This window comes from Acomys minous, assembly GCF_964271855.1.
Source record: "Acomys minous genome assembly, chromosome: 12".
Taxonomy (NCBI): domain Eukaryota; kingdom Metazoa; phylum Chordata; class Mammalia; order Rodentia; family Muridae; genus Acomys; species Acomys minous.
Window position 1 is genome coordinate 16,854,069 of NC_140493.1, and position 140,021 is coordinate 16,994,089.

The 140,021-nt window shown below is 49.4% G+C and overlaps 4 protein-coding genes across 18 annotated transcripts; 2 read left to right on the forward strand and 2 right to left on the reverse strand.

Annotated features, from left to right (window-relative positions):
* Positions 1–1,288: 1,288 nt before the first annotated feature.
* On the reverse strand, positions 1,289–36,681 carry LOC311579613 (tetratricopeptide repeat protein 38-like). Of its 2 annotated transcripts, none has more exons than XM_084750334.1 (14): positions 36,663–36,681; positions 24,039–24,116; positions 22,829–22,910; positions 21,222–21,393; positions 18,740–18,913; positions 16,590–16,665; positions 13,600–13,719; positions 11,987–12,046; positions 10,449–10,487; positions 7,577–7,658; positions 6,424–6,589; positions 5,526–5,685; positions 5,235–5,308; positions 1,289–2,355 (listed from the first exon to the last, which is right to left on the reverse strand). In XM_084750334.1, exons 4-14 carry the CDS (start codon positions 21,389–21,391, stop codon positions 2,265–2,267), a joined length of 1,212 nt encoding a protein of 403 aa, XP_084606460.1. In that variant the 5' UTR covers positions 21,392–21,393; positions 22,829–22,910; positions 24,039–24,116; positions 36,663–36,681; the 3' UTR covers positions 1,289–2,264. The 2 variants fall into 2 exon arrangements, with proteins under 2 accessions (XP_084606460.1, XP_084606459.1); XM_084750333.1 differs by lacking the exon at positions 36,663–36,681 and adding an exon at positions 24,871–24,906.
* PKDREJ (polycystin family receptor for egg jelly) lies at positions 33,810–41,508 on the forward strand. Its single transcript, XM_084750311.1, has one exon. It carries the CDS (start codon positions 34,230–34,232, stop codon positions 40,644–40,646), a length of 6,417 nt encoding a protein of 2,138 aa, XP_084606437.1. The 5' UTR covers positions 33,810–34,229; the 3' UTR covers positions 40,647–41,508.
* Positions 41,509–44,110: 2,602 nt separating this feature from the next.
* On the forward strand, positions 44,111–48,684 carry CDPF1 (cysteine rich DPF motif domain containing 1). 3 transcript variants are annotated; one of them, XM_084750340.1, is made up of 4 exons: positions 44,111–44,215; positions 46,660–46,772; positions 47,553–47,664; positions 48,413–48,684. In XM_084750340.1, exons 2-4 carry the CDS (start codon positions 46,660–46,662, stop codon positions 48,545–48,547), a joined length of 360 nt encoding a protein of 119 aa, XP_084606466.1. In that variant the 5' UTR covers positions 44,111–44,215; the 3' UTR covers positions 48,548–48,684. The 3 variants fall into 3 exon arrangements, with proteins under 3 accessions (XP_084606466.1, XP_084606465.1, XP_084606467.1); XM_084750339.1 differs by having other exon boundaries at positions 44,214–44,347; XM_084750341.1 differs by lacking the exon at positions 44,111–44,215 and adding an exon at positions 45,415–45,522 and having other exon boundaries at positions 46,672–46,772.
* Positions 48,685–54,390: 5,706 nt separating this feature from the next.
* On the reverse strand, positions 54,391–117,462 carry PPARA (peroxisome proliferator activated receptor alpha). 12 transcript variants are annotated; one of them, XM_084750320.1, is made up of 10 exons: positions 117,189–117,462; positions 116,171–116,325; positions 113,143–113,228; positions 78,770–79,007; positions 71,728–71,974; positions 64,855–65,015; positions 62,854–62,992; positions 61,470–61,672; positions 57,364–57,811; positions 54,391–54,783 (listed from the first exon to the last, which is right to left on the reverse strand). In XM_084750320.1, exons 4-10 carry the CDS (start codon positions 78,791–78,793, stop codon positions 54,536–54,538), a joined length of 1,470 nt encoding a protein of 489 aa, XP_084606446.1. In that variant the 5' UTR covers positions 78,794–79,007; positions 113,143–113,228; positions 116,171–116,325; positions 117,189–117,462; the 3' UTR covers positions 54,391–54,535. The 12 variants fall into 12 exon arrangements, with proteins under 12 accessions (XP_084606446.1, XP_084606447.1, XP_084606443.1 ...); XM_084750321.1 differs by lacking the exon at positions 117,189–117,462 and adding an exon at positions 117,022–117,138; XM_084750317.1 differs by lacking the exon at positions 78,770–79,007 and having other exon boundaries at positions 117,189–117,461.
* Between the last annotated feature and the right edge of the window lie 22,559 nt (positions 117,463–140,021).

The following is a 140,021-nucleotide window of genomic DNA, read 5'->3' on the forward strand; positions in this document are numbered from 1 at the left end:
TCATGTGTATGCATGTTTATGTGCACGCATGTGAATGTGAGGGCAACCTAGAATGCCGTGTTCAGGAACACCATCTCCCTCCTCTGAGGAAGGGGAGGCCTGGAGCTCACAATTAGGCTGGGCAGCTTGATAAGAAAGCCCCATTGTCCTCGTGACTCCATTTCCCTAGTTCCAGGATTACAAGCAGGTACCACTGCACCTTGACAATGTGTTAGAGATTCTTAATAGTTAAGCAATGGCCCAGTGAAAAGTGTGGCAACAGCCCTCAATTCCTTAGGACAATTAAAAAAAAAAATCAGATAATTGCTTAAGACTAGTTTCAATACCAAAATTCCTTCCGTAAACCAAGTGACTTGCCAAGTGCTTTCCAGAAACAATACAATGCCCTGATGGGCAAAAAGCACTCACAAATTTCACTTTTTGTTTATCCCTTAGGTACTTAGGCCCTGTGTCTTCTAAAGAGTTAAATTCCTGTATACCTGGGAATGACCTGCTGGGACAGAAAAGCTCACCAACACTTCTCTTTCTATCATATGAATTCACAGTAGATGTTCAGTAAAGACTACCCATAAATTAATAAGTCACTGCAATTTACATTTTCATCACCTCTTAAAATATATTTTATTCTTTTTTTGTCGATCTGTGCATATGTTCACACATGCAAGCGCCTACAGGACTAAACAAGGGTGTCAGATTCCCCTGAGGCTGGAGTTACAGGCAGTTGTGAGCTGCTCCATGGGTGCTAGGAACTGAACCTGGTCCTCTAGAAGAGCAGCAAGTGCTCTTAGCCGGGGAGCCGTCTCTTCAGACACACACACACCAATCTCTTCAATCAGTGGCCTACCCAGGTAGGTGCATCACTCCATCACAGCCTGCACGCACCAGCTTCTACAGACAGGTACTCAGTGGAAGGCACTTCCTGGCCAGAGATCACAGGTGCATTAGCCAGGGCAGGTGCCATAGGCTCTAAGGCAAAGAGAAGGCACTGTCATCAGCCCGCAGGCATGGCGGAAGGCTTCCCAAAAGAGAGAGAAGATGACACTTCCTGGTACATCATGTATTATGTGGAATCAGGTAAAAAAATATATACCATGAGGAGGCTCCTCCTTGGCACCTGTCCGGGCCTCCCGGATATGGAGACAGTACTTCTTAAAATCTTATGGGAATTACACAACTTCTTGACTTGCTGCCCCATCCAGCAGAAATTAAAGGAGAAGCCCATCTCCCCAGGGAGATGGCTCTTCAGAGCTTCCTCTGGGGTGCCCATAGAAGAGAGGAGTCAAAGGAATGTATTTAATAGTTTTAATGCCCAGAATCTGTGCAGGTCTGAGCAGACTGCAGGGACTCTGAGAAGACTGAGGAAAAGACCATGGGTTTGTAGAGCTCCATGTTCCCTCTGGGAGACCTGCCCCTCAGTCCCTACATAAGCAGGAACTGAAGGGACCTGAGGACCATCTCTGCACTTGCACCTCCCCTTCCGGAGGACAGCAACAAGACTGTACTAGCACTTCGAGGAGGGACGCCGCTGTCACAGAAGCAGGAGATGGGCTGAAGTCAATGGCAGCTCTGTCAGTCATCTGAATATTTGTCACAAGAGCATCCCCAAGCCGGGGTCTCAGACCCACACATAGAGCAGAATCAGAGTTGGACAAGGAAGCCACACCCCTCAAGCTTCCCTCCCAGGAGCAGACTAAAGAGAAGCTCCAGCTGGCTCCAGAAAGCAGAAGCCATCCTGTCCTCATCTTTGGGGATAGTGGCAGGTTCAGCAGTTTGGGGCTGATAACCAAAGCCAGTAAGGCAGAGACTTCTTCCATAATAAAAAGGAAAAGCCTCTGCTTGATGAGACCCAAGGAAGCTCATTGGAATCCTCCCCAGGGAAATGGGATAGAAGGACCCGTGTAGAATATAGGGAAAACTAAATGAAAAGGTTTCGCTAGTGCAGGCCACTAGCTGGCCACACCTCTGCCCTGCTTGCCAGCTTCGAAACAAACAATTACAGTCTTCAAGGCATCTGCAAGTAATAGCACCCCTTTGCTTCTAGAAGGCCAAGAAAATGCCTGTGGGCTCTGAAAGAAATCCCCAATATCACTCAAAATCAACATGTGTTCCCTATTCTATCAAACTACTGATTTGAAGAATTCTGCTCAGGACTTAACCTTATCCTCTGACAAGGACGCCCAGCTGTTTCCTAACCATAACCCAACCAGACAACAAGCTAAAGGCAGGCTGGGCTGGGTTGTAGGCCAAGGACCCGGCCTTGGTCACTACATAAGATGGACAGCGGTTGCCTTGCGGATGAGCCTCTCAGTCAGGGGTGAGTTGGGTCTCAGAGCATCACGCTCCATCAGAAGGTTCCTGTGGAAACACACAGAAGGTTTGTTATAGAACCCTCTAGAAGGATGTGGGAATATGACTGGCAGGAGCAGAATGGGCACAGCCAGTGTGCTGGATTTTGAGTCTACATTAGAGTTAAGCAGCAGAGATGAGGACTCCAGTGTAGGCTCTCACTGTGGCTTCCTCTGTCTTAGGGGAAGCCATGGCTCAAGACCTCACAGCCCATGCTCCTCTCACAGTCTATGCTGAGGATGAGAGGGACAAGAGACACAGGAAGCCACATGTCAGACTCCCCCAGAAGAAGCAAGGCAAAGAGTAAAAATTAAAAAAAATAATGGGTACAGGAAAGCCTTAGTTTAAAGGAAGCAAGAACAGGCTCCCTCTGAGCAGAGCCCTGCTGTGGTTGAATGCTGCTGCTGCTGCTGCTGCTGCTGCCTTGGTCCTCAGCATGACTTAGGGAGAAGACCCTTACAGTGGCATTAGTGTCCCTGTGAGAAACAGAGGAGAATCTGCTTTGTGAGTCTCAGGGGAAGCAACATGCAGCAATAGCTCTGAGCCAGGGACAGGAGTACACCAGAAACATCCCTGCTGGACCCTGATCCGGGACAGTTCAGCTTCTAGAACGACAAGACCAGGGTGTGTGGTGTCTGAACCACCATGTCTGTGTTGCTTTGGTTACAGCTCTAGGAGCTTAGGATAGACACAGATTAACAATGGTGGGTCTTGGGGGGTGGGTGATGTTAAAGGGTTGAGGCTTCGCACAGTGGGAGGGGACAACTCCACAGCCAAGGTAGAAGTGTATCAGCCTCCTCTTGCTGCTAAAACAATTGTTGTGAGGCTGGGTACTTTGTCAAATTAAATGTTTTATAGGAGGATGGAGAGGTGGCTCAGTGGTTAAGAGCACTGCCTGCTCTTCCAAAGGACCCAGGTTCAATTCCCAGCAACCACATAGCAGCTCACAACTGTCTGTAACTCCAGTTCCAATGACTCTGACGTTCTTACGCCAATGTACATAAAGTAAAATTAAATAATTTATTTAAGAAAAATTTTATATAGCTAGGTTTCCTAGACTGAATGTCCAAGTCTAGGCCCTATGTGGCTTCAAAGCAGGCTGCTTGGGTAGGTGAACAAGGAAGAGAAGCAGAAAGGCAAACGACTGCATGCAGAAGACCCCAAGCAGGGTGGCTTCTCTTTAAAAGATTGTTCAGGGCTGGAGAGATGGCTAATCATTTCAGAGCACTGCCTGCTCTTCCAAAGGTCCTGAGTTCAATTCCCAGCCACCACATGGAGGCTCACCACCAGCTAAATGTGATCCAATGCCTTCTTCTGGCCTGCAGGCATAGAAGGAAGCCAGAGTACTGTCACTATACATAATAAATTAAATAAATAAATCAAGAAAAATATTCTTCAGTGGACAGCACTCACTAGGGTCCCTGGAGAACTCCTTTAACATCTTCTGAGGATGGGGCCCCCATGACACCCTGGGAGGAGTTCTCTCTTCTCTAATCTCTTCCCCTCTCAACATTTTCAAACTTGGGGACACAGGGTCAGCCATGGAACCAAGGCCACACTCAAACCATCCCAAACCACAGCAGAGGGATTTTGCCTGTGAAATGGGTGGGCTGCACAGGGAGGGAAGCACTTGGAAAGAGTGCTCCCTGGCACCTGTGCCCCCTCTCTTCCCTGTACTACAGCCCCCCCCCCCCCCCGGGTAGGACTTGAGCTGTGTAGCCTCAGCTCCAGCGTGGGCCACACTGAATCCCTGCCAGTTTCTCTGTCCACAGAGCTGTCAACTCCTAGCTTTGACCACCTTTTACCCACAGCGGGTCCCCGAGGGGCTCAGCCAATGTATCAAGCACCTGTGGCTTTTTACATATGGACATGGGGTGACAAAATCATGGACATGTGTCCATGGCATTTCTGAGTTCAAAGGACCCCAAGCATTCCCAGCCATCACCTGAACTGTGGGGATCTGGCCCACACTGGCCAGGGCACCTGCCTTGACCTCTTCTCACCAGGCAAGGACCCAGGAGCCCTCTCCTTGGCAGGGTGTGTGTCCAGCCAGGGAGAAGGAATATAATGGGTGTGGCCGCAGGAATTCCTTTCCCGTCTCTCCCAGACACCCCCCAGCTTCTAGGTTCCAGCTTTCTCTCCTAACCAGGCCCACTGGCTAAGCACATTTGACATTTAGTTTCCTCTCCACACCTCTTTGGGATACTCCCATGATCCTCCACTCCCTCACCAGCTCCACCATCATCCTTTCCTCCTGGCCACAACCATGTGACTGTTCAGATGTCCATGTGATGAACTGGTTTTTTCAGAGGTTCCACAAGGACAAGGCCCATACCTACCCACTGTGCACTGTGTCCTCAGTTAGCACAGGTCAGTAAGAGCCTGTAAGCTGAGGCCTAATGAGCAGACGGAAAAAAGGAGACGGGATAGCAGGAAGAGGGCACAGCCATGCAAGGACCTGAGAGCAGGTGTACTGGCCATCTGTGTAGTTCAGTGTGGCTACAACGTAGACAGGGCTGGGAAGGCAGGAGGCTGGGTAAAAGGGTGGCGCTGGCTGGGTGGTGGTGTCTTACACCTTTAGTCCCAGCACTCAGCAGGAAGAGATAAGCAGATCTCTGAGTTTGAGGCCAGGTCTATAGAGCAAGTTCCAGGACACCCAGGGCTGCATAGCCAAACCCTGTCTCCAACAGAAAGTGGGTGTTGGTGGTACCATCTATCCACCTTTGTCAAGTGGAGCCTGCTAATGACAGAGAACCAAATCCCCAGTTTGCTTCCTGCTTTCCTAACCCCAAAAGCAGAAGCACACATGTCAAGGCAGGTACATGCACAGGGAGACCATGTGCAGGGGACCCTGCCATGCTCGGCTGTAGGAAGGGCAAAGTACTTACCGGGCCACATTCTTATGGCTGCTGGAGGTACAGTTGATGGCCGCATGAAGCAACAGATGGTTGAAGACGTCTCTCTATGATGTCAATTAGGCAAGTTAGGCTCCTGCAGCGTGGACTAGGGATGGGCTCCCAGCCTACAGGGAACACTGAGACAAATTCCACCCTCCACAGCACACCTTGGTAGCAGCTTCAACAAGAGTGTTCCTACCCCATGAGTAAGGACCACACAGGAGACACCTGGCTGTTAGCCTGGCATTTCAGCCTCTGGGTCCCTTCACTCAGCTGGCTCACCTGGGCGTTGCTGCCCCCAATCTCCACAATTCGGTAGCGGATTGGCAAGAGAAGTTCCAAGACTCGGTCAGGGTTCCCGTTCTCAGCCTCCACAAGGGCCTGGCACAGGGGCAGCCCCACATCTTGTGCCAACTTGTGCTGGCAGTTCTCCCCAGGGGACCTGTCACCAAGACCAAAGCTCAGTATCCACCTCCACACAGTCTTCCTGGGCGGAGAGACCCAAAGTTAGGGCCTCTCACAGCTGCCTGATGCCACTCTGCGAGAAAGAGGGGACACTAGTCTCTGCCCAATGTAGGGAGACGCACAGGCTCCTGTCTCCAGCCTCAGTTTGTTCATGTGGAAAGTGGTGTAACAGCACAGAGGTCAGGACTGCAGACAATGCTGGTAGAGACTGGGCACCCACAGCCATGGCCACCAGAGAATGTGTCTGTAAAACTGCTATCCCAAGACTGCCCTTGTCAACCCAGAAGGCATCATTTCCAGCAGATGAAGAATCTGAGGCTACGCTGGGCATGGGGGTGCAAGCCTTTAATCCCAGCACTCTGGAGGCAGAGGCAGAGGCAGGCATCTCTGTGAGTTCGAGGTCAGCCTGGTCTACAAAGTGAGTCCAGGACAGCCAAGGCTACACAGAGAAACCTTGTCTCGAAAAACTAGGAAAAAAAAAATCTGAGGCTCTGAGCAAAGAGGTAGCTGAGTGTCCTGAGGACACCCACAGGGCGCTGGGGGTCAGACAGCTATGGCGAAGCATGCCCACCTGGGAATACCCACCTAGAAGCAAGGATCTCCTCAAAACTATGCTCACCAGCAGGGCCTCACCCTACCAGGCCTTGGCGCAGGCCTTGCAGGCATTCACCCTGTCAGCTGGGCCCAAACCTCATGGTCTCAGGGCCTCACATACTTGCTGGCCTCCTGCAGAGTGGTCATCAGCTCCTGTGTGGTCTGGAGGTCCCGTGCACCCAGGGAGGCCATCAGCAAGTGAGCGTCATTAAACAGAAGGACGTGGTCTCGGGTATGCTTCTTGGTCACAGGTAGAACAGCCTGCCACCGCTGGCCAAGGGACACCCCTGGGGGCAAAGAAATGCCAAGGGTGTGAGGCAGCAGTGTGTCTTACACTTGTTTCTTCTGAACCCTCATCGCTGAGAAGCCTGTCCAATCTTGTCCCGGTGAGGGGCCAGGAAGTGAGTAGAGCCACTAAGGCCTATGCTCTCCTTGTTTACCTGGAAACGCAACAAACCAATGAGGTAAAAGCAGATTTGAAAAACTGTCACAGATCTTCAAGTTACTCCTACACCTCGATAGACCACCCCCAACCCCAGAACATGTTTTGAATGGTCCTTATGGTAATCGCAAGCCTAGTACCTGTGGAGAGGTAGCTGGGTGGTTAAGAGCATTGGTTGCTCTTCTAGAGGTGCTGAGTTCAATTCCCATCAACCACATGGCTGCTCACAACCATATAAAGGGATCCTGTGCCCTCTTCTGGCATGCAGGTGTATATGCAGACAGAGCACTCATACATTAAGAAAATAATACAAAAGTAAATAAAACTAAAATATTAACAGTGATTCGTGCCTCACAACAGTGAGGAAACGAGAAGCTTTTCATAGCCAGCCAGACACTGGGCGTCCCTCACACTGGGAGTCTGAGCCTTCCTCAGCATCCTTCTGTGGAGCATCGTCTGGACCTCCAGCCTGGGCAGGAAGCCAGCCCCATCAGGGTAAGTTTGAAGCCTAGGGTGACAGGCAGAGAAGCCTCTGCAATGTCGGAGTTGGGAAATTCTCACCAAGATGTACCAGGCAGTAGCCAGGCACTGCCTGTGCACTCAAAGTTCTGCCAGTCAGCACACGGGAATGGCAAGGTTCAGTGCCCACGGCCACCACACCAAGGAGGCGTGGAGAACAGGTCAGTGGCCTGGGACTGGCAAGGAGACAGCTGCATCAGCTGCCATGCAAAGCTGCAGCCAGCCTCATTCATCCCAAGGCCTCACCCTCAGGGCTGGCATCCATACTTTCTCTCCTTGCGAAGGGAGAAGGAAGAGATGCAGATGGATGTACCTTCCATCTGAAGACGGTAGAGCATGGAGCAGCTGTTCACTACATCCAGCATGGTACCACTGGTCTTCAGTCTGGGAAGGATCTGGAAGACAAGGGCCATGGGAGGCCAGGCTCAGGGGCCCAAATAATAACAGGGCATGGGAACAGCCAGAGTTGCGATATGAGCCATGAGTGTGGCCTGCATAGAGAAAGCCCTCAGCAAACAAAAGATATGAGCGTCATCCCCAGCACCTGAGACATCAGGACCATCTCTCTCATCACTTCTCAGCCTTCAGGCTAAGATAAAGTGCAGTACCACAACACTCAGTAAGGGATCATGCAGCTGTGAATGTCAGAATGCGCACGCGCGCGCACACACACACACACACACACACACACACACACACACGCCCACTCCACTGTGTGCCCAGGGCTATTACTGGTCCTGTCAACTGCCACTGCCACTCTCTCACCCTGTGCCTAACGTTGCTCTCTCTGGCATGAGACTCAGATCTTGCCTGCTCTCATTTCAACTTTGCTCACTAGGAGATCTCGTACACCTCAGAGCACACAGTTCATGTCACCCCATCTTCTTTCTAAGAAGGTGATCATGACAGAAGGACTCCTCCAAGGGACCCTTGGCTGGCAGGTGTTTCTCTGGTGTTCTGACAGCTACATAGTGAGCACCCTGTGCCAAGATTTCATTACTAAGACCTCAGTGTGGAGCTAGGTTCTGGAGTTGGCCAGTGAGATGGGGCCTAGTAAACTCTACATGCTAAGGCTGCAATGCCACACAATTTAGCCTCATCATTATTTTGTCTGTATGAGTGCTTTGCCTGCATGTATGTCTATGCACCATATGTGTTCCCTGTGCCCACAGAGGACAGAAGTGGGCATCTGGTCTCCTGGAACCGGAGTTACAGAGAGTTTTAAGCTGGGGGGGGGATGCTGGAGATTGAACCTAGGTCCTCTGGTCCATCTCTCTAGCCCACAACTTTTCTTTTTTCCCCCCTTTACTCATGACTGTAGGGGAGAAACTTAGGACCAGCAAGTGCTCTAACACTGATGCTCCTAGGCATATTTTGAAAACTTTTGATTCTCAGACAGGGTCTTACCATGTTCTCCAAGCTAGCCTTCAACTTACATCATAGCCCCGACAGACTGTGAACGTTAATGCTCCTGTCCAGCCTCCTAAGCAGCTAGGGTTTCAGGTCTGCACCATCACACGTAGATTAATTTTTTAAATGTATATGAGTGCTCTATCTGCATGTCTACCTGCACTCCGGAAGAGGGTTTTAGAAGGTATAGATAGTTGTGAGCACCATGTGGTTGCTGGGAATTGAACTCAGGACCTCTGGAAGAACAGTCAGTGCTCTTAACCACTGAGCCATCTCTCCAGCCCCCCCCCAGTAGATTAATTTTTATAGCATAGATTTTATAACATTAAAAACAAACAGGGCTCCATCAAGAAGGCTCAATGGTAAGAGCACTGGCTGTTCTTCCAGAGGAAGGTTCAATTCCCAGCACTCACATGGTAGCTCACAACCATCTAAAGGCTCCCTCTTCTGACCTCTGCAGGTACCAGGCATGTACATAGTGCACATATATACATGCAGGCAAAACACTCATATGCATAAAATACATACATCTTTAAACAATTTAAACAAACAAACATAAGCACACACAACTGGCCATATGGCTCAGTAAAGGCACTTGTGAGGCCAAGCCTGTTGGATCCCTGAACTCATATTGTGGAATGAGAGCCAACTTCTGCAAGTTGTTCTCTGACTTTCACATACATGTCATGTCATGAATACGTATATACAATAAATAAATGTGAATTTTTTTGAGGCAAGGTCTCCCTATGTAGCTCTGGATGTCCTAGAACTCACAATGTAGTTCAGACTGGCAGTGAACTCACAGAGATCCATCTGCTTCAGCCTCCTGAGTGCTGGGATGAAAGGTGTGCACCACCACACCCGCCTCTGACTTTTAAAGAATCATTTATTTTAAAAAACAAAAGAAAAAAAGAATCATTTATTTTTATGTGCATTGGTGTTCTGCCTGCATGTCTGTGTGAGGGTGCCAGATCCTCTGGAACTGGAGTTACAGGCAGTCGTGAGCTGCAATGTGGGTGTTGAGAATTGAACCTGGGTCGTCTGGAAGAGCAACCAGTGCTTTTAACCATTGAGTCACTTCTCCAATCCCCTGCCTCTGACTTAAAGTTAAAAATTAGTGAACAAAAATTCAAAAGGATACCAACCCTCCTATGGACAGATGAACTGCCTCATTACGAATACCCACCTATTCATACTGCATATGGTGACACACACCTTTAATACCAGCACTTGGGAGGCAGAGGCAGGCAGATTGCTGTGACTTCAAGGCCAACATAATTTACAAAGCTAGTCCAGGACAGCCAAGATGACACAGAGAAACCCTGTCTCAAAAAACCTTAAAAAAAAAAAAAGACCATCCACGCCAGGAACTGGTGGCACATACCCTTAAATCCAGAACCAAGGTTGCAGAGACAGGTGGATCTCTGTGAGTTTGAGGCCAGTGTGGTCTACAGAACAAATCCCAGGATTGCTACACAGAAAAACACTCTCTCAAAGAAAAGAAGAAGAATACACATCTGATCAGACACAGACTGCCTTAGACAAGTCAGTCTCTGAACACTATGGGTGAACAGTCAGCAGAGGCCCCATGATACATGGAGTCAGGACACAGCTCCTGACAACAGCCAATCCTACAAAGTCTTTTCTGAGAACTTGGGGGCATTCTCCCAGTGGTTCGCTCTGTGTAGGACAATGCCAATAGGCTAGGACAAGGCCCAGAGGCTATGAGAGTCACAGGCAGACTGGAGCAACAAGCCACAAACAGATGTACTTACCTGGTTGTCATAGATGGTTAGCGCGGCCTCGTATTCTCCCTGCAAAGGTGACATTGCTGTGAGTAACATCTGGAGAAGTCAAAAATGGATGCTTGGGAATACACTAGGAAGAGCTGAGCAAGGCCTCCACTAAGGGGGATGGGCAGGGCTCAGTGGTAGCCCAGTGTGGAGGGAGGAGAAGGTGAGCTAGGAGCCTCCATATCTCTCTCTATGGTAACAGCTGGGAGAAGAACTCTGAGGAGAGGGATGCTGCCAGTCCCCATCATCTCTCCTCATGCCTTCCTGGTCGGTCCGAGAAGAATTTCTGGTGCTGTAGTTCCAATCTAAGACACTTCCCCCCCTTCCCCTCCCCCCCGCCGTGCTCCCACCCTCCCGCCTGCATGGTGGTATAAATGAGAGTGTCCCTCATGGGCTCAGATGTGTTAGTACTTGTTCCCCAATTGGTGGCACTATTTGTGCAGGCTTAGGAGGTGCGGCCTTGCTGGAGGAAATGGGCTTTGAGAGCTTAAGGTTTCACCCTGGACTCAGTCCATACTGCTTTGTGCTTGCATGAGGTGAGCTCTCAGCACCCAGTTCCTGCAGCCATGTGTGCTGCTTGCTCCACGCCTCCCTACCGAGATGGAGGCTCTTATGATTCTAGAACCTTATGCTGAATGAGCCCTTCCCTCTACAAGTTGCCTTGGTCCCAGGGTTTTATCACAGCAATAGAAAAGTAACTAAGCCACTTGAGCCCTGCTTCCCAAGAGTGAAAAATGTGTTTGAGGAGTGCAGCCTGCCAAGCTCTGGCAGTATGAATGCTGTATTGCTTCAGATACCAACTGTGCTGGAGAAGTTGATGTCAACTTGACACAAGTGAAAGTCATCCGAAAGGGGGACGGAACCTCTATTAAGAAACTCTAGGGCTGGAGAGATGGCTCAGAGGTTAAGAGCACTGACTGCTCTTCCAGAGGTCCTGAGTTCAATTCCCAGAAACCACATGATGGCTCACAAGCATCTATAATGTAACCTGATGCCATCTTCTGGTCTGCAGGTGTACATGTAGACCACTGTATAAATAATAAATAAATAAATCTTAAAAAGAAAAGAAACTCCATAAGACCAGGCAGTAGGAAAGTCTCTAGGGCATTTTCTTAATTAGTGATTGATGGGGAGGGCCCAGCCCATTGTGGGTGGAGCCATTCCTGGGCTGGTGGTCTTGGGTCTATAAGAAAGCAGGCTGAGTAAGCCATGGGGAGGAACTGGGAAGCAGCACTCCTCCATGGCCTCTGCATCAGTTCCTGCTTTCAGGTTCCTTCCTGCCCTGTTTGAGTTCCTGTCCTGCCTTCCTTCAGTGATGACTACAGTGTGTAAACTCTTTCCTCCCCAGCTTGCTTTTGGCCATGGAGATACATCACAGCAATAGAAGCCCTAACTAAGATTCCATTTGTACCAATACACAAAGGTGCTATAAGGAAGTCAGACAGAGCTGGGGACTGGGAACCACCTCTTCACTGGACATCTGCAGTGGGTGAGACAACCCATGGAAACAAGCAACCTACCTTTTCAATCAAGTACAGGGCCCAGTGCCAATAGTTATGGCTAGCGAGCATATCAGAGTCCTGCAGAAAGAGTGAAAGAATGAGCACCTGTGGTCTTTGTCTACAGTGTGGTTGGTATATCACACAAACCCCTGGGTTCAATCTCCAATGTAGAATAAACTGGGTATGGAGGACCACACCTGTGATCCAGGCACCAGGGAGGTGGACACAGAGGTTCAGAAGTTCAAAGTTGGGCTGGGCAGATGCTCACTTGGTACAATGCCTGTTGTGTAAGCGCAAAGACCTGCGTGTACCTCCCCACACCCAGCTCAGACCTGGACATGATGGTGTAGGGCTGTTATCACAGGAGGGTCCTTGAGGTTTTCTGGCCAGCCAGTCTTGCCTAATCAGTAAGCTGCAGGTGCTAGGGAAAGGCCCTGCTCACAAACACAGGTGGATGGCACCTGAGAAATAACAGTGTGGCTTCCACGTGCACACATATACATGTGCACTTGCACCAACCTACAGGTGCACTTGTACATGGACAAACACATAGATACACACACAAATGGAGGTGGGGGTGTGTGTTCTGGGGGAACAATGTAAAGGAGGGAAGCCAGGCCAGCTAAATGCCAACTAGTGCTCCCCATGCAGGTGCTTTTCCCTACCCATAAGACCTTCCAGCATCTGCCTGGGGAGCCCCAGAAAAAGTAGCTTCTCTTCTTTAGGTTCTTTGTACCTGGAGTCTGGGCATCTCTAGAATGAGCTGCATATTCAGACACATCCCTTTAGCCAGCTGCACCTACAACTATGCCTAGAGATGCTGAGAATTAGCCTGCCTGTCAATCACAGTCCTTGCCCAGGGCCCTGCTCAGGGGGATGCTGGTGGACACTGCATCCTGCTTTGTCTCTGAAACACTGAGCGTCTCTTCTCAGTGTCAGGCTCAGGAAAGGACTTACTGCCCTAGCTGTGGTGCCCTTGCAGCCTGCTGTGGTACAGAAAGAAGGGCAGCCAGGACACGTGGACAAGGAGCCAGGTCCTGTGCCAGAGAAAACAGGCCCACACAGACAAAGAGGAGTCACCATTGCTAGTGGGCAAGGAAGGCATGACAACAGCCAGTCAGGAGCAGGGGTGAGTAGAGATGGGAATAAGGAATAGGGACAGTGAGGCCACAGAGTGCTCAGGCCACGGAAAGGGTCAGGGTCAGCACTAGAGGTATGAACAGCCATAACTCCCATATGCCAGCCCTACATCAATGGGCCATCACCCAATCGGCCTGCCTCTTTCCCACCCTCTGCACCATGTGCTCCCTGCTGGCAGCAGCAGAAGTCCATGCAACTCAGGGTCCTGAGTATGTGCAAGCTAACTAGGGTCTTATTTACCCAGCACCCTTTGGACACATTCTTCTCACAGCAAAATACCTCAGGCAGACCTCAATTGTAGTCACTTCTAAAACCCTGGTAGGTTTTGGGGTGCTGTGGGGCTCCCTGGGGATGTATGGCTGTCACCAAGCTGAACCTAAGCTCCCAGGGAGCTAAGCCTCACCTGTAGGTGCCACCCAGCAAGCCTTGGGGGAATTCCTGGTGTCAGACTGGGTTGCCCAGCAGAGGACAAGCAACAACTCAGTTCATACCTTCCAGTGGCCTTCTGTGCGCTGCATGAACTCCATCCCGTCTTTGACCTCTGCTCTCATCTCATGTATATGGGCCATAGTGTGCACTGACCAGGCATCTGTGGGCTCAATAGATAAAGCCTACAGGAGGTAAGAGATGGGAGGACAAGGAAAACAGGGATTAGTCTGGTGGCCTGGGCCCAGCAACAGCAAGGGTGGGAACTGGGTTCTAACTCAGGATAACTGCAATCCCAACACTAGCTTCGTTTCCTTGTTGCCTAGGGGGTATCAATGTGTGCCTTACCCACCACAGCAGGCTGCTGAGGAGGGCATGTCTACCAGCCTCACAGATGAGGAAACTGAGGTTCAGTGAGGCCAGGATTTGCTTCCTGAGCACATCTGAGTCATCTGCAATATACTACCCAGGAGCTCTGTGCTTCAGTTTCCCATGATGACCTTTGCGGCTGCCTTCCTTTCAGGGCTATGGGAACAGTGTAGACTGTCACAATCTCTGGTGGTGAATGACAGGAGGCTGCCCCTCCCACTTAAACTCAGGAGATGGTTACACAGGTGGCTTCCTGAGGGAGAAGCAACCGGTTCTAGCAACACCTCTTCTTCTTCTTCTTCTTCTTCTTCTTCTTCTTCTTCTTCTTCTTCTTCTTCTTCTTCTTCTTCGTCTTCTTCTTTTTGAGACAGGATTTCTCTGCGTAGCCTTGGCTGTTCTGGACTCCCTTTGTAGACCAGGCTGGCCTTGAACTCACAGAGATCCACCTGCCTCTGCCTCCCGAGTGCTGGGATTAAAGGCATGTGCCACCACGCCCGGCTCTAGTTACATTTGTTAATGAGTTAATCTACATGAACCCTGAGCTCTGCAGTGAGGCAGAGGAACACATGAGCAGCTCTCACCTCCTTGTCCATCTGTTCACCAGGTCACTTCATGTTTACTGACACCTACTGGGTGCTGGGCATGAAGCAGTAAACTGGGGCTCATTGCAACCCCATCACTGGCTTGTATTCATTGCCCCACACCAAATCATGGGTCCCTACACCTGCTTTCTAATTGTGAATGCATCTGCACTAGCCTGGCACCTGCTGTAAGGGTTTGGCAACATGTCCCAGCAGTCTCTGCCTTCCTGCTCCTGTCCCTCAGCTTTCACACTCTTGTCCACTCTGTGAGGGAAGACAGGGGTCACACATCATGTCTGCATGGCCTGAGTGCCAGGAGAGCGTGGTATGTCACAGAATGTATCCTGAACATGCTGGTTACCTGCACTCCTTTTAGGAACACTTTTAAACATGCTGCCTTCACCCAGGGGGTTGGAAAATATGACTCGTCCCTGGTCTCTCTCTCTATAGGGCTGACCAGCATCCTCACTCAACTGGAGTCTTGCATGGTTTCCTGGAAACCTGCCTGCCCCTCACACCTCTCCTGGCCCCGAGGTTGACCTGCTGTGATTGCTGTCACCTCAGGAAGTCATTGTAGTCCAATGGAACCTGGTGCTACACCCCCTCATATCGTGGAAACTTGGGGGACACTGTTTTAGCCTTGTCTCCATATCTAGCACTATCTATGGAGTCTGAGGCTAAGGTCAGCGAGTTGTATCGCACCAGGAGAGCTGGAGCGAGGGGTAGGAGAGAGCAGCTGAGAAGGGGGGGTGAGTGAACTATTGTGATTTACCGTGTTCCTTGTAAGACTTGAGACTACATCCTTGGCCACTTTTCTTTGGAGTCAGTTTGCCACTGTGCCACCCAGAGCTCCTTCAATTGCCCTGAGCCCTCCACATGCCCAGGTATCTCCCTCAACCGGAGCAGCCTTCCTGTGGCTTAGCCATGAATGGGGTATCTGGCTACCTTGATCATACAGCTTAGATAGCCAGGGAGCTTCCTGTAACGCTCAAGTCTGACTCACAGCTAAAGAAACAACAGCTACAATAAAAGCCCTTCCCTTGATCCCTGACTCTGGACTGAGTCTGATTCAGGCCACCCTCAGAGACCCTGAGGAAGCTGCCATGAGGAGGGGCACTTTAGGCCCACTGGGACAATGCCTAGGTGGGGAGCCACAACAGGGATGCAGGGAAGCTAGGATCTAGTCCAGCTTCTTGCCAGGTGAAAACTTGGTTCCTTAGCTTTATTACCATGGGAGGACTCTGCCTAGCTTGCCTCTGAGCTGCAGACCTCATACCTGGCCACTAAAGTGTTTAACAGGGTGGGCAGAGACCATCGGCAGGAGCAGGCATGGGCAAAGTGCCAGCTGTGAACCAGGATCAAAAGAGAAGGTCTCTCTCTGTGTGGCAACGCCTCCTTGCGCCACCTTAGTTTCTACTCTTACAAGGACAAGAGTGCCAGAGATGGACTTCTAGACCTTGCACCCAAGCCTGTCACTTGACCATGGCTCCATGCCTACGGGAGTGTCCTCAGGTCAGCCAGCACATCCCAGCGGAAAACAGAACACAGGACCCTGGGCTGAAGGCCCAAACATGTTCCACACTGGCTCCACTTCTCCCACTGAGGGCACCCCAGTAATGAGTGAGGGCTAAGACACAAGCTTGAGGACAGGGTACACCACTCCACTCATGGAGGAAGAGCATCACATGATCAGATCCAGGAAACCTTTGTTCGAAGTCTCCACCCACCTCAAGCCTCAGGCAAGGCCAGACCTGGTGGAATGGTGAGAGATTCAAGGAGGAAGAAGCAAGGTTTGCATGGCTCTCCTTAGTGAGCCAGTCCTACCTAGCCCTGTGGCTCTGGAGCCAACCTGAGCTCAGAGAAGCACTGAGCCATCACTCTGGTGATGCCTGAGAGCAGGAGCTACCACCTCGCTGAGCTTCTCTGCCTTCCCTGCTCCAGGGACCTTGGGAAGATGAAAGGAGTGACAGACAGGCAGATCCTTCCCTTAATACCAGCCCCTCCTGATCCATGAAATACCCTGAATAGGGAAGGCAGGGTGGCTTGGTCAGCACATGAGGAGCCACACCCTGAAGGGCCTCACACCTTGATAAGGGACAACTCACCTCTTTGGCAAGCTTTTCTGCTCTGTCATAGAAGTTGGTTTCCATCAGTCCAAAAGCATAGATGCCTTTCACATAGCTGAACACAGAGAAAAGACTTGAGTACCCAGCAAGATGACAAGGAAAGGAGTGATGAGTCTCCCAGCAGGATTGGCCAGAGTCCTCACACCCAGGGCTTGTATGTGACTGTGTTCGCACGTAGAGGGTTCCCAGATGGAACCGAGGTACGATGCAGTGGGCAGCAAACTGATCACTGTTGTCTACTTTGTGACAGGGCCCTGTAGAGCTGGTGTCAAGGAAAGAGGACTTGCTGATACCCTGATTCTGCTCAGGCCATCAGGGAGCCAGAAAAATCTGCATTGCTGCGAGCCACCAGCAGGAGGCAGCACTGAAAGAATAGCACAAGCCCAACCCAGAGAGGTGCTGACCTCAGCAATTTTGACTTCCTTTCCTCAAAGTGACAACAAGCTCATTAGGAAGGTCCTCAGCCTTCTTAATGCTGTGACCTCTTAATACAGCTCCTCATGTGGAGGCTCCCAACCATTAAGTTATTTTCATTGCTACTTTCCAACTCATTTTGCTACTGTTAGGAATTGTAATGTACATATCTGTGTTTCCTGATGATCTTAGGAAACCCCAGTGAACGAATCATGTCCCGCCCTGAAGGGGTCCAGGCCCACAGGTTGAGAACTCATGGTCAACAGGTGCCTTTCTGGGAGGCCTGGTGTTAGGGGTAGCTCCTCCCAGGCTTCTGTTACACTGTGCAGCATCCCTCACCCAGCCTGGGAGCACCCACTGACTGGCTTGACACTCCCCAGAACCAGATTCCAGGGGCCTGTTTGTCCTGGTCACCCTCCACTCTTGCCCGCAAACTGGGAATGACCACATACTTGCACCTCTTATCAGTCACCCAGGCACTGGGTCTCAAGGCTGTAGGTCACAGGTGACAGAGCAGTTTTATCCTGTGTCCCTCTGGGACTGAGTAAGGACAGATGCTGGTGTCTGTGACTTGGGTGTCACTTTTACTGTCCAGCACAGGGATAAATGGCAGCTTTTATGGAGAGCAGGGGCTTAAAGGTGACTTTAGAATATGTTTGCCAAGGAGCTTAGTAGTAGCTCGTGAGTTGTTTAATCATCAGTTTTTTTCTTTTAAAGTTTTTATTTATTTATTTATTATGTATATAGTGCTTTGCCTGTATGTACACCTGCAAGTCAGAAGATGGCATCAGATCACATCATAGATGGTTGTGAGCCACCCTGTGGTTGCTGGGAATCGAACTCAGGACCTCTGGAAGAGCAGTCAGTGCCCTTAATCTCTGAGCCATCTCTCCAGCCCTTAATCATCAGTTTTGCTGAGCCATGATACCTAGACCTGTGGTCAAGCACTGTTGTAAGGGTCACCACAAAGATACTTGTATCAGGTATGATTAATTTCTCAATCAGTAGGCTTGGAGACAAATAAGATTCCCCAATAATATGGGTGGGCCTATTTCAATCAGAAAAAAAAATTTTAGAAAGAGAAAGACACTCCACCTTCCGGCTGCCCTTAGATACAAAGAGGGAGTTGCGTTGATTTCGGTGGAGCAGCCTGTCACACTGCCCTGCAGGTTCTGAATGTGCCTGATGCTACATAAGCAACTCTCTGGAGAGCGCTCCTTTCCCTTGTGGTGACTGGCATATCCAGAGGTCAGTGCACTAACCAGCTTGGGAGAGAGAAGGATGTGGCCACAGACCTCCTGGCACTCTACAGATGAACACGGAATAACCTGGTCTGGTGACTCACACTTGTAATCCCAACACCAAAGAGGATAAGGCATGAGATTGCCGTGAATTTGAGACCAAGCTGGGTTACAGAACCATTTCCTATGTTAAAAATAATAAAACTAATGATGGACATGAAGAATGGTAATTAAGCTTGGAGATTATAATCTTGGGGATGTTTGTTACTGCAACAAAAAATCATATCTGACTGATACACAATGGTACTACCTCATTCACAGGATGGAATGAAGATCTAATGAAGAAAAGGAAGACATGTAATTAGCAGCAGGAATCTCATTAGCTTTAGGCTGAAGCCAATAGAGTTTCTGTGCTTTTAGGGCGGAGGAGAGAAACTGAAAGATGAAAGGATGTGGCTTATTAATGGCATGTACCTGTTAAGGGGGGTGCTAGGTGTCCAAAAGGGGTAAACCCGAGCCACAGAATCCCGCATCTGCTCCCGGAGGCCCAGGTAAAAATGGGCATTGTGGGAAAACTTCAGGGCCAACAAGTCGGTCGGGTGGTCCTGGAGAATCAGTTCCCAGAGATCACAGGCCTTGGGGAAGTTCCTAGAAGCCAAGAACGCACAGAACATGAAGTCTGTATCTACAGGGGGTAGAAAGCCATCCTGTGTCACTATCCGCATGAGCTGCTTTGAAGCCATTGTGTCTGGGGCTGGGGAGATGGCCCATGGATACAAGTGCTTGCTACACAAGCACGAGGACCTGAGTTCAAATCCCCAGCACCTGAGTAAGACTCAGCCATGGGAATGGTCCTGTAACCCCCAGTGCTGGGGGCAGCCATGAAAGGGGGATGGCTGAGGCTTGCTAGCCACCAGCCTAGCTGAAAGACTGTGAGCTCTAGGTCCAGTGAGAGACCCTGTCTCAAGGAATTAAGATCAAGAGTGATGGGACGGGACACATGACATCTTCCTCGGGCCTCTAAGCACAAGGGCACCTGCATAGCTCACAAACACAGACACGGGTACACACGCTATAACACACACCTGCACACAAACATTAATACAGTAATAAATATGATATATAAAAATATTATAGTTGTGCGTTTGTATTATGCACATGCCACAAAACTAAAGTGTCCTGCCATGTGAAGTGGGGCGGAAACAGAAAAGGCAACGGGCTATGTGTGGCATGAAAGCAGAGGGATGCTCTTGTGGGGGAGGAATTAGAGTGGGCAGGGGTTGAGCGCAGACAGTCGGGGAGGTGTGAACAAGAACAAAGTATGGGAACACCCATTACTTTGTTACTAATAGTAATAAGTTAAAAAAGATGTTTCCCATTAAGAAAAAGAAATTCCATCAAGAACCATGGATGTTGGAGCTTGCTTAGCAGGTGTCTAATCCCCAACCCTACACAGAAAAGAATGTTATAGACATATATGTACACAAATTCTATGTTAGGTGTACCTTCCAAAACTCAAAAACCAGCAAGAACATGTACCCTCCCATTCAGCTTTAAGAAGAAAAACGAGGGGGGGGGGGGAGCGGGACTGGAGAGAAGGCTTCATGCTTAATAGCACTGGTTGCTTTTGGGGAGGCCTCAGGCTCAGTTCTGGCACCCAAACTGCAGCTTGATACCATCTGTAACTCCAATTCCAGGAGATCTGGTGCCCTCTGCAGGTCACCATGGGCACCAGGCACACACGTGGTACACAGACAAGCATATAAGCAAAACACTCAGATCCATGGATAGAAGAAGAAATAAATCCTTAAAGGACGAAGGAAGAGAAAAACCTGTCTGGTGTGGGCGTATGCACACATGTGGAGGCCAGTGGTCGACATCACACGTCTCCATCCACCAGTGTCCCCCTTATTCCTATAGTCTCTCACTGAACCTGGACCTTACCAAGTGAGCCAGATGGGGGAGCCAGTGAGCTCCCGGGATCTGCCTGTCTCCTCCTCCCCAGCCTGAGGTTAGAGTACAAATCACCCTGCCTGGCTTTTTGCCTGGGTGCCGGGCATCCGAACTCAGATCCTTAAAGCTGTGTGGCAAGCACCTTATCAGCTGAGCCATCTCTTCAGCCCAGAAAAGGAGGCTTCACCAATTAGCAAGGACAACTTGCCCCGACACCATGAGGTACAGGAGAACCCCACATCTATACTGAATGAGCAGAAAATGGTGGAACTTTCTTGGCCGAAGACTCTAAGATTCCTCACAATCTGTTCTAAGGGACAGCTGGCCTGCCCAAGAAGACAGACCCTGGAGGACTGTGGGAATGGAGGCAGAGATGGGCCTGGAAGGTTGAGCTGATGCACACAGCATTGGAATCCTGAACACACTGACCCTAAAGGCTTGGATGTTGAAGGCTGGGTGCTCCTGCCTGTGGTGCTGTTGGGAGAAGTAGCCTGGGCCTGGTGCTATTAATTAGGCCACTGGGAGCATGTCCTTGAAGGGAACATTAGGACCTTGGGCCCTTTTGACTTTCCAGGCTGCTGTGAGGTGAGCAGCCTCCTCTACTACCTATTAGTACCACAAAGCATTGCCTTGCCATAGCCTCACAAGCCATAGGGTTAAGATCCCATGCACTGAAGCCTCTGAAACCATAAGGCAAAATAAACCTTTCTTCCTTATAACTGTATTGTCTCAGGTATTTTGTTACAACAACAGAAAACTGACAACTACAGTCTATTAGGCAAGAAGTAAAAGGGTCAGGCTTTTTTCTTCTTCTCTGTTCTGGGTGTTGTAATGAAATTAATTAATGAATCATAATAAGCTATTTTGAACTCTAAACTGGGAAATACTTTGTTCAATCAGCATTCAATTTGGGGCAAAGCAAATTGAGAAGCTCCCTGAAGTTCTGAGGCACCAACTTGCACAGGCTTGGAATCCGAACCCCCATCCCAGGGAGGCCCCTCACCCCTTGGCAAACATCTCCACAGCAGACACGTGCAGCTGCTCCCGAGGTGTCAGGGTCTGGGTTCGGGAAACCTCCACCATCGTCTTCACAGCCTGGTCCAGGTCTTTGTCCAGCTTCACGGAGGTTCCCGTGCCAACAAGCATCAGGCCATTAGAGATGGCATGGCCCATGGCTGAGAGAAGATTAGAAAACAGCTGTTCACTCAGCCTAGCCCAGCCCCACACCCCATGAAGTGTTAGCCAGGCTGGGTACAGGCTTGCTGTCAAGGCTTCATGGGAGAGTGGGTGCTGCTACACTGTTCAAGTAACCGAGGTTACTTTTAACTGGGTTTTCTGTTGAACCTCATGGTCTGAAGTACTTCCCTCAGGAACCTGGCAGAAGCTGTAACCCCTTCATTAGCTGGTATTATTGCTACAGCCAGCCCAGGCCTCCTGGGATGCTCAGTGAATGCTGTTTAGGGAACTGAGTCAACAAGTCCCTGGGCCACACTCTCATCCTATCTGCTGCTCTCACACAGGATGGTGGGGTGGGTAGTCCTTCCTGAAGGTGTGAGGGCTCAGGCCCTACCATGCTCCCCAGCCCCATCTTGAGAGATATGGTGCCCCCTGGTGTGCAGAACTAAATCATTGACACTGGCCAGCAAAAACAAAAAACAAAAACAAAAAAACACACACAGACACACACTCACACACAAACCCCAACAACAACAACAACAACAAAAACAAACCCCATAAACCCAAAAAAACAAAAACAAGGGCTGGAGAGATGGCTCAGTGGTTAAGAGCATCACCTGCTCTTCCAAAGTTCCTGAGTTCAATTCCCAGCAACCATATGGCGGCTCACAACCATCTGTAATGTGATCTGTTGGCCTCTTCTGGCTTGCAGGTATTCATGCAGACAGAACATTGTATACATAATAATAAATAAAATAAATATTGCAAAAACAAAACCAAACAACGACAACAAAAACCAACCATAATATTGAGAGACCTACTACAGCAGCTATCAGGCCCTGCCCACAGCCTGAGTCCACTCTGAGCACTAGCTGTCCCCATGGCTGCATCTGGCTGGCCCTGCTTTTCTCTTGAGGCTCTTCTCATCTGTCCTCACCAGGGCAACAGCAGGGCCTTGGTTTTAGCTTGGCTACACTGCTGCAGGTGATAAGAATGTCCCTAACTCTCCTCAAGTCCCAGGATCCTTACCCTACACATGGGCCACCCATGTGGGACTCTGTAGTGGATTGGACTGACCTCCCCCAGCCCAAGACACACTGGGCTTTCCCAGGAGCCAGGCTGTGTGCTCCATTTCCACACAGCATTAGTGGCTCTGGAGGTGTCTCGAGTTCCTAAACCCCACACAAAGGTTTCAGGAGCCATCTTTGTGTTCTAGGATTCTGGGCTTGGGAGCCACCTAGACTGGGGTCTGTGTCTCACTCCCACTGACCCTCAGTTTCCTAAGAAGCAGAGCTGGTGGCGGTTTATGTCAAACTGACAAAAGTTAGAGGAAAGATTTAGACTGTCCCCCCACCCCGCAGCGAAGTGACAAGTGAGTCCCCGCAGTCAGGGAGTATGACAAGCACTTCTTCATCTAAAGAGAGCTTTACTCACCAAAGTTTGGATCCGCTGCCTTGAGCTTTGACAGGCAGCCCTCGATGCCACCAAGACTCTTGTCATTGGTCCACTTGATATACTGGAATGAGAAACGCAAGACAAATCTGTCCTCATGGACCTTAGATCCTATCAAGAAATATATCTAAACTTGGGTTTTTTTGGGGGGGGCGTCAGGGGTGCTGGCAATCAAACTCGGTGGTTCACACAAGCTCTACTACCAAAAGAGTTCCAGACCTGAGTTATTTTTCTTTCTAGAACACTGAGCGTTTTCTGCACCCTAATTAAAAAACAGTATAACTTAGTTGGTCTTCCTTGAAGAGATTAAATAAACTTGATTGGATGACACCCCCTAGGTGTCATCTGCGCACTACCTGGGAAGGACTGTGAGAAAGTGGGTCCTTCCCAAGACATGGGGTGCAGCAGGTCCCCTTGTTCAGCACTGGGAGGATCTCTGGAGTCATTCAGACAACTCCTGCCTCAAAAACGACCACAGTGAGGCGGGTGTGGTGGGTGTGGCTCCCACCACAATCCCAGAGATGGAGTCAGAAGAAGGCTGCTCTAAGGTCCAGGCCAGTCTGGGCTACACTGTGAAACCCAAACTAACACAAAGCCGATGGCTGGTGTTTTGTAGAGTTAGAGATGTGAAGGCTGGAAGATGGTAAGGCCAGCTTTTGCTTTCTACCTGCATCTTCAGACCCAGGTACACCTTGGCTCTGCCTCTGACCTACAGGATGACCTTCGGACTTAAGTCACTTCAATCCCATTGTCTGACCTGGCAAAAACAGCTGCTTGGACCTTTCTTCTGAGACCCTATCCCCTCTTCTAAATTCCCCAAGTGCTCAAATACAGGGTCCTTCACTGGTGTGACAGTGGGTGGGAATGGATGGAAATTATTGGTCCAGCTAACATGAGGGGAGCCTCAGGGCAGGACCCCATGCTTTTCCGGGCAGAGTCCACAGCAAACCCTCACCAGGACACAGTGGGACACCTGTCTCCACATTTTCAGGCCCCCTCAGAGGGATACACTGCTGTCCACACTGGAACTGGGGATCATGGGGACCATGGGGACAGGGCTACGAGGGCTGGCAGAGACTCTTCCCATGTTGTTGGAGTTCTGTGGCAAAGGGCAGTCTTCACTGAGAGGGATTTACAGACCATTCACCAGTAGAAAGCTCTCCTCAGAACCTTTCACGGAGGACTGTCATACCTGGGTCAAGGTGGCATCAAACAGCTTGCAGGCCTCATTGCTTGTGGTTGAGAGTGGGAGGCCGGCATCCTTCCAGGCCTACACAACAGGGGCAGAACACAGGGATTTGACTGGGATGTGTGCCCAACCCTTGGTTACCACTCTGTAAAGTACCTGAGAGGCCCAATGAGGTGAGTCCAAGTGTCAGCCAGAAGGCAGACAGTAAATGGGGTGGGTGAGGGTTATTACCTGGAGTGTGCAAAGCCCCAGGTGGAGGAGGTTAGTGCTCCAAAGTGTAACTGGAAGACTTATTACCTGCCTAGCCAGGTGTATACTCCCTACCAACACCTAGCAGATCGTCTCCCAGTACATGGGAGAAATTGAACCAACTTGGAAAGCCTTCAGATTACAATGGCTGCCCTTGGAGACCTGATACAGGGTGCCCAGTGCCCAGGTCTCCCTTGGGCCTGGGACATGCCCTTTATTCCTAGTGAGCAAAAGGCTGCACCTTCCAGGACTTGGAATTCAGGTGGCTGTGGCAAGTCCACTGGCTGCTCTGATCTTCATCTTCTTGGTCTGAAAAAGGGGCTCAAGATCTAAGCCCTGGATGGCTTCAAATGAACGGTTCCCAGGAGCCAACCCCACAGGTGCACAAGCTTCCACTGGTGCACATGACTGGGAACCACTTCGGAGTCCCTTCCACCCTTAGCTGCAGATACACAGCAGATGCAGGGAGCGCTCAGGACCAGGTTCCCTGCCTGATTCTGGGTGCCCTGCAGGTTTGATCCCGAGCGCTTGGGCGCCGTGCCAACTCCCGGACCGGAGGAGGACCCAGTCCAAGGGGTGTGCATACCTGGCAGTCTCTCAGTGACATGATTAAGGCTTTGGTCTGCAGAAGTGACGGCCACTGGTCAAGGCTCTCGGGAGTCCCTGAAGCCTTCCAGGGTGCTGAGGGTATTATAGATTGCAGATGGGGGTGTGGCAAGGGCGGCTGCCCTACCTGGATTGCTCACTGGTGGCTTGGGCTGCACATGCCCAGGTCAGGGCCAAGACCTGCCTGCCCTGATATAGTAGGTGTGGGAATGGAGGTGGGGGTGGGGTAGGTGTGGGAAGTGATCCAGTATTTGTTTAAAATGGTGGTATTTTGTTTATCACAGACTTTCTGTGTTACTCTTCACTTTCAGACATATATTAAAGTACTGTTTTATGTAAGTGCTGAAGTGATCCTGTTTTTTTCTTAAGGACCTGGTCTCACTGTGTGGACTAAGCTGGCCATGAACTCACAAAAACCTCCTGCCTCTCTATCCACAATGTTGCAATTAAAGTTGTGTGCCACCATGCCTGGAATCAATACTGTTCTAACAGCAAACATGACTGGAGGGAAGTCTAATGTCTTTGCATTTGACAACGGATTATCAGATACAGAACTGAATCCCACCAATAAAAAAGTAAATCAGTTGGATTTACTAAATTGACCTATTTTTTAAAAAATTTTTTATTTTATGTATATGAGTGTTCTATCTGCATATAACACCTGCAGTCCAGAAGAGGGCACCGGATCTCATTATAGATGGTTGTGAGGCACCATGTGGTTGCTGGGAATTGAACTCAGGACCTCTGGAAGAGCAGTCAGTGCTCTTAACCTCTGAGCCATCTCTCCAGCCCCTTGACCTACTTTTTTTAATCAAAGGACACAATCAGAAAAATAAAGGATAAACTTTAGAATGTGAGAAAACTCTTGCAAGTAATATGTTACGTAAGGGCTTCCTCTTCAGATTCTATGAAGATTTTCTTGGGGCTGGAGAGATGGCTCAATACTTAACAGCACTTGCTGCTCCTGCAGAGGACCCAGGTTTGGCTCCCAGCACCCACACCAAGCACTCAGAACTGTCTACCCCTAGCCTGGGGATCTGATGCTCTTTGGCTTCCTGGGTACCTGCATGCATGTGGTGCACATAGCTCACGCAGGCACACACACATACATGATAAATAAAACTTTTAAAAATAATTCTTACAACTTAACAGGAAAATGTCATACAGCCAGGTTAGAAATAGGCAAGGGAAGACAAGAGGAAACAAAAAATAAGAGGAGGATTTGAATGAACATCTCCCCAAGAAGACACACATACTTGGCTACTGCAGAGGTTGCAAGGTTCACAGTGCTGTAGCTAAGTGAAAAAAGTCAGGTACTAAGAGGATACACAGACACCACCACCACCACCACCACCATCATCACCATCACCACCACCATCATCATCATCATCACCATCATCACCATCATCATCACCATCAAGTATATATTTAATGCCCAGAATAACAGATCCCTAGAGACAGAAGGCAGACTGCTGGAGGCCAGAGTGGGAAGAAATAATACACAACCGCCACTGTTGCTGGATTTTCTTTTTGAGTAACAAGCTTTTTGGCTGCAAAACCTCAAATTCCCACTTAATACCTGCAGCTTTCCCCTTCTGAGAATGGGTTGCTCTGTGTGATTGTGTGATTATTACTGTAGTAAAGTCATCATGAGTCAGGGTTTTTTGCCCCACCCTGTTGATTCCTGCGTTGCAGTTGAATTCTCTTTTCCCTCTCATTCTCCACACTCTGCTGTGTCACAGTGAATTGTCATATTGGAGAAGAAGCTGGAGGCTGTGAAGCTGGAATGGGTCAGAAGCCAAACCATCAGCATTCCTGCACAACCAGGAGGCCCCAACATGCTATGAACAAGCCAAGGGGCTGCGGGAGGTGGCTCGGAAGGAAAGGTGCTTGCATCCAAGCCAGATACCCTAAGTTTAACTCCTAGATTTTAACTCAAGCAAACTGTCTTCTGATCCACACATACATGTATTTGCCTGCCCCTCACATGCAAAACAAAGAAACAAATGTGTTAAAATTATATAAATAAAAATATATATTAAAACGAGACTTAAGGGGGCCAAAGAAGCCTCTATGGAGGCTGGTGAGGGCCTGGGTCACCACTGCCACCTTAAGACACAATTTGTGAAGCGACATCACAGGGCATCTTTGAGACCACCGGAGATGCAGACATGATGTGGAGGTGGACCACCTCCACCAGACCTCCATTCCTCACCCCATATCCCCACTGAACAGCAGGGACTTCCTGAGGCCCTCTGGCCTGCACCTCTGGGCACACAAGCTGGTGACTGATGGTGGCAGGAGCTGTAAGGCGTGAGCAGGAGAGGGCTGTGGCGGGAAGGACACTCTCCCAGTCGGTCAGAGTACACAGGCTGCTCATGTTTACTCTAGCATTGATGCAGCCTTGAGCAGGAGTGTGGGCTGGCCACAACTCTGCAAAGCCAGGGCTGAAGAATGTCTGGAAAAGCCCTGGTTAATTGAGGGACCCCAGGTGAGAAGGGGACCCTTGGAAAATCCAAAAACCAGGGTCTCAGGTTGGAGCCAGGTTCAGGGATGTGCAGCCCAATAGCAAGTGTCAGTATCACAGTCACAAAGTAGTGACTCTCCTGCCCCTCCCCCAATTCATATCCACATTGGTGGACAGGGGTGACCTGAGGAACCAGCAATGGCCAGAATGGGGACAAGGAGAAATAATGTGGAAGAAAGTCAGGGTTTTATTGCCTGTCAGTTACTAGGGGAAAAAAAAACACATCAAGCACTTTTAATCTAGGGCTCAAAGTTTTATGCCTTTATCTTGGAGGCTCAAAGTCCAAATTTAGAGCAACAGCATTGCCAAGATCTTAGGACCTACTTCCAGGTTTGCAAATGGCCACAGAGAGTGAGGCAGGAAGAATCGTTTTTATAAGACCACCAACCTCATATTGGAGCCCACTCATGTTGAATAAAAAACAGCTCCCACTTCAAAGGGAATAAGAGATGGTTTATTCTTGAGCCAAAAATGCATGACCATGACTCAAAACACAGACTTTAGGTTGTCAGAAAAGACATGTTCTTCTGTGCATGTGGTTACCTGAAATTGTACTTCCTAAACACAAAGAAAGGCATTTTACCTAAAACATTAGTGGGGACCCCAGGTAGGTGGATTTGTAACAACAACAACAACAGCAACAACAACAACAGCAACAACAACAACAACAAAGGAATCTTGTTGTAGGTTTCAGAATCCACCTGATCACATTCTTAGCTTTTGGACTGATGGACGCAAGTGGTCTAGTGAGAGTACATCTTACAGGTTTAAAGGATTTAGGGCAAACAAGGAACAGGCAATGCACTGGTCTCAAAGGGGATTTAAAATAGCTCTAGATAATTTGGCTCTTGCCAATGTTTTAGTTCTCCATTACCGGCCAAGTTCAGTCATTTGGCCTATGGAATCTGTGTGTGTACAGGTGGGTGCACGCAGAAAGGCCGATACTGGGTGTCTTATTCAGGCACTTCCCACTTTGGTTTTTTGAGACAGGCTCTCACTGAACCTGGGACTCAGAGACCCAACTAGTCTAGCTGACCAGCAACCATGCTCCCAAACCCTGCCTCCGCCTCCCCAGCAGTGCTGTTGCCGGCATGTTGCAGGCATGCCACGCTGTGATGGTCTATGGAGGTGAATTGATGGCGCTCTAGTCTGTGAGCTTTCACAGCCATCTGCTCAGGCCCTGGCCTTGTAGAGTCTTTAGCAGACTCTATGGCAGTGTTTCCCAACATGTGATGTGGGTGGCAGCCCCCTTGGGTTACATATCAGATATTTACATTATGATTCATAACAGTAGTGATATTCATAGCCATTGCTATGAAGTAGCAGTGAGAGAATTTTATTTGAAACTGAGGTACTGTGTTAATTGTTGCAGCATTAGGAAGGGTTTCTCTGTGTATCCTCGACTGTCCTGGACTCACTTTGTAGACTATAGGCTGGCCTCGAACTCACAGCGATCCACCTGCCTCTGCCTCCCGAGTGCTGGGATTAAAGGCGTACGCCACCATGCCCAGCTTGTTTATTTGTTTTTTGAGATAGGGTTTTTCTATGTAGCTTTGGCTGTCCTAGAACTTGCTCTGTAGACCAGGTAAGTTCTGCTACAGATTTCACCAGCATGCGACCAAAAGGAGAGTGGTATCAGGTCTTTGTCAAGGCTTTGTGGTGACAAAGAGATCTGTGTGTCTCTGCCTCCTAAGTGCTGAGAATAAAGGCATGCCCTACCTACCGTGCCTGGCTCTTTTCTGATGCCTGTTTTGCTGGCATCACCCTGCTGCTTGGCAAATAGATCCTAAGTAGGAAGGATGTAAAGAAAGGAGGCCACTCGGGAGAGGTCCAGAAAGGAGTGGGGGTTGGGGGGGACCATGGGGGCAGGGAATGGGCAGATAGAGAGGAGAGGGCAGGGAGACCCTTTGCTGTTGGAAGGGCAGCCTAGGCCTATACAACTTTGATTGGCTTTGTGTTTGTGGCAGAGGAGCAGGCTTCTCGAAACAGCACTTCTGTCTGGATTGCCTGGCAGCAAAACCAGACTCATAATTATTGGGTCCTGTGTGAATTGAAGATGCAAAGTTTCTTCTTTAGAATTTCAAGACAAAGCCAGGTGGTGGTGGCGCACGCCTTTAATCCCAGCACTCGGGAGGCAGAGGCAGGCGGATCGCTGTGAGTTCTAGGCCAGCCTGGTCCACAAAGCTAGTCCAGGAGAGCCAAGGCTACACAGAGAAACCCTGTCTCGAAAAACCAAAAACACAAAACACAAAACAAACAAAAACAACCAAAACAAAACAAAAACCAACCCAACAAAAACAAAACAAATAAAAAACAAGAGAGAGAGGGACAGAGAGAGATAGAGAGACAGAAAGACAGAGAGACAGTGATCAGAACGGGCCCCTTCCCCACAGAGCCCTAAGACAGACCGTGGTGTGGCCATGCCTTCCAGCTCACCCTGTTACCTTTGCCCCCTTTCTCCAAACTCACTGCCTCCCCTTGGTCCCTTCTTTCCATTGTAAAGCTGTCCTGGCGCCCTGTGTGAAGCCTGTTCCCTCCTTGCACGCAGGCCTGCTGCCTTGAATGGCACCTCCTCAGAGAGGCCCCTCAGTCCTCAGGCTCTCCAGCTCAGTTTGCTTCACACTGCTCCTCACAGCTGAACTCAATCACGTTGTGGCTTGGCCTTAATCTTTTTTTTTTTTTTTTAATTCCAGCTCTTGCTTTATTCGTCTGTAGTGGTAGTGAATTTACATTTTATGGCCTGGTTATCACACAAATTGTATTTTGGATGTTAAGACAATTTTTTAAAACTCGGTTTATTTATTTTGCTTTCTGTGTGAGTGTTTTTTATATGTGTATACCTTGTGTGTGCTTAGGTAAGCCTATGGAGGTCACAAGAGGGCATCAGATCCCCCGGGGATTGGAGTTACAGGTGGCTGTGAATCACCACGTGGGTGCTGAGAATCAAACCAAGGCTCTCTGGAGGAACAAGTGTTCTCACCTGGGGAGCCATCTCTCCAGCCCCTGTGTTTTGCCATGTTCAGGAACACCATCTCCCTCCTCTGAGGAAGGGGAGGCCTGGAGCTCACAATTAGGCTGGGCAGCTCGATAAGAAAGCCCCATTGTCCTCGTGACTCCATTTCCCCAGTTCCGGGATTACAAGCAGGTACCACTGCACCTTGACAATGTGTTAGAGATTCTTAATAGTTAAGCAATGGCCCAGTGAAAAGTGTGGCAACAGCCCTCAATTCCTTAGGACAAATGTTTTTTTAAAAAATCAGATAATTTGCTTAAGACTAGTTTTAATACCAAAATTCCTTCTATAAAGCAAGTGACCTGCCAAATCCTTTCCAGAAACAATACAAGTGAGAGCTCCTGCCTGATGGGCAAACCACACTCACAAATTTCCATTTCTGTTTATCCCTGGGCACTTAGGTCCTGTGTGTGTACTTCTTATGAAGCCGAATTGGCTTCTGGCTTTGGACATAGTTCACATATTCTCTCTCTCTCTCTCTCTCTCTCTCTCTCTCTCTCTCTCTCTCTCTCTTTATTTTTATTTTTAGATTGGGTTTATCTGTGTAGCCTTGACTATGCTGTACTTGCTTTGTAGACCAGGCTGGCCTCAAACTCACAGCAATCTGCTTGCCTCTGCCTCCCGAGTGCTGGGATTAAAGGCGTGCGCCATCACAGCCCGGCTTCTCATTTTTACTGTCTTTTGTGGCAAACAAGTTTTATCTTTTGTGGCAAGCAAGTGGTAATCAAACATGCCACATTCCAGAAGAGCATATGATATTTAAATTATCAACTTCATCAATTCAGGATGTCTAGCTTGCCACTGGGCGGTGGTGGCGCACACCTTTAATCCCAGCACTCAGGAGGCAAGAGGATCCCTGTAAGTTGGAGACCAGCCGGGTCTACAAAGCGAGTCCAGGATAGCCAAGGCTACACAGAGAAACCCTGTCTTGAAAAACCAAAACAAGCAAACAAAACACCAAAACAAACAAAAACTAGAATGTCTAGTTTACCAAAAAATGTCCCATTATATGGGCAATAAGCAAGCAGCGGTCTACATTAGTAAATTAAGTGGATTGCCTTGCAAATTTTTCCAGGATGAAGTTTTCTATTGTAAATCAAAATGCCCACATGCTGAGCTTTGGCAGCATGATCCAGCTCATGATGTTGTTCCCTAAACCTGTTGGCAGCGATCATGAACCAATAGCGAGTCACCTCACCCCACCACCAAGGCACCTCACTGCTCTACACAGGTGTCCTAGTCCGTGCAACTCCCCAGCACTTGGGAAGCAGAGGCAGAAAGACCTAGTGCTCAATGGCCTGATTAATTTTGCTCACCCTCCTTGTCATGGAAACTCCCCCTGAGACTTGGGACCAAGGAAAATACTGCTGTCCAAAGGTTCCTCGAGAGGCTGTCCAACGAATTAATGGAACACGCAAAAGAAAAGAGTAGGCCGGTGAGATAGCTCAGTGGCTAAAGTGCTTATTACCCGGCCTGACAACCTGAGTTTGACTTTCTGGACACATATGGTGGAAAGAGAGCACTGACTCCTGCATGTTGTCCTATGCCCCCAATATACGCATGGTGTTGTGTAGCCACACATACACAAATAAATCATGCAGGGAAGAAAAGGACAAACATCAGCAGCCAAAAGTGCTACTTCTCAAAAGTGGCAATAGATGGTGATGGTTCTAAAACTTCAACTGAAAGCCAACAGCAGCTGAGGGCACAGAGAAACCAACCTCCTCCAGACAGTGCAAGCAGATGTGAGAGACGCCCACGTGAGAAGTGAGCACAATTGGCTTTGTTGGCTGCATAGACAAAACAGACTCCATGCAAAAGCTTGTTACCACATAGACACATTCCATAGTGACACGAGGGGCACCCTATCAGGAAGACATCAACCCAAAGACACATACACTCACCAACCGAGTCCCAAAGACACGGTGGGAAACGCCAGAGGGAAAGTGTGGAACAGAAATTTGCACTTCCAAGGTAGGGGACTTACTTCACCTGGAAATTACAACGCTGACCAAAACCTCAGGAAGGACACAGAAGAAAGGAGTACCACATATCAATCGCCTCCATTGATCAGCCTCCCTAAATTGTGATGTTATAATTTAAGTTGGCCCTGGTAGAGCAAGCCAGCTACTCAGCAGGCTAAGGTAGGCATATCACAGGTTCAAGGCCAGCCCGAGGAACTTATCAAAGACCCTGTCTCAAAATTTGAAAGGGGTTGGTTTTAAGAGTTCAGTGGTGGATGGCCTGGGGAGCATGTAGGAGGCCCTAGGATCAACCCAACAACAGGACACATTTTCCTTTTAAGTTCACATGTGACATATACCAAGAGGGACCCCAGGGTGGCCTTAAGGCAATTCATAAACACAAAAGACTAAAAAATCATTCTGGATCGATTCTCTGATCATTGTGGAGTTAATCAGAAATCATAGGCACAAGGTTTCTACAGAAATTCCGAATTTTGCAACAACACTCTTTGGAATATCTTATGGGTATGAATAAAACACTAGTGGAATTCAAAATAATTTAACGGAAAGGTGACCAAAAATACAATAAGCATGTAGGATGTACTTAAATACTGTAGAGAATATATATATATATATATATATATATATATATATATATATATATATATATAATTACATATATAGGAGGAGGAAGAGGAGGAAGAAGAGGAGAAGAAGAGGAAGAAGAAGAAGAAGAAGAAGAAGAAGAAGAAGAAGAAGAAGAAGAAGAAGAAGAAGAGATGTCTTCTCACCAGTGAACCAAGGTTTCACGTTAGGTACAGCCCTTGAGTATCATTCCTCTAGGTTTCATCCCCAGTAACCGTCCCCTTCCTAAAATAACCACATAATTATTTTTAGCTAGGTGTGGTAGTACATCCTGCCATCCAGCACTGAGGAGGCTGAGGCAGAAGGATCTCCAGTTGGTTCCTGGGAAGACACTGTCTAAAACAAGCAAGCAAGCAAACAAACAAACAAATAAGCAGTGCATTTAAAAGTGGAACACACACACACACACACACACACACACACACACACACACACACACACACACACCAAAAGCAGCCAAGTGTCAGATGTCCCCAGGCTGGGCTGAGAACCCTGGCAAGGCCCTCCTTGGTTTAGTATTTTGGAACTGGTTTTTCCCGTGTGAGAGGAATTTCTGCTAAGAAGCTTTCTTGGTGTGTTAAGTTTTAAAAAGAATAAAAGAGGTGGGGGTGGGGAGCAGGATTAACTTCATTTAGCAAGCCCTGATCCTGGAGCCTACACCACTGTGGGAAGAAAGGTGGCAGAAGTGGTCTTCAGGCCCGCTGCTTCCCAGGGAATAGAGCACCTGCCTTCCTAAAGACGCTATTGTCCTTACAGCCCAATGCCTTTTGATCCACTTCGGTCCAGCTGCGTTACGGTCCCCCTTGGTCCTGAGACTCCCCGAGACCCACTTCCCCTAGAAATCTACTGTTCTGTGACATCCCACGAGGCAGTTCTGTGATTGTCCTTGGTCCTGAGACCCTTGAGGACTGTGAGACCCCACCGCTCCTGGGAACTCACTGCCCTTTGGGACCCAACGTCCTTGGGAACACAGTGTCCTTGAAATTCCTTAGCCCTAGGAACTCGCTGCCTCTGGGAACCCACATGCGGGGTAAACCGTCTTATTCTGGACTGGCGAAGCGCGCTACCCTTGCCCCGAGGCCAGCTCCAAGCCCAGCCCCTCCCTGTGCGCTCGCGGCCCCGACCCAGCTTCACGGCCAGCGGCCCAGCGGCCGTTGCGCCGCGCAACCCCACAGCTCTTGCGGGGAGCCATGTGGCCGGGCCCCGCGCTGCTGCTCCTAGACCTGGGCCTGGGCCTGGGCCTGGGTCTGGGCAGCCAGCCCGCATCGCTTGGCCCTCGCGGGTTGCCGGGCGTGCTCAGGGGCGCTCCGAGATCGGGGCAGGGCGCAGAGAGCAGCGCCCAGGGCGGTGGCACCGGTGGCCTGTCCTCGCGCACAGCCCCGCGCCGCGCCGCCAGCCAAGCACTGCCCCGTAAGTGTCCCACTGGTGCAGCCGCGCGGGTCCTCCTGAAAGTCAATTCCTCGGACCCCGCAGCCACCACAGCCATAGTGTCTTGCCAGATGGCCACCTGTACCATGCAGAGGGTGAAGATCAACAGGAATGACCAGACCGGTCCTCTTATCCTGAGCAGGAACGAGGAAGTCACCCTCAACGTCACTATGCGCTGGGACTGCCCCGAAGCCATGGTCATTCTCAGGAGGTGGCTGTACTTTTTTGTGGCCTCTGTGAACGACACGCCGGACTGGAACCGACCTGTGAGCCTGCCACAGGTACGGGTGACTAAGTTTTTCTCGATCCACATCCCCAAATCTGCCCTGTCTTACGGGGTGTATGTGTTTAACTTCACGTTGTCCATCATCAGGTGGGACCCCACCTTGCCCCCGCTGACAGACTCAGATAACATCTATATTTGGGTTAAAAAACGCCCCCTGGTGGCTGTTCTTCCTGGAGCCGCCAATGTAGCGGTGAATTTCTCCGAGCAACTGATTCTGAATGGAAGCAAGTCCTATGACCCTGAGGCGGACAATCCCACAGAGGGACTCCAGTTTTTCTGGTACTGTACCACAAATCCAAGATACTATGGTGACAACTACGTATTAGTGACCAACCGGGATGTCTGTCACCCAGAGCAGGATACACTAGACTGGCCTTGGGCAGTGGGCCCTGTACTAACCATTCCACCAGAAACTCTTCGGGGCAATGGCGTCTATTACTTCAGAATGGTCGTACGCAAACAAAACAGAACTGCGTTTTCCGATAAAACTGTACGGGTGCTCAAAGGCCTTCCCCCTAAGGCGCGCATTTTATGCATTGAAAATTGTGACCCCACTTTAGTCGTGTCAGATAGGTTCTCTCTGTTTCTGGATTGCACAGCTTGTGCCAGCCAGGATTTTTATAGATGGTCCATTTTGTCTCGGTCAGGTCATGAAGTGGCGTTTGACTGGACAGGGCAAACTGTCACCAGGAGGAACGGGGCTTATTTGTCTATAAAAGCTTTTGCCTTTAGGAGTTTTTTGGAAAACGGGTTTTGGGTTTCTCTGGATCTAATATCTTGGAGTGGTGCGACCATGAATTTGAAACATCCCTTTGTCATTAAACACGGCCCTCAAATTGGCAAATGCACGATTAACCCAGCGAAAGGGATTTCGATGGTCACTCAGTTTGTTGTTGAATGTCGTGATTTTAAGGATAAGAATCTCCCCCTTACGTATAAAATAATAGTAGCTGAGTTGGACAGCATTGGTGAAATCAGCTCAGTAGAGGAGACTACCCTGGGGACCATCGCGTATTTAGGGACACAGTCCATAACACCTGCTTTCTTTCTCCCTGCTGGTATGGTGACAAATCACTACAATGTGAGGCTGTATGCTCAGGTCTACAACACACTAGGGGCTTTTTCTCAAGTGACTCTGCAAGCCACTGTACAGGTGCCAACTGTCAGGGACTCTTCGAAGAACGTTTTACAACAGCTGCTCAACTTCACCACGGAACCGGCATTGCCACTGTCTACTTCGCTTCGAAGGCAGGACTGGTTACCCGCAGGCTACCTACTGTATGTGGTGGCCTCCGCCTTGAATAACATAAAAAGGGAGCTCGATCTCCAAGGTGATAGAGTCCGTCTCCTGGAGCACCTCGTCAACCAGTCTTTTGTGCCAGCTGTGAGCACGCTGGAGGAGATTTGCCAGGTGGTGATGGTGATTGCCAAACTAACCCAGAAAGCCTCTGACTTCAGTCCGTCAGTTTTGGTTGATGCCACGTTACGACTGTGGCAAGCAAACCAAGCCCTGCAAGCGTACCAACGCAAAAACAAGCACTCGCACTCCCGGCAGATTGAAATTGTGGGCACTGGCATCCTAACTGGCCTGTCTAACATTCTTAAGCTGACTAACCCTTACCGCGTGTTCAAGGACCCTTTCTTTGTAATAGAATCTCTATCAGACACAATACTGGCTAACAAGGTGCCGGAAAGCAAAACCACTGTACTGAGGACCAGCAACTTCAACATGTACGTGGAGAAGGTGGAAAACTGGAATGTTTTTAAGGCCTTCAGAAATGAGACACGCTGCCCAAACTGCCTCCGTGCGACACTGAACGCAAGCAGGGTTCCTGGGCTACCATCAAAAGGTCCCGTTTCTATGATGTTCTGTGAGTTCACAGATGACCCCTTTCCTTGGTTGACTTACCCGGAAAACGTTTCTGCAGATGTGGTTGCTTTCAGGATGACGGGAGCCACAGACAGAGATGACACCATAGAGATCACACCGGACGCAGCAGATGTGTATCTGGTCAGGAAAGATCTGGCCTTTTCAAGTCTTGACCTTACGATGGGGCCAGGCATTGAAAGTGCTGGGCTCTCGAAGATGACAACAGGTGGAATTAGCTTTGAGGTGGACAGCAGAGGGATTAGGGAGGTACTGGTTCACATTGTCACAAATGTGACTGTGTTGTTCAAGGCCTTGATATACGCAGGCAGCCAGGTCACTCCTACCAATCTGGTGGCCGTCTTCCTTGTACCTCATGAGGTCCCTCCCACTGCCACGTGGAGCGGCCTGTTTGACCCGACCTGTCCAGTCAAGGAGGCCCGTGTGGTTTGTCTGTCGTCATCCCTGCTTCAAACCGTAGCTCAGCGCAACCATTCATTAAAGTATAACATATCCGTGGTCCTGCAGGCATCTCGTTTTGTCTTTAAGGCCACTAACAAGCTGGTGAGAATTGCTCTATTCATGGTCTACTGTTTGGATATGTACGGGATCCAGAGTGAGTGGCGAGAAGGTGCCTGTGTTTTGGGCGAGAAGACCACGTGGCAGACAGTGCACTGCATCTGCAGGCACGCGGGGCGGAGACGGCGGCAGCTGCCTTCTATGGAGCTGGCCTACCTTCAACTACGCACCCACTTTGTGACGGCTAAGGTGATCGTGATCCCTAACCCTGTGGATCTGAGGCTGAAGATCATTAGCAGCCTTCACCAAAACCCTGTGACCTTCCTGGCTGTGCTTTTCATTATGGTGCTATATGTTATTCTGGCTTTCTGGGCTTTGCACAGGGATGTGATGGATCAGTATCTTCGGGACCACGTGGTAATACTGACTGACAATGATCCCTTTGATAACATATGCTACCTGGTAACCATCTTTACTGGGAGTCGCTGGGGATCTGGAACTAGAGCCAATGTGTTTATCCAGCTTATGGGAACAGAGAGTACCAGTGACGTGCACTGTTTAAGCCATCCATACTTTAGAACTCTCTACCGAGGAAGCATTAACACTTTCCTCCTATCGACAAAAAATGACTTGGGGGACATCCATTCCATCCGCGTGTGGCACGACAACGAAGGCAAAACGCCTAGCTGGTACTTAAGTCGAATCAAAGTAGAAAATCTCTTCAGCAGACGCATTTGGCTGTTTGTGTGCCGGAAGTGGCTCTCTGTGGACACCGCTTTGGATGCGACCTTTTCTGTCACCAGCCCAGATGAGGCCCTGAGAAGGAAAGACTTCTTCCTGATTGACCTGAGTCATAAGCTTGGGAAAAACCACATGTGGTTCTCCGTTTTCACCGATGTTGTCCCAAAACCATACAACAGGCTCCAGAGGCTGTCCTGCTGCTTGGCCATGTTGCTAAGCTCTCTTGTTTGTAATATCATGTTTTTTAATCTGAACAGAAAAGAGCAAACTGAGTCCAGAGAGGGCCGCATCATCAGGTCAATGATGATAGGAATCGAAAGTGTCTTAATCACAATCCCCGTGCAATTACTGATAACTTTTTTCTTCACCTATTCCCAGAAGAAGCCTCAAGTGAGTTTAGATGAAGTGGCACCTCAGAAGCACCCCCTGATGTCAGAGGAAAATCTGTTCTGGAAACAGCGATTGGACAAATGGCATGAGTATGAAACGAAGGCGTTGCCCAATAAAGCTTCCACCTCTGCTTCCAGGGAGAAACCTTTAAAGAAAGGACAAACCTCACAGACGAGTAAGAAAGCAGGCAGCAATGCCCCAGATACCCAAAAGTCCGATAAAAACTTCAGTAACAGTAACCTAGACAACAGTGAAGATGTCTCTCCGAAAGACTCCCCTACTCAACTGGATACCACCCAGCCAGTTAAAAATAAGACCCAGATTATCCTGCCCAGGTGGTGTGTTTATATAGCCTGGTTTTTGGTGTTTGCCACTTCAGGTGTGTCGTCATTCTTTATTATATTTTATGGCCTGACTTACGGCTACGACAAGTCATTAGAGTGGCTCTTAGCATCTTTCTGCTCTTTCTGTCAGTCTGTGTTCCTCGTACAGCCGTGCAAGATTCTACTGAGGTCGGGCACCAGGACAAAAAATCCCAAATACTGCAAGAACCTCTCGTGGTCCAGCAAGTACCATTACACAGAAATCAGGCTGCAGGAGACGAAGATGACGCCAGAGGAGATGCAGCAGCTCCACGAGGACATGGACTACATCCGGGGCTCGAGCATATACCAGCCCATCACCGAGGACAGACTCCAAATACTCCGGCGGAAGAATAGGATCAAGAGGCGGTCCCTCTTGTTCCTGAGCTACCTCGGGACCCATGTCATATTCCTAACCCTTCTCCTGTTGTTCATTGTCTCACTGCGCCACAACGACAGCTTCTACTACAACCAGTTTATTCGCCACCAGTTCTCCGTGAATCTTGCCGCCGTGGTGAAGTTGGAAGATGTCTACACATGGCTCAACAGTGTGCTCCTGCCTCTGTTACACAATGACCCGAACCCAACATTCCTCCCAGGCAGCTCATCCAAAATCCTTGGCCTTCCACTCATGAGGCAAGTGAGGGCCAAACCTAGCACCAAAACGTGCCCGCTGGCCAAGAAGTTTGTACAGAGCAGTATCTCGGGAGAAATCCGTTGTCACCCACAGTACGGCATTGACCCAGAAGACACAAGGCAGTACTCCAGTGTTTGGAGTAAGGCTGGCAAGCGATCTACAGACAAAACCAGCAATGGGTTTACTTATAAGCCTCCAGGGAAGAAATGGGTGTATTATTCCTACGGAGTACTAAACACCTATGGATCTGGAGGGTACGCATTCTACTTCTTTCCAAAACAGCAGATGTTTAATTCCACCCTGAGGCTCAAGGAACTTGAGGGGAAGAATTGGCTTGATGAGTTGACGTGGGCTGTGATTGTGGAATTAAGCACTCTGAATCCAGACACCAGCCTGCTATGTAGCATTTCGGTTGTATTCGAAGTCTCTCCCTTAGGGGTTGTCAACTCCAGCCTCTCTGTGTACTCTTTCTCACTGGCTGACTTCAACAGACAGACATCCGCCGAAATCTACCTCTACGCAGGCATCCTCATATTCTTCTGTGCCTACGTTGTGGACGAGGGCTACATCATCTTGCACGAGAGAGCTTCCTACTTAAGGAGCGTGTACAACGCGCTCAACTTTGCTCTGAAGTGCATGTTTGCCTTGTTGATAGTGCTGTTCTCGCAGAAGCACCTCCTGGCCACCAGAATGGTCCGGCTTTACCTAACTGACCCCGAAGCCTTCATTCCCTTCCATGCTGTCTCTCGGATTGATCACTTCATGAGGATCACCTTGGCCTTTCTGTTATTTCTGACCACACTGAAGACACTCAGGTATTCCAGGTTCTTCTACAATGTACGCCTGGCTCAGAAGGCCATCCTGGCTGCCCTTCCTGGCATCTGCCACATGGCTCTGGTGGTATCTATGTACTCCTTCATGTATGTAGCTTTTGGGTATCTGGTGTTCGGTCAGCATGAATGGAATTACAGCAACATGATTCATGCCACCCAAACCATTTTCTCCTACTGCGTGTCAGCCTTTCAGAACACGGAATTTTCCAGCAACAAGGTTCTCGGGGTCCTGTTTCTGTCGTCTTTTATGTTGGTGATGCTCTGCATCTTCATCAACTTGTTTCAGGCCGTGATTTTGTCTGCCTATGACGAGATGAAGCAGCCCGTGTACGAGGAGCCTTCAGATGAGGCAGAGGCCATAACTTATCTGTGTGACAAGCTAAGATCTGGGTTTGACTTTCTCACCTTCCGATCCAGGGACAAAGACCAATCCGACTTCTTCGTTGACATGTTGTATGGGCAGCCGGAGAAGAACAGCCGCCGGTTCCTGGGGCTGAAAACCAGAAACATCAAAGGGAAGAAAATGATTTACCTTGTTGTCTGATTGGTGATGGTCAGATGGGGCCCATAAGCAATGGTGTCCTCAAACATGGAGTATGTTTGTCAAGGGGGCTGAAGGATACCCGACGGCTCAGTCATGCATGCACACCTAGTATCCTCACTCTGGGCCCCGCTCTTTAGAGCAAGAACATATGAACAGGGCAGAGTATGGGGGAGAGAAGAGGACGGCAAGGTGGAATTCCCTCCGGATGGGAACCTGTGACTTCCGGTTCAGAGGTAGTTCTCCTTCCTGTGGGAGCCTGCAGCAGCGTGGAAGAGTGACAGCAGCTCATTGGGAGACCCAACTTCAAAGGAAAGAGCTGGCCAGGTCCCATCATGGATTAAGCCACAGCCCAGCAGCCTTTAAAGCGGAAACAGACCAGTCAACCTCCCTGAAAGTCTCCTCTACAGACCATACCTGGGAAGCCTTTTTTCTCCTGAAGGCCAGGGCTAGAGGGGTCCTCTGGGGAGGAAGTTCTGGGCCTGGCTTTAGAGTGTGAGAATACAGATATGAGGGCAGGGGACAGGGATCTGAAGCTTCCCACTTAACTCCCTCAGGCCACGCTATCTCTAGTCCACCTGGTAACATTTTCTGACCAAGAGACGCAGCTGTTGTCCACAAAGGTGCACAAAGGTCCACACTGAAGCACAGTACACATTCTGAGTACCGAATATAACAATGTGTCTGATGACTCAGGTACTTGGTTATTATATTTTTATGATTTTGGTGGATTATTTAGGAGTAAGGAAATGTGGTTTGCTGTTGAAGAACAAGGGCTAACAGTTGTTGTTACTCAGAAGCATGGGCCTTTATGTTGACGTCACTTTGTTTTATACGAATTAAAGTCGAGATTTCTTCTATGACCTGTGCAGTGGTTTCTGTGTAAGGGATCAAGGCATACCTGCGGCTGCTTCAACGCTGAGGGCCAGAAAAGGGAAAACACACAAATGAGGCTATGGCTGTGCTATATATCTCAGTGTCCTGTGATAACCTTTAAAAAAAAGAGAGAGAGATTTCTTTTTATTTATTTGGGGTTTGTTTTGTTTTGTTTTTGAGTCAGGATTTCTCTTTGTATATCCCTGGCTGTCCTGGGACTTGCTCTGTAGATGAGGCTGGCCTCAAACTCACAGAGATCTGCCTGCCTTTGCCTCCTGAGTGCTGTGACTAGAGGCATTTGCCACTGCCGCCCGAGTCTGTGATAACCTTTTAAGACTCACCTGTACGACAAGATACACTTTCTTTTGGAAACAGGACCTCACTATGTATCCATGGTTGGTCTGTAACTCACTATGTAGAGCAGGGTACCATGGAACTTGCAGTGATCTGCCTGCCTCTGCTTCCCCAGTGCTGGGATTAAAGGCTTGTACCACCATATTCAGCTTCATCTTAAAACTTGTTCTTGGACAAGACTATTGCATACAAGTACACACTATACCTTGAATCCATCCACTCCTTCTGTACTTCCCCAACACTTCCTTTCCCCACCTTCACACCACCACCTCCTCCTCCTTCATTCACTCTTGCCTGCAAGTATATGGGTTTAGGACCATGACCAACCTACCAGTGGCCACACCCCACAGAAACATAGCCATCAATTACCAGTAACTCCTCTGATTGGGTGGAGCCACATGAGTCCTTCCGCCCACCACGTTGCAGTGTTACCTGGCTTGGTCTCATGTAGGTCTAGGTAGCCACAGCTGCTGTAAACTCACGAGGCCAAAGGCCACGTCATGCCCAGAAGACAGCATTTCGCAATGCCCTTCCCCCATCCTCCACTCTTACATTCTCTCTGGCCCTTCTTCTGAGGTGGTCCTCAAACCTCGTTGTGGGTGGGAGTGATAAAGATGTCCCACTTAGGGCTGAGCACTCAGGAGCCTGCCAGTTGTTTTGCGTTGCACTGGACATTTGCTAATGGCTTTGTTTTAGAACCCCCTTTTGATGCCTAAACTCAAGCTCAACTGGCACTTGCTTGGCATGGACAGCGGTGGGTGCTCAGAGAATCCCACACAGCCAAGGGTGGGTTATGTCCCTATGGCTTGCTAGCCAAGGAAACCCTTTAAGGCCCAGAAACCAGAAAGGCAATTTCCACTATTGTTGGCTACATGTTGAAATTCAATGGAAATACTCATATAATGCAGGACATGGAGAAATAGGGCTAAAATTTAGGGGGGAGCCTAGTCTGCTGAGGGAGAAGTTTTGCATAGGATCCTATTTGGTTATGGGTTCCATTACACTACGATGGCAGGCAAGGTGCAATAGTGGCAAACCGGTATGGATGTAAACAACACTTTCTGACTGGATTTAAGGCTCCACAGGAGGGAACCCACGTTGAGCACTATAAATCTGGGCAAAAAACTTGGGGATGGTAGTCACAGGCTCCAGTGGGGAGAGTAAACTACCATTGTTTTGTTAAATAAAGAGACATGCTGTGAAGCTGCCTGCTAAACACTTGCATCGCTTACCCACAGATTACTGATGCTGTCAGCCTTAGGTGTGGAAGAAAATTCCTTTTCAGTCTGTGGTAGTTACTGAGGACACTCAAAACCAGCCAAATATCTGTGAATAAATGCCTCTTCCTATGGGACATCGGTCCAATGCCCAGACATAAATGCATGAAAAATAGGGGCTGGAGAGATGGCTCAGAGGTTAAGAGCACTGGTTGTTCTTCCTGAGGTCCTGAGTTCAATCCCCAACAACCACATGGTGGCTCACAACCATCTATGATGAGATCTGGTGCCCTCTTCTGGCCTGCAGGCACACATGCGGGTAGAATACTGTATAAATAATACATAAATTTAAAAAAGAAAAAAATAACAAAAGAATCAGACTTCCCGGGGAACATAACCCAAGAGGGGTAAAAAAGAGCCACAGAAAGAAGTGAAGTGTTAAACACAGTCCTTTCCTCTAGATGGAAACATTCCCTCCTGGAGGCAGAGGAGGACCTATATACAAGAATCAGAAAGCTCACCAAACTTTTAACTTAAAACTACCCACAAAACTCCTTCCCAAAGTTACAGAAACGGTAAGCAACTGCGGCGAGAGGCAGGTGGAACTACCCCCAAGTCCTGCAGGCAAAGCTCAGCGACAGCTTTTGAGTCATCACCCCTATTAGGCAGGCTTTTCAGTGTGTTGCAGTTACCTGAGTCACACTTAGCCACGTAAATAACCCCGAAAAATTCACTGGTTCGCCAAGCAAGAGTTAAGTAGAACTGGATTTCTTTTCTTTTTGTCTGCCACCAGTACGCTTTGTTCTGAAGACGCCCACAGGGCTCTCAAGCCGCAATCCACAAACCCTGTAAGCTAACAGCGGAGACGGAAGCGATCAGTTAAGCTCTAACCCTGACAAGGACACTCCTTAGATTTAACTGGAGATCCAAGGCAGGCAGGGACCGGACGGAGCTGAGCTCAGGGTTAGGGTAGCGCGGGGTGGGGCCTCAGTGGTCTGCGCAGACGCCCTGAGCCGAGGGCGGAGCTTTGGTTGGATCTAGGGCGGGACCGCGCAGGCGCCATGAGACGAAGCTGGTGGTGTGGGCGGGCCACGCAGGCGCTTTGGGGCTTTCGGCGGGGAGGTGGTGAGTTCGCGTGCCAGTGTGTCGCAGAACGCGGGTGCTAAGCGGGACCGTTCTCCCTTCACATCCCGGCTCGCTGAGTCTGGCCTCGGTGCTTCTGGAAGCCGAGGGGGAGGCGTTAAACACCGGCTCAAGGTCACAGGGAGGGCTTCACGCGGGTGGCTGGTGGGTGACCCGGGCCATAGATGTCTATGGTCGCCAGGCGGAGCCCTGCTGACCCAGTAAAACTCTTGAGCTGGAGGCGGAGGCTCTGGCAGATTCCCGCTGTCCTGGGACTGTCTCCTGACTGTCACCTGCTGCTAGGGCAGTGTGCCCAGCAGCCTCGGCAAGGGCCTGTGACGCGCGAGTTAAGATACCGAGCAGAACTAGCTAGGTTCGCGCACACCCAAAATAGCGTTTTCATTTTTAGACGTCATTCAGAACCAGTGCCAGTTTCCAAGGCTTGCATGTTGCTTGTGGCTCCAAAGCTCGTTCTGCAGGGTTAGAGGAAGGCACAGCTGGAGCCGGGGACTGCTGATGGGATTGTGGGAGCTTTGAAAGACAAGTAGGAGTTCCGACACAGCGCTGTTAAAATAGTAATCGCATTTTCTTGAAGCCGGCGGCGCCACTTAGCTAGCCGTCTACGGAGAGGCAGGGCCCTCCAAGACCGTAGATACAAGTAGATACAAGCGAGAAAGGGAGGAGAGCCATCCAAAGATAAGAATGCAGCCACATCACGTAGGGTACGACGAACCCCGGGCAGCCTCAGAAACAAGGGACTTTGTGCCCACCCTGGGCTTTTCACCTGTATGCACTGGTGGGAAAGACCAGGGCAGAGCAGAAGTCTAAAAGCTTTCCTGTAAGCTGACCTAGGGAAGGCTGTGGTAGCTGCACAAATTTATCTGCCTACATCTTCCAAGGGAAGAAGAGTTTCAGACTACTTGGGTAAGGCAGGAAAGTAGGTGCTGAGGCAAGCGGAAGATTCTTGCATCCAGTCAAGTTAACGGCAGGAGGCACATGATTGTGTCCTTAAATAGTATCTGAGAGGCCAATACATCTCACAGCTAAGCATAAGTAAGACTGGAGAACCTTGACCCCAGTGCAGCAATAGAGCCAGGAGAGCCAAGCCCACCTTAGTTACTCACTAGATTGATTGAGCATCAAATGGCACAGGCCAGGCATACATGCCCACTTTGTGTCCTAAATGCTGCTTTTACCAACAAATCCCAGCTTGTAAGACAGAGCAAAGAAACAGCCTTGCTGCCAAGGATCAAAAGAACCAACAGGCTCTGAACCAGACACAGCTCAGACGTTAGAACATAAGATGGGAGGTTTAAAGCAAACACGGTTAATGCGCTAAGAGTGCTAGGGGAAAAGATATGTAACGTGCATACACAGATGGGGATTTCAGCAGATAAAGAACTGGTAGTAAAGATGGGCGTGGTGGTGCACGCCTTTAATCCCAGCACTCGGGAGGCAGGGGCAGGGGGATCTCTGTGAGTTAGAAGCCAGCCTGGTCTCCCAAGTGAGTCTAGGACGGCGAAGGCTACACAAAGAAACCCTGTCTCAAAACACCCCCCCCCAAAAAAAGAATTGGTAGTAACAAAACAAAACAAAACAAAAAGCAGTAAAGAGGAAGCATGCCTTCAAGGGGCCTATCAGTTGATGTGAACGACGTCACTGAACTTGAAGGTAGCCTATAGAAATTATCCATGGTGAGATGGCTCGGCAAGGAGAGGTTCCAGTGGCCAAACCTGAGTTTGATCTCCTGATCCCGTGTGGTGAAAGGAGAGAACTGACTCCACATTGGTGCTGTGGCAATGCACACTTACACAAATTCAGTCAGCATACACAACTAAAAACTATAGCTGGCAGCTGGGCACAGGGGCACACACCTGTAATCCCAGCACTCAGGGAGGCAGAGGCAGGTGGGTCTCTGAGAGTTAGAGGCCAGCTTGGTCTACAAAGCGGGTCCAGGACACCCAAGGCTATCCAGAGAAACCATGTCTGGAAAACCAAGACAAAAAAAAAAAATATGGCCGGGGATATGGCTCAGGGATTAAGGACATTTGCTGCCAAGGCTTATGACCCAAGACTCATCCCCAGGGCCTATACTGTAGAGGGAGAGAATTTCTGGGAGTGGCCCTCTGACTGCTTAGTGGATTCCATGGATGCAGACCCCTCTCCCCAAAGAAGTAAATGTCAATTAAAAAAAAATTATCCAATTTGAGTATGTAGGCATGTAAATCGTATTCTGTCATTTCACTTTGTTTTGTAGCCCAGGCTAGGCACAGTCAGCCTTGTGCATTGACAATCCTGTGTGATGTTGAGCAGGAGTAACTTGCCCTGCTCTTGAGCTTCCTAGTCCAGGAGCCTTTGGCTGAGATCCTAACAGCAGGCAGAGGGAATTCAAAGTGCAGTGGTTCCGTTGGTTCCAGTGGTGACACCCTTATCTCTTGGCCTTGCAGATGGCATCTGAGGCAGAGCCCGGCCCCCTGGGCATGTTTGAGTGCCAGCTTTGTGCCTTGACAGCGCCGTACAGCTATGTTGGCCAGAAGCCCCCAGACACCCAGGCTGTTGTGTGAGTATGCGTTCTGGACCAGTGTGCTCAGGAGGCCCTCCCTGTCCGGTAGTACTTGGCAGGTACACTGCGGCGTGTGGTGACCTGCTTTGAGTGTTGTACTTTGGACCAGTTCTTGCGTTTCTTCTGGATGCCCCAGGCATCATCTGACAAAGCCCCAGGCAAGGCTGGACATCTTTTTTTTTTACTCATTCAGGTCTCTTTGCCCTCATGGGTACAGCTGAGAGTTAGGCTCTTATTCTGTCTATGAGGTGGAAGCCTTGTGGCCCAGGCCAAACAACAATGGAGGAGCATGACGGCTTTTTTTCATGTGGGGCTGTGCCCTGTGTGCTAGCCCTGCTGGTGATACTTCTGGGCTCCAACTTCCTGAGGGTCGGCTTCGTGGGGGTTGGGAGCAGAGAAAGCTGGCTAGTACTGGACTCATGTGACACAGCGGCAGGGGACCAGGCTCAATTCCTTTACTTCCCTGGATTACCGTGCCACCCAGTTGTTCTCACCGTGATACATGTGGGACAGAGAAGAGCGTGCCCCGTGCTGACCTCATGAGCCCACTCAGCAAACCCTACTTGCTCTGGGGTACACTGAGGGGCTTCCACTACACCGTGCAGAGCTGAAGCTGGGTCACAGTTCAGTTACCACCTGACCCTCCCCGCTTCCAGGTGCCAGCCTCTCTGTCACTACCCTACTGTACTGGTAGACTACTTCCTGCTTGCTGAGGTTCCTATTGGCTGCTGTGCAGCCCTGCCATTGCTCACAGCTGAATGTCCTTTCTTCCTGCAGCCTCCTGGAGGAGAGCTACATCATGAAGGACCCCTTCTCCTCAGACAAGGCCAGATTTCTGGTCCTCGGCTCACGATGCAGTGTGTGCAGCAGGCTGGTGTGTGTGGGCCCGGTGGGTATACCTAGTGGGGACTTCATTTTTTTTTTCTTCCCTGAAGATCTGGGAATCTCCTGATCCTCATGTGGAGAGAGGGTGGGGGTTCTTAGGTGACAGCTAGCCTGTCCTTTGGGACACGAGGACAAAGGGAAGGGGCCAGCCAGGGCAGTGAGAGGGTCTTGGCCTGGGATGAGTAGAGAAAACTATAAGCTGTTGGGCCTTGGAGTAGTCCTGGGACCTGGGTAGCCCTGAGCATCTGCTGCAGGTACACCGTGCACAAGGGGGCCTTGCCAAAGGTCATGCCCAACAACGGCTTCCCTCTCTTTGCTGCCTGGCTGACATGGGATGGGGGCAGGAGCCTCACTCAGGTCCCACCAGTTGGAGAGAAGAGTGTGGAGGGAGTGTTTGAGGTCAGGTGATTGGAAAGGTGAGCCGGGGCTAGCCTCTGAGGAGTCTCCCATGCCACTCCTTGGATTTGGGCTGTACCTGGGCAAGCAGAAGTAGGGGGTTGCCCCCGAAATATCAGGCATCTTTCCTTTCTTGGATCAAACAATACATTGTTAGTGAGGTGACCTCCATTGCAAGGGATTGCTCCTCAGAACTTCAGGCAGGACGGCCACCCTGCTAGGCCTTGGTGCTCTTTCCTTTCTGTTGCTCAGGTTGCTGCCTCTCCCTGGGGCCTTATGGGGTGGGGTGGGCAGGTTGCCTGGGAGAGGCCGCGCTGAGTCCCTCCATGCGCTATCCCTCCTCCTCCCCCTCACAGGACTGCAGCCTGTTCTACTCCAAGAGAGTCTGCCTCCCTTGTGTTCAGGAGAATATCAGTGCGTTCCCTCAGGAAATCCAGCAGGATGTGGAGAAGAGAAAAGGTGTCCCCAAGAGGCCCTCCAGCCATCCCTGACTGGCTGAGGCACAGTTGCCTCCTGTGCAGCGCTGGGCTGGGCTTGGCCAGGACTCCAGCTGGGAGCTGTGTGTCTGGAGTACCTGCAGCCCCCGGGAGCCAAGGAACTGGCCAAGACCTGAGGACAGACAGCCGTGGATCCAGGGGAAGCTCCAGGCCTGGCCTCTAGTGGAGACCAGGAGGGAGGGAGAGGGAGCCTCCTTCAGTTGACAACTGATAGACACTTCACGTAGCCGTTCACTTGGGAAGACACATTTGCTCCAAGATGTCCAAGTAACCTGATGCAATCTGTCTAAGGAAATCAGCCTCTCAGAGCCAGAGAGTATCCAAGGGTTATGTCACACCCTGTGGAATGTCTGGGAAGTGATTTCAGTCTTGACTCTGTATCATATTGATAATTAAAAAAAAACAAAAACAAAAACCCAAAGGATAAGGTAATGTTTGAGTAACCTTCTCACTGGCCCACGTGGACACTCAGTGCATCCCCTGTCTGGGCCAGTCTGTGGGACCTGTGTAAACTGGCCACATCCCAGCATCATTCAAAATGAACCAACTAAGTTTTAAAAATAGTTTATTTATTTATTTTTTTAACCATTAAGGCAAAACTGTACCCTGAAATTAACTCTTTACATTCATCAGTCTTACAGTAGGACATTCCAAACATACAGGTTCCCATAAATTCAGGATAAAAATCAATGCATACAGTTAGTTCAATCTCCTATGGAGAAAATGAAGACTTTCTTTCTTTCTTTTTTTTTTTTAAATTAAGGTTAAGTTATAGCCATTTCTGAATTGCCTGGAACCAATCAGCTCATGTGACTAGAAAGTTCTATTTGCCCTTCTGTGTTCACCCCGGATTCCTGATGTCCTGGGTAACCCTGTATCCACAATGAGCTGGGAGGTGTGGCAGGACACTCGTACCGGCTCCACAATTCCTATTCAGGACTGTTTCTGAGAGAATGGCTGCAAGGACAGTAGCGAGCAGGTGGCAGGAAGCCGGCCTCAGAGCTTGCTTTGGAAATGTGCATATCCTCATGTGTGTCTGTCAGAACCTCTCCCCTCGCAATCTACTGCGATGGCGTTTTCGGTCTTGGAGGGTGTTACGAAGAAACGTGGCCAGGACGCTGAAAACCACACAGAGACTCAGTGGAACAGCTCAGATCGCCACAGTTCTTTGGTAATAATCCATAGGGAACAATTCCCTGAACAGCGGACAGCTGTTAACCCAACAGGCCTAGTCAGTGGCCTCGACAGAAACACTGATGTAAGGTTGGTGAGTTCCAGCCAGGGTTCAGGAAGGCCTGGCCAGCAGAGATAAATGCAAACAGATTGGCTTGCACTTGGTTAAAAAAAAAAAAATAATAATGACTGAAGAAGAAGATTGGCACATTGGAAAGTGATGGTGCACAGCTCAGGGGCAGTGACTGGTGGGTGATGCGCACCCGTGGGCAGTGAGCAGTACTGTAGTTGTTTATTTGGGCTTCCTCTGTCCAGCAGGTTCATGAGCCAGGCTTTGCGCATAGACTGCACTGAACCTTGACTTAGAATTCCAGGTGCTGGCAATTAGACAAACTAGTTCTTGTATCAGAGTATTAAACACACACACACACACACACACACACACACACACACACACACACACACAGAAATCACAGTATTTAAGATATAGCTATGAAGATAATTCTTTTTCATTCAGTGCAGAATACAAAGTGACGCTTAACATGGATAATACTGACATCTTCCTAGAAAGGGTGCCAAGTAGCATTCATCTGTTGTGAGGTACACTTAGTTTCAGGCCTGATAAAAGAGCTGGCTGTGCCCCCCCCCCTTTTTTAAAGTGAAACTTCCCAAAGTGACAATTTTACCAGGAGAGGGTCAACCACTCTGGTCTTTAGCGCCTGGATCTATGTGACTTGAAGCGCAGCTGAGTCCCAGGGGCCTGGGAAAGATGCCCAAGTGCTCTCTGCTGGCCAGAGGGCCCAGAGGTCCACCCACCTCTGCTCTGGCTTCACCCCAGGGTTGAGGCGTCATCACTTTCACCGAATACATGAATTTGAAGCTGGGTTTGGGTTGGGGGAGGAGGTGAGAGTTGAGGAAGGGACAGTTATGTCTTCCTCTCCACAGAGAACTGCAGGGTTTTCATATTTGACGCCAACTGGAAACTTTGAAATGAAAATGAAAGAGCCTGGTCTGTGACATAAAGCTTGATGCCTCTCCTTTTCTCCTTTCCTTTTGCGGACAGTGGCACCTGGCCGCCACTGAGGTCAAGAAGTGACATTGACCCCAGGTGGTTTGGTCCATTTCTGGTTGGACTCCCCAAAAGGAATGCACCTTGTTATGTGGGAGAAAAGCAACAGACTCCATTTCTCATGTCTCAGACTGAGACTCCGAGAAGTCGATGGGACTGCTGATGGCTGAGGTCTGATGCTGAGAAAATGTCTTCAGGGGGTCCCAGGCTGGTTACAAGCTGGGTGGCAACAGCCTCTCACACTCTGTCCTGATAAGGGGCCACACAGCTTTTCCTGAAGAGCCTGCAGGCCGCTCCACTGACCCAGAGACACCCCCCCCAACACATTCCTCAGAGGAGGCTCAGTAAGGGACACCATCCACTGATTTAAACCAAAACTCGTCGGTGCAGATTTTAGTGTGAGCCATGCTTTCAGGTAAAGGTGAGGGCTGTTTCTGTTCTGCGCCAGGCTATTGCTCTGATGGTCTTATCCTACTGTGGTTACGGCTGTCAGCCCCCCACACTTCAGGCTGGTGGTATCTACTTGAAGATGGGTTTGCATTCCTGTTCTCACCCCTCCAGGGGCTGTGGGAGGAGACCTGAACCTACTCCGTATGCCGGGTGAGCAACTGCAGGGAGGTGCTGCGTCTTCCTAGTAGAATCCCATCCTGAAAGGCCACCCAGGTTAGAGAGAGAGAGAGCGAGACAGTGAAGGTGATGGGCTTTCTGGCTATAGGAGGCCCTGGGGCCAAAGGCTAGTCAGTCTCAAGGGGACACCAGAGAAGGTTGAAACTGGAGTCCAACAAGATGTTTTCAAACCATGTGGCCAGTGATACAGGTAAAATTTCCCTTCCTCCACGCATCTGGCTGCTGAGTGTCCAACGTGTCCCACGTCGTGGTATGCTGGATAAAGGCTCAAGGTGAGGCATATTTGCAATCAGGCAGATGCAAGCTGGGTGCAGAGGAGCCCAAGGGCTATGTTTTTTGTTTTTTGTTTTTTCCTGAAAGTGGCCCCTGCAGACAGGATCATAGGGGAGGTCATGATTGACCTCAGTTCGGTAGATGACAGTTAAGTTTTTGCATATGTGCATCTTTAAGGCTTCCTTTAACAGCAAAGATTTCTTCACTAGGTCACACAGTCTCGACACCAGGAGGCGGGAGGAGGGACACTAAGGCTGCTTGGTCCCCATCAGTCTCCAAGGAGTCTGGCACTAGGAGTTTGCCATCAGTTCTGGGAAGTGGCTTCACACCCCTGCTCTAGAGCTCCAGGAGCCAAGGTAGCATCTCTTGTTGGGCCGTTGGCTGATGCCACTGATAGCTTACAGACCATAGCTGCCTACTTTCTCAGTTCCTAAATGTGCCACAGTATTTAACCTAGCATGACCTGGGTTACTGACGCCTTGAGAAATCTGACTAGGGGACCTGAAAGGTCCTAGCACCATGTGGCCATGTGGTGAATATCCTTTCCATAAACGAGAGTGCACAAAGTCAGTGATTTTCAAGCCAAGGCCACTGTGGTCCCTCCTGGCTTCTCTGGGGATAGCTTACTGGCAATCTCACTAGGGTGACGAAGAACCAAGCCTTCAACAACACCACTGAGCGTCAGTTCAGACGCAGACTGACCCAGAGCCCTTCAGTCAGCTCTGTGGTCCCTGCTGAAAGCATACAGCAAGGGGCTACTGAGGTTTATGGAAGTTCAAAGAGAATGCATAACTATTCCAAAAGCCGCTGCTGGTGACTCAAAACTCACTTTCCAAGGTCACCTACACCGGAGTGGCATTTGTCTAAAGATCATCAGGAGCTTGTTCTCATAGGGGACCGGTGCTCAGAAGAGTCTTGGCACTGGACTCCAGCCTTTGACCCTCCAAATTTAGGACCAGCCCTAGCCCTGCAATGCTATCTGACACAAAGGCCGGCTTCTTCCTGAATGAGGTCAACCCTCACTGGTATCATATATGGGAGTGATTTGCTCTGCATCTGCCTCCTAAGGGCCTGGGCAGACGGCCTGCAGCAGCTGCTGTCCAACAGAGCCTTTGATTGGCAGCAAGGAGGGAAGAAAAGGAAATTGGGAATGAGTAAGGAAAGAAGACAGGGGAGAAGGAGAGAAGGAAAGAGCGAGAGGGGGAGGAAGGAAGGAGGTCAGTAAGGGTACAAATCTTGAAGCATACCTTGACCCTAATTTCTTCTTTTTTTCCTATTTGAAATGCCATGGCCTTATTATTCTTTCTACTGTTTTCAGAATGCTGACCCTGAACACTTTTTCAGTATCAGTCTTTAAACAAAAACAAAAACAAAAAACAAACAAACAAAAAAAGCCCAACCAAACAAACCAGGGTCTCACATAGCACAGGCTGGCATCAAACTGAACCGTGAACCTGAAGGCGACCTTTAATTTCTGCTGAGGTTACAGGTGTTGACCAGCGTGCCCAGCATAAGGGGGCACCAGCGCTCAAGCTTTCTGCCCACTGAGCTATGTCCTTGACTCCTTGGCAGCATCCATCTTGACAGGGGCATAGAAGATACAGCCTGCTCTGAGCCATGCAGCCGCCCCTTGGAGGGCAGGTGCTGGCAGGTCCATGAGGTCTGAGAATTCCTTGTGCAACTATTTCTCCTGAAGGCAGCCAAGCGCCGTCCTCCCACTGGGGCTGAGAAAGAAGGGACTTTACCATCTACTTCCTTGAAAACAACAACAGCAGCAACAATCCAACCAAGTGTTGTAAGATCTTCGCCTGGCTACAAATAGAAGATGAGGGAAATCACAACCTTGTCTCTGGTTTTCCCGGGTGCCCAGCTTCCTTTAACCCCGGTAGCAAAGTCACTTTTGCTTTCTCCACTCCAGGGAGCATCTCACCATCAAGACAATTTTTTAAAAAAGCAATAAAGTGTCGTATGAAAGGAGCTGCCAAAACGGGCCTAGAGAAGCATTTACAAGTCTCTTGTGACTCTACTTCTGAAATTGCTGCCATGCCCACATGCTGTGGGTCCGACAGGAACAAAGCTACCAGGCTGGTCACTCAGGACTTGTCCTGCCTTTGTGTATTAGACATTAGCTCAAGCCTCCTAAGGCTTCTGGAGATGTGAGTTTCTGAGATCTACACAAATCCGAAAAATAATTTTTTTTCTTCCACCTGTCACTTACACCCTCCAAAACAGTGATCAACAAAGAAATTGATGGGGCCGCATTCTGATAGCTTATCAAACCATTCTTGAATGTTCTCAGAAACCAACTCTCTTCCTTAGAGCCAGGAAACAGAAGGGAAGTCTTCCCAATAAACATCTTCGCCATGTTTTAATGGCCAACCTTGGGCCACACCTTGATTTGTAGGTTTTAAAGGTTAAAAAGTGCAGATTAGTTTTCGGGATTTACAAGAGTGCTCACAGTTCGGAAGGCAAGAAAAGAAGAGACCTCGAGGGCTTTGAGGTTACCCGTTAATTAATGGCAAATTACAAATGTGATGTAGAGAAATGTGCATTGATTAGCATTGGGCCAGTTAAGGTCAGACTGGGGACCTGCCATTCTCCGTAACTGTCTGTATCCTATCAGCCTTCGGTCACCAGCATTCGGGCAACAGGCAGTCTTAGAAGTGCCCATTCAGAAAGGAAAGATGTGGGGAGAGCCTGCATTACCTAGGCCCAGCCCTCTTCATCTCCAAGGGTAGAAGGGTAGCCATCTGTGCAAACCCCTGCTCTCCTGTATGGGGCCGCAGACCTCAGAGGTCCCTGAACGGTGGCAACGGGCACCGTCTCAGGAAAAAAAAATATCAGTACATGTCTCTGTAGATCTCCTGCAGTAGCGGGTGCAGCGCTGCGTCCGACTCTGTCTTCTTGATGACCTGCACAAGCTGTGCATGCTCCGTGACCAGCTGCCGGAGGTCCACCATTTTTTGAAGAAGTTTTGGGAAGAGAAAGGTATCATCCGGGTGGTTGCTCTCCAGGTGGAGCTTAAGCACATGCACGATTCCCTCCTGCAACTTCTCAATGTAGCCTATGTTTAGAAGGCCAGGCCGATCTACGCCCAAAAGAAGAGAAAGACGTCTGAGTGTGACCGTCCAAGAGCCGCTGGCCAGTGGAGGAGCCAAGCGTTGCCTGCTTCATACGGCCCTGTGGAGAAGGTGCTAAGTGACCTTCACATGGGCAACCAGATCAGAGGTCAGACAGACTTTCCCACAGTCGATGCCTCTGATGGGAGCAGACATGACAGACAACTCCTGGCTGTACACAGGACCAGTCCATAGTGCTGACCCGGACCCCCTTATGGTGCAGTATTTGCCTGACAATCCCGAAACCGTGCCACGTCTTTGTGTAGCGTGAGAGACAGAGTATATCTCCTGGGGGAGGGGGGGCAGGGAAAGTTGTGGATTTACCTTCCTAGCAGCAGCAGTGTGGCAAGGTCAACAAGATTGTGTTTTGTTTCATTTTCATTTTTTGGGTTTTGGGTTTTGAAGACAAGATTTTCTCTGTGTAGCCCTGGCTGTCCTGAAACTCACTCCGTAGATCAGACTAGCCTCGAACTCACAGAGATCCGCTTGCCTCTGCCTCCCGAATGCTGGGATTAAAGGTGTGTGCCTTAAAGCAACGTTATGATGCCTTTTGATGAGACCATGTTAAAAAGCAGACTAAGAATGACCAGAGCTGAGGAGGGTCTGGGCTTGTCAGGGCTGGACAGTATGCCAAGGAGCCCCTGGAGTCAGTAGAGGACACAACAGGAAGTGCCACTGCTCATACCAGGTGGCCTTCCTGGTACAGTCTCAGGTCCCTGTGTGTCCAGACAGCTATGTCTTTTAGGCCTCATCCATCCATGACTAGGGCTTAAGAGCTTCTTAATAGTGTAGTGTTTAGCTTGTTTTTTTTTTAAAAATATTTTTATTTATTTTAATTATGTGTATATGTGTGTGTTGAGGGGTTGGGGATGCCTGTGACTATGGCTCTCCAGAAGGTCAGAAGTAGGCACTGAATCCCCTGGAGCTGTAGGTGTAGGCAGTTGTGAGCTGTCTGATGTGGATTCTGGGAACTGAACTCAGGTACCCTGCAAGAGCAGTATACACTCTTAAACCATTGAACCCTCTCTCCAGCCCCTGATGTGGATTTTAATCTTCATTATTTGTGTGTGTGTACGGGGGCAGGTAAGACAGGGTTTCTCTGTGTGTATAGTACTGGCTGCCCTGGAACTTACTCAGTAGACCAGGCTGGCCTCGAACTCACAGAGATCCACCTGCCTCTGCCTCCCAAGTGCTGAGAGATTAAAGGTGTGCGCCACCACCGCCTGGCTAAGTCTTCATTATTTTAGTAGTGAAATAAATATACTATTTAAGGTTTTGTGTATGTATGTATTTGATGGGGGGGAGGGGGGGGACGGGACATGTGTGTGGAGGCCAGAAGTTAACCTTGGGTGATGTCCCTCTGGTGCCATCTGTGTTTTTTGAGACAGTCTTTTACTAGCCTGAATCTCATTCATCAACAGGCTAGTCTGGCTGGCTAGCCAGCCCCAAGGATCTGAGCGTCTCTACCTCCACTGGTATTACATGAGCATGCCTTTTCTTTCTTTCTTTCTTTCTTTCTTTCTTTCTTTCTTTCTTTCTTTTAATGTGGTATTCTGGGTTTGAACTCATGCTTGTGTGGCAAGTACTTTGCTGACGGCTGTCTTCCCCAGGCCCCACGAATAAGTTCCCCAGTGGCAGAAGGCACCCCCCACTCTTCATAGTTGTAACTGCACCACAACCGGTTTACTGTCTTCCACATGGAGCAGTTCCCATATCCACAGGGTTGGTGCAGGACTGCAGCCATAAGAGGCCATGACTGTGTAGCTCTGCACTGGCTTTCTACCCTCCCTGCCACACCCAAACACACAAGAGGACCCAGACAGACCCTACAGATCTATGTGGTTTTTAATGCTCTGCCGGGGGTATAACAATGCTTCTTCCAGCTGTCACCTGCCAGACAGTGACTGTGAAGGGCAGCATGGCTTCTGGTAGTTAGGAAGAACTGTTACCCATAGGCCTATGCCAAGGCCAGGCAAGGTCGTCTGGGCTTACAGTAGGTGGATGACCTTCCTAGACTAGAGACAAGGCTATTTAAAGAAGTACAACGCTGAGCCAAGTATCAGGGACCAGAGGGCCAGCTTCCCCAGAGAGCCCTGGATCTTCCTTCACTGGGATCATTCCTTCTGGCAGAGCTGACCATGCCAGCTGCAGAGATTAACATCAGTATTAACAGCAACAGCACTGTGCCTGCACTTGCACTGCACTTTCCAGACCATTACCTACCACAATAATTATAATATTAACAGTACAAATTATCACAGTATATTATGTGTATCTAAGATGCTTACATTTGAGACATTTTTATGTAGATCAGTGGAGCACATATTTAATTTATGCATATAATATGCCAATATGTGTTAATGGATACTCTAATGAGAATGCGACTACATTGTATTATAGGTATAATATTCACACTCAGGTCTACTCAGCGGTGACTTGGGATCAGACACCATTCCACCCTGCCAGTAGTGCTCACTTCATTATATCAGAGCCCAGGCTGGCACCACCGGGGAAGCCTGTGAATTCCTGTCAGTGGCAGATCAACTTACCTCCACAGCAAATTATAGCAGCCACGAAGAGGGAAATGTCACTGTCATCCAGTTCTAGGGCGTTGAACTTCATCGCGAAGTCAAACTTGGGTTCCATGATGTCGCAGAATGGTTTCCTCAGGTTCTTGAGGAACTCACGCGTGACGAAGCCGTTGCCATACGCTACCAGCATCCCATCTTTGTTCATCAGGGAGGACAGCATCGTGAAGATGGCCTCGTACACACCGTACTTTAGCAAGGTAACTTGGTCATTCAAGTCCAAGTTTGCAAAGCCCGGGATGGCCTTGGCAAACTCCGTGAGCTCGGTGACGGTCTCCACAGACATGCACTGGCAGCAATGGAAGATTCGGACCTCCGCCTCCTTGTTTTGGATGCCGTCGGCCACCATCTTGGCCACAAGCGTCTTCTCAGCCATGCACAAGGTCTCCATGTCATGTATGACAAAAGGCTACAAAGGAAAGTGGCGAAGTCAGGTGACTACTCTACAACAAGCTGTGTAGTCCCTTTAAGCACCAATAGACTAACAAGTAGCTACTGTATCCAAATCACCAAGCTCAGTGCTGGGATGATTCAAAGTACAGGTGAAGTGTCACTGGACAACGTCCAACCTTGACAACATAAGCCTCTGCAGCAATAGCAGTCAGACTGGCAACAGAAGTCAGTAAGATAATAGTTGTCAGGCCTGGGAAGACGACACCGTGGGTAACAGCATTGGCCGCCCTTCCAGCTCACAACTCTTTGCAACCCCAGTTCCGGAGACTCCAACACCTTCTTCTGACCTTTGCCCGCGCAGGAAGGTGGCACACAGGCAAAACACTCGTACAAATGAAATAAAAATAAATGAAAACTTAGAGGGTAGTAATTATTATTTCCTGGCTTTGGGTAGGGATTTCAGTCATAAGAAACAAAGGCACTGGGCTGGAAAGGCGGCTCAGTGGGTACAAGTGTGTGCTTCCTACTTCTCCAGAGGACCAGAGTTCGGTTCCCTGCATCCACATTTGGCAGCTCACAGCTACCTGTTACTCCATCTCTCCAGGGAGCTTAATGCTGTCTTCTAGCCTCCTTCCTGGGGTGCTACATTCATATGCACACACCCACACGGAGACATGCATAATTAAAGATACAGAACAATAAGGAAGCAAAAGTAGCCGGTTTGGGCAGTGAAGCTAAGATGAGAATGCAGCAAAGCCCCTTTCTGTTTTTTTTTTTTATCACACTCGCCTTTAAGTACTCTTTAACTTTATCATTTCATAGGCTTTGAAGGTAACAGGCCTTGTTCAGCTCTGTCAGTGCAGAAAACACAAGCCTTATGCCGGTGGTCAGAACAAGGGCCAAACGCCAGCCTGGCTCCCTCCATGTGGCCTCCGCACCTGCAGATCTGCCTCTTTATGAAGTCTAGTGAGCAATCGAGCTTTGTCACTACTGTACATGTGTGTGATTTGTCACTACTCTGCGTGTGTGTGTGTGTGTGTGTGTGTGTTCTGCTAGGGCCTTGCTGGAGCTGTTCAGTCATCCTGGACTAGAACCTGACGGTCACTGAGTATTGTACCATGGGGCACAGGCCAAGCTGAGTGCATCATGCCTAAAGCTTGGTTTCCCTGAAGGAACTCCCACATTCTAAGGTGACTGCGTTCTAAATACCACTAATCATGGGGCTGGGGAGATGGCTCAGGAGTTAAGAGCACTTCTTACTCTTGAAGAAGATGGCTTCAGTTCCCAGCACCCATATAGAGACTCACAACCACCTGTAACTCCAGGTCTAGGAGACCTAATGACTTCCACAGGCTTCTGCATGCATGTGGTACACAGACATACACTCAGATACACACACACACACACACACACACACACACACACACACACACACAAACATATGCATGCACACACACACACATACAGACACACACACACACACACACACACACACACACACAATACTTTAAATATTGCAAAAGGCACAGGCTATGGTCTCTTGATGCCACTGCAGCAACAAGGCCAGAATCCTACAGAGATACTAGGACAGTGAAGCTGGTGGCGGGCACTCTGCCACCTGGACATTTCCCAGGCTGGGCACAGGTGGAAGAGGGAAGATGGGGTCTCACACTGGGGCAGCGAGTTCTGGGAAGCTAGCCAGCAGGCTGGGCAGAAAGGGAAGGGCCTGGCCTCTGAAATGACCCGAGACCTGGAGGTAGGAGGTAATTCTGGCCAACCACGTGGTCAAAAGTAGCCGGATAGTGCATCCAAAGCTGGTCCCTGTATAGATGTTTGTGGCTGAAGCAGGCAGTTAGTTGCCATAAGCCATTAATTTGTGTGTGTGTGTGTTTGTGTGTGTGATATAGATGTATGTACGTGTTTGTATGGTACATGGGTGCACGAGGGTGCAGGTGGAGGCCAAAGGTCAATGTAGGCTGTTTTTCTCAGTCAGTCTCTATTTTATGTTTTGAGGCGGGGTCTCTTAGTGAACCTGGGGCTTACTGATTTGGCTAAGTCCGCTGTCCAGCAAGCTCCAGCAATCCTCTCGCCTCTCCTTCCACAGTGCTGAGACTGCAGATAGGCAATGACCACATCTGGTTTTTTATGCATGTGTTAGGGATCCGAACTCAGGTCCTTATGCACTGTACCCTCCGAGACGTCTCCCAACCCTTCCCCGATTCTGTATTTCTCATATAGCAGCCCCCCAGCCCTGGACCACTACTCTACCATTCATTTCCACATGAGCCCTGATTTTCTTAACTCTGACAGAGGATGGTGGGCCATTTCTAAGAACCTTGTGGTGAAGCAAACAGAGGCAACTCAGTAAGGATCAAATCAGTATCCAAGCAGAGTGTTTGAGTATCAATAAAGTCGAGTCTTTTTTTTTTTTTCTTTTTTGTCGAGTCTTAAGTTTACTCTAAATCTCAAATTTTGTGAGAGAAATAGAAAGTCTCATATGGAAATTCTGATTTCCCTCGCTTGGGGGGTCATCATCACAGAAATGCAAACTTCACCCTGTCATCTAGAAAGGCTCTAATTCAGTGATTCTCAATCTGTGGGTCATGACACCCTTGGGTTGCACATCAGATATCCTGCATATTAGACATTTACATTACGGCTCAAAACAGTGGAACATTACAGATATGAAGTAGCAATGAAATAATTTAGGTTCCTCCACAACATGAGGAATTATATTAAAGAACAGCAGCATTAGGAAGGTTGGGAACCACTGCTTTTGATGGAAAGGGCCACTGGGGCCACCTGATGGGGAATTTGCTAGAACCTTCTAAAATGCCTCCGCTCATTTCACTGGAGAATTCACCGGAGAATTAAAAGACCCAGTGAAAGAGAGGTCAGACTTGCTCATTAAAGCACGCAGCTTGTGAAATCTTTCATTTTTTACTGTGACTAAAAATTCTAGCTTGTAATTCCCAACGAGGAAGCCTCCAAGCTATTCATTAGTACAAATTAAACCTGTCGTACCAGGCACACAGGAAAATGGCAAGAGTCCTCATGTGCCAAGTGAGGGCTGGTCCCTCTGTGAAAATGGCTCTCGATGCCCTTCTACAGTACACAGAGGCTTATCCAGATGTGAGAAGAGTGGGTCATGGGCCTGGCAAGTGTTATAGGAGTTGTAGACACAGTGGCAAGCTGAAATATACTGGGTGCTTCCTATCAACAAAGGACCCTCCCCAAGACCTGAGCCATAATATAGTGGGAAAAGCAAGAAGGTGACAAAGCAGGCAGAAATGGCTTTAGCACAAAGAATGAGAATGTTTTGAGCGGGGAAGGATAGGTTTTATTTAAAACAGGGATCAAAATGCCCTTAAGAAACACCCCGATACTAGGTAAGGTATTACCTAGATTATTTTTGTCATTATCAATTACACAGCCTTTATAATGCCTAGGTTGCTAGGAGCTGAGGCGAGCCCAGGCAAGAAGGCAGCTGTTGCTGTGAAAGTACATCACAGAGGCTCACAATGGGCCCATGTTTTTCCATGACCTTCCCTTGGACTTCTGGGATAAATTCTATTTCCTACACTGGCCAATGCTCTTCGTCATTCTCCGTGACTCCTGCCTGACATGTCACCAAGGGATACTTCAAGGTACTAAAGGGCAGCAGGAGCTCCTACCGGGTTGTTGCTGGTCTTTCCTGCGAGTATGACCCGGGCCTTGACCTTATTCATGTTGAAATTCTTCAGGTAGGCCTCGTGGATTCGCTTGGCCAGAGATTTGAGGTCTGCAGTTTCCGAATCCTCCAGATCGTGTTCACAGGTGAGAATCTCTGCTTTCAGTTTGGCTTTCTCAGATCTTGGCATTCTTCCAAAACGAATTGCTGGAGTTGGGGGTGAGGATAGAAAAAAGGAGAGATGCAGAAAAAACGATCAAGGCACTTGATGACCAAGGCAGAGGGGGAAAAGTAGAATGGAAAGTTCATACAAGGAAGGGCAAGCTAAACCCATTCCTCATCATGATCAAACTTTGTACTGAAGAGGCCGAAAACCCAAATCAATCACATGACTTTCCAGTGGGATGGCATACTGTCTTCAGGTAGGCCGTTGGCCAAAGTGAAGGGAATGAAAGTGAGTTGTTTGTGGTGTGTGTGTGTGTGTGTGTGTGTGTGTGTGTGTGTGTGTATGTGTATCTGTGTGTGTGTGTATCTGTGTGTGTGTGTATCTGTGTGTGTGTGTATCTGTGTGTGTGTGTATCTGTGTGTGTGTGTATGTGTATCTGTGTGTGTGTATCTGTGTGTGTGTGTGTGTGTGTGTGCATGTATGTGTGTATTGGAAACAGAGTCTCATGTAGTACATCATGCTTGCCTCCAATAACAGGACAATCTTGAACTTCTAAGCATCTTGCCTCCACCCCCCAGGGCTCAGAAAACAGGCCAGATCTATATGATGCTTGGGACCCAGGGCTTCTTGCATGGCAGGTAAGCACTCTACCAGCTGAGGTACATCTCCAGCCCTATTTTGTGTGGTTTTTTTTTAAAAGACAGAGTCTTCCTATGTATCCCAGGCTAGACATGACATAGAGTTACAAAAATCTTCTTGCCTCAGCTTTCTGAGTGCTGGGACTACAGGCACATAGCACTATGTCTGTGATCCCAGCACTCCCTGGAGGCAGAGGCAGGTGGATCTCTGTGAGTTCAAGGCCAGCCTGGTTTACAGAGTGATTTCCATGCCAGTCAAAGCTGGACAGTGAGACCCACCCCCCCACCCCCATCTCAAATAAGTAGATAAATAAATAAATAATCATCACTGGGAGCCCTCTAATTTAGGATCAAGTTCTGAGAAAACAGAAACTCGCAGTACGGTACAATGTTTGAAACAACACACATTCAGCAAAGGGGATGTGACATCTTGGCACTCCAGTGACTCCCCACCCCCAAGTTGACAGCTGAGTCTCACCACTACAGGTTCCAGCTGCTGGAGGTACTTACCCTGTACAGCACACTCATTCAAAGTATAGCTACTCTGCATGGGCTCACACAGTGTGCCCAGAAGCCTTACCTACCATTGTGCGACATCCCGACGGACAAGCACTTGTGGAAGCGGCAGTACTGGCACTTGTTCCGGTTCTTTTTCTGAATCTTGCAGCTTCGATCACATTTGTCATACGCCAGCTTTAGCCGAATAGTTCGCCGGAAGAAGCCCTGGGACACCAGCACAAAATTGACTTAAAGAGCATGCGCACTGGGTAAGTCTTCTCCAGACTGGCTGCGCTCAGCTTTCTTGTACATTGACTGACTGACTGACTGATCTGTTTTCAGAAGATGGAATCTTCATGTAGCCCAGCCTAGCAAAGAGCTTGCTCTGTGGCCAGAGATGACCTTGAACTCTTGATCTTCTGGTTTCTATCCCCTAAGTATTCAGAACTCTTGGGTGAGCACCACCACGCCTGGCTGTTTGGAGTTCTGAGGATCCAGCCCAGAACTTCCTGCATGCTAGGCAAATACTCTACCCCAGCTCTACTGTCCCTTTCTAAAGAAACTACTTATTGAAGGTCAAGGTCTAGAGAGTCTTGTATAACTGGGGCAAACAGAAAACGTGCATCTCGCCGCATTGAAAGTAGAAAACAGTGTGCTGAGGCAGAGTTCAAAGCAATCTGAGAAAGGCCCTATCAGACTGGGGAAGACAAAATGATGGTTTCTTGGGTCACTATACCAGCTCCCTAAGAGAAGGCATTATAACAAGAGGAACACAGCTGTGGAAAAGCAAGACTTTTGCTTTATAAGAACATAGAGATTTCACCCAGGAAAAGACAGCTCGAGCTCATAAAAGCCAAGAACTAAGCAAAGACAATTGGATGTGGCCTTGACAGAAAGCCCTGTCACAAGACGCATTTTTAAAGGGATGCAGATTATTAAGAAAACAAAAACAAAACAAAAAACAAAAAACAAAAAACAAAAAAACACCTCGGGAAAGGGTTTGCTTTGGTTTGGGGTCCTTTGCTTTTGAGTGGAGCTCCCTGCATCCGCCTGACACAGTGGGCTCTCGTGGTCTGTGCAGAACGCTTTTCCTGGGGCCTGGGAGGAGAGGAAGGTTCCCCATCTAGGTGTGTGAATCCGAATGGCAGAGGGAGGTGTGGGATGGAGGAGAAGAGTGAGAAGCAAAGGCTGTGAGTGCCAGGGACCACCAGGCCCTTGATCTGTGTTCACTGTTCCCAAGCAGTAGGCCTGTAAGACCAGACCCACCTGAGGCGAGGAGACAGTGCTTCAAGAATGAAGGATCAGGAAAGTCTGTGATACCCCCTCAGATCCTGGACACTTCTGGAAGGAACTACTAGGAAGGGGGCCTTTGGAATTTACGTGAACGTGTGCATTTCTCGACTTTCAACATATGGTGCCCATGAAGTGACAAAGTTGAGAATGTACATGCAGCAGAAGGGGACATGCCTTGTGTACGTGGGGCCTGCGGCATGGCTGTCTAGAGGTCAAGTTGGCTCTCCTGAGGATAAAGATTCACGGGAGGATGTAGGTGGTTTGGAGGAGGAGGAGGCGGCTGTGTGCCAGAAGTGACTGGCTGGGGGGTCAGTTACAGTAGCAGGGGAGCCAGATACTGTGGACCCTGAGCAAAGGACAAGACATGTCTTATGACCAGCCCCTTGCTCAATGCATGGTAACCTCTGCTCTAGTTGGCCTCTGGAGAGCTCCTGAGGTAATAGGTAAACACACTCCACCCCGTGGTCACCTCTGTTCTAGCTGGCTTCTGGGGTGGTCCTGAGGTAAAGCACAGAGTCTAGACTGTGTCATGGAAAGAGTAATTTTTAAGGGCTGCTTTTTGTATCCTTGTTTGTTTGGTTTTAAAGGACCCACCCCTCTTGAGTGTTCACAAAGCCACAGCAAATCAACCTCCCCTAGATCGTCAATAAAGGAGTCAGCCTCCCACAGGCGTCAGTCCTCTGCTCTTTCTGTACATCTCAGAGTGGTGGCAGCCATCTTGTAGAGGAGCAAAGCCATCGAACCACATGGTTGCCTCACCCTTCTTGGGGCGGGGGCGAGGGAGTGCTCTGTACCTTGCAGCCTTCACACGCGTGGACTCCGTAGTGGTATCCTGAGGCCTTGTCCCCACATATTCGGCACTCAATGTTCAATGCACTGCCAGGGGGCTCATCCGTGCTGGCAGGGATCACAGGGCAGCTGCCTGAGGAGGGGCTGGAAGCTGGAGAGAGGGTGTCTACAGACAGAAGAAGAAAGCATGTGAAACTTGGGGTGTTACCACCCATGTCAGAGTCAGATCCATGGGAAGGATGGGTCTGCACTACAGGGGGGTCGCTCTGTGATGTGAGCAGGTGCCTCTCTTGAATTGGCCCTGCCCCTGGCCATCCACTGCCCATAGTTACCACAGTGTCACCATTCTTAAAGCTCATGTGCACTAGCCTGAGTCCTGACCCGTGCCCTACCTCAAGCTCTTCAGGGGCCACATTATGGGGCTTCCACAGGGGCCCCAGCCTCTCATGCCATGTGCCCAACATAGAGCTGACTACTTTCTAGTTTTGCTGTTACTTTTACTCAGTGGCAACAGAATATGGCCTAAACAGTCACGGCCACAGGTGTAGTGAAACATGGTATTTAACCCTAAAATTCAGTAGCTAAGGCAAGGTGTTTCCAAGACCATCCTGGGCTATTTACTGAGACAGAGACAGAAACAGAGACTGAGGCAGAAGTGGGAAGATCAAATGTATAGTGACAGAGGAGGGGAGAGTGAAAGGGACATACACACACACACACACACACACACACACAGTTGAAATTGAAGTTTTAAAAAACCCACAACAAAACCAAAAAGGGAACTATAAAAAGACATCCCAGTAGCAACCAATCCCAGGGAACTGTACTCACAGGACCGAGCACCGTCCTGTTCACTCCCTACACAGTGAGCGCTCCTGACTGTGTGGGGCATCAGAGGGTACTTAATACTCTGGTAGTGAGAAAATCACCTCTCAAGTAAAAGCCATATGGTTCCATCTGACAATGCTAGAAGCAAGACCTGAAAGGATCAAACATTTCAACCACGTAACTGCATCTCTGAACAAAGCCCGGGCATGCTTATTGGAATGCAAAATCCACCACACGACAGAGCTCGCACTATGTGCCACTCAGTTAAAAAAAAATTAGAAGGCATATGAACAGAAATTTTGGCTCATGATAAGAAGAAAAATAAATGAAAGAGACCCAGGATGACACACATGATAGATTTTGCCGCTAAGATGTTTAAGTTATTCTGACCATACCCCAAAATGCAAGATAGAAGACTGGGTGTGCTGGATAGAAAAGAGGAGGGAAAGTACTGATTGTGGCATTAGTGAGAAACACTGCAACATCTGGCGTGGAAAATAAACCAGGTAGATTAGACACTGCAGAAGAAAAGATTGACAAACTTGAGAACCAGATATAGGAACTATCCAACACACACACACACACACACACACACACACACACACACACACACACACACGATGGAGGGATAGGGGCAAGGGGAGACAGAGACAGACAGAGATGGAATGCACCATAACTGTGGGACAGCATCAGTCAGCACAATGTGCATATAACTAGGATCTAATGCACAGGGGACGATGGAAACAGAAAAATACTCAGAAACAACAGCCCATTTTCAGAGGCTCATAACACGTGAGAAACATGAGGAAAGCAATTCAAGGCACATCACAAGCAAAGGATTGGAACAGAGAATGTATATGTTTATGTATATGTGTATGTGTATGTATATATATGGTGATATGTGTGTATATATGGTGATGTGTGTGTGTGTGTGTGTGTGTGTGTGTGTGACAACTGTCACAAGGATGCAGAGGAGACCCTTGCACAAGACTAACAGGAATCTAAATCAGCACAGCCATTGTGGAAGATTGTATAGAGTGTCCTCTGAAATCTACAGGTGAAACTACCATGGGCTGGAACAATCCCAGCATGCTTCTGAAGACATGTTCACAGAAACTGAAATAGACCTGCTGAAGAGTTGCCTGTGCCCCACACACCACAGCACTCACTAGTCACAACAGATGAGACCTGGGGTCAACCTTAGTGCCCCAAAATGAATAAAAGGAGAAAGAAAAAGTGGCATACACGCACAACAATACCATTCAGTGTTAACTGAGGATGGGAAGACCCATCCACTGTGAGCAGCACATTCCCTACACAGGGGATTCTGAACTGGGTAAGAGTAGAGAAAGTGGGGGCTGGAGAGAGGGCTCAGGTTGAGAGCCAGGGGACTGGACTTCAGATCCCATCACTCGTGGCTGCTCACAGCTGTCTGTGACTCCAGGCCCAGTGGGGTCGGAGGCTCTCTTCTGGCTTCTGCAGGCACTGCACAGACACGTGGTGCACAGACATATACACAAGCAAATAAAATAAGCAGGAGTGATTCTCTCGCAAAAATGGAGCTGAGCTGAGCACGAGTATGCGTTTGCTGTTCTCTGTTCATGACTATGGAGGCGATGGCATGGACAGCTCTCTCCAGCTCCTGCTGCGGACATCGCCACCGTGATGGACCGTGACTGACAACTATGAGCCATAACCATACTTTCTCCACTAAGCGGCCTTTTATCAGGGCATTTAAAAAAAAAATCACAACAGCATAAATGAAGCTAAGACAGGAGAGTCAGAAATGCTATAGAGCTCCTAAGTAATAGAATAGTAATAATGAAACATTATGAATAGCTTCATGCCCAAAAAGTTCAACAATTTAGATGAAACACATTCTTTGAAGGATATTTTGACAGTCTTCATTGTCGGTTCATCTTTGCTGGGAGATGACTAAGGGGTTAACTCGTAAGGGTGTGTCTATGAGGTTGTTATGAGAGAGGGTTGACATGCAGGAGGACAACTAAAGCAAAAGACTGGCCCTAAGTGTGGGCAGCAGCATCCCATGGGCCTGGGGCTCACATGGAATAAAGGCAAAAAAAAGGGAGAGGCTAGCCTGTGTGTGCAAGCTCCATTTTTTTTTTTTCTGAGCAAGTACAACTGTGGCTGCTGCCACTTCCAATGGATGTTGCATTCCAGCTATTTCAGCCTTTCAGCCATATACACTAGTGCTTTCTAGGGAGCCACCAGGCCTCCAGCCTTGGACTAAGACTGATTGAGCCCCTGTGTTCTGAGGCTTCAGGGTCCCTAGACTGAGCTGGGATTGGGCTCTCTGGCTCATCAGCAGGGAGAAAGGTATTGGGTACCACCCAGCCTCCAGTCATCTAAGCCAAGCCAATAAATCTTCATCTACAATTATACACATGCAGAGTATAGGTTCCTTTTGTGTAGAGAACGTAATAGAGAAACAAATTACCAACATTTAAAAAGAGATGGGGAAAAAACCTGAACAGCCTTCTACCTAGTAAATAAATAGAATATATAGTTTAAAATGTTCTCCCATAAAGAAAACTCCTGCTGGGAGGCATGGATAGCCCTTATGTCTTTAATCCCAGCACTTAGGAGGTAAGGGCAGGTGGACTGCTGTAAACCAAGGCCTGGTCATTGAAACCTTGCCAGAGAGAGAGGGGGGGAGGGAAGCAGACAGACAGACAGACAGACAGACACACACACAGAGGCTGTGAGTTAAGAAAATATCAGGCTCAGATGGATTCATCTATGAGATCTACTAAGCTTTCAAGAAAGCTCAAGTATCAGTTCTACAGGAAAAACTTGCAGGAAACCAAAGAATAGAGAACATTTCCTCATTTCATAAGGCAAGACTCAATCTAAGACCAAATCCAGAGAGAAATATTCTGAAAACAAAAACTAACATCCCCTTAATAATTAATTGAATTAAGCTATATACCAAGATGCTGAGTCATGAGGACAAACTAACATTTTCCACTGGAGTACGAGCTTAGCTTAACCTTTGACACATGCGATTCGCTAAAAGAGGCCAGGCGGTGGAGGCGCATGCTTTTAATCCCAGCACTCAGGAAGCAGAGGCAGGTGGATCATTGTGAGTTTGAAGCCAGCCTGGTCTACATAGTGAGTTCCAGGATAACTAGGGCTATGCAGAGAAACCTTGTTTCAAAAAATAAAATAAAATAAATGAGTAGATAAATAAATAAACAAAAAGAAAGCCTTTTGATCATTGTTCTAGATACATCAGAATAATTTCCCTGAATCTAACAGCAATGCCCAATTAAAAATACAACATAAACGGGGACAAGAAGGTGACTCCACCAGTCCAGTAAACATCTAAGCACCCCGTAAGCACGCTGCTAGAGGGCATCTATAGGAAACTGTGGCTGGTACCTTCTGTGGCAAAAGACTGAGTGGGTTTTCCCACGCATCAGTAATAAGAGGAGGCATAGCCAATTCCTATCTAACACTGCGCTCCAAGCTCTGACCAGTATAACAACATAAGAAAAGGAAATTTAAACAACCCATCTTGAAACAGAAGAAAGAAAACTGTCCTTGTGGCACATGGCATCATTAGTCACGTGGAAATCTTAAAGAATCTACAAAGAGCTCACCGGACCTAATTAAGCTTACGAGTTAACATTCAAAAATGGTTATACTTCTATATATGTGGCACCGAATAATCAGAAATTTAAATACAATATTTATTATCATATCAAAAGTGTAAAATGCTTCCATATGAATCTGACCCAAAAGGCAAAAAGCTCTGTACATGAGACAGGATAACACACTCAAAGAACTTGAAGAGAACCTAATAAGGGAGAGATAGCACTGTCACAGAGTAATTGCAAGATTCATACTCAAGAAGTCAATTCTTCCCCGACTCTGTGTGTGTGTGTGTGTTACATACATATGTAAATGTATATATATATATCGAACCTAAAGTAAACCTGCATCTAATTCCCAGCACCTATATGACAGTTCACAACTATCTGTAACTCCAGTTCCAGGGGATCCAACACCCTCACACAGACATACATTTAGGCAAAAACACCAATGCCCATAAGATTAAAAGTAAATACATTATTTTTAAAATTTGACCAAGTAGAATAACTAGGGCTAGAGAGATGGTTCAGTGAGTAAGAGCACTTGCTGCTCTTCCAGAGGACCTGAGTGTGGTCCCCAGCACCCACTGCAGATGGTTCATATCTGTCTCTAACTCCAGCTCCAGGGGTATATGATGCCTCTGGCCTCCACAAACACTTGGACTCGTGTGTATATAAACACACACACACACACACACACACACACACTAAACTGATTAGCACACGCAAAGTACATACAGTAAGGAAGACCCAGGTGATCCAAAAAATAGCCTGAGAAAGACCTGAGAACTCACCTAGGTGACACGAGCTATTGCTCATAGATCTACCATGAACAGCTGCACACAAGGCTCTGGCTAGATGCCTGCATTCTTCTCTTGGGTGAATACACAAGAGTGGAAGAGCTGGGATCATGGGGCAGCTATCTGTGAGAGTTTTCAGGAAATGCCAACATTATGGGATTGGTGTTCAATGAAAGAAGCGATGGACAGAGCCGAGCACAATCGTAGCTATGGACCTACACTGTCCACTGATTTCAGAGGCACAAAGACAACTGAGTGGGCTTGTCAGTGAGCTGTGTCTGAACAACCACAAATGAAAGAGAGAAAAAGAAAACTTCGATCTGTATGCAAAAAAATTAGTCCATGAACATTGGACTCCATTGTAAAACCCAAAACTTCTAGAAGATGTTCAAGGAAAGATCTCTTAAATATGACACAAAAGGCGTGGTCCACCAAAGAAAAGACACTGATAAACTGGACGTTACCAGTTAGGAATTGGTTTTTATTGAGTAACCCTGCTAATGAAAAGAACAAATAAACCACAGACTGGAAGACAACATATTTATCTGATGGAGTCTTTGTGTCTAGAACACACGTATAAGTCTATCACCAGTAGTAAGAAAACCCACAACCCAAGTAAAAAGTAGGTAAATGATTTGAACAGGAACTTCATCAAGAAAGTTATAGGTCAAATTATGACACAGCAAGATGCTTACTTAGTACCATGTGGCATCAGAGACATGCACACTAAAACTGCCCCAGGAGCAGCATGGCTCACTCACGGGAATGGCGAAGGTGTAAAAAGACTGAGCCTGGGAGGTGCTGAACTCACACACTGAAGGTGGGACGGCATTTTCGAAAGGGTTTTTTCATGTCCTGAAAACTCAGTATAGGGCTGGAAAGAAAGCTCAGAGGTTAAGAGCACTGACTGCTCTTCCAGAAGCCCTGAGTTCAATTCCCAGCAACCACATGGCGGCGCTAACAACCATCTATAATGTGCTCTGGTGCCCTCTTCTGGCCTGCAGGTGTACATGCAGGCAGAGCACTGTATACATAATAAATAAATAAATAAATAAATAAATCTTTAAAAACAAAACAAAAAACTCATATGTCTGGATGGACCCTTGAGTATAACTACTCATAGTAATTCTATATGTAACACCCCAGAACTGCCCACAGCTCCAGTGTTCACCGGCCAAGGCATGGCAAAGGGATCCCGCCGAGTAAGGGAGCTGGTCCAGGAGAAATCATGCCATTTAGAGAAAGCTCCAGGAAACACAGACTAGCCTGCAATGCTAGAAAGCAGATGAGGAGTCATGTGGTAGGCAGGAAAGGAAGGCAATGCAGGGGAGCACGGAGCTGACTGATGGGTGTGGTCAGGGGAGCACGGAGGTGACTTGGGTGTGGTCAGGGGAGCACGAAGCTGACTGATGGGTGTGGTCAGGGGAGCACGGAGCTGACTGATGGGTGTGGCCATTATTTAATTGTGATGGGAGGAGGTGAGGGGACCAGAAAGAGAAAGGGGAGAGGAGAGGAGAGGAGAGAGAGAGAGAGAGAGAGAGAGAGAGAGAGAGAGATTGATTTTCTTTTTTAAAAGTCCTACTTTCTCTAAGGAAAATGCACATCTAGGGAGCTGCTCCTAGGAAGCAGCACTCACCTGTGATGACCGAGCCCTCAGAGCCGGGACAGCTTCCTAAGTACTGGTAATCCGTGAAACCAAAGCTTCCGGAACTCTCTTCCCCGATGGACTGAGAGATCTCTTGGATGTTTCCCATTTCTTGTAAGAATTCTTCTGATAAGGGACTCTCCAGGTCGTCCGCCTCAAGTGGGGAGAGTGGGCAGATGGGGCTCTCTGTGTCCATCATGTTGACTGGGTGTGGCCAGGTGGGCCACAGAGTGCCAGCCTGCAAGAGGAAAACAGCCGGAAGAGCCTTCACTCTCTGTTCTGAAATGAACCTGTCACTTATCCGTGAAGAGCTATCTAAGTTCAAATCTCAGCAGGGGCAGCGCCGACTCTCCGCCTTTGACTTATGAGAATGCAATAGTTCAATTCTCTAAATGGGGTCCGGAGAGATGGCTCGGCAGTTTGGAGCATTTGTTGCTGTCACAGAGGACCTGGATTCAATTCCCAGCACCTACATGGTGGCTTACAACCATCTGTAACTCCAGTTCCAGGGGGATCTGATGCCTTTTTCTGACCTCTGTGGGCATTAGGCACAGGTTAGGTGTGCATATATAGATCTGGGCTAAATGGCCACATAACACATAAAATAAAATCAATATATATTTAAAAGTCTCTGAACACACAAAACACAGAGGGAGCCCAACTGAAGAAGCTGGCAAGCCGTCATTGCTTATTGCCTGCCCAGCTCAGCTTCCCAGCCATGGGCAAAAACAAAGTCCACATTTCCCTAGAACATGCCTTCCAAAGGGGACACAGGTAGAGGGGGTGGGGCAACTGAACGGGTGTCTGGTGGGGGTGAGATGACACAGCGAGAGCAGATGGAGAACAGAGGCCTCCCAGGGGGAAGCCCCAGAAGGCAGGCTGTCCTGGAGAAGAATGTTCCAGCAAAATGAACACCAAGGGCTGGTGCATGCCAGCACATTCTAGGATCAGCAGGGAGGCCACTGGGCTTGGTAAAGGGGCACCAGGGGGAAAAGGACAAGCAGTCTACAAGAGTGTTCCTCCTATGCACATGAAGGTCAGTCTATTGGAGGTGGTCCTAGAAAAATTCCATAGCAACAAATGCTTTGTGGGCTTTTAAAGACATCTAAGTAGGTAGGTCTGAGGCAATGTCAAACCCCACTTACCTGCAAGCAAAAACAACAACAACATGCCTTTCTCCATAATTTTAAATGACTTCGCATGCCCTCCAGTCCAAAGTCCAATCCCCTTAGCAAGCCACTGCACCATGCGTTTGTTGTGGTCCCTTAAACCCCATGGAAATGTAGCTCACTAGGCCCTTTGGCAGTTTCACCTCTGCAGCTCTGCCTGGACTGTCCTGCTGCTGCCTTCAGGAGGCCCTGACCCAGGCCACCTCCCTAAACCTTACAAGATCACCAATCACCCAGCCAGACTGACCAGATGACATTTAGCTCCCTGAACTGTTTTCCATCTAGAAGTAATCACAGAGAAGGCCAGAGCTGCTGGGTGCTAGCTCCTGCCGCGCTGTGACTACAGGAAGCCAGCGTCCTCTGAAGAACATTGCCCAAACACGGAACGCACATGTCCCGACGTCTCCTCGTTTCCCACTTGCCAAATGTCAACACACTTTCCAAGTGCAAAGAGGAGGAGGTGTACAATTGGCCCGTTTCTGGGAAATTCACAGAGGCTTGGAATCCTCGCAGGTTATGGGGGTGAGGAGTGGGTGATCCTTATACACAGGGAGAGACAGTAAAGAATAACCACCCTGGCACTGGAGAGAGGGCTCGATTAGGAAAGTGCTTGCTGTCAGAGCTCAAGGACTTGAGTTAGTTCCCCCATGGCTGACACAAAAGAGCCAGCGTGTGCCCACAATGTTGGCACTCACTAGGCAGAGGCAGGAGGATTCCTGGAGCTTGCTGGTCAGCCAGTCTAGCTGAATCTAAGATCGGCGAGACTCTGTCTCAAAAAATAAAGCGGAGAACAAATGAGGAAGACACCTGACATTGACGTACACCAGCATGAGTCCAGGCACGTGTTCGCACATGACCACGCCCACCCCGCAAAATCATTAACCTTTGTAGGATAAAGATGATGATCTTCTATTTCCTGTTCGCATATGTTATGGAGCAAATCTGTGCCTTCTTTCTTACTTGGAGGGGCGGTGCTGGGGACTGAGCCCAGGACCTCATGCATGTCCAGTATATTCCACGCCATCTACACACTTTATTCTGCTTTATATGCAAAGGACTAGCTCTTCAATTGGGCAAGCCAGATAGTGGGGTGATAAGCATTACATAAGTTATTTTCACCACGAACAAAAAGTTCAAAAGCCACAGTCATGATATCAGCCATAAAGTTCATCTCCATAAAAAGGCCACAGCTGGGCAGAGTCTGTGCTGAGGATGGGGCGTTGTCTTCCCCGTTTTTTTGTCCCTTCCACTGACAGCAGCCTTTATTCCAACAAGCCAGGAGCATCGGGGCTAAGGCCATGAACTGGTGGTTTCTTTGCCATGACTTTTAGGGAGCCCCAGTGTTTTGGGGGTCATGTCATTTTACTCATTGGTTGCTTTTAAATAATAGCCATGATTTGTCTAAAGGAACACTGGTCTCGCCATTCACAAGCGAGATGGGATAATGCTGCTTCATGAGTGGGGCAATCCTGGGGTGGACTCTGGCCGCAGGGCCTGGCACCACACGTATCACTTAACACATTGGTCCTTCTTGACTCCAACCAGGGCAGATAAGAGCTTTTCCCTTTGAATGAGTCCCCCAGATAGATAACAGAGGTCACATGGGCACACCCCCATCACACTTGCTCTGAGATTCTCAGCAGGGCCTGGCATCCTCACAGACTCTGGCTGGGAGCAAAAACATCCGGGGCCGTCCTTCCACTGTGTCCCACGTCCACAGTTCACCGCCATTGCTGGCTCATTGAGAAAAACATCCAGGCCAGCCCTGTGTCCTGTGCCCTGCACCCTGCGCCCTGCACCCTGTGTCCTGTGCCCTGTGCCCTGTGTCCTGTGCCCTGCGCCCTGTGCCCTAGATATTCCAGAAGGGCAGAGGAATGAGGGACAAACCCCCTCTCAGCAGCAGCCACATGGCTTGGGCTAATTGAATTAAGTACCAGAAATATTTCTTTGGGAATTAAGCCTTGACTAGTTGAAGACTCTAAGAACACTCAATAAATAGGAAACAAAACAAAACAAACAAACAAACAAACAAAAAACACCCCAGACATATAGGTTCATGTTGAGCCAGGACAAAGCACACAGGAATCTGGGTGCCCATTGACAACCTTTGATGCTAAAGCACCTTGTATCTTGACATGCTAATCGCACAATGAGCACTTACTGTGTGAAGCCAAGTTGGGGTACAGCTCATTCTCCTCTAAGGCCCCCCACACCTGGGTCCTAAATCTACATGCAGCCGTGTAACTTCTTATGTCCGTCTCTTCTCCTTGATTGTACCTCTTGATAGAGCAAGGGGTGCATTTGCCTGATTTCTGCTTGGGCACTTCCAGAACAATCTCTACCATGGAGCAGGTGTTCAAAAGCCATTTCTACCACTTGGCACTGGGCAAGCACTCATGTTGTTATCTGTGACAGGTGGGGCTCCGTGAGAGCTCACTTTGGCTCTGTATGAGCAGCTACCGCACGTATCACGCAGAAAGGAGAACAGCACACAGAATCCAAAGACAACATTTGTGCACCAAGTACCAAGAACAAAAATCAAGGGGAGCTCTGCAGTGGGCATCCCGCTGGCAGTTTTCAGAGCGGAGTATAATTACAGGGACTGAAAAGCTTATGAGAAAGAGGAGAAAAAAAAAACCTCAACAGACTAGTGAACACAGAAGCTCCCAGTCATAAAGTGAGAGCCGAGGAGAGCAGAGATGCCGGGTGTCACCCCTCAGTTGAAAGCAAAAGACTTGGCCAGGCTGGTTCGGAGCATTCTCTGGGTAAAACCAGCAGCCAGCAGACAGTAAACATGAAAAGGCAAAGGGATGGGAGGCTTGCCATTCTGATTTTCCCCTTAGGCCCACAAATAGTGAACTTTGGATCTGTCCTGTGATAAAGCGTCCCACAGGAGAGTCCAGGAGTTTCAACAAAACCAGCAAAGTAGCCAGGTGTGACGAAGCACACCGTCAGTTCCAGCACTCGGAAGGCGAAAGCGGGCAGGTCTCTGTGAGTTTGAGACCAGCCTGGTCTACGTAGCGAGTTCCAGGACAGCCAAAGTTGCTTGGGGAGACCGTGACTCAAAATCAAAACAAAAGTGACACTCGCATGGAATCCAGGCTGCTTGGAAGGCTGAGGCAGGAGGATTGCAAGTTCCAGGCTGGCCTGGGTCACATCGAAAGACCCTGCTAAGGAAGTGAGAAAACAAAAAGAAGGAAGGGCTAGCGGAAGGGATGAAGACGGGAGAGGGGAGAGAAAGAAGAGACTTCATCCTTTGGATAGAGTAAAAGCCTGGGCTAGGTGTGGCTGGTGGTGAAGCATATGGCCTAGCATGGCGAAAGCTTCATTCAACACCCTCAGAACTATACAAATAAAGAAACAAAAGAGTAAGGAAAGAGAAAAGACAATAGGAAAGTTACCATGGGCTCCCCGGGGGCCCACGCTGACCCATCATCCAACCTCTGTATTATTAACCGAGGTTCTTGGATCTCCACGTCACTCCGCAGATATCTTCTAGAACTACTTATTAAATAGCAGGGAGCACACCACTGTCCCAGCTACAGAAACAGTTTGATGCCCTCTATGAACAAACGACCACGGACAATAACATGTATCACAAAAGCATCCCGACAGCCACGGACTCTGGCTTCCCTACTATGCCTCTTCTCTCTTTGTTGTCTAATGGACCAGGTCACAGGACATCGTCAGCTCAGTGCCTCCCAGTGCTCAACACTGCAAACCGAGAGAAACCATTTTAACCCTTAAGCTGAGAGAGGAAGTCTGATCGGGCTTAAGGGAGTGATGGAACGGCCAAAGAGGAAGTCTTATCAAAGTAGCCTTGATGGACACAGGCAGATCCCAGACTGTGTCTTTCTCCTCACCAGCTCTAGTTCACAAGCTAGTCAGACTCTGCTGATACTTTTTAGTCATATTTACACGTCTTTGGGTTCAGTTTGTTGGGCAAAGACCTAAAATGACAACACAGAGTAAACAAACTAAAAGCCACAGAGGCCCGCTCCGTACCTTAACCTATGACCCAGGGGTTCAACAAAATAGGTTAATCATTACCAACCACATAGGGATTGGCATGCCAATGGTCAGTGTAGAAAATGCCCCCAAAACACGCCAGAGCCCAAGGCCAAGGTCAGCACGTAGTGAGATAGCGCAGAAACACAGGGGGGAGTATTTTAACAAGTCAAATCCAACACAGTCCCAATCATTTCCTCATCACTTAGATCTTGCCCAACAATGCTGAAGGCATGAACTTGAAATCCTGTGATCACAAGAAACGACTGGCCTAACAAACAGGACGGCAAGCCCAAGGCGGCATAAGACAGTGGCTTTGAGCCGCGGTGGACTTACTTTGACAGCACAAAATGACTGTTCTAAGGGACACAACCCATGAGTTCTCTTCCCACAAGGTCCCCACTGCATGATGGGGCTTAACTTCCAATTGAAACCCAAATGTGCCCTTTTTAAATTTCAATGCAATCTTACCTTTGTGGAATAATGATGCCAAAATAATGAAAGAAAAGCTACAAGCTTGGGCCCATTCTGTGCCTGTTGCAATCGAAGTTGAGTGAGCCCAGAAGTCTGTCACAAGAATCAAAAGTCAACTAACATTTGCATTTGTCAACGAGAAGCTTCGATCCCGTACAGACAGAGCGCACAGACATGGGGACGATGCCATGAGGTTCAGTAGCCAGGTGACATAAGCCACAGATCGATGGCCCTGACACGTGTAATGTGGACTGTGCCGAAGAGCAATGGGAAAAGGCCATAGGGAGTAGGCACAAAAATATCCAACACATGAGGACAACCGTCTAAGGTGACCTGACGGTCCCATTAGGAAGAGAGAGCATAATTTATGAATGAATTCCGTGAGGCACAAACAAGTATCTACTAAAGCTAATGCTTGTGCCCAACACCAGAGGCCACAGTCTTGAAGGATCCTATGCTTCCGGGGCATGGAATGAGAAGGATGGACAAGGGAGAAATAAGCATTTACTAAGCAACCCATTGTGCCATGTCCTGAATGAAAATGACATTAATTTCTCTAGTTCCAAGACAGAGTGGGAGTTGTGGGTCTCACTCCCAGAGCAGAAAAAGAGTCAGAGTGCGAAGTCATTAGTCCAACTAGTACATAAGAGGCACAGTCAGCAAATAGTTAGAGATGCGGGTGCCGTGTGGGAACCATGGCAGATCAGAGATTGGGGACGTCAGACACGAAGCCTATAAGATGACTAGAAATTCAACAGAAAGGGGCAAAGGGCAACTCCCTGAGAGGGGAGCAGCACACCCGCATGAATGGTACCGAAAAATTAACCAACAATGGCCAGCCAAGCTACACCAAGAGTTGTATCAGCTGCGTAACAAATAGCTCTAAACACGCTGGCTTCAAAGTACCACTGCATTGTTCCCAACTCTAAGTCAGCAAAATAGAGCTGGGCTCAGCAAGGCAGGTTCTTCTGCTGGTCAGAAAGGCTCTGTCATTGAGCTGTGACTCCTGGGAGTCTTACTCATGGCTAGTAGGTTCAAAACACAGCCTCAATCAAATGCCCAGCAATTAGTGCTTTTGACTGGCCCCTTCCCACCAGGTTTTCTATCCCTTGCTGGGGCTAGAAGCTGCTGGGCCTCTTGGGTTAGGCCAGTTCTCACTTGTAAACTGTGCAGGATCTCTCCAGTCACGTTCTGTGTTTCAGAGCAAGTTGCGAGGCCAACCCCCAACTCAAGTTGGAAGAATAAACCCTACTTTTGGGTGGGAGGAACCACGAAGGATTTGTGGCCATCCATGGCTTGTCATGTCGGGGGTAAGTGGTGAGAGTTGACCCAGCAGACGCAAGAGAGGTTGTCAGGCCCTGTCATGGTACGTCAGGACTTACCGTGCTCAGGAGTTTGGATGTCATCCTCCAAGCAATATAGGCTGTGGAGCAGGAACCCAGGGTACCAAGAGTTACGTATGGCCTGCCGTAGCAGCAGAGTGGAATCTGCACTCACAGTAGCAGTCCTCTGGAGGCTGCCATCACATCCCTCTACATTTGGAGGCTGCCTCAGAGAGCTGGAGTGGGAGGCAGGGGATCAGAAGCTGAAGATGGCTGCATCCGACACTTGGACCAGAGCCTAGGACAGACAAGGACCCTGGCTTAGGTACCTGGCAGTTGTGATGACATCCATGACACCCAGAATATAGAGACAAGTTTTGGGCATAGAGCCATGGGATGTGGGGGATGAGGGGTCATTTTGGTTAAGGCCTATGAGGAACACTAATACCGGGCCCCTGCATACTTCCAAGAAACAACGACAAAGGTAATGATCCTTGCCACTAGGTTCTCCACGTCTGTTGGGGTTCTGGTCTCATCCTCAGGGCTGGGAGCAGTAGGACCTTATAGACTTGCCTACACTTCTTGGAACCCTCAACTTCAACTAGCACAGTTGGGGTTAATGGCAGCTACATGGGGAGGCTGTTCTGACCACAAAGGGGACAATGCATACCTCTTCCACCAGACTCCACACCTCACCTTTTAGCCATGATCTCTTCTATGACTACTGGGTCCTTCCCTAAGCATAATGTCTGCCAAAGCAGCACCCAGCCTCATTGAAGACACAACACAGTGTGTCCTTGAATGAAACATGTCTGAACACACTGAGCTGGTGGAGGAAAAGGAACTGTGTGTTACTTAGAACCTACAGAAGACCAAGATCAAACATCAGAGACACAGAAGTACTTCAGTTGCTTAAACAAAGTGATGTGACCTGAGGCAAGTGACTCAAGGAGGCAGAGTGGCATGTGGCCCATGAAGAAGAGACTGTGTGGCCAATCCTGTGGTACACAGATTGACAAGCCAGGATACAGATGTGCATTGTGGAGAAAAATAAGACTTTTTTTTCTCTCTCCCTGTGTCCAGGGGTCATCTTAGTGGAAGAGCAACTTTTCTTAAGCCCAAATTAACTGACTGTATAGAATAGTGGTTCTTATCCTTTCTTAATGCTGAGACCCTTTAATACAGTTCCTCATGTTGTGGTGACCTCCCAACCACAAAATTATTTTTGTTGCTCCTTCATAAGCATAATTTTTCTGTAGTTATAAATGACAACCTAACTATTGATAGGTAGGATGTCTGATATGCAACCCCTGTGAAAGTGATGTTCTACTCTCAAAGGGGTCACAACCCACAGGCTGAGAGCTGCTGGTATAGAAGGATCCAAAGGGTTGCTTTAATTTTGTGGCTTCTAGAAGTGAACAGAAAGATGGGTCTCCTGAAGCTCTACAAGGCGACCATCAAGATCGATGGTTCTGGACCCAGGGGAGCCTGCACAAACTGTTGCACCAACCAAGGACAACCTAGACCCCTGTTCAGATCTAGCCAATGGACAGTTCCTTCTCCATGTTTGTGGGGGAGAGTGGGGACTGCCTCTGACATGAACTCTGGTGCCCCGTGATTTGATCACTTCCCTTTGGTGAGGAGGCCTGGCGGGCACACAGAGGAAGGGGAAGCAGGCTATCCAGATGAGACCTGATAGGCTGTGGTCAGATGGTGGAGGAGGAAGACCCCTTCTGTCAGAGGTCTAGGGGAGGGGAATACGGCAGAAGAGAGAGGAAGGGAGAGTGGGAAGGGGAAGATACAAACGAGAGGATAACAGTCAGGATGTAATCTGAATAAATTATAATAAATTTTTCAAAAAGAAAGATGGGTCTATTTGTAACACATTTCCATGATCTTCCTCCCTCTCCCTCCCTCTCTCTCTCTCTCTCTCTCTCTCTCTCTCTCTCTTTCTCTCTCTCTCTCTCTCTCTAACACTAACACAGTGGGAACTGTACTTTGCTAGGGTTGATATGCTCCGAAGGTGCAGGCATTGAGGCCCACAGGTGAGTGCTAAGGTGAAACTCTCCACTCTGGACACAGGAAAGGCTCTGAAAGGGAAATCCCAGAGATACCCACCCAGGACTGCCTGCTGAACAACAAAATCTTTCTCACAAACTTAACAGAAGGGTTGGAAGACAAAGGCTGGAAGCTCACTGAGAGTAGAGCAGCAAGACGGGTGGAAACGTAGGAAGAAAAAGAGAAGGACTCGGGAGGCACAGTGGGTCAAGTGCTTAATGTACAAGCATGAGGATCCAAGTTCGAATCCCCAGAACCCACGTAAGAACCAGCAGGGTGGTAGCATCACCTTCAGTGCTGGGGAGCAGGGATCCCAGAGGCTGGCCAGACCTCCAGCTGCTAGTCAGTGAATGTTGAAAGTGGCGGGGGAGGGGGGTGGAGAAGGGGGGGGGAGAGGAGAGAGGAAGGAGAGATAAAGAAAGAAAAGAAAGTAGAGGACAGACCAGGAGGTGAAACACACCAACAGCAAAAGAATGCTGGGAACAGGGAAGAGGGAAACCCGCCCTGCGAATTCAAGAAAATTCCTCAGAGAGGAAAGCCATGAGTTCACAGGTCAGGGTCCAACAGGCTCCAGATAGCATGAGGACAGACACACAGCCAGGCCAGTCTCTCGGGCGTTCCATTGTACACTGGGGGCCAAGTGACATTCTCCAGAAGGCAGGAGAGGGCTCAGGTAAGAGAAAGTGTTTGAGTTTCCCAACAGCAACCAACAGTTCAGAAAGCTATCTGCAGAGTGTGAAGGGCACAGAGTCCCTGTTCTCCCTGCGCACTGTCTCTCTGAGATTATAGAATGCTGTCTTCAGCAACACTTGGTACTCACTTCTCTTTTGGTAAATATGGTTTCCTTGGGTGGGACTTAGTAGCACTTGCAGTGGAAATTCTAAATCCCCTTTTCTCCATCTGACCAGTCTTTACAGTCTTACGGATGTCTCAGCCCATCATTAAAGAAGTAGTCATCAGTAACTGTCTGTCTGTCAGACACAACACTGCTGTAGCGCTGGGCGTGGTGGCGCATGCCTTTAATCCCAGCACTCGGAAGGCAGAGGCAGGTGGATTGCTGTGAGTTTGAGGCAGCCTGGTCTACAAAGCAAGTCCAGGACAGCCAAGGCTACACAGAGAAATCCTGTCTTGAAAAAACAAAAAACTAAAACAAACAAACCAAAAAACCCAACATTGCTATAAACCAGAGATGTGGCGTTATATCAGTGGTAGTGGAGGTGGAGGTGGTGGTGGTGGTGGTTATAGTAGTGGTGGTGGTGGCGGCAGCAGCAGCAGCAACAGTGCTAACACTCCTGAGAGCTTATCTTGGGCCATGCCACACACCCAGTCCTAAGTACCTAACATCTCGCTGCTCCTGTCATCCTCGCCCAGCCCATGAGATAGGTGCTGTTATTGCATTCACTCTACAGATAAGGACACTAAAGTACAGAGAGTATAGATGACATAGCTCGAGGTCACGGCCCATGAACTGTAGTAAACTCGGGGTGCCAACCTCTGCTCCTCACTCCCGACCATGATTCTCAGCTTACATTCTCCTTCCTGGTTTGCGTATCTCAAGAGCACAGGCGCTAGGGTGATGGTTCAGTTAGTAAATATGGGCCTTGCACGCATGAGAGCCTGCGTGTCTGATCACCACAAGCTACTTAAAGAGCCGTATGTGGGGGCGTGTGCTTGCCATCCCAGCCCTGGGGGTACAGAGACAGTTGGATCCCCAGGGCTTGCTGGCTGGGTATTCTAGCCAAACTGGAGACTGCCCCCCAGGCCAGTGAGAGGGCAGCTGGGTGTTGACCTCTGACATCTACACACACAGACACTGCTGTGCATGAAGATGTGTGTGCATGCACACACACAATAGTGCATATTCCATCAATTCTCTCCCTCTCCCCCCCACCCTCTCTCTCTCTCTCTCTCTCTCTCTCTCTCTCTCTCTCTCTCTCTCTCTCTCTCTGTGTGTGTGTGTGTGTATGTGTGTGTCTGTTGGGAAACAAGGTCTCACTATGTAGCCATGGCTAGCCTGGAACTTGCTATGTAGAACAAGCTAGCCTCAAACTCACAGAAATCCACCTGCCTCTGCTTCCTGAGTGCTGGGATTAAAGGTGAGCTCTACCACACCTGGCTGAGTGGTATGATTCCGTGTTGGTGTTTTTTGATAAATGTTGGTGAAGACCATGGCTTGACTCTCAGGGAATGGCTCACGCTGCTGGATGCTGTGTGGTTATGCACATCTATTCATCTGCTCATTTAGCAAATGGAGCCACTGTAGGGGCTTCCACCTAGGGCCACTTGAGTGTGGGTCTCAGACGAGCCGTCAGCCAAGGCCTCAGTACCAGCCCATGTCGAATGTGCCAACTATTTTTTTTTCCTTTTCACTTAAAGCAGCAGATTTGGGGCTGGAGAGATGGGTGAGCGCTTAAGAGCATGAACTGTTCTCCCAGAGGACCCCAATTTAATCTCCAGCATCCTTCAAAGGCAGATCAGAACCACAAAGCAGAGCTACAGCAGCTCCAGGGGGAGCTGACACCTCTGGCCTCCTTGGACACTCGCACGCTCATACTCATATGAAGACATACACACATAAACACAATCAAAATATAAAAATCAACCTTAAGGAAAAAGACGTTTCACTGACATGTAACTATGTTACACATGTTGATAGTATGCATAGAACATCACTATATACTTGTGACAGCACTGTCGCCGAGCCCACAGCATGCCTATCACCCCTGAGAAGCTCCTCACACCTGTGTGCCCAGCACGCCACCATCCCCATCTATCAGCATTTGTCACTAGAGAACTGTGCACAAAGAATCACGCTAGATACACTGCGCTTAGCCCTTTTTGGCTAGCAGCATCATTTTGTGATTATCCCTGTCATGGGCTATATTCCTCATCCAGGTCTCTATGGCTTCAAAGTCACAGCCATGGTATGGGTACCACAGTCTGGCCATCCTGGGTACCACAGTCTGGCCATCCGTTTGCCTGCTGATGGGCATTTGAGCAGTGCCATGCTCTTGCTACTACCCACAAAGCAGTGAGAAGCATTCGAGAGCCAGGGCATGCACGACACTAGTGCATTTCTTCTCTCTTGGCTGAGAACCCCAGGGCTGAAAATGCAGGATTCTGGTATGTATGTTGTTCAATGTTTTTTTTTAAAGAGTTATTTATTTATATATTTATTTTGTAGTAATGGGTACCTGTAAGTGTGCATGCCTGGTGTCTATGGAGTACAGAGGAGCGTGTCAGATCCCCTGAAACTGGAGTTACAGCTAGTTGTGACGGGCGCTGTAGGTGCTAGGAAGTGAGCCCAGGCCCTCTACAGGAGCAGCCAGTACTCACATCTGCACAGCCACCTCTCTGGCCCCTTGTTGAGCTTTTTAAAAAAGCACCAAATTATTTTCCAAAGTGGTTGCATCATTTTTCCCTTCCCACCAGCAATGCATGCGAGGGCCCGGTTTGGTGTTTGGTTGGCTCTCTGAATCTGGCCCCTCTGCAGGCTGTGCAGTGCCATACTGAGACCATGAGGGCCCTGGGATGGGAGTGTGACTGCTCTGATGGCTACAGATGCTGGTCGTTTTCTCACAGATCATGTCCTGAACAGGTATCTTCTTCAGTGTTCTGTTCTCCAAATCTTTTTTTTTTTTTAAGATTTTATTTATTCATTTTGTGTGTATGCGTGCTCTATCTGCATGTACACCTGCAGGCCAGTAGAGGGCACCAGATCTCATTATAGATGGTTGTGAGCCACCAAGTGGTTGCTGGGAATTGAACTCTTAACCTCTGAGCCATCTCTCCAAGTCCTGTCCTCCAAATCTTTTGCCAAATTTCAAGCTCAGATCTTTTTTAATCCAGGTGATTTTGAGAGTTCTTTTCGTATAATGGGTATAATCCTTTAGGAGGCACGTGCTTCGTGCAGGATCCCTCTCACCCCACAACTTGTGTCTACATGCTCCTAATACTATCGTTTGAAGACCAAGTCTTGGTTGGTGAACCCCGTTTTTGTTTGTTTATTTTATGAATGAGGTAGTTGCTTTCAGATCTGTGTAGACTTTGCTAAAAACAAAGTCATAGCTTCCCTCCCATGTGTTCCTCTAAAGTTCTACTGATTTAGGCTTTGCCTTTGAACCTACTATCTAGGTTCAGATCTAATTTGGGTTACTTTGGATTACCTGGCATGAGGTGTAGACTGACATTCATGTACACCATAACCAAACATACAAGCATAGCGTCACGTGTTGAAAAGATTTACCTTTCTTCATCTTTTTCAAGAAACAGGTTTTTTTTAAAATTATAAACAAAAGTGGGATTTATTTTTAATCAAATGCTTTTTGCGGGGCTAGTGAGATGATCATATGGGGTTCTGCCTCCTGTTGATATGGTGAGACTCGTTTTTTTAAAGATATAAAGCCATTCTTGCATTCGTGAGATGAACCCCACCAGTTAACATGGTCTTTTTTTTTTTTTTTTTTTTTTTTTTTTTTAGACTCTTGAATTCCACATCCTAAAATTGTTAGTGGGATTTTTTGCATCTATATTCACTGGGGGCATGTATCTTTAGTTTCATTTGTTTGTAACTCCTTTGTCTAATTTTATTATCAGCTTAACGCTGAAATCACGGACTGGACTGATGCCTGTTTCTACCTCTTTGAGTTTCTGAAAGACTGGCTAGAGCCAGTGTTATTTCTTCCTGAGTCATTTGATCATATCCTCCAGTGAATCATTTGATCTTAAAATTCTCTTGAAAGCTTTTAGCCAAAATCTTTATGTGATAGATTTAGGGCTACTTGGGTGATGTATTTCTTCTGGAAATGGGTCTTTAAAAGGCCATGTAGTTCAAGTAATTTGTCCTTTTCGTCTATGCTGTCTGTTTTATTGATGTAAATGTGTTCCTAATGCCCCTTTATCACCTGTTTATGGCTGTAGAACTTGTAATGATGTCTCCTCTCATGCCAGATGTTGGTGATTTGTTCCCCTACCCCCAATCAGCCAGGCTAGAGGTTTCTCAGTTTTATTTTCCTTCTCAAAAGAGCAAGCTTAATTATTAATTGATTTCTCTCTCTCTCTCTCTCTCTCTCTCTCTCTCTCTCTCTCTCTCTCTCTCTCTCTCTCTCTCTCTCTCCCTGGTATTCCAACAATTCCTTTCCTCTCTGATTGCTCTTTTTTTTCTGTTTCACATTCTATTTAGTTTGTTTATATTTTTTAGTCTCTTAAAGATCTTTGTTATTTTGTGTGTTTGTGCGTGTGTATGTGCCAAAGAGCGTGCACATGGAGGCCAGAGGGGGATGTCAGGTGGCTTCTTTTGTTGCTCTCCACCTTACTTCTCCCTTAAAGATTTATTTATTTATTTTATGTATATGAGTGCCCTGTCTTCATGCACATCAGAAGAGGGATTCAGATTCCACTACAGATGGTTGTGAACCACCATGTGGTTGGTGGGAATTGAACTCAGGCCCTCTGGAAGAGCAGCCAGTGCTCCCAATTGCTGAGCCATCTCTCTGGCCCCTTTATTTCTTTTTATTCTTTGAGAATTTCATATGTTGTATTTTGATCTCATCCGCCCTAACTCCCACTCATTATCCCTGCAACTTCATCCTCATCCCTCCCCTCTCTCTGTATCTCTCTCTCTGTCTCTCTGCCCCCCCAACTCAATCTCAACAATCCATTAACTCCAATCTGTGTTCCCTATATACTCCAGGGTGTGTGCGTGGCCACCCACTGGAGCATGGTTAACCTACAAGGGCCACTTGAAGAACACTGACTCTCTCTGTCCTGGAAGCCATTGACTGTCTTTAGCTCATCAGTTAGGGCTGAGGGCTTAGGAGCCTCTTCCCAGTCCTTGCTGGAGTGTTAACTGGCTTGATCTGCCCAGGCAACCACAGCTGCTGTGTTTAGGAGACGATGATCCTGTCACATCCAGAAGACAATGGCTCCAGTCCTCTCCAACTTCTGGCCTTACTAGCACTGCTCCCCCTCATACTTCCCTCTTCTTGACTGTGGTCCTTAACCAGCTTATATTTTGAGGCTGGGTCTCTCACCGAATCCAGAGCTGACTGGCTACTCTGAATGGCTAACAAGGTCTAGAGACTGACTCGCTCTCACGCACTAAGATGACAGGTGCTTGCTGCCATGCCCAGCTTTTTATGTGGATGCTGGGGACCTGGGCTCAGATCTCACGTTCAAACAGCAAGTACCTTACCAACTGAGTCATCTTCCCCCGTCTTTTATTCTAGTTTAAGGTCACTTATTTGAGGCTTTCCCTCTTTCCCCCCCAATCTAAGTATTTAGTGTAGAAATTTTCACCGAAGTACCACTGTACAGCATCCCACAAGCGTCTACCATGCTGTTTTCAGTTTCCGTCTGGTCCAAACACTTCATAATTTCCTCAGTTTGTCATTTAGTTTCCAAATGTTTGAAGATTTTTCAAGTCCTGTTTATGTGACTAGTTTTTAATTTAATTCCACTATGGCCAGAGAACTTACTTTCTATGACTTGAATCTCTCTGAGTTTATTGAGAGAATTGTTGTATAACCCAAAATGCGGAACACATTAGTGAATTAGGCAATTTAACAAGTAATGCATGTCCTCTTGGTGGTGGTGAAGTATTTTACACAGATGTTAGTTAGATCAAGTTTGGTGACAGTGTTGTTCAGTGCACTTTATCTCTGCTGGTGTGTATCTGTCTTATGCATCTGGTTATTATTGCGTACTTAGATATTTCTCCTTACAGTGGAATCATCCTGTGCTTTGTGTGTTTTAAAGATTTGTTATTAGATGAAAAAATTTAAGATAATTCCCAATAAATCAACTCTATTATTTAAAAAACGACAACAACAACAACAACAACAACAACAACAACAACAACCTTTTTTCTGTCTGTCCTGGTTAGCTTCGCTTGTCCATCTGACACAGCACAGAGCTGCCTGAGAAGGGAGTCTCAGCTAAGGAGTTGCCCACACCTTACTGGCCTGTGGTATGTCTGGGGTGGAAGCTGTCTTGATTATTAATTGATGCAGGAGGGCCCAGCCCACTGTGGGCAGCATCATTCCCTAGGCAGGTGGTCCTAGGCTGTATAAGAAAGCCAGCTAATCATGTACCTGCGAGCAAGCCAGAAAGCAACATTCTCTCCGTGGCCTTTGCTTCAATCTCCTGTTCATGCCCTGACTTCCATCCCTGATGGACTGTGACCTGGAAGTGTAAGCCAAACAAATCTTTCCCTCCTCTAAGCTGCTGTTGTTTATAGTGTTGGGCCACAGCAACAGAAATTGGGGAGCTAGAACCCTATCCCTCTTTGGTTCCCTGGAATCTCCATCTATATGCACATTAGATGCCTAAAGTCATACTACTGTCATTGACGCCATTTTCATGTCTTTTTAAAAGTGTCCTTTCTCTGCGTGTTGCATTTTAAGTGGCTCTTTTTGCCCACGCTCAACCTCACAAGTTTTTCTTCTGCGATATCTCATCTGCCACCAAGGCCACGCGGTGTGTTTTATATCTCGGCTCTTGCAATCTCTGCCAGAGAAGTTCAATTTTTTTTTAATATCATCCGCGTCTCCACTTGACTTTCTGAACTTTTGAAATTCAATCATAATGACTTTAATGTACTCAGCTGCTGAATCTAATATCCATGGCCATTCCTGTTATGTTTCAAAGCCTTGATTTCTATCCTCATTGTGGGTCCTCTCTTCCTGAGTCTTCCGATGCCTAGCAACATTCTGTTAGATGTCTGGTTTGCGCTCTTTCCTTGCTTGCCGTGGGACAGCTTTGTATTCTTAGAAATAGTCTTGACCTTTGTTCTAGGATGCAGCTAAATTACTCGGACAACTCTGGTCCTGCAATTTGCTAGGCAGGAGCACAGCCATGTGTTCCGCCAGATAATTGCTCTCCACCACTGAGGGGGAGGGATTTCCTGCACAGTCCTCCTTGAGGCATGAGGGTACCCAGGTTGGCAGCGGGAGGTCGGCACAGTTCCTGGCCCTGTGTGAGGGCTAGACACCATGGCTGGCCCAGCATGAGTGCTGGACACTGTTCCCTCAAAACTTCTCCAACGGGTCTTTTTCCGGCCTCAAGCAGTTCTGTTCACAGACATGTACACAAAGTTTGCTGGCAGATGTCTGGGAGCCAGAGATCTTTCCCCTCTCGCTGCCTGCCTGGAGGGCTGCAGACACGGTCCCCTCCCACTCCCAGTCTCTCAACTTAAGGAGTTCGAAGGCTCTGTCTCAGCCTCATCCCCGTGTGCAGCCTGTCCATCTTCAAGTCTGCACCTCCCACACACTCGCTACCGTGTGCAGCCTGTCCATCTTCAAGTCTGCACCTCCCACATACTCGCTAGCCTCTCAGAAGCACCCTTACCATGCTATTTCATGACCAGAACCTCTGAAAGCAGAGTTCCGTTTGTTTGTCTGGGTTTTGTTGCTGTTGTTGTCATTTTTGTTATAAACTGGTTGTTATCCTATCTGGACAGGGGGCTGATAATTTTCACACATATAAAATAAGTTAGCCATAATAAGGCCATTTGGGCTAATATTTCTCAATACTTTATAAATGTTTTTTTAAGTGTGTGTGTGTGTGTGTGTGTGTGTGTGTGCGTTTATGTGTGTATGTGAGTAAGTGTGCATGCTCAAGTGTGCACATTTGGAGGCCAGAGCAGGACACTGTGTCTTCCTCTATCTCTTTCCACCTTATTTTTTGAGATATTCTCTCACTGAACCAGAAGCTCACAGTTTGAACTAGACTGGCTGGCCAGAAGGCATCCAGGATGTTCCTGTCTATACCCAAAAATGCTGGGGTTCCAGGCATGCCCAGACACACCCAGCTTTTAGGTTGACCGCTTGAATTTAAACTCGGGTTCCTTTATTTCACAGCAAGCGCACTTAGGCCCACTAAGCCACGTCCTCGGCCCCTTTAACGTTTTAAAGTTCTCTTCTCACGAACAGAAGCATCTCACATTCTCTACTATTGTTTACATAATTTCCAAGTAAATCGGCCATTATACTTAAAGATCCTCGTGCAGGCTTGGGTATACACGCGAGATTCCTGTTTACTTTTAAAAACTGTTTCTGTGAAGGAGTGTTTTGTCTGCATGTGCGCTTATGTAGCATGTGCATTCCTGTGTCCATAGGCTGATGCATCCTCCGGAGTTACATACTCTTGTAAGACAGACGAGATGTGGGTGCTGAGAACCCAACCCTGGCCTACTATAGAGAGGTGCATGCTCTTAATCACTGAGCCATCTCCCTAGCCCCTGAACACGAGGTTTTATATAGATCCTCATGTTGATAATCCTGATGTATAGGCCCTTGTGTATATACCCATGAATCTGATAGACATTGCTTCCTTCATACTTGCTCAAATCTTTGCTTAAACCCAACAGCTGGATCCATCCTCAAACCTGCACTTAGATCTCGTTTTGAGTCTTAGAACACAGGATACTATAACAATCACCAGACGGCGTATCGCTATCCACCCCGACGCAGACACATTGGGATTGATGAATTCTCAGGAAAGCAGGAAAGGAAGAACATTACTAGGCTGTCATGGGGGAATCTTTTTAAAAGCACAACTCTGTGAGGATTATCTACTGTAAAGGGCTGCCGCCACCAGGACGACCTGATGCTCCTCCACAGGTGTGATGCAAACAGGGCCTCCAAATGCGTGAAGCAAAAAGTGACAAAGCTGAAAGGACCAAAGACAAGTCCACAGTCATGGCTGAAGACTTCAACATCTTCCTGTTAGGGGACAGTAAACAGAAAGTCTGCTTGGTTGTGGAAGACCTGGGATACCAATCAACTCCAACAGCCCCCATGCTAAAATTCTAGCCTCCAAAGCAATGGTGTAAGGAAAAGGGTCCTTTGGGAGGTGTTTAGCCCAAGCGGGTGGATGGGAATAGAGCACTCAGGACAGGGCCCAGTGAGTCACCTCCTCCTCTACCAGGCAAAGAGTAAACAAGAAGACCTCGCTGTAGCAGGAAACAGGACTTGATCCTGGGATTGCCAGCCTTTCAGCCTGTGAGAAATAAACTCACATTGTTTATATATGACTCGGCTCATGATAACCCCCTCTGTGTGTGTGTGTATATACAAACATATACATATATGTGTATATATGTATATTTTCATGTGTGTGTGCACACATGCACACCTGCACAGATGCATGTGTGTGAGGGTGTGTGTGGAGGCTGACCTCAGGAACCATCCGCAGTTGCTTTTCACCCTTATTCATCGAGGTGGGGGGGTCTCTCAAAGAATTTGCTGACATGTCTACTCTTCTTAGCCACTTTGCTCTAGGAATCATCTGTTTCCACAGAGCCTGGAATTACAAGAGGACCACAAGATCCACCCAGCACACACCTGGGTTCTGCCAATCCGAACACTGGTCCCCATGCTCACACAGCTTATGCTTTAATGCTGAACTCTCTCCCCACCACCACCAACTCTTCCCACCCACCCTCCAATCCACCAACCCCCACTATCCCCACCCCACCCCCGCCCCAGCTTACTGTAACTTTCCTACAAAGGCTCAACAGGACCATAGAAAATTCACCAAGACACATATCATAGCCTGGGCCATTAAGTAAAATTTAATACTTTTAAAGTAATCAAAACCACGAAGAGTGTGTTTTCTAATAACAATGGAATCAGAGTAGACATTAACATGAGAGAGGTGACGTGAACCTTTCTAAATGTTGGAAAGTTAAGCTGCACACTTCGAAACAACCCAAGAGTCAAGAGGAAGTCTCCAAGCAAATTTGGAATACATAGAACTAAATGAAAATACAACTGATCAAAATTATAGCAGAATGGTGAGAAGCAGAAGGAATAAGGCTGAGAGAAACTGCCAGCCCTAAAGTACCCACGTCAGGGAAAAAAGGAGAGAGACGGGGCTCAAAACAACAATCTAAGATTCTTCCTCAGGAAACCAACAAAATAACAGCAAAGAACATGAGAAGCAAGCAAGGGAAGGAAATAATAAAACGGGAGAGGCAATCAATGAAGTTAAAATAAAAAAAGCAATAAAAAAAGTCAATGGAACAAAAAGTTGGATCTTCAGGGAAAACAATCAAATCGACAAAGCTCAGTTAGACTGATAAATTCAAAATATAGATGAGAAGAAATGGACAGGTTCCCCCCCTCCCCCAAAGTTACTGTCAGGACTTCACCAATAGCTTGGCAGCCACAAAATTGAATCCATGACTCAAAATATCCCAACGGAGAAATTCCTTGCTTCAGCTAGATTCTACCAAATATCTAAGGGAGAATCCATACAACAATCATGTATAATCCCCCCCCCACACACACACCTGCAGTTTTCAAGACAGGGTTTCTCAGTGCAGTCCTGGCTGTCCTGGACTAGCTTTGTAGACCAGGCTGGCCTTGAAATCACAAAGATCCACCTACCTCTGCCTCCCTGAGTGCTGGGATGACAGGTGTGCGCCACCATGCCCGGCCCTGTTTTGTTTGTTTGTTTGTTTGTTTTGTTTAATTGAAGTACTCCTGTCTCATTTCTGTTGCTATGATAAAAAACACTATGGCCAAAAGCAACTTGGAGAGGAACGGTGTGTTTGGCTCACACTTCCAGGTCACTCACACACAATACATCACTGAGGGAAGTCAGGGCGGGAACTTAAGCAGGAACTTCAAGCAGGAACCACAGAAGAACACTGCTTGCTGGTTACAGACTCACACTTAGCTTGCTTTCTTATACAGCCCAGGACCACCTGCCCAGGGATTGGTGCTGCCCACAGTGGGCTATGCCCTCCTACATTGGTTGCCAGGCAGGACAATCCCCCACAGACACAGGCAACCCTGATTAAGACAAGAAGGACAAAAACCAGAAGATGCAGAGTTCCTTGTTTCTGCTTCTCAGCCTCTTCCCCCAGGTGATTCTAGGCTATGTCAAGCTACCAGTTGGATTCTAACTAGGACAAAAAGGAAATGCTTCCGAACACATTTTTATGAAGCTAGCACTACTCAAAAACCCTGCCAAGCCAACCAAAAGAAGGGAAGTTACAGCTGTATTTTGCTCATTAAGTTTCAACATAAAGGTCTTCAGCAAAATATTATCAAATCAAATCCAAAAGTGCATAAACAGCTAAAAATATACTACAGCCACGTGAGATTGATTTTGGGCACGCAACTTAACTCTGAAAATGCATACTGTCATATCAAAAGCTAAAGAAAAGACACTTGAGCTGGGCAGTGGTGGCGTATGCCTTTAATCCCAGCACTCGGGAGGCGGAGGCAGGTGGATGGCTGTGAGTTCAAGTCTAGCCTGGTCTACAAAGTGAGTCCAGGACAGCCAAGGCTACACAGAGAAACCAACTGTCTATCCTATAGCTCCCATGCTAAAACTCAAGCCTCCAAAGCAATGGTGGAAGGAAATGGGTCCTTCGGGAGGTGTTTAGCTCAAGCAGGTAGATGAGAATAGCGCACTGTCGCACTGTCTCAAAAAAAAAAAAAAAAAGACACTTGGCAAAATATGTCAATGAGTTTAGAATAGGGAAGATCAAACTAACCTGAGAACGAACATTCCCCCCTCAAACCGACAGGAGGTGAACGATGGAATTAAGAGTAAATGTGCCACGGTGAGCAGCAAAGCCAAGCATGCGCACAGTTACTGCTTACTCAACATTGCTGGGGTAAGTCAAGCTATTATCATAAGCCAAGAGGGGACAAAAGAGAGGGTGGGTATAATATTATCCAAATGCATTGTATATGTGTGTGAAATTCTCAAGGAATAAATAAAAAAAAACATACTTTTGGAAAGTAAAAGAAACAAATCGCAATGTAAATTACAAGTTTAGGAGGAACTCAAATGAAGGAATTAATGTATTTGTTGAATAAAGTTGAAGCCATAACTGAATAGGAATTTATGATTCCACATTACTTTTCTTTTGTGTTTTGTTTTGTTTTGTCTTGTCTTGTTTTTTGAAACAGGGTCTCAACTATGTAACCTAAGCTGGCCTGGAACTTACTGTGAGGACCAGGCTAGTCTTGAACTCATAGAGATTTGCCTGCCTCTGGTTCTGCCTCCTTACAGCTGAGAGCAAAAAATGTGTGCTCTCTATGCCTGCCTTCCAGATATTTCCAGAGGTGCCCCGTCAACCAAATCCTGAACTGCCTGTTTGCTGTGGCTGATGGTGTCCTCCACACCTGAGCGTGTACTTAGGCTTTCAGTAAATTTAACAGATTTACTGATTAGCAGAGATACAATTCCTTAATCAAAGACTCACATTCAAACCTTTCTGAGGCAACCTAGCCCTTTTCCATACAGAACCCATATAGTTTAGGGTCAGGCGCATTTTGTTGCCATCACTGCCTGCATCCGAGGCCAATCCATGGCTTTTCTTAGCCGACTGTGTTGATGACACTTTCAAGGAGTACCGCTGTCACCTCTCCTCTTTTTAAAGAGAATGAAGAACCTGTTTTAGTACCCCTTGGGGGTACTTCTGGGTGGTGTATGCACAGCTGGTCCTAAACAGATTGAGAATTTCTAGCCCGAGGTATCCTGTGTCTCATTCTCAAGCTGAGTTCTTAAATAGGCTCCAGGCCTCTCTCCACTTGTCCCTCTGCCAGCTGGAAATGTGTACAAGGCTTTCCTGTTTGGAACGAGTGGTCCCCAGAGCTACATAGCTTCCATTCTTATTCAGCCCAACCAATAAAAGAAAGCTAGAAGCGTAATTATTCTATCCACTTCCAAGTAAGAGAATGAAGGGACGCAGCATCCACCTGATGACACAGTTTGAATCTGCTTCAGGGACTTAAACTTAGGGAGACATGGAGACTCATATGCCAGTCATCTCCTGTAATAACTGGTTGAGGGAAATAAGGACGAATATGGTTTAAAGGGGCTCAAACACTAAGGGGACAGAAGGCCAATCCATTTTGGAGAGAAATGGAATTTTCTGCTTCAAAGCTCAGCATAAAAATAAAGAGTTAGAAGCCAGGTGCAGTGGTGCACACCTGTAACCCCAGCACTTGGGAAGGCAGAAGCAAGTGGATCTCTGTGAGTTCAAACCAGCCTGGTCTACAAATCGAGTCCAGGACAGCTAAGGCAACCACTCACATACGGGGGGGGGGGGGTGCGGGATATAAAAAACTGTGTTGTGGTATATACACCTGCAATCCTAGCACTTGGGAGACAGAGGTGGGAGGAGCCCTGGGGGTTGCTGGCCAGCGGATCTAAGCAAATTAATGTGGTCTAGGTTCTGTGAGAGACACTGTCTCAAAAACTAAGGTAGAGGAAACGAGGGGGGGGGGAGAGAGAGAGGGAGAGAGAGAGAGAGAGAGAGAGAGAGAGAGAGAGAGAGAGAGAGAGAGAGAGAGAAAGAAACCCATTTTGGGCTATTAGTGAGACCTCAAGGGGACAGATGTGTTTCTGGGGTACATAATCGTGGAACTGTTTAGGACCCAATGCAGGAGCATGCTGAGCAGGGTGTGATGTCATGACGCCTGTGCAGAATTCTGCACAGCCACTCTACCAGCAAGAGGGTATATCCGAGGTTAGGCACAGCAGTCCACAAGCCTTGAACCCAGCATGGCACCGTGTGACCTTGCTCTTTTATTTCTGCTCAAATTACAGCGGGTACCCTTTGAAGCATCTGCTTTCCTTCCATGCTGTTTGTTTTGAAAGTCCGTTTTCTCTTCAGTTGGTTTTCGTCCAACCCCTCTTCCCTATCCTGCTTGGTAGGATCATCCCCTCCCCCTCCAGACCCTGCCATGGTGCTCTCCGTCTACTCCACATGGGCCACATGCAGTGGGGGTGGGGTTCGTGGTGCTGAGTGTGAATCCTGATCATTCTAACCCTGCTGAGGACAGCGTGGCTTTCAGCTACCTGGGTGTACAGCTGGGGAGCCCGAGCAAGGCTTGGTCTCACCAAGGTCATGTATCTGCCTGGAAGCTCGCTAAGTCTTGGATCCAAGTCAAGGTCTTCCTGTCCCCACATGGTGCAGTGCCTTCCCACGGAGCCACCTTGCTTGTCAGGGCTGCACCCGCCCAAGCCCTCTGCAGTCGCTCTTAGCTACCTTCAGCTGTGCCTTAATCCTGACACCAACCCGAAGGGGCCTCTTGATAGCTGAATCAGCACGTCCTAGTGGGGACTCAGAAGCCCCACACCACTCACACAGAATTCCAAGCAGGTGTCAGTATGAACACTACTGGGACTTGCCGCCACCTCTCCCCTGGGACCTCGGTCTCGTCTGTCCTCTCTGAGGCGTTCTAATTACACTGCCTTGTTGCTTCTTGCATGAGCCTAGCTGGCAGCCTGCACTGCCGGGACAAGCCCTGGTCCAGTCTGTTCTGCAGGTTCTCAGCTGAGCTCAGCCTTCCCCCATCATACTTCCTGCTTCAGGGTGTCCCATGCTGTCCCAGACCCAGCCGGCCCAAGCTAAGCTTGCTTTCCCCCACTGCACTTGTCCCCTTTTGTTTTTTACCTTACCAGGTCCAACTTCAGTCACTATGCCCACAAACCACTCCATCTCTCCCAGAGATAGGGTTTTGTGTTTGGGGCTTACCGATGAGCCCCCGAGGCACAGAATGATGCCTGACACAGAGAACTCAATGAATATTTGAACACATCTTCCTTTGAGCTGGAGCAGCACTCACCCTTACCCATTTGAGGGCACTCAAATACCTCTCAAGTCTCCCGGTGACTCCCAGGATGGAAGAGACACTCTCCTGACTCACTACAGCTTGGTTCTTAGGTCCTGACTGATGACCTTCCTATGACCTGCCCACATGAATAGTAGCAACTCACTAAACAGAATTATCACTTTATCTGCCTCCTTTCTCTCTCTCTCTCTCTCTCTCTCTCTCTCTCTCTCTCTCTCTCTCTTACACAACACTATTTCATCAACAGCTATGGAATTAATTTCACACTGATGCCAATATCTGTACAATGAATGCTCTCTGACAATGCTGAGCAGTGAGCCTATGCGGGGGGGGGGGGGGGGGGGGGGGGGGACCTGCCCAAGAGATAGCACCAGTGCTGAAAGGGCGGAGCTGACTGCAAGGCAAAGTCTTTCTTAAAGAAACAGGATGACTGTCACCTAAAGTGATGGGAACTACAGGAGCAGAAGCAGCTAAGCAAAGCATGAAGCTGGAGTGTGGAGGCACGCCGGGCTTTAATCCCAGCCCTTAGGAGGGAGGCAGAGTCAGGCATGAGTTTGAGGCTAGCTTGATATGCATAGCAAGTTCCAGGCTAGTAAGGGCTACATAGTGAGACCCTGTCGAAAGAAAGAAAGAAAGAAAGAAAGAAAGAAAGAAAGGAGGCAGGGAGGGAGGGAGGCAGGAAGGCAGAAAAGCATGATGAAAGAAAAGCTATAAGATTCTTGATAAGTGCTGTATAGTCGGGCTTTCTAAAAGAACATAATTGATAGAATGAATAAATCTGTCTGTCTGCCTATCTATCCTTTATCTACCTACCTACCTACCTGTCTTAAAGGGGGGACCTATTAGGTTGGCTTACAGTAATGTTCCAAGTAATCCAATAAGGCTGACTCCTGATAGAAAAGTCAAGAATCTAGTTGTTGTTCATCCCATGAGACTGGGTGTCTCAACGGTACCCATCTGGTGCTGGAGTCCCAGGGAATCCCTACAGAGCTGTCAGTCTTCAGTCTGCATTGGAATCCTGAAGACGCAGGTTCTAGTAACCGCGAAGAAATGCCTCAGTCACAGGACAAACGAACTTGCTGGCCAGAACGAAGCCAAACAGGCAAAACCCAAAAGCTTCCTTCTTCCATGCCCCCTTTCTGTTTGGCTGCCACAAGAAGGTGTGGTCCAGATTTAAGGTGGGTCTCCCTGACTCAAGCAATCCAATCAAGAAAATTCGTCACATCTGGTGTGCCAAGACGCTTGGTTTTTAGTTGATTCCAGAAACAGTCAATTAACAACCAACAATAGCCATCACCGGAAAGGGCATGCTTAGAGGGCCACAGGCCATTGAAAGAATCAACAACAGTTGTGTAGGCTCCACACTACTCAACTAAACATGAATATGGTTGGTGTTAGACGTCAGCAATGCAGTACATCACACAGGGCTTTTCTTGAGGGAACTGACATCTTTCCGTTACTGACTTATCCCTTCCATGAACATGGTACATCCATCTATTGTATTGGTTATGGTATGATTTGCTTTCCTGTTACTGTGATAAGCGTCAAGGCCAAAAGGGTTTATTTCATCCTTTCCAAGTCCACCATGAGGGAAGCCAGGGCAGGAACTGAAGCAGAAACCATAGGGGAATGCTGCATGCTGGCTCACTCTCTGGCTTGCTCAGCTAACTGCCTGACATATTCTAGACCCACATACCACCCACAGTGGACTGGACGCTCCCCCATCAGTTATTAACCAAGACAATCCCTCAGTCACGCCCACCGTTCAACCTGACCAAAGCAATTGTTCCATTAAGCTTCCCTCTTCTCAAGTGACTTTGGGTTGTGTCAGGTTGATGGTAAAATCTAACCAGGACAAACTACATTTAATTTCTTTCAACAATACCATCAGGTTTCACATCAGAGGCCTTGTATGTCTTTCTCAAATCCATTCCTACGTATATGACATATGCATTTAGCTTTGAGTCCATTATTACAACGTGTTTTAAGGTTTACAGGAAGATGGAGGAAAATGTGGCTCCCGTACACGACTTCAGTTCTCACCAGTTCCCCTATTGCTAAGGTCTTGCCGTGGGGAGGCAGATCTCTTACCTCACTGACAAGCCAATATCAGCATATCATTAGGAAAAGTCCCTAGTTACCATTGGAGATCACTCCTTGTAGGACTGAGCACGTTTTGTGGCTTTTGAAAGCCACGTTGGCATGGCACCCACATTATGGTATAAAACAAGAGCAGTTTCGGTGTCCTAAAATTATCCCATCCATGCTCCCCGGCTCACTTCTTCTCCCCTCACCACTCTTTTTACTAGCTCCATAATCTTGACTTTTCCATCACGCCATGCCATTGTAATCATACGGTACACCACCACTTCAGGGCTACAACATGTGTGATTGTAGTCTAATGGGTGCCACTGGCCACGGCACTGTCTGAAGGGACTGTCCCCCTTCACTGCCACCAATGAGATTCCCTTCACAGACCCACACACATTTAGCCAGGCTGCTTTCCACCTCCTGGTCCAGTGGGGCAGTCAGGGCCCCTCTCTACTTGGTGAGAGCTGATATGACTCATTTGATTTTCCCAGGAAAGCATGTGAGGCACCTCCCATGTGCTTTCTTCCTATCCATTTTTTTAAAAATGCCCTTTGTTCATGTTAAGTCAACTCTTTTCCCATTTTAAATCGGGCTGCCTCTTACTGGACTGTAAAAGCTCTTTGTATACTTCAAAGGTAACTATTTTCTCATATATGCATTATAATTTTTTAACTCCAAGTCTGTGGTTTACTTTTAATTTTCTTAAGTGTCTTTTAGTAAGCAGAATTTGACATTTCCCAGTATGTATGAGTTTCATTTTTCTTGTCCTATTGCATTGTCTAATGCTTCTATCACAATGCTCAAGACAACTGCATAATAAATTTGTGGCTAGTTTTAAAGAGCTTTGAGCCTTCCCTGTTAGGTGGAAGGTACTTAACAGATCCCTTTTCACATTAAGGAGATTCTATTTGCATTTTTCTCTTTGGAATTTTGGCCAATATTTTATCTGTATTACAACTTTTTTCTTTATCCAATCATTACTACAAATTACACCAATCATTCTCCTTCATTCCATCAATTCTATGAAATTCATAGATCAAAATTTTTACTCGATTTTTTCAAATATTTTCCAAATATTTAACCAGTCAACTTGCATTCTTTTCAGCTCCTGACCATGTGGTTAAGACTACTACATTTAATTTGATAATATTTGGATATGATTTTTACCTTTTAATATTCTTTCTGTTTTTGTTGTTGTTTTGCTTTTTTTGAGGGGGGGTTTCAAGACAATATTTCTCTACATAACTTTGGCTGACCTGGAACTCATTCTGTAGACCAGGCTGGCCTTGAACTCCAAGAACTGCCTACTTTAGTGCTGGAACTAAAGGTGTGTGTCACCATGCCTGGCTTTTGAAAAAAAATTTTTTTATTTACTTTTATTTTGTGTGTATGGGTGTTTTGTCTATATGTATAGCTGTGCATCATGCTCATGCAGTACCTACACAGGCCAGAAGAGGGCATAAGGTCATCTGGAATAGGAGTTAAGACAGTTGTGAGCCACCATGTGGGTGTTGGGAACAGGACTTGGTCTCAGGGAAGAGGAGAGAGCCAGCGGTCATAACTGCTGAGCCGTCTGCACCTTCACTCTTCTTCCTTTTAAGAACTGGTGAGTGGACGTGTGAAGTGACTGCTTTGCCTCGCTGAGTGAGCTTTTTTTTTTTTTTTTTTTTTTTTTGGTGCCACACAAGCCATCAGACACCCTTTGCGCCATTAGCCTTTGCACCTTCCTCCTCTTTTTCCACTTTCACGTGTGTGTGGTGTGTATGTGCGGGTGGGTGTGCATGAATGTGTATGTGTGTACGTTTTTGCACCCTGCTGTTGGGCATCATCCTTAATTGTCCCTCCTCCTTACTCATTGAGGCAGACCCTCTCAATCAAGCCTAGAGCTCATCCATACGGCCACCTCACTAGCTAGCTTGCTCCCCACTCTCTGAGGCGAGAATGACAGCTGGCTTGCCACTCATAGCAGGCATTTATGTGAGTTCAGGGGCCAGGGCTCCAGTCGTCCTGTTTTCTGGGTGAGCATTTTAACCTCTAGGCATCTCCTAGGCCCCCACCCTTTTTTTCTTCTGAGGCCATAAATAGCAGCGTGAATCCCTTGACCGTGTGGAAGTTGCTTCCGCTGGCTTCGCACGACAGTCACTTTCTCATTTTGTGTGAGACGGGAACCTCGGCACATCTTTGGCAGTGGCTGGCCGTTCGCCCATGGTTCTCTTCACGGTCCGCTCCGACAACCCCGCTGGCTTCCTCTCTTCTCATTTACTTGTGGCACGTGCACCTTGCTAGGACCGTTCCTCTCTATTGTCTATTTTATTATTGTATCTTAGTTAGTGCGCAAATCACTGGGCTTCGTTGTCACACTTCACCCATATATAATTATACTTTGCTGTCTGCTCACACTTTACCCACGCACTTGCCTCCCACCCCAAATGCCCCTTCCTCTATCACATGTCACATCTGTGTTTACATCCTGACTCCTAGTGCCAGGAGAAATATGCACTATTTTGTCTTTCTAGCCCTCTCATTAATTTCCCCTTTCCCTCCACACTCCCTTTCAACCTCATCTTCTCCCTTGGAGTCCCTCGCAACTTCCATGTCATGTATAGGCATATGGTTTTTAAATCTAGACCCTTCATAAGAGAAAACACGTAGTATTTTCCTTCATGTATCTTATTTCATTCACACAGTGACCTATCTATCTATCTATCTATCTATCTATCTATCTATCTACCTATCTATCTATCTATCTGAGACAGGGATTCCCTGTATGCCCATGGCTGTCCTAAAACTTGCTATGTAGTCCAGGCTGGTCTCAAACTCAGATATCCACCTGCCTCTGCCTCCCAAGTGCTGAAATTAAAGGCATACACCGCCACCACCAGGCTTATACTATGATTTTCAGTTCCATTCATTCGCTGACAATGGCAAGATTCTGCTCCTTTTTGCAACTAAATAAAACTCCTTTGCCTGTATGACCACATTTCTTTATCCACTTATCTGCTGATGGGCGAGGCCATTCCTTTATCTTGATTGCCATCAATAGTGCCAAAGTAAGGATCACTGTCCAAGTGTCTCTGAGGTACATCACTGCCTGAGATTCCTTCGGGTATAGCTAGACCATGTAGTAGTTCTATTTTTAGCTTTGGAGATACCGCCACACTGGTTCCCTTGATGGCTGCACCAGTCTACATTTCCACCAACACCGGATGGCTTGCCCTTTCCTCGCTACCTCGCCAGCACTTAATGTTGTTTGTTTTCTTCCTGAAGCCACTGTGACTGGGGATGAGATGGAAACTCGGTGCAATTCTGATTTACGTTTCCCGGACGGCTAAGGATGGGAGACAGGTTTTGCATATTCATTGCCAGTTCCTCTTTCACTTTTCTGGTTTTTGTAAAGCACATCATGTGCACTTATGACATGAGGAGACCATGTGCCTGCGCGTTTGCTGTCTGTACATGATCTCAAGGAAGAGGGGCTCAGATCCAACCACAGAGTGACTCTGAAACCAGCCAGGAATCATGAGCATGACCGCATTACCTCTCCTTCCTTTCTCTCCAGGGGCCAGGAGCTGTGACGTCCTCACAGGACCCCTGCCTCTGTGTGCCATGCTTTCTCCACTCATTCACACCCACACCAGCCTCGTGTAGGGAAGGGGCAGCTGCCATGCTGGGCCATACCAGAAACCCTAAACCTCTCACCCCTGTCCTGTGCAAGGCCACTGTGACCTGTCCCACAGCATGACCTTGGCCATCACTAGCTCCCCCGGCCAGATCCACATTTAAGGACGAGCAGCTGAGTGGCCTCAAAGTTCTATACCTCCCCCAGTGTTGTTCAGCTGCCAGCACACTGTGGACTCGAAGCAGGAGCTATGAGCAGCCATGGAAACATGGCTCCACAGCTATCTGCGACCTGAGCCCAGGACCTTTTCATCATCTCATTCTCTCACATGGCAAAGGGTTCTGCAATGAGCTGCAGGGACAGGAGGGGGGTGGGGGTGGGGGGAGGAGGTGGGGGGGGAGCATTTCAGTTGATCTGTGTTTCTCACGGAAGTGTTCAATTTCAACTCACCATATCTCAGAGACAGATAGTACATGAGTCACCAACCATAAGGTTAAAGTGAGTTCACCATGGTGTAGGTGAGGCCTAAGGCAGAGTGACAGACATCTCCATCAAAGAAGAGGAATACAGGCCTGGGGAGATGGCTCAGCAGGTAGGCAGGCTAGCTGTGCAAGCCTGATGACCCAAGTGCTATCCTCGGAACCCACATAAAAAGCTGGCTGCAGCGGGGCATGTGATTAATGCCAGCACTCCAATGTGAAGGGAGTAGAGACAAGAGAATCCTGAGTAGCTTTCAGGCCAGCTAGTTTAGGGTACGCATTGGAGAGGCGGTCAAAGGGAGACGCTGTCTTCACAAAGTAGAAGGCCAGCACGGACTCCCCAACAGTTGTTCTCTGACCTCCAACGTGTGCATCCTTACACACATGAATGTGCACATGCACATGCACACATTCTCCCTCTCCTTCCCTCCATCCCTCCTTCCTTCCACCCCCCCCCCCACTCTCTCAATAACATTAAAACAAAACTGTGGCCACAGACAGATATGAGAGGATGCTTTGTGAAGTGAAAGCCGACACAGCAGGGCTGTACTGGGAGGTTACGGCGGCCATGACAGACACTAGAGCAGACGTTCTCAACCTTCCTGGTGCTGCGACCCTTTCATACAAGTCCCTCATGCTGTGGTGAGCAGCCCCCAGGGACTAAATTATTTTGTTGCAATTTCATAACTGTAATTTTGCGACTGTCATGAATCATAATGTAAATACCTGATATGCATAATATCTGACATGCTACCTCTGTGAAAGAGTCACTGCATTAGAGAGACAAGGATGGGGTCTGACCGGAACCTTCACAGGTTACAGCTCTGCCAGCCGATACAGACTGCTGCCCCCAGAACCAGGAGAAACTCCTATCCTCAGAGTCCACAGGTTGTAGTATTAAAAGCTCTGACACCTTAGAAGATTCCTACAGAGGCCGAGATGGCAGGCCATCCTGAGACTAAGGGTAGGACCAAGGGGCTCACTTGAACTCTCACAAGTGGAAAATGCTAACTTCTGCTGCAGAGATGCTGCAGAGGGAGGCGGCTGAGGTGAAGGCAGAGAGGCACTGGGAATGTGAGAACGATGTGAAAGCGATCAGTGTCAACAACGGAGGGACCAGTAGGAACCTTAACTGACTTCTAGCAAGAAAATAGGGATCTGGTAAGTTTCCCAACCCTCAAAAAAAAACTATAGACCGAGGACAGATAGATCTCACTGTCTGCAAATGACATACACTAATTTTAACAGCCTGGTTTTAAAAGAAAAACTAAAACCCTTAGACTCATCCTGCTGCCTGGTTTCCCAGGGTAGTCTGGGTACCCTGTCCAGAAGTTCTGCTCCCATCTGACCTAAAGGGCTCATAACTCCCAGATACAATGTAGATGCCCTCCCCCATCCCACAAACCCACCAGGCAAATCAAGGACTGGCCTGCGCTCACACTCGTTTTAGATTCTTCTAGCAAACAGGCTTGGATGAGAGGCTTGTATTTCCCTAGGGAACAATTTACCTCACGCAGGCCAATCAAGCTGAATGGTATGGAGCCCGTACCCCCAAAGCCTGCTCTTACCCTCCCAGGCTCCATCTCAGGAAGCCACTGACCTGCTGGCTGGCCCACGGGAAGATGGTCACTGCTCCAAGGCTACTGGACCCATAGGAGGCAGGAAATGGACAGGCAGGCGTGGTGATTAAATGGGTACTGCTTCCTGAATATCGGCCATTAGATTCCTGATTAGAGTTAATAATCACCTAAGATTAGATCCCGCCGGCCGATGTGGGTCAAGAGGAGTTTAACTCAGCGCTTAATGCCTCAAGACCACAATGAAAAGAACTGAAAGCGGGCTCTGCGGATTCACGGATTCTTAGTGAGTCTCACTGTTCCCTCAACTCCTTTCCTTTAGTAAAAGGAAATTCCAGACTCCTAGAACAAATGAGCCCTGCACTGCACACTGGAGTCACTGTTAAGCCCTGTGTATCCTTGCAGCAGCCACTGGATGCTCTACACGGGGTCCGTTCACACCACAGACCATGCTTCATTGCCCACCTGCCGCTCCTTGTAGCCTGGAGGACTAGAAAAGTAAAGTGATGCAAGGGAAGGGTGATCCTTGGGGGTTTCTGACTGCTTGCTATGCACTCGGGATGGAGACTGGCACCCACTGGGATGTAATGAATAAATAAGCCTGGGAACCAAGTGGCTGGTAGACTCCAAGAGAAGGCAGAAAGAGTAGACGCAGTCAGGCAAATAGTCTGTAGGTAAGTGATGAGCAAGAATCCTGTGTGCAGGGCTGGGGAGAAGGATCGGGCCGTGGAGTGCCTGACACACAGGCATGAGGACTGGAATCTGGATCCACATAAAATCTCAGCACGGAGGCATGTGTCCGCACCCCAGCACTCGGAGGGCCAGAGACAGGTGGGGTTCCTGAAGCTCATCGGTAAGTCAGCCCCCGCCGCCGAGTCAATAAAAGTAAAGTAGAGAGGGACAGAGCAGTTAAGAGTGTGTTTCCTGGCACCCACATTAGGCAGCTCGCAACTGCCCATAACCCCAGCTCCAGGGAATCCAATGCCTCTGGCTCCTAGGTGTACCTACATATGGAATATACACACACACTCACACGCACGCACGCATGCACGCACGCACCCGATTTCAGGGAACGCATGAAGACTTCATGAAGGAAGCGCAGCCTTCAAGAAATCTCAGAGAGTGCACCTGTTGCTCACCCTGTGGATGAAGTATAAGTGAGAAGTACAAGGCTTCTTGCAGCTGTTAGGGGTGGGGGTGGGGGTGTCTCAGGGAGAGTCAATCTCCTCAAATCACAGCCATGGCTCCCCCACCTCACTTTGACAGGAAGGTACCCAGGGGGGACTCAGGGAGGAGCCTAAGAAGGAAGTCTTCAGCTGAGATCTGAAGGGAAGGGGCTATGGGACAGGAGAAGAAGACCTAGAAGGTTCTCATGTCTTCTTCATCTGTGCGAGAAGCAAAGAGTAGGAAACCAACCATAAGACGCCAGAGCAGAAAGTGTCAGCCCCAGGGCATCAGACTGTGTCTTTCTCGTCATCACTGAAACTCATGAGTGTCTGATGTAGGAGCTGATGGGCTGTGGGCTAGAGTTAAGACAAGCAAGCATATAGAGAGCTCTTAGAGCCTGTCAGGCAGAACTGTCCATGAAAAGCACTGCTATTTATCCCATCGATGGACGAGGAAACTGAGGCACAGGCTAGGTGAAAAAACTGCTAAGTGATGGGAAAGGACCCTGAAGCTAGTCCTGCCCCAAGTTTCCCCCGGGCCAGTACTGGGGGACGATTAATGAGAGGGGACAGTGTAAGAGGCTCAGAATAAGACACACACAGAGCTTGAGAGTCATGGCAAGGTCACAGATAATGCCCGGATATGGATTCTGAGACAGATGGCAAAGTGCAGAGGCCTGGCAGGAGGTGGGAGACTGGTTGGGTCCAGGAGTCTGTCCTTGGGGATTCTAGGAATCGGGGAGTCCATGTTAACTGGCCCTTTGGCAATTTACGTCCATGCGCCTAAATACGACACTCTCAAAATAACTGGGATGTGGCTGTGCTCACCTTTACGCTACAACGCACACTGCCATCTCTCACTGTCTAGTTTTCGATGCTCTCCTTATTTCTCTGAGAATCATTACCAAACGTCCTTTCAAATGTGGGCAGGTTGTCTTCTAAAATACCTACTAGAAAATGCTTTCTCCCACTAGGAAAACCCCCCTCTAAAGTCACCCATTTCCTCACAGGGTCCCACTTCATCGTAGGGTTGTGCCCTCTTAGTCAAGGAAGTCCCAGCTGGAGTCCTCCGGCTCCCTTTTCTCCAAGTCTGTGCCTCTATTGCTATTGAGATTATCAGTTGCCCTTGGGTATGGTTAAACATTCACTTTCATTAGACTTCTGCCCTAGACACTAAAAGCTACCTTTATTAGATTCACCCAAGTAGAGAACAGGGCAGGGGAAAGCCGATAATGTTTGGTCTCCAGAGTAAAAGAGAGCCGCTCATGTACCACTGTTCCTTCTGAATCCTCCTCAGTTCCCTGCCTGCTACTTACACACAACCCAGGGCCCTGCAAGGAGCCTTTACTGCCCTTAGTGGGAAGCCAGGCCCAGAGGCTTCCTCCCTCACCACTGCTGTCCTCTAGGCTGAGAACTTCAGCCCTTTGCCTTGGCCTCCACTCCAGGGTTCCGGGTTCAGTGGCAAGGACTTGGTGCCCTTCGTCCACCACCTGTGATTCACCTGCACCCCATGCAACTTGTGAATGTCCCCCGCCACCCCCTCTTTTTGTCACAACGCCTTCATGCATCTAAAATCCTCTCTGCTTTGGATAAATGCTCCCAACACACAGATCTTTCTACTCCATGTTCCCTCTGTTGTTGCTGTGTAGCCAGGCTGTTCTAGAACTTGCGGCAATCCACCTGCCTCAGATTCCCAAGTGTGGATTACAGGCGTGTGCCGCCATACTTCATTCCACACTGATCACCAGCACGTGAGCCCTCCCACTTGTAGCTTCAAAGAGCACTGGCTCAGGGCATGCAGGCACTCAAACTCCCTTCTTTGCTGCGCGCTTCCTTTTCAAGCCTCCTTGCTTTCTGTGGTATGTGCGCCTACACATCTCTGCACACCTGAGCTTTTTTTTATTTTTATTTTTTAAAGTGATACTCCTCTGTCGGTACTCCACAGTGACTATGGCAGGCCAGGCTTGTTTTTAGGATTTCAAAACAACGGCATTAATAGACCGTCTTTCCTAATGGGAAGACACACTGGACAAAGTGACTTTTTTTTTTTGGAGGCGAGATAATGGAGGTCATGTTCTGAAGTTTCAAGGACCTTAGGCTCCTGCTTGTGAGGCAGCAGGCAGGGAAAGTGAGCCAAGCTCCCCCTGCCTGCATCTGGCGACATCTGTAGCATTTTTCAAAGTGGAGGCGGAAAAAAAAAAAATGAGGCAGTGATAATGCTTGAGCAAAATACTTCCCTAAATTGTAAAGTCCAAGGGCACCGCAGCCACACACTGCCAGGCTGATTTCCATGCTCAGTAACTTTCACCTACTCAGACGTGCACCAAAGTTCAAAGCCCTCGGAACAGACACCCCCCCCCCCCCCCCCCCCCCCGCCTAAGGCAGCACTCTTTAGGCACGGGAATAGAAAGTGAGTGCATGGTGAATAAGACCCTGCCCCCGTCATATCAAGCTATGCCCTAAAGCAGGCTGGTCTCTGTGGTGACTGGAGCCTGGAACGCGTCAGAGAGGTTTGTGACTCTAGACAGGGCAAAGAAGCCATTAGATATCCTTTTGTCCAATCAGAAAAGCCACCTAGAAAATACAGCTAAAACTTCTTCCAATAAAAACCCGTCTGCATTTAGCATGGAGGGAACAGGGAGATGCCCGCTTTAGGGCCAGTAAGATGTGTTCGCTGCCGCATGAATCAATCGTGCATTTTTACAAGCCACCTTGTTTCACTGTGAATGCTCATACAAAACTGGCCGCTAATGTTTGGATGTGTTCCAGAATCAGGCTCAGCCACCTCTAATTACTAGGTTTCCCCGCCCCTCCCTGCCCCCCCTGCCCCCCCCCCGCCTGCCTCCGCTGCCCCATAGTGGTTGCCTGTCACCTCAGAGTAGTTATCACATAACCACAGACTTGTTCAGTTACAAATGGCTATAGGGAGTCCAGGGGCCCCTCACTCTTGAACTGTTCACAAGTTTCAATGACCTTTGGGACAATTAACCTTTCTGTGCTCTACCCCTGACTCTTAGGATCCAGAGTGATGCTTTTTCAAAGGCTCCCTTGTGTTCTCTGAGCGAAGAGTGTCAAGTAGGTGGATCCAATTAGAATGCTTGCTCTTCTTTTATTTCCAAATCTCTTAAAGCCCAGCAGGATAAAGGCAGTCTGATGGGTGCTACCTTCTAGGGCATTTAATTTTTCTCCAGAGCGTACATCCCATGCAAGATCCTTAGCCCATTAAATGCATATGCATCGGGACTTGGGAGATGGCCTAGTGGTTAAAGCACTGGCTTTTTCCCCCCAGAGGACCTTGGTTTGATTCCCAGTACCCACATGGCAGCTCATAAGTATCTGGAACTCCAGTTCAGGAGATCCAGTGCCTTCTTCTGGCCTCCACGGGCACCATGTCTATACATGTAGGTAAAACACTCATACATTAAAAAAAAAAATAATATATACACATCCCAACTCACAAAACCTTAAACACATTTCTTTTTCATTCAAGGATTTGACATTTAAATCTATGGACTTGCAAGGGGGGAAAATAGCTTTTTTATTTCAACAGACCTTGAGATTTTCTAGTTAAAAAAAAAAAACAAGTCTACTTCACACACACACGCTCCTAAATCTAGTGATAATTACACACGTACTGTTTTGACTGCAACCGCCACACCTTAACCCCAGTGCCATGGAAATGACACACTGGACAAGAGCGGAGCTGGCCAACAGCAAAGAGGTGCCCCACAGCAGAGACGAGTATACAGCACCTGCCAGCTCAGTGATGCCTGCCCTTGCACGTGAGGGTTCCCATTTACAAGGGCACACGGCCATGAATTCTTGCTGATCTCAAGCTGGCCAATCATTTACACACTCGGTGAAATTCTACAAGTCCCTAGGAAATCTACGGTGCCAGCAGATCAGGAGCGAACAGACCCCTCCATCCCCACCCCCTATCCCCCCACCCACCCCCCACTCAACTCTCACTGATCCGGCCTCGGTGAGAGAGGCAGATTCCCCAGGAGCCATGGGGCCAGGCAACACCTAGACATGGGCGGCTCCTGTAAGTTGCAGGAGGTCTCCTTATAGTGGGTGTCTTAGGGTACCTACTGCCGGCCACGAAAGACCGTGAAGTCTGGACAGGAACTCAAACAGGGCAAGATCCTGGAGGCAGGAGCTGATGCAGAGGCCGTGGAGAGGTGCTAGCATTGATTACTCCCCATGGCTTGCTCAGCCTGCTTTCTGGTAAGAACCCAGAGCCACCCACCACCCACCACCCACCACCCACCATGGGCTGGGTCCTCCCCCCACTGATCACCAATTGAGAATATGTCTCACAGCTGGATCTCATGGCGGGCTTTCCCCAATGGAGGCTCCTTCCTCTCTGGTAACTCTAGCTTGTGTCAAGTTGACACACAAACCCAGCCCGTACAGTAGATTTCCCTCAGTATGGTGTAGTCTAATGGTCACCAGGACCTTTTGACGTCACGCTGTTACAACATGTACACATGCACTGTGTCACACTCATAGCTATCCTGGGAAATACATGGCCCACCAGCCATAGACTGAACACCCCTGGGGACGCATTGGAGTGAGGACACATGGCCGGACTTGTCTGTCGCTGCCAAGACCTGGGGTCACGTTCACATCCTAAGCTCGCAGGGGCCACTTGTGACAACTGTCTTCTTATTGATAGAGCCCTGGCCTTTACCTGTTCGAACTGAAATCCGATGAGAGACCATAGGAGGGTAGTGAGGGAGTCTCTTTCTCAGAGTCTCCAAGAGTTCAAAAAGCTGTGGCAGCAGCTATTTGGCTTGGGGTAGGAGAGCAACACGGGTGGCCCAGAGCCCAAGCTGCCTTGACAGCTACTCAGACTCGCTTCTCAGCTTTACAACCCCTCAAAGGTGGTCTGCTAGGAAGCGGCAATTTAGGGAGACCTGCTAGTCTATGGCCTAGCAGGTGGCAGCTGAGAGGCAGGGACCCAAATGTCATAATGAAGGACATTGCACCTTTCCTGCTGTACCCAGGTGCCTTTCCAGTGCAAGCGTTCCAGTAGCCCTTCCTTCACCCTGCGCAGACCCCAAACCAGCTCAGCTCGGCTACCACCTAGGAGCAAGGGCTTCACCGTGTGAGGTGCACACACTCCTGCGGGACACCAAAGTCACCACCTCTTGATGCTCAGCCATTGAGGGCTGCAGAGGTGGAGCACAAGCACACACAACCTTCAGAGAGTGAGTAAATCCGTACGACAGCGTGGAAAGCCACAAGCCCGGCGGCATTCCTTTCCACAGGAAACCCAATGCTTTTCTGCAAGGGGTGGGGGATGGAGTGGGGGGGGGGGCGAAGCAAGCTCTGCTAAACTGCCTAGTGCTTCTCTCAGGAAGCTCCTACTGCAGAAAACTCAACTGAACTTGGGACCGTACCTTAGCATAGCATGTGCTGTGAACTTGGAGCCCTAGGCTTGATGTTCGACAACCAAGCCAAAACAGACGCCTCACAAACCACCCCCCCCCATCACCAAGTTGGAGATTTAAATTGTGTGTCTAATTTTCTCTAAGCTCCAGAAGATCTCGTTTATTCTGTGCATTAAAAAAAAGGCTAAAAGCCACAGACATAGCAAATGTTTGTCCAGCACACAGACTATAGCATTTATTGTTATTTATTTATTTATTTATTTATGAGGCAGAGTCTCTCTATGTAGCCCCAGTTGGCCTGGAACTCACTATGTACACCAGGCCCTAGAATTCATACAGATCTACCTGCCAATGCCGCCCATGTGCTGGGATTAAGGCATGTGACACCACGTCCAGTGAAACCACATCAGTACCCATTAAGCTACCAAAAATCAGAAATAAAAACAGAGACCCTCTCTCTTCCATGACAAAAAGCAGACATTCAACAGGCCACAACCTTAGCTGCAATGCCACAGAATTAGGACAAACATCTGACCCCAAGAACATCACCATCCCACACAGAGATGGTATAAGAAAACGGGAGGTGCAGGGGGATAAGGGGGTGGGGGTGGGGGCGGAGGGTTCCGTTGTGGTTAAAATTTATTTACAACAAGCAAAAAGACATTTCAATTGATGTCTTTGTAAAATCTTCTCCAACGATATTATAAAAACACAAATAATCATAACATTAAAAGGGGGGACGTAGAGTCCCTAGTCACAAAAGGCTAAGGCATCCACTCTCTCATTACATTTCAGTTTCTTTATCTTTTAACCATCATGTGGGATAGTTATAACTTTCTTTTTTTTTTTTGTTTGCATTGTTGCTATTATTGTTTGACTTGTTTTGTTTTTGCTTTTGTTTTAAGAGAGGGTCTCACTGCATAACACTCGATAACCTAAAACTCTCTCAATATAGGCCAGGCTGGCCTTGAACTCGCAGAGAACTTCCTGCCTCTGCCTCCTGAGTGCAGGGATTAAAGGACTGTCACTATGCCTGGCTATTTATTTGTTTTGAGACAGGTTCCATGCAGCCTGGGATAGCTCATATGCGGTTTGTTCCCTGGCCTCTATCTTCCCAGTGCTGCGGTTACACTGTGCCTGGTTTATGAGGTGCTGGGGACCAAATCTTGTACATGGTGAGCAAGAACCCCCCCAACTGAGCTGCAGCCCCAGCCCTCATCTTTCTTTCTTCTTTCCTTTCTTTCCTTCCTTTGCTTGTCTCTTGGTTTTTTTTGTTTTTTGTTTTTTGGTTTTTTTTGAAACAGGGTTTCTCTGTGTAGCCCTGGCTGTCCTGGAACTCATTTTGTAGACCAGGCTGGCCTCGAACTCAGATATCTGCCTGCCTCTGCCTTCTGAGTGCTGGGATTAAAGGTGTGCACCATCACCCAGCCTTCAGATTTACAAGTTTCATGGCTGCCTTGTTCATGAATGCAGCACCCTCTGGCAGCTACACAATAAGCATGAACCAAATGAATGAATTATACTCTCATATATGTTTAAATATACATTAGCTAAATATGGTATCCCAACCTAGTGAGTAACTATATAGACACTTTAAATGAAGCAAAAATACATTTTGTTCATGTGAAATTTTTTCTCAACCTAATATTTAATAAAACAAATTAGAAAGATGCTTTCTCTTCTCTTACTTTCTACCCTTCACACATTTGAACACACACGCATGCACGCACACACACACGCACACATACACATAATTTTACTTTTTAGACCTCTGCTTATAGGCTTGACAAACATAAGTTTAAAAGAACTACTTCAGCTTTCAGTATTTGGGAAGCTGCAAAGGGAATACAAAGAATTCAAGGCTAGCCTCTGCTACATAGCAAGTTCCAGGCTAGCACGGGCTACATAGCAAGCTCCTGCCCTGTTAACAAACTCTGTAAGTCTAATGTGTTTCCATATGCATTTAAGGTGTTGGAAAAGAAACACTTTGCTGTCTACTGCTAATTCACTTATCACCAGGCCCACTGTCTTTTGGACTTTTATATGGTCACTATGTAATGTTCATCTGGCTGTTTCTTGGGGTCATCCCTGCCCTGGCGGGATGATGAAACTTGCCTAACACTTAGTCAAACTGATATTAACACAGCTAGGAGACAGCAGGCCAGTCTTACTAGTCAGTTTATAACCTGATGCTAACATCATTTCTAAAACAATACTGCCTCCTTTTAAATGACACCAAAGCAGCCTGCCATAAAGAAACCAAGCGAAGCTCCCAGGAAACAGACTCAGTTTCTCAGAAGTGAAAACAAGGACCCATCCATTTACCTGCACCTACTGTTTCACCACAAAATAATCACCACCCAACCCCGACTGCTAGACAGAAGTGCAGCCAAAGACAGCATTTAGAATATTCCAGTCTGGAAGCAGTCCCTCAACCCTCTTTACCTGTGATGACAACGTCTTGCTCCGGAGCTTGACCGGCCACAAGCGTCAGTTCACCCAGAACACGGGGCCTTGAACTTCAGTCTTGGCTGTAGAACATTAAGGAAGGAACCGGTTACAGTATGTTCTCTGGATTCCCCCACAACGCTCCACCACCTTGGGAAAGTCACTGTGACCCTGCTGCCTGCAACCACCACAGCAGCGTCCCAGGGTCGCCCAAGGAAGTTCGGTGCTCCTCCCCCCAAGAAAAGCTGGGAGAGGAGGGGCCTTTCTGGCTTCCTTAGGGGAATGGAATGGGGCGGGGGCTGGGGCGGTGAGTGAGCAGCCCCAAATCGCGGAGTGCACCTCAAAGACATTATATACCATCATGGATTTTTCTTAGAAAGGATATTTACTTTCTCTTTAAAAAAATGTTTAGGGAAAGGTTGTTCTAGGCTGGTTGGATGGAGTGGGCATTGGGGGCAGAATCAATCTCCTAACTAGCGCACCGTGGCTCCCTGCTCCCTTCATCCATATCAGGGCAGGGGCACAGAGGAGACTTAAGCTGGCCCCATTCAGGACCCTCTGTGGCATTAGGCTCTGGAGGGCAGAGACATAGGGTAACTTTGGCAGAGTTTCTACCCTACTCACATCTCCCCACTAAGGTCAGGTACACCGTGGAAACTGGTGCTTAAAGAGGGTCAGCTGCTGGTGACACGAACCCACAGGCGTTTCTCCAGATCCACAGCAGTGGCCCGGCTCAGTGACCCCAGGATCAGTCTGTCGGGGCCTCAGGATACCTTGCCTCTAAGATCTCCGAGGGTCTCAGGAAACGCCTCCCCGCCGTGAGTAACACCCAAATGCACCACGCTGTGGAAAGGGCGCGACCCTATGTCTCCGCCCGTGGGCCCTTCCCTCCAGGGGACAACCAGAGGACCAATCGCCGTTGCAGTTCCAGAACTCCGCAAAGCCCCCAGCACCAGCTGCTAACACCAGGGTTCGGAGCCGGCGCCCGGCGCTCTCGGGAACCCTAAGTAGCGGACAGTCCCACGGCCCCGAAAGTCACACGCGTTCCTAATGAGTGCCCTCGCTGGTGCCTGTGGGTCTCCAGACCCGCGCCCCTGATCCACGCGCATGCGCCACCGAGCCCCTCCCCTCCCTGTCCACCCACCTCACTGTCCCGGGACAGAGGACGCCTGGTTCCCGCCCCGGCAACTGCCCTCCGCCTTCGGCCACCTGAGGCTGCGCTCCGCCTGCGGGTCAGTAGGGGCAGCACGCCGGGGGAGGAGGCGCTAGGCGGGGCGCAAGCGGGTGCCTCCGCCCCCGTCACCCCTGTCGTGGGGCCGCCGCGTTCGGGGCCCCGGCTCGGCACCGCCTCCGCGAGCCCGTGCCAGCCGCGCCCCCAAGACATGCACCGCCCCTCGGACGTCCCCGGCGGGGTCCCGCTGCGAGGTGACCGCCCCGGAAACCCCGCCCCCTAGGCCCGGGCCGGGGCTCAGGACCAGACACACCCCCCGGACGGCAGCGTCTGATAGGCTGCTACAGGGCGAGGGCGGGGCCGAAGAGGCCCAGGGCCTCTCTCTTCGGTGCCCAGTTAGTGCCTAGGGGCCCGGGCATGCGTTGGTAAACTGAGGCTGGCTAAGTGAAGGAACTGCCCAAGGTCACCCGACGGGCGAGAATAGCCCTGTGGGAAGGGTGCACCCTGGTGGGCAGGCTACTGTTCCCAGCCTCGGGCACCCGCCCGAACTAAGTTCAAGGCTACCGGGATGGTAGAGTAGTGCCCTCGGTGAGCTGGTCTAGAGCGCTGAGCGCGCGCCCCGAGTCCCAGGAGTTTATGGGGTGGCGGGCGGGAGGGATCTCATCTTCAGAGCCGCAGGATGCGAAATGGGGAGAAAGGAAGAGCGAGCTGGGGCACGCAGCAACAGGTGGCCGAGGTGCTAGGGTGGGTGTGGCGGGCAAGGAACACGGAGGCTGAAGGGCACCGGGGACGGTCGCTGGGAGACGACGCCGCTGGGACCCTCCGCCTTCGCCCCGCCCCGGGCTGCGGTCTCTCTGAGTACGCTAGAGGTGCTGACTGTGCCCAGCTCAGGCACTGGGGTTCTGCCAACTCCTATCGCGGGGGGAGGCTACGACCGGGCACAGCCGCTTTGTTTGCGTCGCCCCTGGATCTCCACTCTCGGAATGCACACGGCCCCCGGGGTGGCAACACACCAGGACGCCACTGCTTCGGAACGAAATGTGTGCTATGCCCTCCTGTCTGTCCTCAAGCTGCGCCTGCTACCATGCTATTTGTGGCGATGAGCACCAGGGAGAACCTACTCGGGAAAGGAAACTTGAGGCACACATCTCTTCCTTATCCAGGGGGAACTGGAGACCAGACCACACTGGAATACTCAGGAACTTCTTTTAAGCTCACCCTTGCTGATTAGCCTCATACCTGTGGTGAACTTTGTTCCACCCTCCAAACACCCACAGAACATTCCTATTTGCCTACTGGCGAGCCCTCCTTTTTTTTTTTTTTTTTTTTCCCCACATGCTAGCCAAGAAATAGCTACTACTTGTATTATGCTTCAAAGCTTGCAAAACTAGGACCCTGGAAATGGCTGAGTGGGTTAAGGTGCTTGCTAACCAATCCTGAAGGCCTGAATTCCATCTTGGGGACCCACATGGTAGAAGGAAGGAACCAACCAAGTTACGCACGCACGCGCGCGTGCGCACGCGCGCGCACACACACACACACACACACACACACACACACACACACACACACACACACACCCCACAGAGCTGCTCTGCTACATACAATAAATAAATGGAAAAATTAAAAGACCTTGCAAAGTGACCTGCGTATATGATTTCCTGGACAATTCAGGGGATATTCAGAAACAACGTTGCTCCCTTGACCTATCAGTGGCACCATTGTGCTAGGTGGCAATGTTTATAACAGTGAGCAAGGATGGCCTGAGGCTACTCACAGTAGCTGCACCGAAGGACGTCCTCCCTAGTGTACCAGGTGGCCAGGGCGGCCATTAGAAAGAGAGATCTTGGTTACCTGGTGCACAGCAGGTCCCAAGCTCCAGAGACCAGAGTCCACATGCATGGGGTGTTGCCTTCCTTTTCAGGGTGTTCTGCCGTAAACCCAGTTCTACCAGACATTTGGAATGATCTGGAAAGAACGGTTCCGAAGGAGAGGGGTCAGCAGAGTAGCTGTGAACACAGAGAACACAGACAAATGACAGAATTCTTGGGGTTCCTAAGGTTCTAAGAAGAGAAAGCATGGGTGGGGTTTTTTGTTTGTTTGTTTGTTTTTAAAACCATATGTCTAGAGGGATTGCTCTGGAACAAAGGCTCCCTTCCACCCATCGTCCCCTTAGAAATCCTGAATGTCTCTTCCTCAAATGGCCCTGTCACTTGCCCCAGAGAACAGTAAATTTTGTATAGGCGGACTGCTTGTAGAGGAGAGAGATACAAAGGCTTGTCCTACACCCACCATGAGAGAAGATGTCCCAGAGGGTGTGCACCTGGCTCTGGGACGCCTCTGCCTCCTTTCTCTTTGCTTCCTGAGGTGTTCAGGTGTGTAGCTACACATAGAGCAGAGAGACACTGCCTGTGGAGGGCTGAACAGACATTGTAACTCTAAGGACTAAATCAGTGTCCTTGTCCCCCCCAGTTGGCGTATTAATAACCACTGGGAGTTTGGGGCCCTGTGTCTTAGTTCACCCTAGATGTCTTTTGAGATTGCAAGACGATGCCACCTGCAAATGTGTTGGGCCACATCTATAGCTATCCTGGGACATATATGTATGTCCCACAGGCAGCAGGTTAGACACATTTGCCCTCTCCATGTTCACAGGCCTAGGAGAGAAAGCCACTCTGTGAAGCCCCCCTCCTGCACACACCCACCTGCCAAAGGTGAATGGAAGAGGTTACCAGCAGGGAGTTGTCTGCCATGATCCTACAGGTAGTGGGTAGGAGCCGAGTGCAGGAAGCATGGGAGCCCCACTTCCTGCCCTGCCCCTGCACTTGGGGATTCTCCCATGGCTCTGGGGTCCAGGTCCATCAGTATTTACCTTGCGGCTTATGTAAGTCCTTTCCAGGAACCACCCAAGGCCTCTGAGGGTCACTGGCTTGCCCTCTGCTGCTCCGAGAAGCCTATCGTGTCATCTGTCAGGACAGTGGCCTCTGATCTCCTGGACGCGTGCCTTCAGTCAGGTGGTGGAAGTCCACCAGGGCAGAAGTAGGTATTTGCTGATGGAAAATAGGAAACTGCTGGTGGCCAGAGGTGGACTTCGGTGAAGTACGTCCTTGGATGCCACCGTAGGACTGGCACTCACCAATTCAGGAAGCAACGTATGTTCACCTTAGACTCACAGTAGCCCTGGAAGGCAGCTCCACCTCCCTCCCCTTCACATATTAGGAAATCAAGGGCAGAAGCCACCTGAAGGGAGTGGGGATGGTCTCGGAGCTTACATCCACTCTGCGAGCTGTGCTCACCTGGCACGGAAGCCAACTGCTGGCTTGACACCTCAGGCTCTGGCAGACACAGGAGCCTGGTGCTCCGGACAGTCCTGGCCCCAAGACAATTCAAAAGCCATGGCAAGAAGGAGAGACAGGCACAAGGGAGGGAGAGGGTGGAAGGGATATAAGGTGGGCAGAGGCGGATGGGGGCCTTGTCCGGGAAAAGCCTTGTAGCTGAGGAGGGTGAGGGGGTGGGCATGGAGGGCTGGCATTTGTCCTGAGGTCTGTGGGACGCCTGCCATGGATGGGTTTTATGCAGAACTGCAATTCCGCCAGGGTAACATCTGAGATGAAGGTGAGAGCTGGGTCGACTCCTGGTTGTTACCCAGGCAGTGGTGGCGGGTAAAGCTGTGAAGTCGCTGGAGGTCTGCAGGATCCGGAACCTTCTGTTCAAAGACTGCTGCTTCATGGACACCCTAAACCCCCTCCCCCCTTTTTTTAAATATATAATTAACCTTTCTCCAAACCTAAGTTTCCAGGCTGCTTTTGCTCACTATGGGTCAGATGTCTGTCTTTGTCTTGGAAGGTCATAGCAACTCTGTTCTTTGCCCCATTCCTGCCCCCCTTCCCAGGGCACAGACACTCTCCTTGTGGGTACATGTGACTGCATCCCCAGTGGGCTATGTCTCAGGGCACTGGGTCATGGGTGCCTTTTATCCAATCCAGAGTACAGCCTTGCAGATTGACCCACTGTGTCCTGTGAGAGTCTCAGAGCAGGGCCAAGCAGACAGATTCAACTCCCAAAAGATATTTGTTCTGACCTGGACCAGAGACAGGACCATGAGCTACGTAGCCGTGAGTGGGCAAGGGTCAGGAGAGCAGAGATAAGGCACAGTGTGTTAGTCACAGGTCCATGCCAGGTGTGGTAGCTCACGCCAGGGACCCCAGGCAGGCAGAGGAAGGTAGATTTCTGTGAGTCTGAGGCTAGCCTGGTTCATAAGCAAGTCCCAGGACAGCCAAGGCTACGTAATAGAAGAGACTCAGTTTCAAAACAAACAAACAAAATGTGCTTTCTTTGCTTGCAAGAACCTGTGGCCAAGTTCAATTTGAAAATATTAAATGGAAATGGACATTTCACACGTTTTAAATAATGTTTATTGCAGTATTATTACAGTTATCCTATTGATTGCTGATCTCTTATTGTGTCTGCTATATAAGTTAAACTTTATTCTGGGTCTGAATGAACAGGAAAAACCCAGTGTCCCTAGGTTCAGGTTCTGAGTTTCAGCATCTACTGGGGACTTGGAAGTACACATTACCACCAGCTTGGTGCAGAGCCTGGTTGCACTTGGTAACTTTGACAATGGACTTGACTCCCACAGGAGCGTTCCATCTAGCAAGCAGGGCTGTTGTGTCTTTCCCAGGGTCCTGAATCGAGAATGAGGAAGTCGTTTGTATGACCCCTCTGAAAGGATTGTGGCATTCTTAATGTGGTGACCATTAGCCTACGGGTTGTACCAATAGGTTCCCCCAATCAAGGAACCTTCTTAGAATCCATCTCATGGCCAAAGCTGGCCCCTGTTGCAGGCCCTCCTTCCATATGCCATGGAGCTAGCTCAGTTCCCCACTCTCTGGCAGTTTCCGCTTGCATAGCTGATCGGAAGCTCTCACTCCTGCACACACAATGGCTGCATGCCTCCTCGAGCCATCCTCCCCTCCACTCTCTTGCCTTTTATAGAAGAGTGGCCCCTGTCCAGCGCAGCCCGCAGCCACTGGCTCCATAGCACTCCGTAGAAGGGGCTGCAGGCCCTGCAGCACATCAGGGGAGCTCAGGCAGGCCGCCTTTGGAGGTAAGACCAGCTGAGTGGCCCTGGGTTTTACCAAAATGTGGAATTGGACTGTGTCTCCCACCTGGTTTCCTAGAAGGGGATGAGCCACATTTAATAAAGCTTTTGTTTCTTTTCTTTTCTTTTCTTTTTGTTTGTTTTTGTTGTTGTTTTTCAAGACAGGGTTTCTCTGGGTAACAGTCCTGGCTGTCGGGGACTAGCTTTGTAGACCAGGCTGGCCTCAAACTCACAGTGATCTGCCTGCCTCTGCCTCCCAAATGCTGGATTAAAGGCATGCGCCACCATGCCCAGCTTTGGTTTTTTTGTTTGTTTGTTTGTTTTGTTTTCATTGTTGTTGTTTTTTAGCTCTTCAGCAAACTGGAAGGAAAAGAGTTGAAGAGTCACAATTTTTATTAGTTATTTTAAGAAGTGTACTTCTCTTCCCTGAGCATCCTTTATAATCTGTCATTGCTGAAAATGCCCCTTTGCTTTGCTTTTGGTTTGGTTTGATTTTTCAAGACAGGCTTTCTCTGTGTAGGGTTACACAGGGTTGTCCTGGAACTCACTCTGTAGACCACACTAGCCTCAAACTCAGAGATCCACCCACCTCTGCCTCCTGAATGCTGGGATTAAATGTGTGTACCACTACTGCCCAGCTGAAAATACCCTTTCTTCATGAAAAATCCCTATATAATGTGCTGGGTTCTCAGGAAGAGATGAATTTGTTCTGACTTAGCCCCACTAAGTGCTAGAAAACCCATGATGAGTCTCCAAGTGGGCTAAAGCCCAGGTCCCTGTTGTTGCCTCCCACCTCTCTCCTGAATGGCTCTGTTTTTCTGATCCACACAAGGTGAGCTGCAAAGGGTTCCTAACATGGTTCTGGACTTCTCATGCCCAGCACCCCCACCCCCACCCTTACCCCCACCCCCAGCTTTATTTTTGATATTTGTTTTCCAAGTCAACACACTGGCTTATGTTGAGACTTGCATCGTGAAATACAACATTCTCTGCAAGGCCTTGATTCTGATCTTCCAGGAGGCCAAGGGGCAGGGTGTGGGCGGCACAGCCTGCAGGAGATTTGCACACACGGGGCTCTGGCACAAGGCACTGGGCACCCTCCCAGGGCTCAGATTTGGAGAGGCAGCTTGAGGAGGGTCCCTAGGAGAGGCAGCTAGAGGCAGGAAAGGAAGCTTCGTTCCTGATAGTGTAAGAGGCAGGCCATTTCTCTGGAAAAGGCCTGGGGAGGTGAAGGACACGGGTCCGCCCCCCCCCCAGAACCCCCCGTGGGAAAGACAGATCTGCTCTTAGTGAAAAGTGGTTAGCTGGCAGGAAGACAGCCTGGGAACTAGAGGCCTTCCTCACATTCCCAGGGTGGAAATGTTGGAATGAACTGAGGTCTCTGTCAAGGATCGGTGCCGGAGTTTTACGACCCCAAATCTATGTAGCAGTGTTAAGCAGGAGCCAAGGGCTGAGCTGGTGGTGCCTTCCAAGCCTGACTCCTATTGCCTTGACCAACAACTGCAGCACCACCGACAGGCAGCAAGCCGGGCTCTGGGCTCTTACCCAGCTGCAGAACCACAGCCTGGTACTCCCTCATTAGCTTGGGCTACAATGTCCTAGGCTGGCCATGCACTGTCTAGCCTAATTGCTGTCCCTGGCACTTGCCTTCACAGGTTCCCCCCCTGCCCCCCAGTGCCTTGGGAAAACCTCAGTCTACTGCTTCCTGGGTCATTTGGCTGGCTTGTATCCCTCCCTCCTCAGATGGGGAAGACTCTGCCTTCACTAGCTGTGTGGCCTTGGCACCCAGTAGGCTCCCACGGAAGACTGATTTTGTGGTTTCTCTTGCTGATGGACGGTGCCAGCCACAAGCTGTCCGGCTGGAAGCAGGAGCCAGCTCTGTAGCCCCGCAGTCCAGAGGTATGGCTACAGAATCAATCCTGCTGAGACAGAGTCTTGGAATGTAGGCAGAGGGGCTGGGGCTAGGTCTTAAAGGCAAAGAGGAGCCAAGAGGGATGGCAGGCAACCAGAGACTCAAGCACAGGGACTTCCCTGCCTGCTTGTCATAACCTGTCCCAGGCCCAGGGGAAGGAGCAGAGGTCAATACACAGAGATGGCATATCCAAGAAACAATGGAGCTATGCTGCTGGGCTGGCCAGAGCTGAGGGTGGTCTCACCTTAACCCCCGAAGTGAGTGAACATGGAAGGTTCTCCTGATTGGCACAGAGAAGCAGCTGTCTTGGGGGTGGAGGGGGGGGGAGAATTAACAGAAGCAGGCAGGTCCAAGTGATGGATGCTAAAATTCAAGGATAAATGTGCTGTTTATAGAGGTGACTTAAATGGCTTTGGCTATTGGAAACGTCAAGCGCATTAGCATTTCCCAGATAGGTTTGGGAAACTGCAAGCAAAATTAGGAAGAAAACAACCTTGAAAAGCACCCAGTTTGTTCAAAGCAGGAACTTTGCTTCACCCTATGGAGAGACGCGGTTCCTGAATAGTTCTGTTTCTGGTGTGTGTGTGTGTGTGTGTTTCTATGGGTGTGGGTGTAAGTATATGTACACAAGCCGAAAGACAATCCTGGGTGTTGTTCCTCAGTCTTCATTCACTTCTTCCTGTTGAGACAGGGTCTCCCACTGGCCTAGAACTTGTCAAGCAGGCTAGGCTGGATGGATGGCCAGTGAGCTCCAGGGAGCTGCTTGTCTCTACCTCCCCTGCACTGGGATTACAGGCGTGCACTACTGTGCCTGCCTTTTTTTTTTTTTTAATGTGGGTTGTGGGCCTTAAACTCAATCCTCATGGTTATAAGGCTTTACTTACTGAACTATCATTACTCTATACTTGCTTAAACTTAAAAAAAATGTATTTTACATTTTAAAATGTTATGGCGGGGGGAGGTGCACACCATGGCACAGATGTGGCAAATAGAGGAAAACTTACGGGAGTCAGTTCTCTCCTTCCACCACGTGGGTTCCAAGGATCAAAGTCAGGTCCTTTGCCTTGGGAGCAAGCGCCTTTTACCTGCTGAGCCATCTCTCCAGCCCTTGCTTATACATCACTTATTAAGAGCAACCCTGCTTCTCCCTGTGTGCCATACATTGAGGTGGAAGGCACAGTGATATAACAGTGTTTAAGACAGTCAGGGCACACCACCTCCCTGCCTCTGTTCTGTAGTCACCTGCCTGCAGCTACCTGCCCACCTGTGACTCTCTGAACGGGACAGTCCTCGGCATCTTGAGGGAAGCTGTCTTAGTTAAGGTTTTATTGCCGTAAAGACCACGGCAGCTCTTACAAAGGAAAACATTTTCACTGGGGCTGGCTTACAGTTCAGAGGTTTAGTCCGTTATCGTCATGGTGGGAAACACGGCAGCATGCCGGCAGATGTGGTGCTGGTGTGGGAGCTGAGCAGTCTACATCTGGATTTGCGGGCAGCAGGAAGACAGAGTGACACTGGGCCTGGCTTGAGAATCTGAAACCTAAAATCCCACCCCCCCCCCCAGTGACATACCTACTCCAACAAGGCTACACCCCCAATAATGCCACTCCCTGAGTCTATAGGGTAGGGGAGGGGGGAGCGGGGCATTTGCTTTCAAACCACCACAGCAGCTGAGGAGCCCAAAGTGCTGGGCCTGAGTGTGACTACCTCTCGATCACGGCCAAGATGGGGTTTCTGACAGAGCCTGGAAGCGGCTGCTCAGTCCGAAGCTCTTGGGTGGAGCCTGAGTCTTGCTCTACAGCCCAAGCTAACCTAGAACCCCTGATAGTCCTCCTGGCCTCCGCCTCCCAGGTGCTGGGGTTATAGGTAGACACCGCTATGCCTGGCTTCTGCCTGGGGGTTCTTCCTCGTGGCACCTGGGTTATGTTTATTCGGTGTGCGCCTCCTGGTGCCTCACAGCACCTTTGAGCCACTCTTTGCTGGGGTCCCATGCGATTGGAGGTAGAAGCTCCTCATAACAGTGATTTCTGTTTGCTTACACATCTACCACCCCAGCTCATCTGAAACCAGATGTGTGTCCTGACATCCTCTGGGCCACCTAGACATAAGACTCAGGATGGCTAAGCCCGCAGTCCACACACTTCATGACTGTCTAATTTTCCTTTCTTTTTTCTTCCTTTGGATGTTAAGGAAGTCTTCTTTCTAGGTTGCTAGAGGGAACCTGAGGTGAGAGTCGGGTACCCCTGCTTCACTCTGACCTGAAAGTGAGGCATTGCCCCCCCCCACTGATTGAGGGAGAATGCCTACTCAGGCATCTCCTATCTTGACATCTGCCTGCTTACACACTCCCCACTCCTTGGTCAAAGCCTGGCTTCTCTGGACTGGTAGATGCCTCAAAGCAGAGGGCTCTGGCATCCTCCCAGTCTTTTCCCCCTACATGGGGCCTGGGTTTCCCTTAGTCCTTGGTATCTTTTCTATGCTTTCAGCATAATTTTGAAAATTATTTTACTCACAATATATGCATTCTTATTTCTCAGAGCAGGAGTTGATGCGAGCAACCTAGCTAGCATGCTGTTACTGTACACACAGCTGGGTCTCTTATTGTATTTTATTGTGGGGTGTGTGTGTGTGCATGTGGTGTGAGTGTGGTTGTGTGTTGTGTATCGCAGATGTGCATGCATACATGGTGACACGTGGTTACCTGTCTTTCTCCACTTCCCCCACCAGCACTGGAGCTACAGCCTTATGTAGCCATATGTAACGTTTGTGTGGGCGTTGAAGTTCCAAATTGAGGTCCTCATGTTGTGCAGTGGGTACTCTTCTGACTGAGGCATCCCTCTCTCTCTGGGGCCCATATTTAAGTCATGAGTGTCACTGCCAGATATTAGGTAACTGGAGACGGTACCTGCTTTGTATGAGTGAGCCATGACTTCCCTAGTACTGGAAGGTAGTTACCAGGCAGAGATTCTAACCACAGTGCTGAAAGGCTGTCACAGATCCAGACGGAAGAGGGTCAAACACCCGAGAACTAACCCTCCAGCATCACTCCCCAGAGAGGCAACTGGTGACACGCAAGGCAAGGCATTGTACATCTCTGAGAGGCCCTCCTGTGGCTGATCCCAGTGGTGGCAGTTGAGGCAGAGGGGCTGAAGGAAGGTATAGGCTTGATTCAAATGCACAGGGAAGCCTTGCTCATGTGTGTCCCCATGCTCCGTCCTGGGCTCTGTGACCTTGGCCTCCAGGCAGCCTGTCCCTAGCTGTAAGCTGAGAGGCTGGGCTGGCTGATGAGGACCGGCCCTGCCAGCCTGGGGTTCTGCGTAGTATCTGGAGGTGTGACTGCTGACAAGCTCCAGGAGAGTACCAGGGAGGTGTGTCCTGACGGGGGAGAGGGGGTGCTAGGGGGGGAGGCAGTCACATGATCTTCCAGACAGAGCCTTGTAGAGAATTGTGTTCGCTGTCTCGTGCTCTGTGCTTTGGAAATGCATTCAAGACTAGCCTAGAGCCCGCAGCCCTGGAGACCTGGCACCTTTCATTGACTCCAGTAAGGCCAGAGTGGGCCAGCTGAAGGTTACTACCTAAACCCATCTGGGGCAGGCATGGTCTCTCTGTGTTTCTACCCTGTGATTGCCTGGTTACCCCAGTTCCTCTCTGAGCCCTGACACTGTCCCAAGCTCTTGCTTTGATAGGAATAGCTACAGATCCTGCTGGGAGCAGGAAGAAAGAAATGCCAGGGGAGCCTCCTCTGGCAAATCGACAAAAGAGCCTATCCAAGGCCTGAGGCCAGTGCAAGCTGGGCTCCCCAGGCCAGGCCAGGGGATGCTCAGAGTTCAGGCTGAGAGACGTAGAGGCCAGAAAGGCACCTCTGTGCTTGGTCACCCTTCCCTCCTTTGGGAGGAAGCCCAACACATTGGTCACCTAGGACAGACCTGGCAGGACCTAAGGTCCCCAAGAACCTTCTAAACTGGGTAAGCCCCATGGGGTTTTTGCTGGGTCTGGAGGAGGTGCAGGCTCCAGGAGAGAGGCCCCTCTGCTGGGGGATGGCTCTCTCTCCCTTAACCCATTTGTTCTGAGTCTGAGCTCTGCCTCTCACCGGCTCCTCAGGGTGACTTTGTCTCATGGCCTCACCTCTTTGGGACTTGTTTTTCTCAGGTCCTTAGAGAGGCTTCAGTAAGGCAGAGGTGATGAAGGGTGAACATGGAGGGTCTTCCTCCACCCTGTGACCCTATCTGCTCATGTCCCACCTGGCTGATTCTATAGGCTGGCAGACCCTGGTTATCTGAACGTTCAGCCCCGTATCTGTCCACACCCCTATGCTGTGGATCAGCCCCAGCCTCATCTCACCTCTCTGCAGTCTCTGGACTTGAGCTTCCTGCTCACGTTTCCTTCTGTAGGTGTCTGTTCCTCACTTCCGCTTTTCCGTTAATGGCTCACATCGGTCATCAGCTCCCGCAGGGAGGCCTCCCTCATCACTCCTCCCTGTGGCCTGCTAGATGCCACCTCCATTCCTGTACCTCCCACGGTCATCCATGTACTGTAGTTAGTGTCGCGTCTTAACTGTCTTTCTCACTAGACTAGAAACTCCTTGGAAATTAGAATTCCATCTGAGAGTAATGATAAAATGAGCCAGGTGGTGGTGGTGGTGCACACCTTTAATCCTGCTCAACCCCCCCTACCCCCAAAAAAGATTGTTCCAAGCACACACACGTGAATGATATATCACAAATTAGACACCCTGGGGTGCTCTGCATATTGTCTGCCCCACGTTCAGAAGCTATGGCTGAATTCCCAGGCAGCCCCACAGGCTTGAATCAGGAAAGGAAGAAATAAATTCTTTGTGGCCCTTTCCCATAAGAGGTTACAATCCTATCTTTGTTCCTCTAATGAAGCAAATGCTGGAGAAATGGACGGCCCTTCAAAATTCTGTGGAGCCTTAAATAGAAGGTCCAGGGCAGGCTGCAGGCTGAACGCCCACCATTTACTGAGGCACCAGCTGGAAGAGGGAGCAATTACAAGGACGTCCCATCTGTCTTTTGGAATGACCTTCAATCAGAAGACACTTCTTGCTGTGGAGCAGGAGAGACCGGGACGCTTGACATCAAAGCTGCTGTCCACATCATCCAAAGAAGCTGCCCCTACTGACCTTGACTTTGTGGAGTTCAAGGTCTCATGGCCTTCCTGGATGTGAAGAGACAGTGGAGTCATTGGACTGAGTTCAGGGCAGCTGCTGCTCTCAGCTGTCTCCTGTACTCCTAATTATTCAAGAGAACAAGCAAAAAGCGTAAGTGTGCACGCATATTTGTGTGCGCACACATTCAAACACAAGTGTGCACAGATGCACCCACCCAGACAGGAGCTCACAGACAAATCTGTGCATGCCCATAAAAACAGCAACACACGCTCACACACACATGTGCATGCATACTTTTTTCATTTGAAATAGTACCAAAATATGTGGTTGTTCCAGGCCACTGGTGACCCTGAGGGACACAACTCACTGATTTGATAGGATGTCTGTCATAAGACTCAGGCTACCTCCTCCCTAGCAATAGGGTCACAGGAATTTGTGTTCTTATATCCATGTGTCCCAAGCCAGAAACCCCTGAAGAACTGTGAAGTCAGAGGGCTGCTCTCCAAAGTGACTGGTTCCCTTTTGTAGTTGCTGCCTCACTACATTTCAATACTATGTGTCCTTGGGAGGAGATATTTTGAGACCATAAATACTGGGATAAATGAAATAAATTTTCAGCTACTTGTTCTGACACACATGGACATTTTTCCCTGACTCCATAGTCACCAGGCTAAATGTTATTCCAAATATTAATATTAATATTAATACAGGGTTTCTTTGTGTAGCTCTGGCTGTCCTGGAACTCACTCTGTAGACCAGACTGGCCTTAAACTCACAGAGATCCACCTGCCTCTGCCTCCAGAGTGCTGGGATTACAGGTGTCTGCCACCACCCCTGGCTCGCTTAGAACAATCTTAACCTCTCCCTCCCCTACAGCAGGATTTCCAGCCTTCCTCCTCCAGGCTCCACACTGGTGGTCCTGGCCTTTGCTCTCTCCTGCCCCCTCTCTCCCTGTGTTCTTCTGGGCCCTTCCATCCACAGGCAGCAGCATTTCCTTCAGCTGCCTTCCCTCTGAAGCTGATACCTAGAGTGCTTTGCCTCATCTCTGCTGCCCAAAATGTTCCCGCACCCTTGCCACCTCTTCTGTGAGGGACAGTGAGGGTGCTGCACCCATCGCAGTGGGGGTGGGCATTGAGCTTTGTGTGCAGAGCCCCCAAGTAGCCATCTGGCAAGGCTCTGTGCCCCCATCTTTTCATCACCTGGACGATGCACCCCTCTGCTGAGTTTCTCCTAGAGTACCGTGCCCCAGAGATAGCCTGTCCCACCTGTGCCAGTGTTTGGAAGGAAGAGTATTGTTCATATTCACAGACAAGGGCCACAGATTTCATCTCTTCAGAAAACATGGTCCTAGATTCTAGAAGGTTCCTCTTGCCTCTTGCATAAAGGAGAGAGGGCTGGCTTCGGTAAGGGCTGGCACCAGCCGGGAGCTAGGTTTGCCCTGGGTGGATGTGCAGAGGGACTCTATGTCTGGCTTAACTATAGTCATGGCCCCTGAGGTTCCCCCCGCCCCACGATAGCAGGCCAACTGCTCTCCAGGTAACAGGGATGGTGATAGAGAAGAGCTGTGGGGCAGGGACAACAGAAGCAGAAGCCAGGGACTTCAGGTCCAGAGCAGAGTGTGGAGCTAGGCAAGGGTCCGTGGTCCATGGAGGAGACTGCCACTACATGGGCCATTCTGTAGATGTTAATTAATAGCATCTGCAAAGCCAGAGGCAGCTATGAGAGAGAGACAGACAGACAAACACAGAGACAGAGACACAGAGAGAGTCAGAGAGAGAGAGAGAGAGAGAGAGAGAGAGAGAGAGAGAGAGAGAGAGAGAAAGAGACAGAGAGAGACAGAGACAGACAGACAGACAGACAGACAGACAGACACAGAGAGAGACAGACACAGAGACACAGAGAGAGAGATGGAGAGAGACAGAGACAGAGAGACAGAGAGAGAGAGAGGGAGGGAGGGAGAGGGAGAGAGAGAGAGACAGACAGACAGACACAGAGAGACAGAGACAGAGAGACAGAGACAGAGAGACAGAGACAGAGAGAGAGAGAGAGAGAGAGAGAGAGAGAGAGAGAGAGAGAGAGAACTGAGACATGTGTGGCCAGAATGACTTAGATAGGTTTAGATAGGTGAGATGAAGGTCATAGGGGAGAGTTCAGAGTTGACAGACATGTGGTCCTACATCTCAGGTAGGCATCACACCTAGACAGGAAGGCGGTGCCTGGCTGAAATCAGATAAGAACAGGGTTAAAGAGAGCCCTGTGTTCAGCACTGGCAAGAACAAACCTCTTTAATCTCCATGCTGGTTCTATGGCATGGTACAACAATCTCTGTTCTGAACATCTGTGGAGGCCCACAGGCCAGTGTGCTAGAATAGGGACTGGGCTCTGTGACCTGGCTAAGATGGGGCAGACACAGGGGATGGGTAGACGGGGCCCAGGCAAACAGGGAAACAGAGCAGTCTAGTCTGGGCCAAAGGTCTTGGCCTTGAGCCCTAACGTAACCTCTAGGATCTTTGCCCTGGAAGGAGGGTGAGGGCAGAGACTAGTGGGATCCAACCATGGGAAGGGGTAGACAGACACAGAGGCAGAAACCAACCTGGTGCTCACAGAGGCCCCAGGGACCTTCTTTGGCTATTAGGGGTCACGTGACCTAGACTCGTGTGACCATACTGCTGATGGGGCAGGAAGCCTGAACTGATTGCCAAGTGAGAAGCATGACTTTTCAAAGACCAAGCAATCAGACACCTTGGCCAGCTCTCCTAGCTGCTCTGTAAGGCCAGCTACACTAGAAAGAGCAAAGACAGGAGGCACCCACAGCATGCTGGCCACTTATCCCCTGAGTCACAGCCACCTCGCAGAGCTGACGGTGTCAGCAGGCTTGCCAGAAATCTGTGATGCCCCAGGCCACCACTCTGTGATTCTAGATTCCACTAGACCCCTAGCCCAGGGGCTGATATGTTCTGGGACTCAAAGATGGGAGGAAACAAGAGCCTATTCACTCCTGTCCTGGGTGCTACAGAGGAAAGACCCAAACCTGGAAGCTGAATACCAGTCTGCCAGCCTTGGTTGCCTGGTATGACCTCAGCCTGGTCATGGACTCTCGGGGCCATGTCACACAGACACTTTCCACCTAGTGCCTCCCAGGACATCCATGCTTATAACCCCACACTCTCTTGCCCAATTGCTCACAAAGGCCTCAGGAACCCTCTTTGGCATCCTAGGATCCCCAGACCACCAAGGGGGAAGTGCTAGCCAGTGCTGCAAGGCAGAAGAACAGCACATCCAGCAACCAGCAACCAGCAACCAGCAACCAGCAACCAGCAACCAGCAACCAGCAACCAGCATCCAGCAACCAGCAACCAGCAACCAGCAACCAGCAACCAGCAACCAGCATCCAGCATCCAGCATCCAGCAACCAGCAACCAGCAACCAGCAACCAGCAACCAGCAACCAGCAACCAGCATCCAGCATCCAGCATCCAGCATCCAGCATCCAGCATCCAGCAACCAGCAACCAGCAACCAGCATCCAGCATCCAGCATCCAGCATCCAGCAACCAGCAACCAGCAACCAGCAACCAGCAACCAGCAACCAGCAACCAGCATCCAGCATCCAGGACTGTGGTGATTACATCCATGGCTGGGCCAGTGCTGCATAGGCCAGTATGGATTTCCACTCTTAAGGCTTCTACTTGCCAAAAGCCTCCTCCCAGATGCAGCAAACAGATGGCTGGTGTCATGGCACTGCTTAGAAGGCCAGGCACATATAGTATTAATGGCCACTTCAGCTGAATCTGGCCAGAAGGTATCAGAGAACACTGGATCCCTGCACACAGTTCCATAGGTGACCTGATGACCAAAAGGTCAGCACGAGGACACGCAATCATGCTGCCTACTGGGGTCTGTTTCCTGCTGTCAGCCCTTCAGGTCAGGGCTGACACAGCAAATGTGGGTGCTGACAATGAGCTGGGAGGCCACATTAAACAATGTGCTCAGATCCAACTGTAGACCCTGCCCTGATCTCATCCTTGACCCCAGCAGAAGGCTCTATCCTAACCCTCACCCCTGACCTCAGCAGAGGACCCTGCCAAATGTTCCTGAGAGCCTATGGCTGCACACAGACCTTGGCCAAGCCACAGCCTGTAAAGAAAGGAGTACTGGGAAGAAAAGGCCACGCAGAGAGCCCAGCCAGCACCTATCCACACCCAGCCATGTTGCTCCCTGTGCCCATCTCCCCAGGCCCTCTCCACAGTCAGTACTGTGATCACCAAGCCACTCTCAGGCTCAGTACCATGCTGGGCCCTGGCCTCAGCCATATTTAAAGGACATCAGTGGAGACTAATTGGTACCAGATCAGGCTGACCCCTGCTAGGATAACAGAGCCCCTGATGTGCTCTGGAGACTGGAAACTAGAGCCAGTTCCATAGCATGGGGGACTTAGGGCCAAGGTGACAATCTGCATTGAGTTTTGGCATCTCTGCAGTATTGGTGGCTCACCACAGCCAGCACCTCCGAGGGTAGGGGTGTGAACACAGCCCACCCTGGGTGGCCCACTGGCCTCACAGCCTCAGGAGATGCTCCTATATAGAGCACATAGCCAGCTCCTGGGGGGAGGGGCTCTTGGGAGGTGTGTCACCTGTGTGCAAATCTGTGGCATGGTGCTTCTGCAATGGCCTAACACTGGCCCTCATCAGAGGGGAGAGGAAGGTTCCTCCCCTCAGTCTGTGGCCCTGAATCTCCACAAGTGTGTATCCCTGACTGCAATACAGCACAGAGCTGGCCACTGGGAATCTGTGTGTATCCCTTGTGCCACCACAACAACTTGAGCTTGTCACCAGGGGAGCCAGTGGGGGGCTTGAAGGGGAGGTGCCCAGGCCCAGGGTCAGTAGCTTTGCTTGAGCAGAGGGGTAAGGATGGGTAAGAACATTCCTGAGTCATCCTGGGTGGTCATACAATATAGCAGGTCAGTACCAGGAGGTTAAGCAGTTGGCTGCCCAGCTACCAATGTCTGTCTTGAGACCAGCTCCATTCACACCTTAGGTGCCAACTGGAGACCGCCTGACCAAGGCCCTGTTCTCAAGAAGCTGCCCAGGTCTGTTAGGGAGAAGGATGGAGGCCAGGGAGAAAGGATTGCATCCTGGCGGGGGTGGGCGAGGGTGGTGGTGGTGGAAGTGGCAAGGTGCTCAGACTCCCCCCAAGAAGGGGGACAAATGGAGAGAGGGGTCAGTCAGAGAGATGTGCAGGGTGTGGGGAAGAGGGGAAAAAGCTTAGTGAGCAGTAGGGCCAGAGCACGGGGGGGGGGGGGGGGGGGAGGGGAAGGGGGGAGGCGGTGATAGGGCTAGGTCAGGAAGTGCTCTAGGATACTGGACAGTGGCAGTGGGGCGGGGGTGGGGGGTGGGGGTGGGAGGGGGTGGTAACTCAGAGACAGTAGCATCACAGCAGCCATGGAAACAGATGATTGCCTCCCTCCCTTACAGAGGATGCTGTTGGGGAGAGTCCCCAAGGGGAGGAGGAGTTAGGAGATGAGTGGGGCTGCTGTGCTGGGGAGAGTGGGGGGGGCAGGGGGAGGGACCTTACCCATGCATTTGCAGCCCTGACCTGTGCAAGCATTGAGTGAAAGGTCCTCTGGTCTTCATCCCAAGGTCAGGGCAGAGACAGGGAATTCCCACCTGACCTAGTCCAGGTTGGAGGTGGGAGGGGGGGCCTTGGTATCCTCCTCTGTCTGAGGGGAGGAGAGGTGGGAAGAGCAGGAAGTGCTATAATGCTCCGGAGGGTAGAGGCTGAGGAGGCAGAGCACTGAAACTAGAGCAGGGACGGAGTAAGGACAACGGCTCTGGACAAACCAGGGTCCACGTCCCCTTCCAGACAATGCAGCGTCAGTCCCTCTGTCCATCCCATGGGTCCTTGCTACCCACCCAGGGAGGCGCAGTGCCCCCCGCCCTCACTCGGATCTTTGCTTCTTCTGTGTCCCTCTTCTCCATAAACTCCTATCCATCCTTTAGAGCCCAGGCTAAGCTCTACCTTACTTATCCGGGATCACTTCGTGTCAGCTCTCTGCTAAGTGGGTGCTGAGGCACAGGAGTAGGGGAGAGAGCATGAAAGAAGAGTTCTAGCCAGGCCCTACTGCAGGCACCTCCCCCACAGCATGGGTCTCTCCTTGGCTCTTGCTACCTACGTCCTTGTGGGTCTCACTGTCCAAGCAGGACTCCTCTGAGACTGCATGGGCACACACGGCTTGTGACAACACTGGATCCGCTCAGAAGGTGGGGGAGGGGAGCCCTGGAGCAGATAGGGGCTCTTAGTGCCAACTTCTGGCCTCCCTAGGTAGATGGTACCCATGACCTTTCTCCCTGGGGTGGTGACCAGGGCATATGGTAGCAACCCCTAGCTCTCCCTCCCTCCCCCAACCGTGGGTTACAGACATGTCTCCTGTCTGTGACTGGCATCCCCTCTGGCCTAGTAACTCACAAGCACTCTAGGTGCCAGGGATTTGTGGGCATCTGGGTATAAGAGCTAAGGCAGAGAGGAGAGATGAAGTTCAGGAAGGTTCCCTGGAGGTGAGAAGTTGCCCAGGGCAGGTGGTGGCAAAGCCAGGGTTTATGCAACATACGGCCACAAGTGCTTTTGACAGGCATCTTCCAGGCTGAAGACCTTGAGAAGGCCTTGCCGCCCCTATGACACCCTAGTGTTCTCACCCTTCAGCTAGAAGGGAATTAACAGCAGGATGTGGAAACAAACAGATGTGGAAACAGATGCAATATCAGAGAGCTCCCCAACAAGGCAGGTGGTTAGTGCTCACAAAGGCTGGGAGGAGGGGGGAGGGGGGAGGGGGGAAAGAGGGAGAAGGGGGGATGGAGGCCAGGTAAAGCCGGCCAGAGAAAAGCCTGATGGGAGCTGAGGCTGGACACTTGTGCTCTTGAGGGCCAAGTGGTTCACTGTGGTGGGGAAGGACGGAGGAGGAGGGTCACCCTGGCCCCGGAAGCATTCCAGAGAGAGGAGAGATTGCACCTGGGGCACAAATGAACAACTAGGAAGGGGGAAACACAATGTTCTTAGTGTCTCCAGCCCTTGGCTGTCTCCCTGGGTATCAGACCCTGTCCTCTTCAGAACAGTGAAATGGTGGCACTGCCTGCCACCCCTATATGGAGAACTCACCTGCTGGCCACCAGCCCCTCAGTGGGGCAGCCAGGTTGCATAAACTGCCAGGGCTTCCTGCCTACGTCATAGCTGTCCCTGAATTGTGCCCGCCCCCATCCCCACCACAACATGCCCATAGGTCCAGAGCTTTGGAGCCTGCCTTGGGGCCTAGCGACCCTCTGGGAGATCAGTACCCATGAAGCTCTCATGACGGCAGATCCAGGGATGCCCAGTGGTGACCAGTCATGCTGACAGCCACAACTCCCGTGATCAGGCTCAAGATCAGAGATCACCGAGGGACTCAGTCCTCAAGGAGCACCGCCATGACCTTGAAAGTGGCACTGCCTTCTCTGTCTTGATGTCCTTGTCTGGGAAAAGCAGATGAGAGCCAGCCTCTACCTCTGTGTTGGGACCAGCTCCTACCCACTACTGCAGGTCCTCAGCCTTCCTACTGCTGCCACCCTTTAATACGGTTCCTCATGTTATGGTGACACTCCCCAACCATAAAATTATCATCCTTGTTACTTCATAACTGTAACTTTGCTACTCTTATGAATCATGATGTGGTTCTGGTTGTGTGTTTTCTGATGGTCTTAGGTCTTAGGTGACCCCTGTGAATATGTCATTCAACCCCCCCGATGGGGTCGTGACCCACAAGTTGAGAACCGCTGCACTGCCGAGACCCTGGTCAACAGGGTCAACAGGGTCCCCTTCTCTTACTGTTTCACCTCCTGCTGAGTGTAACCTTGGGCCGCATGACCTGTTAGACAGCCTAATCCAGGCACCACCCTCCACTTTGCAGGAAAGCCCTACTGGAAACACCCCTATGCGTAAGGGCAGGCGGAGGGAAGAGTGGAGTAGAAGGTGGGACCGGCTGGTAGGGATAGCAGGCTTTCTTCTGGGGAATGGCGAGGGAAGAATGGAGCTGTTTGTTTATAGATGGGGAAACTGAGACTCAGAGAGGCCGAGCACTATGGTGAGCTTGGTGGATGTAGGGTCCGACTCCTGTAACCCTACAAAGGGGATTTAGAGGCAGGGATCCATGTGGGTTAGAGACTAGGGTTTTCCCTCAGGCCAGGCTGGGACAGAGGCTATTCGGCTCAAACCTCCACCTCTACCATCTTGTCAGAGACCATCACACTTGGAGACCTCACGGGAACCATTAGGTCTCCCCATCTGCAGAAAGGAGGCTTAGGACAGACAGCACCTACACTACCAGCCTTTAACTATGGGCATATTTGCGAGTGCAGGGCGCCACCTAGTGGACATAACCAGAAACTGCCTAGATGGGAACTGCAGATAAAAAAAGAAGGTAACCAGTATCTGCTGGGGCAGGCAGTCCTGGGTTGTATAAGAAAAGTGGGTTAAGCAAAGCAGAGGGAACAAGCACGTAAGCAGAACTCCTTGGTGACCTCTACATATCCCTGTCTCCAGGTTCCTGCCCTGGCCTCACTAGGTGACTCTTACCTGGAAGCATAAAATGAAAGAAATCTTTTCCTTCCCAAGTTGAGTTTGCTCATGGTGTCTATCACAGAGACAGAAAGCAAGCCTGTGCCTTCTTTGTTCTGCATGTGGGGAAACTGAGGCCTTCAGAAGGGCTGGGGGCTCTCCAAACCCCTTAGGCACGAAGTCTTTAGAACCATACTTCAGTTTCTGTCGCTGAAGCTCGTGCCTTGTTCTGGCCTTGGGGCCTACCTAACCCAGGGCACAGAGCGTCCACCTACCTCTGAGCCCATTTCAGCATTCCGTGAGTCCAGGTGTGCATGCCCCCCAGTTGCCCTTCCCTCTGCTACTCCCAAGTCTTGCCCAAGGCTGGATTCCCACAGGACAGGCCACCACCCAGGACTGGGCAACCTGAGACTCTCCCTGGATGGCCAGGGAGTGTGGGACTCACTGGTGGGCCACTGTCTGCCATGCTTCGGGTGGGTCCACTTTGCTTTGAGGCCAGTGGCTCCCTACAGCTCAAGACTCTCTGCCCACTTGAAACTTCTGCTCACTAAAGAGGCTGACACAGCTCCCGCTCTGTGGGACAGCCACCAACACCAGCAAGCCAAATCTACAGACCTTGGCAGAGCCTCCAGTTGGTCACTCCTGTGTGACTCCAAAAGATAACCCGGGGGGCAGAACTGTAGACCTTAGGAAGGTCTTACCACCCCCATGCACCCCAGGAATCCTCACAGTACAAGAGCGTCTCACAAGCCCTTACAAGAGCAAGCAGTCAGGTCCTTGGCCTGTTCCAGGCTCCCACCAACCTGCAGCAGCCTCTCCGGGAATCTCCCACGGTTCCGGGTTCACTTGACCCATGACACACTCACATTAACTTACTTGCTGTTCTAATTTGGTTTCTTGCTGTGGTAAAAGCATCAACTACACCTCTCTTGGGAGGGGGGCAGGGGGAGGAATAAAGCTTGTTTTTTTCTTACAGGTTGGAGCACATCAGAAGAAGTCAGGGCAGAAACTCGAGGCAGGAACCTGGACGAAGGAACTGAGGCAGAGGCCATGCAAGGACACCGTTTACTGGCTTGCTCCCCGTGGCTTTGTTCAGCTTGCTTTCTAGCACAGGCCAGGCCCACCTGCCCAGGGATGGCACCACCCTCAGTGGGCTGGACCTTCTTGCGTCCATCATTAATCAACGCCCCACAAGTTTGTCCACAGGCATTTTCTCAAATGGCATTCCCTCTTCCCAGCTGATTCCATTGATACAACTTTGTATCAAACTAACAAGCGCTGCTTCTTCGCTTAATGATGCACACTGACTGCCAAGTAGTGGGACAGGTGTGAAAGAGCACAGTCCCTGGAGCTCTGGGGGGACTGCTGGGAGAAGGGCCACCGCATAGTAGGGACACGGGGCAAATTGGAGCAGGCATAGGAGGAAAAAAAGGAAGCGTTGCTGCAGCTGGGTGTGGCTGGACAATAGGTTGGCCGGTGTGTCCACTTAAAACCCTAGCAGCATCAGCCCAGGCTGCCCTGAGACCTCGATGGGTCAGAACAAGGAGAGAGCTGCAAGTCCTGCAGGAACACAGACACCGGAAAGAGCCATGTCCATGACCCCGCCCCCACCCCACCCCCAGCAGGCAGGATGATTACAGCTGCTTCACCAATTACATCCCTGGCCTCACCTCTTGTAGCAGCAGACCCCTCGTAGCCCGCCTCCCAAAGGGTTGGCCAGAGCAGAACCCTTCTTCCTTACACTCTTTCTTTTTGTTTTGTTTTGTTTTGTTTTTTGAGACAGGGTCTCTCTGTGTAGCCTTGGCTGTTCTGGACTCACTTTGTAGACCAGGCTGGCCTCGAACTCACAGAGATCCGCCTGCCTCTGCCTCCCGAGTGCTGGGATTAAAGGCGCCTTACACCCTTTCAATGCCCTCTTTTCTGGTACCCTATGGCCCCCAGTGTGTCCCAAGGGCAGTGGCCCCTGTTCCACCTTGTGGTCATATAGGTTCCTAGGCTGGAGGACTTTGCCAGCACCGTTCAGAGTGAGTGAGTTCAGGGGCTCTTGGTCTGGAGGACTAGGTCATTTGTGGGGACCACCAACAGAGGGAACCTCCCGTTGATTAGAGTGTGTCTCATTGCCAGGGCCTGTGAGGATGCCTCACAGGGATGGTTAAGCACCTGGCAGAAGCAGGCCTCCTTTCCTTAGCAGAAACAGCAGGGAGAGGGTGAGAGGCCTTCTTTCCTGGGTGGCATTCTAAAGCCACTACACCTGGCACACTGTGGGGCCTGTTGTGGATGGGGGAGGGGGTGCAATGCCTACGAGCCTGAGGGGCTGTTGTCGTCAGGCCTCCTATATTTGGGGCACATGAAACCTCCAAAGTAAAGCATTTGTCAGGGTTCACCACAGCTTACCTCAGCTCTCCCAGAGGCCTGTAGAGCATGTCCTCTCATCTGCCAGGACAGCGGATACTAGCTATTAGGCTGTACCAGAACCACATTAGTCCCAGCATTGGTCATGCCCATTCTGTAGTTGGCTACCCCCGCGCCCCCTGCTTAGCACCCCATATATGCTCAGGGCATTTCCAGGCCACGGGACAGGGGCACTGTCAACTTCACCTGACTCCTCAAAGGTTCCTCCTCATCCACCCCTTGGGGCCTCCTCTCCACACCGCCTTGGCCTCCAGCCAGTCCTAGCTGCTGTCCTCTTCCGGGGGCCTCTGTGGCTGTTCCTGCCTTCATACCTCATTCCTTCCTCCTGTGAGGACCCTTCCCATGCTTCAGGGCCTCATGTGTTCCCCGGCCTCCCCAACCTTCAACCTCTTCCTACCCCCACAGCCCTGCTCAGGAGTAGGCCAGCCATTTGGGTTTTAACAGACGCGCGCGTGAACAAAACAGTGCCTCCATAGAAGGGCCCAGCTGTGACCCTGGACTCACGCCAAGCTGACCCAGGCAGTGAGCAGAAGACAGAAGCAAGAGGGAGGATGCCTAGGGTAGACTTGGTGAGTGAGGCCCAATCAGGGAAGGAGAGATGCAGGATGAGAGGGAGGCAGGATACACTTCACTTGGGTTTCCAGAGACCACAAGAGGGCAGTACCTCCTCACACTGACAGGTTATGATGTACCCACCAGTGTGGTCTAGGCTGGTGACCTGTCTGATGCAAAGGACAAAAGAGTTGGGGGGTGGGGTGGGTGATGAGGTGGGGATGGGACTCCAAGTCAGGCCACTTCCTCATCCCAGTTCAAACCCAGGACAGTTGCTTCTTTCCTGGAAAGCCAAACTGGTGAGCACTGGCCACTTTCTCCTTACCAAGGAGGGTACTGGGACAGAAGAGAAAGCGCCATGCACAGGTTCCTCAGTCCTACCCCGTACCTGTCTCCTTCACACATCCCTAGACCACTACAGAAGTGGGCAAATAGACCTGGCCTCCTGTAGCCACTCTAGTTAGCCTGCTGTGTGGCCTTGAGAAACTTGCTCCATCTCTCTGTTCCTCAGTCTCCGTGACCGTGAAGCCACCCTTGGAAGGTAGCCTCTAGGGCTCATACCAAAGATGGGAATCCGACATCCTGAAGGTGTGTCGCCAGCACTCCTGTATTTATACCAATAGCCTATGTCCCCCACTTCCCCCCAGGAGCCACCCCTACAGAACAGAGAAACATGACTTCCCACTGAGGCTCACAGAAAGTGGGGGGTTCAGGCTGGAGAGATGGCTCAGAGGTTAAGAGCAAAGTCTGTTCTTCCAAAGGTCCTGAGTTCAATTGCCAGCAGCCACATGGTGGCTCACAACCACCTAGAATGAGATTTGGTGCCCTCTTGTGGCAGGTAAGCGCATATGCAGGCAGAATACTGTATAAATAATAAATCTTTTTTAAAAGGTGGAGGCTCTAGCCTGGATCCTGGCTGGCTGGGCAGGAAGAGGCTGAGACTGGCAAGGGTATGTATACATAATGAACTTGGGCATCCAGGGAGTCACATAGGGTGACTGGCAGTCCCACCTGTCCTTGTGCTGAGGTTTGGGCCCATCAGCAAGCCAGAGACCCAAAGGCGCTCTGCTCTCTGACCTCTCTGGTTGTCCCAGGTCTGACTTGTGTGGCTTTAGCTGTTTCCACCTTATTCCATTCCAGTGGACTAAGCTCAGAGCGGAGCAGTCAGCAGCATTCACCCAGCTGTTATGAGGACTTCTCCAGGGCCACAGTCCATCTCAGCAGGGGGGATACCAGAGACACATACCCACGGAATGCCATAGGACTAGTATGCATCTGCCAGAGAGCCATGGGCACACCAGTGCAAAGATCCAAGGCTCCGCCATAACAGCTCCCTCCCAAGCTGTGGCCTCTCTTCAGACACCTCCCTTGCCCCACCTTCAGGTCTCCAAAGGCTCAGGCATCTCCTCCCCCACATCACCCCAGTCTTCCTGATGGTGGCCCCTTTTGGGCTGGCTCCATGATGCCCGTTGGAGGCCCCTTGGAGAAGGACTCCCAGGCAGCCTATTACATAACTGTATCATAGAAACTGATCAGAGTGGAGACAGGTGGGACACGGTAGGTACAGATAAAACATGCTCAGGGGCATAAGGAGCCGCAGCTTGGGCTCCATGCAGACCTTTCCTGACTTATCCTTGAACTCAAGGCATAGCACAGAACAGCTCACCCCCTACACATGCATGTGCGCGCACACGCACACACGCGCGCACACACACACACACACACACACACACACACACACACACACACTCACAACCTGGGTAGAGCAGAGGGTGGGCAGGGCTTGATCACTGTTCGGTTGCCATACTCTCCAGACGCCACACGGTGTCACTGCTGGGACGCGCACTCCTCCAGAGGAGGAGGAGGAGGACCCTGGGCACTGAGGGTCTCTCAGGGGCTGGGTCAGAAGGGCGGCTGTATGTGATGAACAGGCTGATGGCATAGACTGAAACAGGGTTCCCTTCCCAGGGTAGCCCCCAGGAATGTAACACTTGACCTTCCTGCAGCCTTCTGCAC

Coding starts and splice junctions, on each gene's coding strand:
- LOC311579613 (XM_084750333.1), bottom strand. CDS start 24,891: ATGTCACTGAGAGACTGCCAG. Junction 24,117..24,870: donor TGTCACTGAGAGACTGCCAG/GTATGCACACCC, acceptor CCTGTTGTGTAG/GCCTGGAAGGATGCCGGCCT. Junction 5,309..5,525: donor TTGGGGGCAGCAACGCCCAG/GTGAGCCAGCTG, acceptor TTGACATCATAG/AGAGACGTCTTCAACCATCT.
- PKDREJ (XM_084750311.1), top strand. CDS start 34,230: ATGTGGCCGGGCCCCGCGCTGCTGCTCCTAGACCTGGGCCTGGGCCTG.
- CDPF1 (XM_084750340.1), top strand. CDS start 46,660: ATGGCATCTGAGGCAGAGCCCGGCCCCCTGGGCATGTTTGAGTGCCAG. Junction 46,773..47,552: donor CCAGACACCCAGGCTGTTGT/GTGAGTATGCGT, acceptor TTCTTCCTGCAG/CCTCCTGGAGGAGAGCTACA. Junction 47,665..48,412: donor GGCTGGTGTGTGTGGGCCCG/GTGGGTATACCT, acceptor TCCCCCTCACAG/GACTGCAGCCTGTTCTACTC.
- PPARA (XM_084750320.1), bottom strand. CDS start 78,793: ATGACATCCAAACTCCTGAGCACG. Junction 65,016..71,727: donor TGAGGGCTCGGTCATCACAG/GTGAGTGCTGCT, acceptor TTCTGTCTGTAG/ACACCCTCTCTCCAGCTTCC. Junction 62,993..64,854: donor ACGCGTGTGAAGGCTGCAAG/GTACAGAGCACT, acceptor CTGGTGTCCCAG/GGCTTCTTCCGGCGAACTAT.